We start from the raw sequence: 144,179 nt of genomic DNA, 5'->3' as shown, positions 1-144,179 counted from the left end.
TTCTATACGAATATGCGAGTGTTATTATTAAAAAGATAATAATCATTTCATAGGAAGTTATTAATTTAATTTTGTATAACAAAAACAGCGTAATTTCTTTTTGAATGTTTTGCAGTATAATCAAATTAATGGCTAAGTGTATTGGTTAGATATTAAATACTGAGTGCATTAGGCCTTTCATAATGTAAACAATTTTTGTGCCAATAGTTAAAATTAGCTTTGTACTATTAGTTTGTTGTTAATACCTTTTAAATTAGATTAGTATAAATAATTGTTAGAATATTATATACTCGCTGACTTTGGAGACAAACCGTGTTTATTAACCTTGCTTAAATTCAAAGAAAAATATTATGATTTATTTATTTATGGTTTCCTTATCAAAGTGCTTTTAAGCATCAAATTGTAATGGGCGTAAAGCCATGTTATTTTAGTAGCTTTACACTTGTTCTTCTTATCGCAGAATTTTAGTTATGATTTCAAGTTCTATGACATCATATTGCCATTAAATGCAAAGGTGTATTGTTCTAACTGCACTTTTCTTTTTTTCTTCTTCTTCTTCTTTTTTTTTTTTTTTTTTTTTTTTGTGTGTGTGTGTGTGTGTGTGTGTGATGCTCTAACTTCTATGAAAATAATTTTCTTTTCTTATTTCTCTTGCAAACTGTGCAAATAAAGAGCAGATTTTTTTCTTCTTTTAGGTTTAAAGAATGGAAGTAAATTTTGCTCTTGAGTTTTTGATGAAAAAATGAAAAAAGGTATGAATTTTATTGTAGCAATAAAAAGTATTGTTGGTTGAAAATTATTCAAAATTTAAAAAAATTGTCAAAATTCAGAAAAATTGCAAAGCAATAAAATTTGTATCAATAAAAAGATAATGTTCAGACTTTTATAACAGAACAAAAATCGATTCGGGTAATAATAATTTGGAAATTATTATGGAGGAAACGTCAAAATATAGCTACATTTTCTAATTAAACATTTTTAAAAAATCCATCCGAGATGAAAGTTTTTACCCTTCAAAGTATGTATATGCTCATTTTGATTCAGGGATATATATAGACTAACATTTTTTTCAGGGGGGGGGGAGAATAATTTTCAAGAATGTAATCTTGAGAACGGGAGTTTGGATTCACAAATATTCGGTCTACCCAAATCCGCCGGAAATTTGGCATTAAGGAAAGATGTATTTTTATAAGCTTAAGGATACATCTTAGATGCTAGGTATTAAAAACTGATTTATGGCTTTATTTTAAATGCAAAATTAGAGCTGATCACTTCAAATTTATTTAATTAATACCTACTTCCTTTAGAGTAGTCACTGAACCATAGGGACCACCTTCTATTGAATAAATTGTCTTCCCTTTTCAAACATTTTAAACATCTTCCAGTTCTGTTCTAGGAAAGAACTGATACCCCATAAGATACCTGTAATATCACCTAATCTCCGGCTGATGAATTTTTAAATCAAGAACAAAATTTCATTGTGTTTATTGCGTGTCACGTCTTTTTTTGGTGTAGGAGATAGTAAAACAATGCGTACCTAACCGGCTACTAAAACCACAATAATGATGTCATAACCGTGAAACATGCGCCCTCAGTTCTTCACTTATCCCACTAAACGTTCAATATTGATTTGATTTTTCCTGATTTTTTTAATTATCTTTTTTTTAAATCATGATCATTCTTAGTGAATAGCCCTTATAATAAAAATAAATCAAAATGAAACAAAATGTATGAGTCAGCGATAAAATCCCATCAATTGAATTATCAACTTTTTATGACATGCTAGATAATATGTTGGTCTGAGCTGGAATTTAGTAATTAAACAATTTCCTGAAATGTTATATTGTCCGTCAGTGTTGTTTGGCAATTTATTTTCAAGCAAATGAATGGGATCAACCCTCTGAAAATTCCTTCAAGATAAACCCCCTCACACACACACACACACACACACAAAAAAAAAAAAAAAAATTACAAGGATAATGTGAATACTTGTAAGCTGATAAGAATGAACTAATTTAGTCCCACAAGATGCAAATTAGCTTTGTGTAATCAGTGATAAAAAATGATTCAAAGGGTTTAACTAGGCATCAGTTTAGTCAAAACGAATCAGCTAACAGGTGTTCTTAGAGGACCCAGCCTATTTCTGAAAGATAAGACTTTTTCCAACAGTGTAATCGAATCCGTGAAATCCATTTGAAGTCCATCAGGGGGCAATGGAGTGGGGAGGAAACATGTCTGGACGTACCACCCTTGCCTTGGGCAATTAGTTGCGGAGGTGGTGGGTTCTGGTAGGCCCAACACAACTTTGAACTATGCTAACAACTTTGCATAACAACAACTTTGAACTTTGTTAACATGTACTTGATAGTTGTCGCATACGGAAAGCTTTCCATTTTCGACTTGATCGTATGTTGATAATATTATTTATATTTATAATAAAAGAGAAAGTGTATATGTGTTTGTCATGACGCTTTACAGACCAGAATACTTGAACAGACCTACCAAATTTACCACTAATATATTCTTGAGACTAAGATTGTACATTTTGGACCTAGTTTTTGGTAATTTTGATTGAATGAAGAATAAGCAAGAATTTGGCGTTTGTTAACTGTAACTTTCATAAATGTTGTCTCATAAGTGATATTTATATCATTTAGAATTCAAACAATTGTCATTTTAATAATACTAATTAAGCTGCTATGCAATTTTTTCCAGAATTTTGATACAATATTTTTTTACTTATTTTTTTTTTTAATCATTGTGGAAATGAAATTCAAATGTTCTTATTGTTACATCAGATTTTTATGCCATGATTTTTTAAGTTAAGTTTGTTTTTTTCAGCTTACAAGACGAATAAAAATAAAGTTACCACTGAATTAGAAGATAGATGAGCCACATATTTACATTTTTTTATCAGCTCTATGCTGCCATGGGACCGATCTCCATTTGGAAGATTCATGTGTATAATAAACTAAACAGACTTTAACTTTAAAGTCTTACAATTTGAAAAAAATCATGAACATAGAATTATATCTAAACTATTTATCTCAAAGGAAATAGAACTAATATTCTAGTGAACTATCTGGTCACCTGAGTCGACTAGTATATAATAATTAGTTAATAGTGATTAATGTTGAAAAAGAAAATGTATTCATTCTTATTAGTAACAATTATTATAGCATTTATCTTTAAATAGTATAATTTAGTCAAGTATCTTTTGGGAATCATTTATATCGCCATGATAACAGTACCTCGGCATTGCCATTAGTAATGGAGATTTGGTGTCATTCTTGATACCGAGTCAGATTTACGTATAAGCAACACAAGTTATAGCTTAGGTACCCCACTTTATTGGATGCCCTCACTCACCCCCCTCCCCAAAACATAAACCTGCTTGAGTGAGCAAATAACATATATTCAAAATTAAAGGGTTCCTCTTGATTCTAATATGGTAGATACTGTAAAGAAATTGGACTCAAAACCACGGCCATTATTTATTTAATTTATCGATTTCTTTGATGATTTATCGAATGAATGTTAGAGAATTAAAAGTTCTCAACTTTTCGAATCTGGAAATTTGAAATTTTCAGTTCAGAAGTTGTTCGTACTATCAAAAAAGAGTTCAAAATTGCAGTGGCCGACCCATTATGTGATATCAAAAATTATAAATAAGTAACTTAATCAAAATTAGTCTAGTTGAGTGATTCCTTAATATGGATGCCTTTATTGCAATTCCATTCTTATTGATCCATATATTATTATTATTATCCATTCTTATATTCCTAATTTCACAATAAACAATCAATCTAGTTTTAAAAACAAGTGATGTTTTTAAGCATTTTTTTCTCCTTACCGTATTGGTATTTTTAAAAATAAAATCTCAATCTCTTTTTGTTTTGAAACGATCGAATTAGTGTGAATTTATTATGAATACGTAAAAATTCTTATTTTTAAGCTATAATAATGATATAATAAAATGTAATCGATATTTAAATAAAAACTTATTTAAAAAAATTTGACCTTTGGCTTGGTTGGGGTTTGTTCATCTTATCTTTCATTTCTTTGCATGACCAGTGGTGAATGATGGTGGTGTCGTTAGATTTCTTAACGATTACCATGAAATCAAAGTAGAGGAATAGGTCGCCCCGAAACTTTCGTATATACTTTCCAATAAAGATCTTATTCCCTTTTTATTGCATAAAATTGTGGACCGTACATAAGGCTGTGACTGCTTTCAAAACATTGACGAGCAATAGATATGAAATTTTGTATGAATCTAGCATTTTTATTAAATTTATCGCGCAAATATGCATTTTGGGCGAATTTTTTATTACTATTTTTGTGGAACAAAAATTTGACACAAAACTACAATTCGTGAAATGAAGTTCGGCATTATAAGATTACATGGCGAATTTCATTCGTTTAAACTATTACGTTTACGTGCATGCGAAATTATAAACCGATAGCCAATACCTTTCACAAATTTCGTTCAGAATTTAATAAAAATCTACGAATTAAATGCTGATCTTATATAACAAATTCATTTATCATATTCTTTACGTTTCGTAATTACAGAGTTCACTTGTACTCGAACAGCCAGCCAGACTTTCGGCAAAGGAATTTCTTTTAAAATTCTATAGAAATCGTCAAATTTGATCTAAAGTCCATATACCAAATATCATCTTTCTAGCTCAAAGTATTTTAGAGTTGTCGAGCTCACAGGCATTGATACATAATACCAAGAATGTATTTGTATTGAGAAAGTTCTGACAAACAAAAATTCGTCGAAATCTGAATACGAATTTTTTGGCGATTAAAATACTTTCTCTGTACTTCGCATACGAGAAAGTAAAAATTTGCTTTTGATATATTGAATGAATTATCAGGTCAAATAAAAGTTTATTTTTTAAATCAACGCTTTGAAAGTTGCAAATTTGCAATGCTGTTTACCGGCATTTTATGTTAACATGTCATTTGATATAGTAATTCAACCAGGGAATGCTAAATGGAGGATGAAAAAGAAATCAATTATCTTGGGGTTTAAAATGCTGATTAATATATGCTGTCATGAGCAGACAAAAAAGAATTGAAGTTATCTCTAGAGAAAATAGTATGAACCCTCAGATTTACTCCACCAACTAGAAAAGCGCAATGCCATATATGAAATAAAGAAAAATGTTCTGAGTTCACTGTCTTTGTTTCCGGAATTACGCGACGGCTGACATTTTAAAATATAAATAAACAGGAATACTATTTGCATTTCAAGAACTTCGAACAGCCTCTATACAAGTAAAATATTCTCATTATACCATGTAGAACATCGATCACTTCAACAGATGATGTTCACTACATTTTAACTAGGATATCAGTGTTAAGATAATGTTCTGTTACCATATGTTCATCTGACTGCATAATTCACAGATTTGTTATGAATATTAAAGCTTGATTCTTACGAATAAGAATGATCCATTATTTAAAATGGGTGGAGAAGAAAGATTTAGAACGATTGATGAAGACATTTTAAAATATTTTTGTTTTCCTATTGCCCATAATAATTCTTAGTTCACACCTACTCATTGTTTGAATATGACTTGTAAAGAAATTCGTCTCCATTCATTATAGTTTGAATAAAGGGCTAAAAATCAGTTGATATGCTATGTTCGTTTTCTGTGTTCTGTAAGAATAAGAAAAAAAGTTAATAAGTGTTTTTAAAAAAACACCATTGTGTGAGCTTTAAAAGTATTTGTATTCTGTTGTAGATATAGTGCCTTACTTTGAATGTAAAATAGGTAACTCGTTTAAATAAATCAATATGTTTTATTTTAATTAATTTTCTGTTAAATTAAAATATTCTCTTGCAGTTATTGCTTTTATAAATGTCAATTTATTTGAAATATCAAATATTTGAAGACACTTTCTTAGTGTCGAAGAATTCAGTGAATTCTAGAAGAATAAAGTGAATTGAAATTCTAGAAGAATTAGAAGCGATTTCGGAATCTCTTGCTTTCTTTTTATTTTATAAAACAATAGTATAGTTCGCCAAAAAATGAATTCGGACATTGCTTTATATTTCAAAACTAATTACAGAACAATAAAATTGTAAATGCCTATTACTATAAAAATATGTTTTCAATAAGTATATAAAACATTTCTTTATGCAAAGAATCATTTCCGTATTTAGATTTACTATTCAAACTTATTTTTTTATTTTTTATTTATTTATTCTTATTCAAATAGCAACTCCGGATTTCAAATACTCCGGAATTACCCAATTTAAATTAGCTAAAATAAATATAACATTTTGTAATTTTAAAAATTTTAAATACATGGTTGATGACTTATGAACAATTGAAATTTTCAACTTCTGATGTTCCATGAAATTTCCCACTTTTTTTTTCAATGTATTTCAAGGTATGAAAAATCTTTTATAATTTTAAATTTGAATTAAAATACTCAGTAATCAAGGCTAAAATTATATACTTTTAAAAGCATGAAATGTACATTTTAATTTTTTAATTGATTTTTAAGTTTACAATTTCAAAATCTTTGCAAAGGAACTTATAAAAATTTTGATTCCAAGCAGAAATGCAAGACCTAATACAACACTATTCCAAATTTTATTCATTTCTGTTAAACATTTTTAAAGATATGTAGCAAAAACTAAAAGTTTTCAAACTAGCATAATTTTTGACTTTTTAGAAGTATTTTATTTTTGCAAAAGGATTCTGTTGCTGGAATAAAAAATCGTTAAAACGGAACAGAAAACGAACAATGTCTTCCAACGTTGTTTTAGGTTAAAATAACAATTATTTAAAAAAAATTTTAAAAAATTATAAGTTTCAAAAATTGATATATGTAAAAATTCGTTCTGTAAGATTTCAAGCAAAACTTCGTTTGGAATATATAGGAGCCGACTGCAGGTTGAAGAGAAGATTCAAGAAATCTTTAATTAATGAAAAAAGTAAAGAAGGAAAAAGTGTGCTAGTATAAAATTATACAGCGTTGTTGAATAACATGCAAAAGCAACTTGAGCGTAAATAATGTAATCACTAGACTTCCATTAGCTTACAAGCTTTTTGGTAATTTATTCCGTACGCTTTAAGATAAAAAGATAAAGTAAAAAAGAATTTTTTAAATGATTTAAAATATTATTTGGCGGAAATATGAACATGCTTATTAGCAGTATAAAGTTTTCTGTGTGTCAGTTATAAAGGAATGTTTCAGAAAATAAGCATCTGATTTTTATTTTTATGCTGCTCTCAAAATTTTTAATTTAAACTAATTTTATTAATATTAACTTATCCAAAATTTTTGATTATTTTAAATAAAATTCCTCGACAATCCCATTTATCTGTTATATATTACAGATTTATTGAAACGGTCACAGTTGATTTGAAGAAGTCGATCCACAATATCATTGGAGCTCAAAAATCAGTCCTCTTATTCCTCTTATATTATTTAATTTTCAGAAAAGGTGGGTATAGTTCTTTAACTGAAAAATGTATATAAAATTTTTGAGTGAAACTAATTTTTTCTATGTTGCATTCAACAAGTTGGTTATGAAATGTTCATAAGCATGAAATGTGTAACAGTTATGTTGAACAAGAACTTTGCTTGTGCGGTGTACGGTAGAACGTAGTTGCATTACTTCTGTTTAATTTAGTATTGTTTTGAATCATAGATGTGCAATGTATTTTAATTTTTATTATATAGATAATTTTGGTTTTAGCAAAGATTAATATATTGTACAGCAAAATTTAATTGATTTAAACCTTACTAATATAATTGTTTGAGTAATATAACATAATTGTAATTTTTTGTCAGTAGAAAATAATTTAATTGAATGTAATTATATGACGTCTGTGCAACATAGAAATTCAATTGATATTTTGTGTTGTAGCTTATAACTTTATTTCTTCGAAATAATTTTCATTTGGTTGTTTTGAATAATTTTAATGAATCTATTAGTCTCATTATTTCATTCGTTTCTAAAAGAATTGTCATATTACTTTGAAAACGAAAGAGGAAAATATGAATGTGTTTTATTTACGTATGATTTTTTTTTTTTTTTACTTCGAATTCTTCTAAGTTTATTCATGAAAGCTATTTCCGTTTGTAAGAATATTTTTTATGGATATTAATAATGATTTTTCGTTCTTTTCACATTTTTTCTATCACTACAAACACATTTATTTGCTTTTGTTAAATGTGATAAAGAAAGGAAATAAAAGTGTTGATAAGAAGGAAATAAGAGATTACCTTTCTAACTCTTTCTTTGAATATTGAATTGTAATTATGTGTATTTAAAGAAGCACTTTTCATATTTTGATTTAAAATCTGTAGAGTGGCGGATCAGGCTAATATTTTAGGTAGGTCATGTTCAAGAATATAATCTTGGGTGAGAAAATTTTCTGGTGAGGTCAGGTGTCAATAAAAAACAACAAATCGACCAATAATAAAGCGTTTGGGACTAAGCTCTGCTGTTGTATGCCATATGTCTATTTTAAACGCAAAATTAGTGCTGTTATTCTCAGACTAATTAATTCATTTCTTAATAAATAAAAGAATGCAAATAGTTACTTGAAATGTTCATGATTGCCAACTATCATTAAAGTTAACACAAATTTATATATAATAATAATGACTCTTATAGACATACCGTCTTGACTCGATTGCATAGAATATATTATGCCCAGTGTTCATAGCAGGGGCTCACCTACTATAGGTGAGTACGGGTGTCCCAATCCCGAGGTACCCAGGGATCAATACGCTATTGGACTTTATCATTTTATATAGATGTTTTTCGATTATAAACTTGTTTTACCTAACTAATCTCTCAAGTTTTGAATGTTACTGTTTTACTGACCTGGTCTTTAATGTACTTTTAAACTTCTCACGTGATATCATCTCAAACCATATGATTGGCGCAGTATAGCCTACCTTTGGCTCTTGTGCCATTAAACCTGATTTAACCAACCAACCAACCAACCATAGCAGTAATTTTTCAAGGAAGCCCAAAAGGCAAATTGACTGTTCATGAATGAAATATGTTCTTTTGTTTTGTTGTTTTTAAAGAATATTGGATATGTACAAAAAGACAGATAGTAAAAATAAATCAAATTATTTCACTCTTTTAAGTAACCGATTTCAAATAAAGGGTGTTTTATTTAATCGAACAACCATATATTATAATCCGATTAACTGCTTAAATACGATTAACACTACAGCAGTATTCTTTTCAAACTACAAAATATTATCTGAGGTTGGGAGGGAAGGGTCATGACCCCCATGATCTTCCCATGTGCCCGCACTTTAATATGTGATGAAATGAATTTCATTCGATTATTAAATTTATTTATTTAGTTAGTAGTATAGCTGTTTAATTAATACGGTACTGTACTATACTTTTCATCAAATAAAAAAAGTGTTTATTCTTATAACTCTTTATCATTTTGTGCGGTTTTAAAATGTTTGTATGCAGTTTTTCAAATTATTGAAAAACGCTTCAAAGAATGAATTTCGTTTGAGAAAAAAAAAGTTACATGCAAGATTTTCGGAATTTTGAATAAATGCCGAAAATTCTGTGAATAATACATATTCTAGCCAGATGCCATTTTTAGGAAATTTTCTCTAAACTCTATAACTCTAGAAAAATTGTCACTCATTTTAATTTATTTTAACTATATACGAATATACAAGTAATTATAATTCTGATTTTTACAGCCGCTCATATGGGATTAAATAAAATTTTGATTTGAAAAACTGATTAAAGCTAATATGATCAAATACATGTATTTGTATTTTTTAAAATTTTGAAATTCTTTTGAAGATACGTATCACAGAGAAAGATATCTCTCTGTGATACGTATAGAAATTGCTGTTTTCCTCAGTATAATGCTTTACATATTTAAAGTTAATTTATACAGTCCATAAATAATTAAAAAAATGCCTTCTATTTTTACATTCTCTTATATGAAGAAAAAGTTTTGTAATCATTAAAAAAAAAAAAAATTAGACTCAATATTTTTACGAATTTATACATTTCAGACATATCCGAGTCCGAAAAATACATTTTTGGAAATATATCTGTCTGTCTGTGAATGCGATAACTCAAACACACTTTGAGCCAGATGCGTGCAATTTGGTATAGGGATTTGTATCAAACATTTCCTTTTCTATTGATCGAAAAAATCCATATAGAAGAAGTGTATCAGTTCATCTCTCCTAACTTAAATTAATGATAAGTACAGAATGAGGAGAGCTAGATAGATAAAATTTGATTTATAAATTTATTATCTAAAGAGTAGATAAGTATCAAATCCGAAATGAAATCTGTTGTAGTCGAGTACTAGTCAGTCTATACTTTCATAAGCATCTAAATGCAATAACCCAAATGGCACAACGATTAAATAAAATAAAATTTAATATGCTAATATTGCAACTACAATTGTAATTCTGTGCCTTTTTTGCTTTAATCAATTGGGGGGAAAAAGGCGTCCAAAATATAAATTCCCTTTTCTAATATTTATGCATTAGCGGCTTTTCAGGAATCAATCGTCAAAGAATGCATTCTAAATGGCTCTTTTGCAATTATTGTTCGCCGCTGGCATACGGTTAATAATGCACAAGTACATGCATTAAAGAATATACGAGAGAATTTAGGAAAAACCACTCCAGCTGGCTTATAAATCATTTTGTTTTCATTTGATCTGGTGATGATATTGATCATTTGAAAGAACTGCAAATCATTAAAGGTGTTTCACGAAATTGTTATTTATTTCTATTATTTTCAAGCAGAAAGGGGGATAGAAGAGAATCGATGTCATCGGATCCACGACGTCCAAATACCAAAATGAATATACCTCGAAAATATTTCGTGACTTTCTATTGAACCCAGTGAATGTTTCAACGTATTTGCGATTTTTGCCAAGCAGTTAAATGAAAAATTTTCTTAATGTAGGATGTGCAAATAATTCCACAATTTAGAAAATGAACATAAATTGACTAACACTAATTTATAAAAAAAATGAATAAAACAAAAATGATTTCAAATTTTTAGCCGAAGAATTGTAGCATGATAATGTTTTAAACTTGATTTGTCTATCTGATCGTTGTCTGCCTTAGTTTCATTAGCTATGCATAATGTGGACTAAGATTAATCAGGCATTATTCACAGCAAGAATGCCTGTTCATCTTTCTGATGAACTATTTTTCTATCAGATGATTTTCAAATAATACGTCAGCTAAATAAAAGTTAAAACGTTAAGTAACTAAATTCTTATTTATTTATTTTTAACAAACGATTTGTGGCTCAAAATTTCGGATAAACTATCTTAGATTGTTGCAGCTATTCAAAATATCCAGTCAGGCGGTGGTAGAAGTAAAGATAATCAGTTACGGTTACATGAGTTACATTGTTTACACATACTTTTGTAAACAACAACAAACTAAAGATGCTACGAGTAATAACGAAAACAATCAGCTTTTGGTTCGGAAATTGGGTTTTCATGTTGCAAATGGACTATTGAGAAATCTTGCTGTGAAGAATTTGCAGAAGGTATGTTTTGAATGTTGGTGTTTTGTTGTGGGAACTAAACGAATCTGTTTCTGAAAAATATTTTATTTGGATAGCTGGTGATGGAATTGTTTTCGTAAGCTGCGACACTCGACTTGTTAACTGAATTATTTTGAATTAACCAAGTTTTCAGATTTTTACCCAGAGATGGATTCTCTGTGGAATTAAGTTTTGACTGTTGTTGAACATTTCAAGAACATAGTATATATTTTGATGGGTTTTACTTTCCTTAATTCCAAGTAGAGAATTTTGTACGCCTGTTGTGATTTTTCTTTTTCATCAAAATGCTCTTTAATACTCTTCAAGTGGAAGAATTCAATTAGTCCAAGTAGTCATTGGACTAAGAATAGATGATCATCAGATGATACTACATAACAACTTTGATAATTTATCAATAATTGAAAAAGCATCAGAAGCTGGCGCAAATAAGTTCACCTTCATTTTGGAAGCTCAAAATGGTAGTCTTCCTAAAGTTTACTCTAAATCCTTGAAAGAAAATATTCGTCAAAAGATTACTACAGCAAAATATATTGATGATATGTTCATTTCAAGGCAAGAAAAAATATTGCTTAAAGCTCAAAATGGACATACGGCTAAAGAATTATGCTATATTGAAGCTATTATGGGTATACCAATTCGAATACAGTACATTACCTCAAGGTTTTTTCTGCATAACACTGAAAAGACTGCTGATCTCCTCGATTTGAGAGAATTAGAAGAAGAAAATAATATTAAAATCTAGGAATTAAGACGTTTTGGATCTAGAAAAAAAAAACGCCTTCAAGAACTGTCTTAGTCACAGATTTTGATATCATCATTCCAGATTACATTAAAATATGGCTAACAAGACAAAAAGTAAATTTGTTTGACAATCGAAGACAGTGCTTAAGATTTTTTTCTTTTTCCACATCCAACACAGAAATGTGTAAAGGATGCAACATGTGAGAAAGGCGAGGAAAGAATGTCAGGGAGTGATCACCTTTGTAACAAGCCTACTTTTAAATGCATTAATTACTCAGGCGAGCATAAAGCTACAGACACTAACTGTCCGAGAAGATTGAACGAGAAGAAATTTTTAAGATTCAAATGTTTAAACCATCTGATATTTATTGAGACTCGGCGTCTTTTCCGACCTCCTAATTCGGAGCCTAGTATAGCAGAAGTTTGTAAGGTACAAATTGAAATACCATAGGAAAAACTCGTATCGAAAGAAGAACTGTCAACCATTTTAAAGGACTATATCAACGAAGCGCATAAACTGATTTAAACCGCAATTTTAGTTCAAACCAAGCTTTTCAACTCTCACTAAAAGTATCTTTTCGACCATTTTTATGGTGTTTCAAAATAATTCGGTGGTTGGTCTCAGTAGTAAAGGGACAATGATCACGAAAGAGTGAAACAAGCTTAAGAAGGCAAAAACTTCGACAACTCCTCAAGAATTTCATATCAGAATTTCAAATGAAGCTTTTGCTTTTAAAGAAAAGTTTCCTTGAGTGTCTAATGTCTCGGACAAACTTGGCGAAATGGATGTCTGAAGTGGAAATTAGTCCCTTCTATTTCTAGATTGAGGCGTTTCTTTCTTTGTTTCTGCTTTTGGTTTGTTTTCCTCCTTTTCTATTCTTTTATGGGTTTTTTTTTTTGTGTGTCTCCGTCAGTCAATGGAATGCTAAGGGGGCATTAAATCTAAAACACCCTGGTTAAAAAATAATTTCTTCCATAAAAACATTCTTGTTTTTCAAGAAACTTTCTTGAAATAAACTGATTCTTTACATTTTCCAAATAAAAAATTTTTTTGAGAAGATAAGCCTATTAATCTTGGTAAAGGTGTTGACTCCTCATCACAATTAATTCCAAAATCCCATGTCAGACTATTGACTTGAGCTATTTACTGGCAACAGATATAGAAGCGATGGCACTTAAGGGTTTTCTTCAAAAATTCTCATTAATAATAGTTAACATCTACTCGCCCAAACGTTATTTTACCGAGGAATGGCTTGACAAATTTTCTTTCTTATTATGCGAACCTTTCTTAATTTTAGGAGATTTCAATATCAAGCATCCAGCATTTGAAGCGAAAATAACTTCTGCATCTGCGAATCTAGTTTAAGATTGGATCACAAACTATCAAATGGGTATTATTGAATACTAAAACCCCAACTCACTTTACTGCAACATCTAATAATCTTGATCTCAGCATATCATCTCTTGATATTTTCCTCATGACGACTCTTCGAGTTCATTCGGACCCCTTTGAAAGTGACCATTTTCCCATCAATGTGGTTATCAAAGATATAGATAAAAAACTAGAATGCAAAAAAAAAAATCGATTCTTTGGGCAAATGTTGTCAAAACCCTTCATTATTCTTTAGAACCACAAATTTTCAAGTCCTACTCCAACTTCAACAAGTTTTGTTCTGATTTAATAAAGAATAATTCAGTTATTCAATACTTTAAAACCAAAAAGTCAACTCCCTGGTGGAATAATAAATGCCAAATGTTTTAGGTAAAAAAAAAGATGTTCTTGCGTTTTTCAAATTTTTCCAAAGATTACTTGATTAAATACAAAAAATTGTCATAAAAACTACGAAGATTAGTTAAAAGTCGACAAAATAACTATTGGTATCAAACCTGCGAACATGCAGGAGATAAAGGAAAAGTCTACAAAATAATTAAAAGTATCTCTAGTAGGTCAATGGCTCTAAATAATTCCCATAGCATTCTAATTTTAAATAATAATCTTGTTATAGATCCAACCACCCAGGCAAATCTTTTTGCAGACTTTCATCAAACGATGGCTATCAATCAGTTCAATCCTTTTAATTTTTTAACATATCAAAAGGAAAGTTATAATGCTTCCTTAATTTTCAAAGAATTGATTAATTCAATATCTCGATCACGTATTTCCTCCCCTGGCCCAGATGTTATCAGCACTAAATTTCTGAAATCCATGTCTAGAGTTTTTATTGAAAACTTGTTGTCAATCTTTAATGACATTTGTTTGAAACTAAAGATCCCAGCTCATTGGAAATTGTAAAATTTAATCCCATTCCAAACAAGTAAAGAAATGTTGTCCTTTCCGCCAGATTTCACTGACTTCTGTGGTATGTAAAATATTTCAACGCACAGTGCTCAATCGAGCCATCAAATTCTCTCAATCAAGATTTCACCCCATTCATTCTGAGTTTATTCCTCACAATGATTGCAACTATATACAATCTATTATTCGTCATAACATCATTAATGCGAAAAAGGATAGAAAATTTATAGTAATGATTAAACTTGCAACAGTATATGGTTCAGTGTGGATTAACAGTATCAAAACTTATACATCTTGGTTTCCAAGGTAACGTTGTTAGATGGATATCTAATTTTATTAATAACAGAATTTTTTTTAGTCTCTTGGAAAAATGTCACATCCTACCAAAAACTCTTAGCTAAGGAATCCCTCAGGGTAGCGTTCTGAGTGCTTTCCTTTCTACTGTTTACACGCATGATATTTTTGAAATAATACCGTTTGGCATTTCTTGTTATGTATATGAAGATGACACTTTTCTATTAGGATTCAATCATAATATGGAAAGAAGAATTGACAACATCTAGTAATCCTTACATAAAAATGAATGTTGGTGCAAGACATGGCATCTTAAATTAAACCAGAAAAATGCTCAGCTATCAATTTTTCAAAGAAAAAGGAATTTCGGGATAGACATTTCCATATTGGTGATGAATTAATACTTTGGCGCGATAAGATCAATATTCTTGGAATTCATTTTGCTTCATATCTTTCATTTAATTATCACTTTGATTTCCCGAAAAAGGAAACTTTGCATCAGCTGAACGGCTTTAAAGCAATAGCTGGTAACTCATGGAGAGCCAGATTCCACAATCTTTTAAAAATAGTAAACGCAACAATTAGAAGTAAAGTAGAATATGGTAGCCACCTTTTCTGTACTTCTTCAAACTCAAGTTTTCTCCCTCTAGAAATTTTATATCGTTCTGCGTTCGACCAAAGTGGACACCAATCCCTCTTCTTTATCGAGAGACCGATCAAATTCCTTTAAATAACAGATTCAAAATCCTAGCATCGCGATTTTACATTAAACATTCTACATTTGGAGAGAATTCAGCCTTAACCTCTTTCTTTCAACCTCGATTAAAGAAACTCATTTCACTTCAATATTTCTTCTGTACTTTTTTTCGAATCTTAAAATTTTCCATTCTTCTATCATTCCATTTATTCTTTTCCAAGAAGTAACTTTCACTTATCAAAATCACTTACATGATTTACCATTTCAAAATACAAACTCACCGAATGAAATCATAAGAAATCGTTTTCAAGCTCATAAAACACATGCATGGATTAATAAAGTTTTAATTGCAACGGATGCAGCAAAAAACAAGGAATTATCTACCCTGGCAGTTATCAATACAACAACAGGACACCAAATTTCCGGATCAATCTCTAATCTTAACATTATTTTGCATGCGAAGGTCTAGCAACCTTTCTAGCAATTTCTCAGCTTTGTGTAGAAATGCAAGATTGTCTTGATTACAGATAGCTTATCAGTTTTACAAGTTCTTATGAATATTAATAATAAATCCTCTAAACTAATTGCACTTATCCACCAAAATTCGGACCCTTGGTCATCCTGGTATGGCAGAAAACGAACAAGCGGATAGTTCTGCTTGTGAAAAGCTCAAAATTCTGAAGCTGTGAAATCAATATCTCCAGAAGGTATCTTTCGGTACATCAAAAATGAAATTCTGAGGATTAAATTTAAGGAATGGAAAGAAAGTAACTATAATAAATCCTTTTCTCACTTGGAAAGCATCATACCTGGATATAGTCGATATCTTCCCAATCGAAAAATGGATGTTTTACTCACACGCTTTCGCACTGGAACCTTTCCATCTATAGATTTAGGATTAGATAGAAAGCTATATAGATTTGGTCTGACTAGTTCATCCAATTTTCCTGCTTGTAATGAAATTAAAGATACAGAACATATTCTATTTCGTTGTAAAAAATATCTTAATTTTTATGAACAACTCAGAAAGCGAATGGGAAATGGATCACTTTCTTTCTCTTGGCTCTTTGATATAACGGAAGATACAGCGAGTAGACATGCATAATTCGCAATTTTCTGAATAACAAATATATGTCATTTCTTTAAAATGTTTACTTTAATTCTATATTCTACCAATAGATGCGCCAGCAGTGAGCATAATCTATTCAATCAGAAAGTCATGTCACAAACAATTAAAAATGATCGTTAAGGGATAGTGCATTGTCAAATGCAAATATCGGAAAGTCAAGGTCGCTACCATTAAACGGAGTGGTGACCTATAAATTTCAGTGATACGATGATTCCAAGAATAACCGGTCCAATCACTTTTCAACCCATTCACAGATTTCTCCTTTTTCCTTTATTCGCGTTAAGGAGATGGGACCCTCAGGACACAAGAGAAGAACGTTTTGTGTTTTTAGGATTTCCTTTCCTCCCCCTGGAGGTTCAGGGTCAGCCGATACCTTCTTTTCTCTCAGAGATGTTGGCTCAGGCCGCTTAACACTTTCGCTGCCACGACTCACACCCAATATTCGGGTCCTCTATCTAGTTAGATGACCCCCTTCTTTGCTATCTCCTGACTGTAGTAGAGAAGGGCTCATCTAATAACATAGATGGTTTGCCTAATTACATATTATCTGTAACGCACTGGCGCGTCATGCGGCAGTCAATGTGTTAAGTTTTGATAGCGTAATGTCAATACGGGGAGTTGTTCATTTGCGGTTTTAGATTGAAGGGAATCCGCGACTGTTTTTATTCCTTTTCCACTTACAACATATTTGCCCAATAAAGGGAGCTTAACAAAGAAATTTTTTCCATCCATTAATAAGAGACTGTCATGCCATCATTTTTATACTAATTACAAAATAACCCAATTTCTAACTGGTCATGGTAACTTTAAAAGTTACTTGTACAAATTTAATTTGTTTCCGTCATCTTCCTGCGATTGTGATATTGGTGGGGAGGAAAATGTTGAACATGTGCTCCTTCTATGTTCCAAGTTTGTCAAAGAAAGACAGATCCTAAGACTGGCTCTTAAGCACATGAATTTAAATTGGCCTACAGAGTTTCACCAACTTATTTGCACTAGAAGTGCTTTTGAAAATTTCTGTAAATTTATTGTTGACATATGTAATCCTTCATAACTGTTAAATTTTCTTATTTTTCTTTTGTAATGTGTTTCATACTTACTTCTGTAAGCCCCGTGTGATACTTTGTGGTGCACGGGGGATTTATAAATGTTCAATAAAAAAAACATATTTGCCTAATTGCCGACTTTAAGATTTTACATTAATATCGTACATAAAATTGAAATTGACTGACTCCTTCGATGTCTTTTTGGTACATTCACCTAAGAATGATCGATCGTGTATAAATTTTTAAGCATTATGAATAAAATATTTTTTCGGTACATTTTTCAGTATTTCAAGGTAAAAATATCAATACTGAGGAAACTTGAAATTCATTTTACTTGAATTTGTAATTGCAGTTTCTGATAGTGAAGCATTGTTAGTGTTTATCATAAGGTTTCATGGTACATTTACCTGAGAATAATTAATTTTATATCAATAAACTGAAAAGAAAATTTCTTCTTTTTTTTTTTTAAAGTTGGTTATTTTCCACTCTTTATACAACAAAGATGTCTTACATTCTTTTGTTAATATATTTTGTTAAATATAATTCTTTTGTTAAATATATTTTGAAAAAAAATGTTATCATGTAAATATTTCTCATACAAAATTCAGACTTTTATGGATGTGATTTCATAGATCTTTGCAAATGAAACCATTCATTTCTTCTATACAATTAGAAAGAATCATTGGATGAATGGATTATTCTAAGCAAAACTAATTTTATATTCCTTTTTATAGGCTCTTTTTATTCTTTAAAAAATATAAACCTTTTTTCTCTAAAATGCCTGTTTTAAATCTAATTTTTAAGGATGGATGAAGTAATATATTTAAGCATTACTCTGAAATACGGTTCTTTTAAAATTGAATTTGTCAATTTCCTACATTGTTTAATATTTGCTGAATTGTTTAATACTTTTAAGTGTAACAAATTGGGCAAAAATATTGCTTTCTCCTTCTGAAGATTTTCAGCCCAATAGAAATGCTAATTAATTCCCAGCCACCCGAAAGTAGTGTAAATGTTGCTTGTCGCGTCGAATTTTAATGAGAATTTTTGTGAGAAGAATAGATCCTTCTTTTTTTTCAATTTCTGATAAAAATTAAAATTGATTTGTAGTTACAAAACGCAGCAAATTTGTTTGGGAATTGGTAATCATGTTTCATATAACACTGCATAAAACTTACGTAAAAAACAACAAATAATTATAATTTTTGCTTTGATAAGATTCTAGCTAATAATTAAATGTGTCCGATCTCATGAATTTTTTTAAAAAATGTTTAAACTTATTAAAACATTTTTATTACATTAAATTATAAAATTATTTCTTGAAATTAGGGAGAAAGATTTAATTCCTGAAACAAACAAAAAAATATGTATGTATTTGTATAATTTTTATATGGGATGAATTTATTTCTTGTTCTGCTATTGAAATATTTGTATCTGTTTGTTTGTGTGTGTGTGTGTGTGTGTGTGTGTGTGTGTGTGTGTGTGTGTGTGTGTGCGTGCGTGCGTGTGCATTTTTAAAAATAAGTAGAGCTGATTTAATTTCATAGTATCGAAAAAAAACAGTATTGTTAGAATATTTTATAATCATTAATGAATTAAAATCTAAATTATTTACTCTGTATTTATATTAATTTTTATTACACCACATTTCTTCATAGTATTCACTAAAATGTTGCGAATACTATGTTTGCTTCTCCTAACCTCCAGAAAAATAAGATTTTTACTATATAAAATTTTTTCATTTTTTTTTTCATTAATAGTTTTATTTTACTACACAATTCTGCAAGTTTGCCGTCAAAGAGCTTAGGCTTCCAACTTTTTTCAGAATTTTTCTATGGGTTAAATTTCCTCCTGCATTGCCAATAATATGAATGAAAATAAAGAAGAGACTAATTTGATTTTACAATAAAATAATAACTGTAAGAATCTTATATGATGTACAACTGCATTAAAATTCAAATTATAACAAATGGTATTATACAATAAGCAATAAATTTAATAATTATTATCACTACTCGGAATGAAGTTTTCAAGAAAATAAAAGAATCCCTAATGTCCATCCAAATGTCATTTAAACACATTTTTTCAGAATGCTTTATTAACTTCTTTTTTGAATAAAATCTCCAGCGATCTTGCATTTTAGCTTTTTTTTTTAACATTAAGTGAACTAAATTATATTTTGAGAACATTTTGAATTGAAATCTACAATATTCACAATCAGGATTAGTGAATAAAATTTATTCGTCAAATTTATTCGTTTTCAAAAGATATTCTTAAAAAATTAGCTATTTAAAATTTGGTGAACAATAAAATAAAATTATTCTGATTGCAGTTTTTTAATTTAAAACTAAAGCTTTTAAATATGCAAGAAGCCGAAAACAAAATAAAACTACAAATATCAGAAAGAGTGGTGTAGAAAAAAAATATTCAAGTCACTACATGTGCCTATTCAAATGAAGGATATTTATCCTCTTTTTCAGATAGAGTATTTCCCAGAATAAATATTTTTCAGTGGAGACTTGAGGTGAGAAAGAAAATTTGTTTTCGCACAATGAAACAAGCCGCATATAGCTTCCAGCGTTAGTCGTTATCATGGGATGGGATAGGGAGATCTCGAATCTGACTCTTTGTGAAATAGGAAGATCTCTGCTTGTGATCAATAGGTCCCGCCGCCCGCCACAACTGTTTATGGGAGGTTAGTTTCTGGAAAATGCATCAGTGAATAAGGGACTTTCCCTCTGCATGATTGAACTCTTGTTCGAGATCTTCCATTGGACAGATCGTACCGATTGTTACTTTCTATCGTGATCCAAGACCTGCAATCGAAATATCACCAGTAAGATCGTATGAAGTAGGGATGACGAATATTTTACGAGCGGTTATTACGTAATCAATATCATAAAGTCACAAATACCAGTGATCAATACTTTTCAAACAGGGGTGTGATTCAAATCCTTGATACGCTCTTACTGGTGATATTTCGATTACAGGTTTTGGATCACGATAGAAAGTAACAATCGATACGATATCACTGAAATTTACCGGAGCGCTGATTTCACTGGAAAGTAACAATCAATACGATCTGTCCAATAGAAATTCTCAGAAAAGGAGAAATCTGTGAATGGATTGAAAAGTGAACTGACCGGTTATTGGAATTATCGTATCATTGAATTGTATATCACTGGAATTTATCGGAGCGGTGACTTAAAAGGAAAGTGTAAAGTCGCCGCTCCACTTCATGAAAGTAACCTTGACTTTCCGATATTCGCATTGATGATGCACTATTCCATACAAATCATTTTTAATTGCTTGTGACTTGACTCTGCATATATTGCATTTACTGCTTGCGCCATCTATTGATAGAATATAGAACTAAAGTAAACTATTTAAAGAAATTACATATATATTTAATTCAAATTTTTCAGAAAATGGACTACTCCAATAAAGAAATTAAATAAATAGTTTTGAAAAAAAAATCAAATTTAGGGACTAAGCTGAAATAGATAAATAAATTCAATCACACGTTACTTAAATTAGTAAATTAAGTATTAATTACAATTAATAAATTTATATTTAATATTAAGTAATAATTTTTAATTAATAATATGATTGAAATCACAGATATTTGAAACAAATATTTAAAAATAACAATTGCAAAATCATTTGTTATTTAAAAAATCGTGGATTATGCATCTCTAGTATCAAGGATTTGAATCACACCCCTCTTTGTAAAGTATTGATCACTGGTATTTGTTACTTTTTGATATTGGTTACGTAATAACCGCTTGTAAAATATTCATCCCTAGAAGCGAGGAAAACAAATGTCATCATCAAATTTCTTAAACAACTTTCTGATTCTTAACTTCTTTTGTCAAGTTTCGCTCTTTGTATTCTTGTATTGTCACGATTTGCATGATTTTAGGTTCCCGATCCATCTCTTTCCTGTTTGCCGTTTTCAATTTAATTTCGAGACGTCGTCTTCTTTTTGCGATATTGGTCAAGCTTCTTTTTAAGACAGTATTATTTCATAGAAGAGGGGGAAAATAAAGCAACAGTGGCCGAATGGCAAGCATGATTTTAGGTTCCCGATCCATCTCTTTCCTGTTTGCCGTTTTCAATTTAATTTCGAGGCGTCGTCTTCTTTTTGTGATATTGGTCAAGCTTCTTTTTAAGACAGTATTATTTCATAGAAGAGGGGGAAAATAAAGCAACAGTGGCCGAATGGCAAGCACTACCAAATCGAACCGAACTGAACTGAACAGAACAGAACAGAACCAAACAAAATAAACAGAAGCGGCAAGGCCGTAATGTACAAAAATTAATGTGATTTGCACAAAATTTTTTTGAAGATAAAACGTTTCTTGCTGTTGATTTTCCCCAAGAACAGCCATGTTGTGCAATAAACTGTGTAAGTGCTTAAGTTAATTATTGAAATCTTTGTATTTTTTTTATCGTTTATCTTTCTTCAAATGTTTTGAATTGACTTGTTTTATCATTTTTCATTACATTGTTTTAAATCTGAAATGTGCCTTTTTATCTACCTTTCATTTGTCTTTTGTTACAAAAATCGTAGAACTTTCTAAGATAAGTGTTTAAAAATATGAAATTCAATTATATATTATGCAAGCTAAAACTAGTTTGCAATTAAGTGACTAAAGATGGTTGATTCAGATTCACACTTCAATAAATAAGTTTGTTATTTTTTCGCCCTCATGATAAATATGGACATTTATTTTACTATAAATGTATTTATTAATCGTAGTGACGAATTATAAGTGCATATTGATATATAAAATGCAAATTATTGAACATTACTAAAAGCTGTTTTTGTATTTTTGTAAAATTTAAATAATGTTTTGTTAATTAAAAAAACAGCAAATTTTTAAATAAAAATATTTATATTTACCATTGTTATATTTGTCTATGCTTATTACACCAGCCTGCAAAAAAAAAAAAAAAAAAAAAAAAAAAATGTTTGTAAAATTTTAATTGATTTATATCAGCAATGATGATGTCATTCCAAAATGCAAACTAAATTTTATGTAACATGTAAGGATTTTTTACAAATGACAATGAAAAAATTAACAAAATGCAGTATAATAGTAACTACAGTTGCAACTGTAGTTACTATTAACTAAACACAATAATGCTGTTCATTTACAATATTATGATAACTTTTGTGTTTTTCTTGAAGTCAAGTAAGCTTCTTTTTTGAGTTTTTCCATTTATGGTCCACATTACTCTCTCTTTTTAAAGACCAACAGTAATCGGCCATCATGTTAACATCCCACCGTCCTTGATATCTGCGTTCCATCTCCTTTATATCCTGGTGGAATCTTTTACCTTGCTCATCACTCATTTTTCCTAAATTGTCTGGGAAGTATTCCAAATGTGAGTGAAGGAAGTGAATTTTAATGCTCATATTGTACCCCAAAAGATGATAAGTACGTAATAACTCAGTTACAAATTCTTTGTAATTTTCTTTTCTCTCATTTCCCAAAAAACCTTCTACGACATCTTTAAATGCAACCCAAGCCTGCTTCTCTCTATTTGTCATACATTGTTCAAAATTGGAATCTTTAACTAATTTCTTTATTTGTGTTCCATCAAATACACCTTCTTTAATTTTAGAGCTAGACAATTTTGGGAACTTCGATATAAGATACTCAAAACATTTTCCACCTTTATCCAAAGCTTTCACAAACTGCTTTATGAGTCCCAATTTTATGTGAAGTGGAGACAATAAAATATTTAGTGGATCTATTCAATATTCATTTAAAATATTCTTCTTACCAGGAATCCATTCTTGTCTCTTCAGCCATATCATTTTTATCCAATGACTTTCTCTGTCCCTGCTATCCCATTCACAAATAAAGCACGGAAATTTAGTAAATCCACTTTGTTGCCCGAGAAGCAGACCTATAACCTTTAAGTCACCACATATTGCCCACTTGTGTTCAGTGTATTTTATTTTAGTGAGAAGCATCTCCATACTTTCATATGTTTCTTTCATGAAAACGGAATGTACAACTGGAACTGATGCAAGTTTAGATTCGTTATGCAATAAAGCTGCTTTTAGACTCCTCTTTGGGGAATCTATAAATAGTCACTAATCATTTGGATTATAAGGAATATTATCTTCTAATTCATGTAACAAACCAGGTATGTCAGCACAATAAACCAAGAAGTTATCAGATTTGAAAAATGATAAAAATTGCTTTTCTCGATTCCTGTGCCAACTAAACGGTGTATGTGTCGTTAATAAATTTTTCTCTTTTAACAGAGAGCCTAATAATTCTGCATTTTCTTTAGTTAAACCTAAATCACGAATTAAGTCATTTAATTCAGTTTCATTAAATTTTTCAGGTACTTCATTTTTCACGGTGAAATCCAACTGCCATCAATGTTTTGAATTTTAAAATAAAAGTTTTTTTAAATACAATTATAAGTATTTATTCAATATAAATGTATTATTTAATTTCAATGAAGTAAAAGGTTTTCAGAATTTATTTAAACAAATAAACATACATACTTTATTAATTTATCCTATCCAAATCGCAAAAAATCTGTGTATTTTTACTTATTTAAAAAATTTACTTTTCAAAAAAACTGTATGTGATACATAAAAACTGATATTATTTTTGAAATAAGCATGCAAAAATACATAAAAAACAACTATTACTTTTAAAACAAAAGATTGTTGCAGGCTGGTGTTATTTTAAAATGCTAGAGATAAAATAATTTTGCTTTGTCTAAGAGACACAAAGTTCACATACGTTAAACTTGGCTGTAACTTGTTAATATTGAAAATTGGAGCTTTTTTTTCTTCTCATGTGGAAGAAGGGGTATTATAACAGTTATGCTACTACTTCATTAGAAATTCATTTTGTTTGCATGTCTAAATTTCATTTTACTTACATTTTGAGTAGTTTTATTTTTCTGTCACATTTTATCACTAAATGGGTAGATTAATTATTAACTAGTGAAAATAAAGTAACTCAGTTCTTTTAAAAGAAAGAAACATTTCCTATTTCAGTCTGGAAATTGTTAACTTTGTCTGAATAGCATATTTATAATTACACTTCATCTTTAAGTTAAAAGTTAATTATTTTTTTAAAAAATTGTTAATGGATGATAATTTTAGTATCATTATTCTTTTAAATATTGTACTTTATTTTTTCTTATATTTGAAAGCAGATAGACAAATAATTACAGAACTAAAGGAAGCCATTATCTTCTCACAAAATTTCATAGCAATATAATTTTTTAAAAATTTGAAAAAGTATTTTACTGATACATACACGGCATTTATATTAGTTTAACAAAGTGTTTTGTTTAGATTTGATATTTTATTTCCAGTGGTCAAAGACAAAAAAATATATGCAATATCAGAAAAAAATTAATTGGTTATAAATTTGGTGAAATTTGTTGTTTATTAAACATTACAGACTTTATTTTCTTTCCATAATTTGCCTTACAAGTTTTTAAAAATATGATTTCTATATTTTTAAACAAGGTGTATTTATTTAAAAAAAGCAATTATTACTAATGCATTCACCATCAATCCATTAAAATTTATATGTGTTATTAACAAAGATATTTTTAAATGTGAATTTTTATATTTAAGCAACTTTTTTTTTTTTGTTTATTTATTTCTAAATACAAAATTCTTAAAGGTCTGTGATTAAAAAATTTATCAATTGCAAAATTCTATTATTTTAAACAAAATGTTTTAAAATTTTCTCCCTCATCATAAATATATATATAACTATGCAGTTCTTCCATAATTTTGTATAATTTTTTTTTAAAATAATTCCTTACATGGATTAATTAAGAACACTTAATAGAAAAGATAAAATTGGAAGGGTAAGAAAATAAAGAGTATATACTTTTAACTGCCCCAATATTTTCATTTGTAATATATTTTTTGTGATGTTACTGTTATATTGTTTTTATTATATCAATGTTATATTATATTTTTTATTATACTAATGTTTTGTTTTATACTGTTTTCATTTTTTTTTTTTTTTTTTTTTTTTTTTTAGTGAGATTTATTATTTTTCATTGTTACATTTTCAAATACAGACACTAAAGTGTCTGGTCTTTGAAGAATCATATGTCAATAAAGCACTCATAAAAAAACTTTTGAAAAAAATTTTATTTTTAATTTCTTTTTTCGTTAAAGAAGAAAAGCTGTTGATAAGTATAATGTTATTAGTATGGCACAGAATTTCTACATATATGGTTAAACTTTACACATTTATATTTAAAATGTGATTTTACATTTTTTTTCTTTTTCCTATTTTATAGTGCAATTATATTTTTATATATTAGAAATAATCAGTAAAATTTTTGGTGGAAATTGACAAATAAAATAACAGAATGGACCCTTCATATCTTTTCTCTAATATAAATCATACACATGCAAATAACTGTAATGCATTTTTACAAGGTCATCCTTTCCTCATTTGTTATCAACACTGTTGGCTTTCCTCCTTTTAAACTGCTTTATAAATTTCTTATTCTTTAATACAGGTATTGAAATTGATAGTACAATATATATATATATATATATATAATTGTGCATTAAATTATATCATATGCTTAAGTTTTGATTGTGTAAATATGGAAAAGGTTGATGAATTTAATTACTTTTTTGGGATTTATTTATATGTTGTTTAAAATTAATCTAGAAAATAGAAATTTTTTAAAAAATACTTTTATTTATCTTTAATACTTATATAAATCTACTCTGATACTTAATATATTATTATATAATAATATTTTACATATTTTTATATTGCATTGTCTCATTTAAGTGACATAGTAGTAATAAAAAAATAAATTATATTAAGCTTGTTTGTATTTAAATTGCATTAATAAAATTAGCATAAATTGTATATTGTTGTATTAATTCATATAAAAATTTATGTTAATAGGTTAATTTGCATAGATGTTTAATATTTTTCATTCATATTGTACATTATTTTTTGAAATTCATGTATGGTACCATTAATATTTAATTTATTAATTTCAGTCACCCAAATTTCCATTTCAAACTGTGTGCGTATGATCCATATCAGTCACACTCGCCAAAGCACTTTCCACTCTCGTAATCCTCCAGAACCTCATTTTGATAGAAAAAGAATGATTGAAGTTTGCAAGCCCATATCTGTACCTAAAAAAATTCCTGATTGGCAAACATGCTCTCAAGCTGTCATTTTGGAAGAAGAAAAGGCACATCCTTATGAAACAATACTTGCAAAAGAACTGAAGCAAAATTGGGAATCTTCAAAAATGATAATGTTTTATCATCTTACTTCTTTGACCGACAGATTAACTAGAGATGTTCGAAATATGTTTTTTAAAAAAGTAAGTAACTTTTCTAATTTGAAATTAAATATCAAATAGTTGTTTTTTTGTTTTAGATGGTTATTTAATTGAACCACTAACTTTGATTTTTATTGAATGTGTATTTGTATATTTATGTGTCAGTTTGATATACTTGTATATTTATGTGTCAGTTTGATATACTGTGAAACATCATACCAATTAAGGAACCCTTCAAAAATGATAAAGAATCACTTTTTGGTTCAGAATGCAATTGTTAACTCATTTTAATATGTAATGCAATCATGTAGACCTACTTTATAATCAAATTTCTTAATCATTTTAGGATATTGCTATTCTTAGAATGTCAGCTAATAGTGATATTGTTAAAATTGTAAATATTATAAAGAATTATTATTTCAGTTATTATCTATAAGAGATTAGAACATAATTTAGTTGATTTTTATTGCAATAACTATATGCATATATATTTTTTCATAAATATTTATTACAGAATACATATTGAAATTAAATTTACTGTTGAATACATTATAATTTTTTTAATTAGTTTATTATAATAGATATAAATTAAACTGATTACTTTATTGCAATATGTTTTTCTTTTCAAGATTCAAATTTTAATTTTATTTAGATTGCTGTGCCATTGATTTTTTTTCATTCTAATTATTAGTGATCCTTCTCCTCCATCCTTTGTCGTAACAACATGTAAAGAAGAATTTACATCATTTCAATACATTTTGAAAAGATTTCTGAATAATTAATGCCTTTATAATGTAACAAAATATCCACTATCAAAATTTCAATGGTGCATATTATAGATGTGACTCAATTCATACCACAATTCACATCTTTATTACAATTTATGTTTGTAAATATTTGTGGTAGTCTTTATTTACTATGACTAATATGAGAATTTGCTTTTTGACTGTCTTTATTATGTAAGGATAAAAGAAACTTAAAGTATTTTTTTCAACATTTAAATTGAGATGAAGAAGAAATATTATACTGGTACATATCAAGCACTGATGTATTACTTGGTACAAATATGTAATCTTTCATATATCCTGGTCGACATGTTATTTGTTACCTGTACTATGTAACAAATATAATGAAAAAAACAAACAAACAAAAAACTTTTATAATTTTTTTTTCAATGTTGATGCTATAATCAATCTTAATTTACTAATAACAAGATATTTCTAGTCCAATGTTAGTTATTGATATTTTTAAAATGGAAAAATTTCATATTACCAACTAAATAAAACTCAAGAATATTTTAAGAAATAAAAAATGTGCTTTAGGTAATTGGTGAAAGTAATTTTCAAAATTGCAAAAGTTGTGTTTTTTCTTTTCTGTAAAGAAGTATTTTAATTGGGCCATAGTGCCTGCAATATCACATAAGCTTTTTTAATGTTAGAAAAAAAATATGGGGTTTCATTATCTATAGACATGTAAGCCTTACTATTCATGCTTTGAAGATGAAGAACATTCCCTTATAAATTAAATGAAGGAAAATAAATTGTATATATCACCTGTTACTTCTGATATAAGATCTGGCACGTTTAATTTTTTCATTGCTGTTGCCTGAAGTACGTAGTAAGTAATTAAACTTCGTCAGCAGTTAAATTAAATCATCATACCAGTAACCCATTTTGTTTTTTTTAAGTTACTAATCAGCCAAATATCATATTTAATTTTCAGAAAATAAAAGTTTTAGTAAAAAACTTCATTAATCAATTAGCCAATGTTTAAATAGAAATTACCTTGGTTATGCTTTTGCCATTCAAAATATAGTAGTTTGGGAAACTATTTAACTAAAACTTTTCCTCCTATTTTTTTATTGAAAGTTTTATCTTTTATAAATTCAAAACACTATGCATTTTTAAAAAATTTTGCTACATTTATTGTTATTTACGACATTGTTAAAAATCCATTATAAATTGGAATTTCCTTTGGCTAATAGGGAACATTTATTTTGTAAAATACCCTGCACTAAACCATGTTTTAATGTTTTTTATGCTTTATTGTATTTTAAGATAAAGAGAAAGGTTACATAGCAATCTGATCATTTATGCCTATCTATAATAAAAAGTATATAGAAAAATTAACATGATCATGAGATAAATGAAATGATTGTGATACTAAGAGTCTTTCCTGTATGACACCATTTCATAAACAGCACCATGAGATAAGATGCTTGAAATTCTATCTTATGGTTTACTGTTTTTTCTAGGTTCTTCAATAGTGTTTAATTCAGTTTTAAGGAAGGTCTTGTTCAGCAGTTCTATTAGCTAGTTTATAGAGACATTTCTTTACAATCATCTTGATAAAATCAGAAAGATGTACGAAAATTTAATGAATTAACAGATTTGAGTTTCCAGCAGTGTGTTAGCCTGAATGTGACAAATAGACTTCTAAAACATTGAAGCTAACTGTTACCTAAAGACAGTGGCAATGTGAATAAATGTATCTACAGTGTGAATTTTTCCATTTTTTTTTTTATTATTAATCCAGAACTGAATATCAGTATAAAATTATCATGTATAAGAATGTGCTTTGGTATTTCAAAAATTCTTCCTCATTTCAAATTTAATTTTCTACAGTGTATTTATTTGATTATTAATTACAAATAGTAAACAAGTAAATAAATATGAAAAATATATTAAAGTTAAGATACTTTTTTCTGCATGTCTTTTGGATGCTATTATTAAAAAAATTTCTAAATGAAACAATTACTGTAAGATTTTCAGAGATACTCATAACTTCATCTATAGTTTAAGAAGCCCCTTCTATGTATAGAGCTATAGTATATTTCTTCACAGTAAGATTAATTGATTTTCTTTCCCAAAAATATTCTCTTGTAGAACATTTGATAAAATTTTAAAAGTGTCATTTAGCATATTTCAGACCAAATTTTGTATTTAAAAAATGAATGTTAAAAGTTTAATTATGGAAATAATTATTGCAATTGTGTTTTCCTAATAAAAGTCTGGGATGATGGCAGCACCATAGGAACATGTTTTGTTAGGGAAGATCCATTTCAAATAGAAGGAATTTGATAAAAATCTTAGTTTTATTTTCTTCTTAAAAACACCTGGAAAATATCATAAAAGGTATATTCATTGACATTATCATATAACACAGTTATCAAAAAATTTCAAGACTTTTATGTCTAACAAAAGAAAATTATTTCCTATTTTTACAGAGAAGTTAAAACTTCCATTTATAAAAGAATTTTTTTTTCCTGTTTTTATGTCAAACTAAGTTACCCAGCATCTGCTCCTCAGAATTTGGTGTTAATTATTTATTATTTAATACAAATGAAATTAAAACGATTTATGACATGTATTGATCCTAATGTTGCTATATATTTCTTGATTTTTTTTTTTTTTTTGTCCTTACTGTACAATTTTTAGGGTCACTTAAAATTTAGTTTTACCAATTGAGTTGTATTATTCTTTGTATACATATAGCAGGGACTCTGGATATTCTATTGATTTTAATTATTTTTTAAAAATAAATGTAAGAATACCAAGGCCCCTTTGGTGATAAGCATACAATTATAACTAACTTGAAATGGACTTTTCAAAGGTAACCTGTTCCTATAATAACTGTCTACATTGTAGATGTGTGACGGATCTTGTGATAGATGGATATTATTATCATTATATGTCTTAAAGGAAGATTTTATTACATTTGATTTGATCATCATCATTTGTTTATTCCTTCAAGTACTTCATCTTTACTTTAATTGTAATAGTATTAATTTTCAGCTAACTGCGAAGAGAATACTGATTGTGTTTATTATAATTTGAATATCAAATATATAATTGGATGTTTACGATTACCTCAATAAAATATTTTTAAGTATCAGTTTATTACAGATATTAAAGTAAATTAATTTAATAATCTTTCATATGTTCTGTTTATTGTATATGTTTAAGATCAATGTGATTAATTTGTTATTATGAAGGATAGCTGATGAATCACATATATGAATCTTTCTAATGGAAGCAAGTCCCATGACATATTACCATTTAAATATCAATGTTTCATTTTATTAATAATGCATCTCATCAAAACCTTAGAGATAAAATTATACAAAAAAGAAAGAAGAAAAAAAAAGAATAATACTTAAAACCTGACAATGTTTAATAAAATACATTCCAACTAAACTTTCATCTAAAGTGCAAATTTATTGTCCTCATCATATATTTGTAACAAATTCTGAATCTCTTGGTGCAATGATCTGCCTTGTTGAGTACTAATATTCCTTTATTATTAGTTGATATGTTTTTAAATATATCTTTACATTGAAGAAATATTTAATTTCACAGGAAGAAATGTTTTTTATAAATTTCTTTTGTTTCAAAATGGTTGTACATATGTTAAAAATGAAATGATTTTGCTTTGAAAGTACCAGTACTTTTCAACAATATAAAAAATATTCAGTTTCTTTTTAAATAAGTTTTCATTAAGTAAAAGAACTTATAAATACTGTTTGAAATAGCAACATTTTTTGTAGTTCGGTTGATCTGGAAATATCTGAGAAACATCATTTTCTAAAATGGTAAAAGAATAAAAATATATGAAAATTCATTTTTAGAAAAATGTTATATCCTTAACTTTCATTTTTTTCATGCATATGATGGTAAAGACTTCCATACACTGAATGAAAATATTTCACTAAGGCATTTTAGAGATACAAAATTGTAACTCATGCATCATATTATTCATAGACACCAGAATTATGAGTAATTTATTAACATATTATGAACTCTGTTAAACAGCACATGAAAAAACTTTTTTTTCTACTTTAACCCTTTGCACTCAGAAAAGTAATATGCATAGTTATTATCTCTATTTGCACTATCTTCTTTAGTGCTCAAAACAAATATATTTTTTTATTTTTCAAAGTTGAATTTCCTCGAAAAAGTAATTATGTCTTCTTACAACTCTGTAGGCATTTTTAACAATAAAATAAAGTGTCAAAATGATGCACCATCCTGAATTGTGAGTGAGTCACCATCCAAGAGCAAAGGGTTAATAATAGAGAAAACATTATGATTTACAGAGTTAAATGACAGGTATTTTTCATATAAGTTCTTATTTAAAGTTTGTAATATTGTATGTACTTATGTGTCTAATATTTTTCAAATAGGATCTCTTCTTTCATATATACAGTCCTGAAGTTGTAAAACTTGCTGTTCAAGAAACACCATTTACTTCCATATTGCATCTTTTCGAATCAAAAACTGCTCTACTATTTTGCCCTGATCAAGATATCAATAAAGTGCTTCAGCTGAGTAAAAAAACACCTTATGTAATTCTCATGGGTAAGTTTCTGAACAGATCTGAATTAAATAACCTTTTCTTTAAAAATTATATTTCTAATTTTTTTTTCTTCTTCCGCTTCCTCCTAGCTGGTATTGTAGAAGGTACATTTTATAGTAAGAGTCAGTTGCAGTCACTAAATGATGCCTTGAAAAAAGATGTTCATCAGCAGCTTGCACAAATTTTGGACTATACTCCATCTAAACTAGTTGGAACTATTAATCATCACTCTCAAACACTTTGTCATTATTTAAATGAAATATCAAGTAGAAAAGAATAGGCTGATAAATAAATGAGTTCAATTTATATGAAATGCTCCCTTTCTTCTATACTATATATTTACAGATTCTTGATATCATTTGCCAAGAATTCAATCCGAAGATATTTCTTTTATTTGTACTTTAATACAAAATCAGTTGCACAATTAGAGATCCAAATATGTGAACATGAATTATGACATAAGTGAAAAAATATAATTAACTGCAGTCTGAAGGAAATCCAAGAATTTTAGAAAGGCCAATAATATGTGTTTAGAACCCCAACTTTGAAGCATTAAATACATTGTCAATTGTTTAATAAATATTTGCTAGCAATAATAAGTGTTGGGTAATTTGTATTCAATTTGGTTTTGTAATTTTAACCTGATAGTCATTTTTATGCTTTGTGCAGTAAAAAGAAGATATCTGCTCATAAAAATATTTACAATAAATGCAAAATGCATTAGCTATTATATGATATACACAATAAGAAAGCTATTTATTAAGCGATGGAGATAAATGGTTCCAAAAAAATTATAGTTTTAAATTGTGTAAGAAGCAATCTACAACATGAAATGAAGAGGAAACTCAAAAGAAAAATGTCTAAAATCATATTGTATTTCAAAAAGTGATTTACACATAAAATTCTTTACACCACTCTTGCTTAATGTTCCACTTAACATACACAGGTATAGAAAAATCATATATGATGTATTTACAATCATTTGTTATTACCAGTTGTTCTCTTCTTCAAAGACCCGCGCCGTCGACGAGACCTCTTCGCTCTCGTTTTCTTCCTCAACAGCTTTTCTTCGTTTTGTTGGGGGTAATTCTAAAGGCAAAAATTTATTTGTATAATAAATTAGCTATTTAAAGCTTATCCAAATATCCAGACTTCGTAATTACTTTCTTATTGCTTAAAGCTAGATTAAAGTGATCCAAACATTTAATTTTTAAATGAATATTAAAAATTGCATGAATATTTTACTTATGGAATCTGAAGAAAATATACACATATACTATACAAATATACAATCTGATTTTGCAATGAAATGAAAAACTGACTTGGCTGCTTGGAAAGTTAAAATGTGTACAATGATCCAGCAATAGCCAATTTAAATTAAAGAATGAACATAAATTCTTGCCCAGATTATTAAAATCAAATATATTAGCAAGTTACATTAGTTTCTTTTTGTAACTTGTAAATTTACAATTAGACCAAATTTCAATGAGTACTTCTCTTGTAGCCTGAAAAATGTTAAGATACAATTTTCATGGTAACTTGTCCAACACCTACTTTGAAAGCCTTCAAATGCTAGGTTATTATAAAAAGCATTCACTCTTATATGTATGGATTAACTGCACCACGAGCTCACCTCTCTCTCTATATATATATATATATATTAAAGAATGTGGCTACCCAATGACAAAATATGGTATGGTAAATATAGAATCTTAATGGTTACCTTGTACAAATGTTTTATAATCAGAACATGATTTCATGTTCAATTTAAATATCCAGTAATTATATTTATGATTGCTTTATTTTATGAAATTGAGAGGTTTATAAAAATCGTATAATAAATAAAAACGACAGCAGAAGAGTTAAAATAGCTATTTAAATAAATTATGCAAAGTTAAGCAATGTAAATTATTCAACTTATCAATTTTTGAAATTGCATTTCAACTGTTATATTCAAATGCAAAATTTCTCTTTCTTTTTACTAAAACTATTTCACCATATTGTTTTATTAAATATGATTATACTTTTAACCACTCTTTCCTCAGAAATATTTGCTACATATTCTGTTAATAATATGTACTGCTACTTATATTTTATATTCTATACTGCTTGATAGTAAATTAATTCTAAAAGTTTAAAAACTTGTTATTACAATCATGTAATAATCAATTTACCAAACTGAGAATTATACTTTTCTAAGAGAACATGTATAATTTAATTTTATCAACAAACTATCTCATAATGACCAATGTTAAATTAGTAAAATTTAAAGTTTAAAATGGTTAGAATAATAAGCACCATTTTCATATTTATACGAAAAATGAGATTTCAAAGTATTTTCTTTCATGGTTTTTTTAACATCTTAAAATTATGGAGTTTAATTTATAAATATTTAATATAAATAAGATGAAACAAATAATTTCAGTGGCAATGAAAATTGCCAATGAGTATAACAAATAAAATAAGGGAACATTACAGATCTTAAATTACCATCTGCAGTTTCTGCCTCATTTTCATCATCTTCGGGTATTAAATCCATACTGCATGCAACAGAGCTCCTGAAAATTTATGCTATTATAATGATAATAACAAAATACATATAAAATAATGTACAATGAACTCAGGATTTCAGTAGGTAAATAATTTATATTATAAAGCAGAAACTGCTCAGTAGTAATATTTAAATTAAAAAAAGAGAGAGAGTAAGGGGGGAAAAAATCTAAATTAAAACTTTTTAGATATACCTTCATTTGCCGATAGGCACATTGAATTTACGAGGGAAGCATACTCAAGGGTCAAAAAATAATTTTAAAAAATATTAAAAATCATGAATAGAAGATGAAAAATTGTTTCTAAGCATTGAAAATATCTGCAAAAATGTAAAGATAAAATATTACTTACTCTGTGTTTCCACTATTTTTTCGTTTGGAGACTGTAGATTTAGGTCCTGGTGGTGATGAAGGTTTCTTACTTTCTTGTTTGTTTGAGTTTAATTGCTGATTGGCCCATTTCTGGTATTCAGCGTATGTTCTGACACGATATACACGACTGGATTTATTTAATAATGCTGTTTTGGCTGTAAAACAGATTTCTTTAAGACACACATATAATACAGAATTACATGATGGGATGAAATCTTATGCATAAAAAAAAATGGAACTCCTTATTTGCATATATTACTCAAATAATATTTTTTAATCAAATTTATTCTAAAAATAAGGATTGGTTATAAAAAGTTAAGTTTAAAATTAATTCCGAGATTCTAGTATATTAAATACTCTTAAGAACAAACTTTTCTAAAAAAAATAAAGAATTTTTAATAAGACTTTATAAAATACTGAATTTCATTAATCATCACTAATTCAAACTTATGATTTGAAAGTTTTTTACTAATACAAATCACAAATAAATAATATTCCAAGATTAATTCCAATTAAATGATATACATAGTCTTTGAAACTGATTACACCTCTCCTCTTTGCAATACGATTTTTAAAAAGACAACTTAATTGGTAATTAGTTATGATTTTGAGCATATTCACAATCTATTGAGTATTAAATGTAACAAATTTAGTGAAAATTATGATTTTCAAAAAATTGCAAATGAAACTGGAATTGCTTTAAATTATAATCTTCATACAAACAATATTCACAATAAGATAATGCACTTGAAATTTTGCTGTAGAGTGTGAATTAAAAATATCTATTATATTAAAAATCAAAGAATTTCTATCAGCTATATATTGTAAAAGTGAAAAAATCCTTCTCTTATTAGAAAGGTAAGGGAAAAAAAGCTCAAGCACATTAGTGAAATTCTGTCCAAGAAACTTGATTTCATTAATTTCAGATCTATTGAACTGAAGATTTACAATATTTCTTTAACCTTCATTTAGACATGAAATGTGAGTATATGCATTCTCTAAAAATAATCAAATTAATCGATAAGTGGAATTTAAATTAAATGTAAAAGTTACATTTCAAAAGTAAATACTATTCAGTTATGAAATAAATTAGTGCATTGTAAGCTGGGTGAATTTCTTAACTGACAAATCTATTAAATTTGTAAATCTATTTACTCAATAATATATACTTAAAAATACTTGCCATTAACAGTGTTTCCTGGGTTCTTTAAAGCGACAAGAGCAGATACATCATCTAACCAATGTACATACACATTTCCTATAAAATTAAATAAACTTGTACTATTCTTGACTAATAATTTTATCCTCAAAAAAATGTTTACAATATTACATAAGTAAATCAAATGTTTACACTTTATCGATTCTTTTAAAATATTTTACAACTTCTTTCTTATAAAACTTTTTTTTTATCTAATTTAACGAAACTGCTTCAAAATTATATATTTACATAAATATATATATTTAAAAATAAGTTTGACAAATTTGTCAAGTCCGAAAGAATATAAATTATTTCTTTAAAAATAGCATCAATATCAACAAAAGCTGATTTTGCAGATACAGTTCACTCCCGATTATGCGCGGAATTGGGTGGCGCGGCCGCCGCGGATAATCCGAAAAAAGCTAAAAACGGGTATAGCAAAAAAGAAAACAGTCATTCCAACTTTGAAAAATCGTTTTATGTACAATAAAACGTAAAATAAACAGCAGGAAATGTTTAACTAATGATTAATATTTTAATATATCACTCAAAACTAACCTAAAATGTATTTTGTTAATGAAAACAGAAAAGTGCTTTGTACTCACGAGAGGCGTCAAGGATACACAGAAAAATTAATACATATGTACTGTTTTAATACTGTAATGTATTATGTAATTAAAAAAGCATAACTGTAAAACTACACCTTTTTGAAGGAATCAGTCATTGCTTTGGAAGCATTTTCTCTTTGCTTGGAAGCAAAAAAAAAAAAAAAAATCTTAGTGCGGCAGGCGCGGATAATCGGGAGTCTATTGTAAATAATTTTCAAAACCCTATTATGCCATTAACGACCCATACCCCCCCCCCCCCCATGTTCCTTCTGGATTTCTATATAATGTAATATATTTTCAAAAGAACTATGGGGACAAGTTAGTTTCAATAATGAACACAGCTTTAGACAAATTAAATTGACATTCATAAGGATACATTTAATTCTCCTTATTATTTGTGTATTCAAACTAAATTCTAAATTTCATGATGATTAATCATTTAGATCCATATTTCAAGAATTCTCAAAAGAAAGCACAAAAGTTTTAGAAATAAGAAAAATATTTTTTTTATATGATTTTATACAATTTGAAATAACTGACTTAAAAAAAAAACTGATTGATAAATCTTAATTTGGATTAAACTTATCAGATTGAATACTTAAAATTCAGTGGCTGATAATTTACCATAGGGAAGGAACAACTCCACAAGATCAATTGTCTTCCATTCCTCAGGGAAACTTACATGAAACACGTTATCTCTGTTAGGTTCAGCTATAGAAAGGGGGGAAAAAAGTAAAGGATTAAATTTTTAATTAGTTAATGAAACAAAGAATATTTCATCTGCATTTATGATATTCCATTAGGGAACATAGAATTTTTTCCTTTATTTAAGAGAAAGACATTACATATTCTGAAGTATAGAAAATATTTTCACTGATTTGTTATTATTTATTTATTTCATGAATATATTAAGATATAATGATTATTTTAAATATGTACTTTCATAAGTATTTATTAAAATTACTTCAGTTTCTCATTTTTAGCAAAGAAAAAAATTTGGAGGCCAAAAGAAGAGGAAAAATAAATAAAAAAAAATAAACAGTAATATAAATATTTGAAGAACTGAAAATGTAGACATTTCAGCACCAAATAATTGATAGATATTACAGTTAATTTAAAATTAAACTGCTTAACTTAATGAGAATCAGAAACAGCATATTACTAGAATATACTATAATTTTTTTTTTTTTTTTTAATCGGCTACAGAACAAACTACTCTTTATAATTTTAAACTCATGAACAAGTTCACTTCATAATTCTTCCATACGAAATAAAAAAAAAAGTTGATATAAAGAAATATATTTCAGAAGCTAAAACTTTCTGTTTTAGAAAAATGTAAATCATTAATGATAAAATTAAATGCACAATTCTAACCAACAAAGAAATTAAATAAGAATAACATCATTACAGAACTGTAATCATATTCTTTACTTACGATCTGGTCCACATAAATTCAAGCCATTAATATCAAAATGTCGTAGAATAAAAAATCTGAAAACAAACGAGCAAATATATGTCATATATATATGCAATAGAAAACATTTCACATAAAATTAAATAAACCCATAACACATGAATCAGTTTTAAATGAATTAGTTAGAGGGTAATACAATATTGTGAACTTATATTCTGATTTCTTTCTTGTTTAGTGTTAAATTTAATACAATTTAAAAATTCATAAAACTAAAAATAGCTGATTAAAAATTTCCAGTCTGCTTCAGACTTATCTATAAAAACAATATTCAAACATTTGTTTTGTTGAAAGGTATAGATTTATAACAAGATTATTATTATTATTATTGTATTGAAATGTACTATTTTTAAATTTTTTATGTTTTAATTGTATAAAAGGTCTAATGTATTTCAAAGTGAAATTTAGTTTGATTATTGTATACATAATCTTGATTTATATTATAAAGAGATTAGGCAAAATCTTATGTTTTTTACTATACACTGCATACTTATTATTTTCTTATACTTACATTTTTGAAATATTTATAAAATTATTTTTAATAACAAAAAGGAAACTAAATAAAAAGAATAAAGGTAATTTTATTTATTTCTCTTCACTAAGTATTATAATAATCTTGGGAAATGCTAACCTTTTGGTAAAATATATTTCATAGAAAGTTTTAATATGGGCTGCTACAAACAGATAATGTGTCAACAAAACTGAGAATTTCATTCATGTCTTTCTTTAAAAGACTAGTCACTGTATTAAAACTGTCTCTGCACTTATGATACAATTGTATAAAATAAAAATGCAAAACACATGCACTTTTACATCATTCAATTTGATAAGTGAAGTGGTAATCCTCCATTTAAGTAAAAAATGTAAGTAAATTCAGTAAAAATTGACAAGCCTATCAAGTGAAATAAAATTTATTCACTCAATCCAAGCTAAAAATCAACCAGAAGTAAAGATATATGATATGACAAATGTGCACATCAAAAATTTTAAAATATTAAAATATGAGACAAAACTAAGCTAAACAATAAGGGGAATTGCAACAATTTTAAAAGAGCGTATTTAAAGGTAATTTATTGAGCTTTAAAATGAAAATGATGTAAACAAATAAAATTTAGTACCGACAAAAGCGTGCAACTAATAGTTGTGTTTATACAGTAAAGTAGGTTTAATATTTTAATGGGAAAAAAAAAAGGAATTATTACAAATTGTGTTCAAAATTTGATAAATAAGTATACACAAATAGAATTTGGTGTCATTTTTTAAAAAGAAATTTCAAGATTATATAAAAATAGCTTTTGTGCATTTGTATGTAATGTATTGTATTTTGAGCAATTATGATAAAAAAAAAATGTAAAATCATTTTTGTCCTTTTGGTGGTAGCAACTTCTTAATAATGCAGTCAATCCGTTCATATGTTATGAAACAAGTGTACCAAATTTCATACAATCCTTACAAGTAGTAAAATATTGTATAAGGTTCAAACTAATGAAAAATAAACATACACATACACACTTAGAAAATTAGAACTATAAAGTCTGCAAAGAAATAAAAAGGGTTTAGAAATGAAAAACTGTTACTCCATTTTAAATCTGAAGATTGCTCAAAAATAGCACAAAACAGTTTTAAGTTTCAAGCTCAAATCTTAATTACAAAGGATGGTAAGAATAATAAATTCATCATATCTAAAAATATAACATTAAACAGCAATTTCACAAAACTAAACAATAAGAAATTTCACATATAATCAAACAAACAAAAACTAAATACCTATTTACATAAGGCGATAAAATTTTGGATGATGGTTCAACATATTCAACACTAGGTGTAACCATTGCACCTAAGAAAAATGATAATACATATAACTTAATTTAAACATTTTAATAATATAATTTTAAAAAATAGCAACATAAAATATCAATTGCATTTGGATGACCAAAAATATAATTATAAATTATAAAAAATAAAATATAAAAATATGAATTTTTAATTTTAAATGTAATTAGAGATCTATTGCACTCTTAATAAAAAGTAATGTTCCCTTTAGTGAATTTAAGTGGTAAGAAATACTCTAATATTCTTTATTTAAAAACATAGCAATATAGAAGAAATATCAATACTGTAAAAAAAATGTTATACTAAATGAGCATGTGAAGGATTTATATATTCTTTCTTTTATCTTCTGAATTTCCAAATTAATATTTGTCTTGCTATAATATGATACATATACCTCAACTTTTAGTACTATTTACAGAAATCACAATTAACATGTAAATGGAAAGTGACAATGACTATATCTTAAATTATAAATTTGCCAGCAAAGTTTTATTCTCTAACAAATAATGAAGAGGAAATGAATATATATAGCAAGGCTGATACCAAACCACAATCATAGCAGGAAAAAAAAAAAAAAATGCAGCTTAGTTGAAATAATTTTCCTTTATGATACAAGAGTTAAAATAAATGGAAACGGTTTCGCTGAGCATGCTTACCAAGTTTCTTGGTCATAGCTATATAGCATAGACCAGACATGAATGCATCATAACCAGCTTCATGAAAATGTTCAGATGTCAAATCATAGCCTTTATAACCATCTGCAACTCCTGTAGAAATAAAAAAATTAAAATATAAACATAAATTTCATGAAATCTGTCGATGAAACATTGCATGAAAAAACGTGAGCTAGTATTGTGATATTTTAAAATTAACACAAAATGTAATCTAGTATTAACATTTAAATGACTTTTCACATTCCATGTTCTCCCAGGCACACTTCAAGAATAAAGAAACATATTCATTAAAAAAATAAGGAAAGATAAAATAAAGATAAAAATTACTATTATTTTCCTTAATTAAATATTCTTATCAGTTGAAATAAAATCAAAATTTAGATATTAAACTATTCTTTAATTCAAAACATTTTTAAAAATAAAATTGTATAGAAAATGTAGTTGGGCTAAAAAAATATTAGTTGGCCTTAAAAAGTTCACAGATATATAAATGGATATTAAGATTGTCAGATAACTTTCTTCTCCACTTTTGAAAGCTAGTTATATATAGGGAAAAAAAATATTACTCACCAATAGGAGGAATCTCAAATGATCTGCCTTGCACTTGCCTCAATAATTCAGATAATTGTGTTGATTCTAAAAACGGCTGTGAATAATGAAGGAAAAAATGATAAGGAGTTATTTTAAAATTAAAGCTCAAGCTTGCAAAGATAAATTTAATATAAAAAAAAAATATCTTAAATTAAGATTTTTTTTAAAAATCATTAGATACTCATCTAACTAACAACTTACTTAACTACTTTTTCATTAAATATTTTTTTTTTTTTTTTGTCTAATACACCTTTTACATCAATATTTAATGAAACATATTATTTAAAAGAGAAATTCAAAACTTATGAAACTGTTTAATTCAGAGGTGTTTCATGTCTTTTAACAGGGAACCAATAATCAGATGTCATAAAAAATAAAAAAAAAGAGAAGATTTTGATTTCCACATTATAAATAAACACTCCAATTTAAAATTGCGAAAATTCCAGTGGAAAATCTCATAAAACATTTGAGATTTATTAATTATTAGAAATCACTCAGCTACATTAAATAAACTGTCAGTTTAAAAAAAATGTCAAATATGCAAATGAAACAGTATTAAAAAATATATAGTAAATCTATGATCAAAAGATGTGAAGTGATTTATTCTATATTTTATATTATATATATATATACACACACGCATACATATATATAGGGTGTCCGTGAATCATGGGCCAAATGCATATAAAGAAGCACTTTTTGTAGAGCAATATGAAGTTGAAGATGAAAAGTGTAGGCAAAAAGAACAAGAAATATTGAGGAAATAAATAAAAAGCATAATATTTTCATAATATTTTTAAAGCAAGTCATATACAAGTTTAGTGATAAAGCTTAAATAGAAATGAATTTTTGGGAAAAAAATATTAAATAGTTATGGAAATATATTTAATTTCCATAATCAAATCATATGCAAAACAATTTTATTCAGCTTAAATGGTATTATGCAATCTTCAAATGCTTCATTGCTATTAGAGAATATTTTTGTGTGATGGAGCAATTTATGCTCCTTTTGAAAGCAAACATGTATCGTATGGAGTTATGGAGCGTAATGAAAGAAAGGCTATAAGTTTTACCATGAACACTTCCCAAATAAGGCAAAAGAGAATCACAAATTTTTTAAGAATTTACACCACCAGCTCTGCAAGAACAGTTAATTCATACCAAGAAACTGGATGCAAGTTGCTCATTCCTCAGCATTTCTTGTTATTTTTACCAATACTTTTCATCTCCAACCCTTACACAAAATATGTTTCTTGATATGTATTTTCCTACCACAAAGTTTGGCCCATGACTACAGTAACACACTATATGTGTGTATATATTTGAAAAGTTTAAATACATTATGTTTTAAACATCTTGATTACTTAAATCATTTTGAGCAACATTTTGCAGAATAAAAATCTATACACAAAATATAAAGCACATATATTCATGAAAACATTTAATAAACTGATAATTTTATTGAGCTAATGTAGCTTAATTATAATTAATTTGTAAAAACTTATTACACAGACAACGTGAGAGATAGCACATTAGTCTAAATATTTAAAATCTTACTCGGAGTCTTTCTGATGAGGCCACATACTTTGTATCTAAAATGTTAGGAAATGTCATGCGAACCATGCTCTTGAATTCTGACAATTCCTACAAATAAGCAAAGACGATGGTGATTAAAAGATCAATCCTGAGAAACATAATTCTAAGTATTTAAAAAGATTTTATTTATACATACACAAATTCAATCAGAAAATTGATAAAATTAGACATAGGGTAGAATTGCACATTGTTTTTAAAACATATTTAAGCAATAAAATACACTCAATTTTCTTTGTTTGTGTCTTTCATCTAAATACAAATTGAAAGAAGCATTTTATCAAAGTAAACAACCAATAACAGTAAGTCCATTTTATAGAAATAAGGGAAAATATCCGAATTCAAGTTTATTTTTTTACGATTCAAAAGAAGTTACCTTTATTAAAATAAATTGCAGAATTATTAAGGGTTTTGCACGTTAAAACATCACAACTATAAATTTTTAATCATGCCATCCAAGATATAAAATATAATGCCAAAATATGCAATTTCAGCCTTTTATTGTATGAAAGAACAGTTAAGATTTGCCTGCAATGTCAAATATGACTCTAGACAAAAGATAAAGCAGAAGTCATTCTCTAAACTTTTATATAGAGCAAAAATTTCCAATTAAATGTTGACTTTAATTAGGAATAATTCATGTAACTGAGACAGTCTGTTTTATTTTCCTAAAACTGCATGCTAACAAATTTAAAAAATATTATGCTATAAGAAATAGCTTATTAATATACCAGTTTTTGAAAATAAACTGAGAGAAAAATGAGAGCACCAGAGGAAATAACACGAATTGGCATAAAAACAGAGAATTTAAAATTAATATCATATTTGGATTATCTATACTTATATAAAGCTCAATGTGTGTGTGTGTGTGTTGGCGCTCTACAGAAAAGACCATTTGACCTACAGCTACCAAATTTGGTACATGTATACCTTAGAGGTCGGTAATGTGCACCTGGTGTCCCGTTTTTTGAATTTTTAATTACAAATTTAATTATTAATTAAAAACTAACTTTTGTGCCAAAAAATCTTTGTATTTTCCCCACCGCCAAATGAGTAAGGTTTCAATTTTTTTTCCCAACAGTAATGAGGCTAGGGTTAACATTTTTCGGCTGATTATTTCAAATGATTCTGTTTATTTTCTTAATGTTTTATGCATTTAAAATTAAACATTATTAATTAATCCATGTTTCAGATTCATTCTGAAGTACTTTTGAATTAAAATAACACAGAATAAAGGAAATTAAAAATTTCTAATCTGCATAGCGTTACACCAACTGGCATAGAAAAATTCACGCATTTGCGTTACCGTAACTGGCGTTGAAAATTTATGCATACGCATTGTGTTCTGATTGTTGACAATATTATCAACAGATGATTCTTGATTTAAATTATCTTTAGGTTAGTTGCATGCTTTTGTAATTAAATTGTATTTATGTTAGCTATATATTATTTGTATATGCTTATAGTTTTAAGTACATCATTTTTTAAGTAGTTTTTTTTTAAACCTGTTTGCGACTGATTATTTTAAACAATTCATTTTATTTTCTTAGTGTTTGATGCATTTAAAATTAAACATTGTTAATTAATCGATCTGTTCATGATGAATTTGAGAAAATTTTGTTGACAAATTCTTGAGATATTACATAAATTAAGAAGGATATTCTTTAGTGCCCATAAAGTTTAAATACTCAGTGACTCTGTTATCAGAAATCATATTATATCAAAATGCTTTGTTTCAGTAAAAAATATTATTATATTAATTGCAGATTAATTCTTTCCACTTTAATTTAAAGCATAGATTCTACGAGAGCTAACAGAAAATTAGAGAAATACATATTACGTTATGACTGAAGGCCTTTATAATATTATGAGTGAATTATACAACTATCAAAATTTGAAATAATAAAATATTTTGATGAAGAATCTATTAAAGTAGGAATTGCGTAAAATATTTAATTATTAAAATTTAAATGAACGGCTGGTCGCCAAAGGCGGCTAGTATAAGTAAATACTGAAATAATTTTTTAATAATGATGATTTATGAGTTATAAAGTAACAAGTACACATGATTATCACAATAAGACAATAGCTAGATGTTCAATATCCAGACTAAAAAAATTTAAATTAACAAAAATGTTAGAAGCTGATTCAAATAACTTCCAAAAATGACTTGCAGATCAATATATTTCCTAATAATCCTAATCCTAACAAATCTTAATAATTAATCCTAAAAAACTTGTAATAAGTGATTAAAATATCATATAAACTACAAATGAGAGCTTTACACAAACAAGCTTATGATGAACAACTGTAATTGAAATTATGTTTTATTGGTAAGGCATAGGTGAAATAAATAAGACCACTGATTCTGAATAACAAAATGTGACCATTCCTTTAGATGGAAGTTGAATGGAAATTATATATATAATCACATCACATCAAAATAGTAGTTCAAAATCTACTTAAAATAAAAAAAAAAAAGAGAAGAACATATATATTTACCTCAGGCAAGTGAAAGAAAAATTGTTCAATGACATGCAAAATATCTAAATACATATGGTGACCAATAACAAGTTTCTTAGATGCTGAGATGTGATCCATAACTTTACGGAATCCAACAGCTACATCCACATCATCCTATTAAAATAAAAATATTTCAAATTTCTTGAGGAATCACTCTAAGCTATAAATTATACATTGCATAATTGAATAATAAATCTTTATTATTAGAAATAAAAGTTATCTCAAAAATATTTCATTTATTATTTTTTAAAAAGGTGCTACTAGCTTAATATAAATATTTAAAATATCCATACAAAGTTTTATATCATAATCAAACTCAAATTCATTTCAGAGAATTAAAATCCATTTTTTTTTTTTTTTTGTATTGCAAAATTAAAGGGACTAATAAAATTACTATTTTTTTTAATAGGTGTATCTTTTAAAATAAAATATAAAAGATGTTTACATATATTCATACAAAGTTTTAACACTTTGCATATGATATACAAAATTTAAAACTGAAGGAGAATAAAATTTTGAATTCCGAATACCATTTTCGAATTTATCAAAGGAATTATAAATTTTTAAAGTGGTCACTAAGATACAGGAACATGAAGGAACTTTCAAGAAATGATATGCAAACCTAAACAATTTAATTAGGAATATTTTCCAGCAAGGCAGCATATGAAAAATATGGAAGAAAAAAGAAAAAATCCCCAATTATACACTAATATAATAATTCTAATATTTACATATACATACAAAAAGGAAATTTTAGTCTTTGCAATTCTCTTTACAGTGCTAAAATAGAAATTCAATTTCAATAAAACATTCAATTCAAACAGGTGTCTCTTATATTTTCATTATTTTTTATGCTATCCAGATTCTTTGTTTTTTCTCCAAAATAGTCATGAGTGGAAATTGAAAGTAGCTTTAATCAATAAATTATAGAAAATGCCAGATTAAAGTCTTCAAATAAAGGAAACAAGTTTATTTAGAAAATTAACTCTTCCTTTTCAATTGGAGATATTTCCATAGATAAATGTAAATTAGAGTAAGACAAGCTGATTTTTTTAAAAAAAAAAAATTTCTTTTGGGGGGGGGGGAGATGAAAAAATTAAAAGGGAGACTGATCAAAAGAAGGAGACTATATGAAAAGAAGTAAAAATGCATCATAAGCATACTGCTACAGAAATTATTGATTATTCTCCTTCCATTTTGTCAGAGTGGTAGCAAAAATTTTAATATCAGTATATAAGACATACAAATCACTGGTCAAGTCAGCATGAATGTTATCGTGCAGACTATATGTACAATTGATTATGCTAAAAGAAATCATTTATTTTAAACATCCTAATTGCTACTCTTCCACCATTAACTTAAGACTGTCACTGTTTTACTTTTTTTTCACTGCAATATAACCAAATTGTTTGAGATGTGAAGCAAAAATACATATTTAAGTTATCAACAATCATATAAAAATATAGTTTATAGCATTTGAATATGAAACATGCAATGAAACACTACACTGTGTTATGCTTAATATTAACTTGAAAATATTAATGCTTAGAGACATTTAAAGAAACAGTTTTGCAATGATTGGCTAAGAAAATCATAAAATCACTGCTATTAGAAAAAGAATGTTATAGATGGATAATAAGGAATGTATATATACCATGTATTAAAAATATATACATACATCCAGTAAATATTACATCCAGTAATTCAATTACATTCTCAGAAATTCTATAAACATTTTTAATCTAATCTTTCTCTGCTGAATTATATATAAAAATGCATAAAAGGATTAATACATGCCAAATACTCACCAAATCATTTATCTCTTGACATTGTAATTTATCAAGTTTATCCTGGTCTGAACATTTGATTATAGTGATATATCTCTGATTACCACTTTCTGCTGTTTTTGATGACATTTCAATGCCTGTTGAATGTTTTGACTGTACAGATTCATATATTAACTTTCTCAGATAGGAACTGCAAGGTTCCAACTGCATGGCAGTCTGAGATTCATCTGAGATGAAAGCATCTACACGTTCACTATAATAAGGATAGTAATATCAATTAAATATAACAAACTATTAAATAAATTTCAGTTAAAAGATGAAATATTAAAAAAAATATTATATATAAATTACAAATAAAGTTGTATAAATAGGAAGTAGAGACTTTCTCATAAAAGCTTTAAGTTAAAAAAGAAAGAGAGAGTGAAATTTTTTAATGAAAAAAAAATCAAATTAAAAGGTTAACTAGTCAAATTTGGCCTCTCAATCATTAGGTCAAAAAATTTTCCAAATGTGATATAAAGGTGCATAGTCAAATTTTATCCTACAAAATAATCCTTTTTTTTAAACACCTAATAGAAAAATAAGAAATTAGTATTTTTGATTGTAGAGCTAAGTGATACACTGAAATGAGTTAAGTGGGTATTAAACAAGTATCCAATGAAATAAAATATAAACATAAAATGCCACTAATAATTGCTGAATATTTCCCAACGACACTGAAACTAAATTATTTAAAATGTTTTTTAAACTTATATCAGATGCATAAGAAGGTAAAAAGGGATCATCACTTCAATATATTTGAAGAAATTGCTTTATAAGTTCTGCAACACATGCAAAACCAGCAGAAAATGTCTCCAAGACTTTTTTGCATAATCTCAAATAAAGGAGTTATCACCCTTTCCTCCAGCATGAAAATCAGGAATATTGGGCAAGGCCAAAGGCATGAGTACTCAGATTTTTATTTTCCTTCCAACATATAAGTGTTTTATGCTTCACTGTACACTAAAGAAAAGCAAGTAAACATTTTGGAAGCTCTTTGGTGGGCCAATAGAAATCAACATTTAATGTGCAGCTACAATTTTAGAAATTAGATTACTTATCAAATTCTATCTATATAAGTTATTATACGATCTAGTGGTTCTGAAATGTGGTGAAACTACCCATCTCTTTGAAAAAAAAATAAGCACTTTAAGGCCCTTATAAAAAACCATTAAAAATTAGAATATTATTTGAGAAGGGAAGAATATCAACAAATCATTTTATATGTATGTTAAACATTTTTTTTTTTTTTTTTTTTTTTTTTGCAAAAATACTCTTAAGATAACAAGTACAAAGTATCAAAATTTTCTATCTCATTCATTAATTTTAATAAATGTTCAAATATCATAAAAATAAGAGCATTATTTAACAAAAATTCCATTGTATCTCAATCTGAAACCCAAAGAAAAAAATTTTTTTCCCTCAACAAATTATTTAATTATTTACTAAATATTTAAATTTTGCAAAATTATTTCATTTTTCTATGCTTTTAGTAATTTTTTTTTATCTTCAAATTCAAAATTCTCAATTTGCAACATTTACTGAAAAAAAATTATTTAACTTATTTTTTTAGAACTATAATAAAACTGTTAATAAATAAAATGACGATTTAAATTTTTTGCTTTTATTTATGTTTAAAATGAACTGAAACCAAAAGTTTAAACTTAAGATAATTTTATATGACTTAATATATAAATAATTAAAATAATTTCATTTATAGTACATTCTCATTTGCTCAATAATAGTCATATATGCAAAGTAGAACACCTTTCCATGAGGAAAAAAAAAAAAAAAATCTTTTGCCAACTAGTGGTGTAATATATTGTAAAATTGTTTACATTAAATATAGTGGAAGGATTTAAACTTACTTTATCTCAGCAATGAATTTTTTATGTTCATCAGGAACATCAACATTCTTCTGCCCATTTGCCTTAGGAGTATGCTTTACAGATCCTCTTTCCATTTCATATTTCTTGGTCACATAATCTCGGACTTTCTTTTCTTGAACAAATGTTAAGTAGGGAATACCTGAAATCCCAATAAACTGATAGTGAGGTACTGAGATATTTACTATGTTTTCAAAACAATATGAAGTAATGCAAGAATTAATGGTTTCTTTTCAACATGAATAAGTTTGATTAAAGTTTAAAAATAGTGAAACTTTTATAAGTGCAAATTTGATTATATTTGAACACATTTTTAATTTAAAAAACAATTTTTTTTTTTAAATTTGAGATTCCAAGGAAAATATAGTGGAACTTAACTAACAAAATCACCCTTCTTATTCATTAACCCTTCTTATTCTTATTCATTAAGTATAAAAATTAATTTTTAACTATATTTGCACATGAACGCCTTAATCTGTATTTAATATATGCATTCTTAAATTTTGGGATAAAAATTTTCAAATGTAGCACCAAAAATATTATCACACATGGAATAAAAATACACTACCTTCATAGATAGTTTTATTAAAATCAAAACCATGAGAGGCAAGGAAATGCAGACTTGATGCCTGGGAAGGAAAATAACAATTTACATATTAGTTAAAACATTCAAATTAAATTTATAGATAAAGAAACACTGAAGCCATTTAAAATGTTACTTACCTGACACAAAAATCTTGGATCAGGAGCTTGTCTTATGTGAGGTCGAGGAAATACGTAGAAATTAAAATCACAATGAGTATACCTAAAGGGAAAAAACATAATAAATAAACATTATAGAAACTATATGGATGAATTTTCTTTAATTTAGTTAAATGGATGAAAATATACAGACTTTTTTTCTTCTGGATGATATTTGAAGGTACTCAAGCCAAACTGAATGATCAAGAATTTTGAACATTGCTAGAAATAAAACAAAAATTGTATTTTATAGTAATTTTCATGTAGAAAATTTTACTAAGTGAAAAAGTTTTAATGGATTAAGATAGAAGATAAATAAATAGAAGAATTTTTAATCACTTTTTAACTTTATTTCATGAAACTTCAGAAAATAATAATTAAGATTCATAATTAATCTTGAAAAAGTTTTATATTTACCTCTCGAAGCTTCGAATATCTTTCTTCCATTGTATCAAAAGCATGTTCTTCAGATCGAGCATTATATAGTCCTATAATTGTAATGATACAAAATTTAATTACTTATAATTCTTACATAAAACAAATAGTTTTAAGATGTTAACAAATCACCATTCTAAAGTCAGTTTATACATAATTATACCAACAAATTTATTTTCAAAATCCAAGATTTTCAACATTTTTCATACAGCAGATTTATATTTCTTTCTAAGAAAAATATTCCTCCCCCATTACGGCAAAGCAATATAAATATAAATTTTGTAAATGCAAACTATGCATCTTATTTTGTATTCAAACCATTGCTACAGAGAACATGTTTTTAACTAATTTACAGCTTTCATTTTCTATAAATATTATGTTCAAATAAAGTTATACAAAATTTCTGTTTATGAAAGTAATAAACTGTTATAAAAGAATTCAGTGGAAAAATAGTTACCAGTGAGTTCAGTGTCAATAGCAAGAAAATCACATTCATCAATGGCTTTTTTGATTGAAGGTAGCAATTCTTCAAAATCTGGAAATAAATTATGCATTTGTTATAAATGAAGCAATAACATATTTAAATGCTAAATTGAATAATTTTAAACTGATATGAAATAAAGCACAAAACAATTTTTATTTTTACTTAAAAGCACAGATTATTTTACAGGACTGACATGCATAATGAATATATATAAAGAAGTTTAATCTATTAAGAGGTTTTTGCCTAATGAGTATATATAGAAGATTAAAATCTATCATGATTAATACAGATTTAAAATAAAGGGCTATATTCTTAGCCTTTTGATGTAATACAATTAATTTAATTACCCTTAAATGAGAGCAAATTTTGAAATTAAAAATATCTTTTCATTCTGATTAATTCAAAAACCTATTTTAAACAGGTTTTCAGTTTTGAATAAGTACTTTTGAAGCATGAAGGGATTTCAATAATTTCTAATGTTTTCATTTTGAAAAGGGTTATAATTTTTAAGAACAGACAATTACTTTAAATCATTCCGAGATCCAGTATACTGATTTTCACTGAACATGCTATTTATTTTGTAAAGGAAAAAAAAAAAAAAAAAACAGTACAATTTTTTTTTGCATAATTAAAAAGCATTTATTAGCAATTTTAAAACACTACTTTGTGGTCATTAATGATATTTAACTATAAAATAATTTTTTTTTTCTGCTAATACTGGCAAATACAATATAAACAGAAAGCAAGTTAAAAAGTACATAGTATTTTTTAACATTTTGATTCAGTTCCAGTAAACATTACAATGAAATATAACAAAATAAAACCTTCTGTAAATATTATACACCAGTATGACCAAGTGCTAGAAAAATCCCAGTTTATATCAACAAAATAGTGAATTTGATATTTTTTAAATCATAAATCAGATTTTTTTAAAAATTCATTCAATAAAATTCCAAGATGGAATCATGAATAATTTCTTCCAGATTTCAAAATTATAATCCCTTTCTCTCTTTTAAAAAAAGCAGGATTATATTCTGCTATTATTTTTATTTGAATTATCTTTCTTAGACAGAAGTTGCTATAATTACCATGGTACCTAAATAAAATAGCTTTTACGAAATTGATGCTGATGATGGAATATATAGCATTTATACAAAACTAATGATTCAGAATAACGATTCTGTAGTTTTTGCTGCAAGACCAAAATGTTTATCTGTTAACTATGACACTACTTTACTCTTCAGCAAAATTAAAATATATGTGGACCGCAGAATTGGGAAACAAATATCCCATAAATCTTTATTTTAAAGTACATAATAATTACAAAAAATTAAGGGCATATGAAGTAGTTTAGTTCCCAAATTACTTTGTCTATCCTTTTTTTTTTTTTTTTTTTGTATGTGTATTCTCTACCATCAGTAGAAGAGCCAACAAATAATATAATCTAATTTCCTGCTCAATAAACTTGACAGCAGACAACTCAACAATATCAAGGATCCAGGAAAGTTCAGCCATCCATTATGATGAATGCATTTTGGAATTTATAAAAAAGGTGAAGTTTTTAAGAAAATGCCCCAGAATCATTAAGTTACAACAAACAGTTCACGTTTTAAATATTCTCAACTTGAGCAAAAGATCAAATGCAATACTGAATTAAGTACCAGAAATTTTTTTCTTCTAAAACTACGCTGAGAAATCATAATCAATACCAACTTGTAACAATAAAAATTTATAATGTTTTTAACATTAGAAAACCACAGTGAACTAACTGCAATATATATCCAAAAATTTCATCAAAATAAATATAGAATTCAAAATGTTATACAGAACATGATATTACAATTATGTTCACACTATACAAAATTTCATGTATACAGCAATGTTTTGTAAAACGGAACAATCCAGTAGCAAGAGTTAAATCTTTTCAATTTTAGTACAACTGGAAAAAAAAAAAGAAAAAAAGGGAGTAGTGCTTTTAAGCATTTTATCTAATACATATTTCTGGGGGAATCAAAATTTTTTTCAGCAAAAATGTTCTGCATAGAAGTTTATTATTGAGACTTAAGAGCACAATAATAATTGAAATTGGGAGACAGTGCAACCCATTAAATCCCAACAGCTGAATCTCTTTAAAATTATGACACTCGGAATGTACAAAGAATTACTTTCTACATTCCAACTGGTTAAAGACATTTTTCAAACCATGTGTTACTTAATTATTTAGGATATATACTTTAGATTTTTGAACTTTACAACTGAAAAGTTGGTTATGATGGCAAGTGAATTGTGATCCCAAATTATATATTAATAAATGACAATAGAATAAATAATCTAACATGCAATAAATAATCTAATCTACTATGCAAGGCAAAACAAACGAAATGCAGTTAGTTTGGTTTTAGGAGAATTTCAGTTTTAACTGAAAAAAAAAAAAAAAAAAGAAGAAAAAGACAAGAACTCCTAAAACAGGGTACTATTATCCCACCGATTTTCTTTTGAAGAAACGAAGCTTTATATCGTAACAATAGTGACCGCAAATTTAAAAAAAAAAAAAAAAAAAATTAAACATTCCGACAAGATACAATTATACACTTCTTGCGTTTTACATAAATAAAAGAATTTTATGTAATTCCATAAATTTTACGTAATGTTCCATAATTTAGATCGACAAAATGAAACCTCATAAGAAATCATGATCTCAATCATGCTCTTTAGAATAGAATATTAAATAACACAATTTAAACAATTGAGACATAAAATCTTGATAACAACATCTGAGAACCGGCTAAAGTTTGGAACTCGAATCAAAATACATTTTTGAAAAATAAAATAAAATATATGTCAGCTACTTACTGGATTTTGTAACCTCCATTTTTAAGATAAATCGGAAATTTATATCAACATTTATATATAAAAAATTCCTATTACGAAAACTACAAAGTTGAGAGTAAATATAAGGTACAGTAGATCTCAAATTTTTCGGCAGCTGTATAGTTACAGTTGAGATTACAAAATTAGAAATTTGCAATTACTAAAATTAAAATTTAACTGAAGTCTTAGCAAAGTGAATATAAATCACTGTGATTGAAAGTGGCCTTTTTGTTATGATCTCAATCATGCTCTTTAGAATAGAATATTAAATAACACAATTTAAACAATTGAGAAATATAAAATCTTTGGGAGGAAAACAACAGCAATTAATCTATGCATTCGAAATATTTACCGAATAAAAAAAATTTAGAAAGAATTAATGGTCATTAATTCATTAAAATCTATGTCATATTTTTAATTGTTTGTTCCTTTGTTTCAGTAAGAGGATCTCAGAGACCCAATATATATATATATTATTGTTAATGTGAATAATCCTGTGTTTATGTATAAATAGCCGGCTCGCCAATCTTAATGTTCGTTTAAATTTTAATAATTAAATAGGTTGAACCGGAGTTTAACCCCCTTCTTCTCCAAGTTGTGATAACGCGCAGAAGCTGGCAATCTTTATTATGCACTATAATTGAACATCTGCTCCTTTGCTTTTGAACATTTCGCTAGGCCGTTGTTGGCGATTTTTAAAAATTCCGCCAAGCAGGGGGTTAAACTCCGGTCGTACCATTAAATATTTTACGCAATTCCAACTTTAATAGATTCTTCAGCAAAATATTTTAAAACTTCAAATTTTGATAGTCATATAATTCACTCATAATATTATAAAGGACTTCAGTCATAACGTGATATCTCTCTAATTTTCTGTTACGCCTCGTAGAATTTATGCTTTAAATTAAAATGTAAATGATTAATCTGCAATTAATATAATAATATTTTTTACTGAAACAAAGCATTTTTTTTAATAATATGATTACTGATTATTATCAGTCATCATATTATGTGATTATTATCAGTCATCATGTTCACTGAGCGTTTAAACTTAATGGGCACTAAAGAATATATTTCTTAATTTATGTAATATCTCAAGAATTTGTCAACAAAAGTTTCTCAGATTCATCATGAACAGATCGATTAATTAACAGTGTTTAATTTTAAATTCATAAAACACTAAGAAAATAAAATGAATCGTTTAAAATAATCGGTCGAAAACAGGTTTAAAAAAACTACTTAAAAAACGATGTACTTAAAACTATAAGAATATGCAAAAAATATATATAACTAACATAAATACAATTTAATTACAAAAGCATGCAACTAACCTAAAAATAATTTAAATCATTGAAAACAGGTTTAAAAAAACTACTTAAAAAACGATGTACTTAAAACTATAAGCATATACAAAAAATTTATAACTAACATAAATACAATTTACTTACAAAAGCATGCAACTAACCTAAAAATAATTTAAATCATCCGTTGATAATGGTTGTCATGTCAACAATCAGAACACAATGCGCATGCGTGAATTTTCAACGCCAGTTACGTTACGCAAATACGTGATTTTTTTCTACGCCAGTTGGGGTAACGCTATGCGGATTAGAAATTTTTAATTTCCTTTATTCTGTTTTATTTTAATTCAAAAGTACTTCAGAATGAATCTGAAAGATTGATTCATTAACAATGTTTAATTTTAAATGCATCAAACATTAAGAAAATAAACAGAACCGATTGAAATAATCCGCCGAAAAATTTTAACCCTAGCCTCATTACTGTTGGGATAAAAAAAACTGAATCCTTACTCATTTGGCGGTGTTGAAAATGGAAGATTTTTTTGGCGGGAAAGTTAGTTTTTTAATTAATAATTAAAATTCTAATTAAAATTTCAAGAAAAGTGTCCCCAGGTGCACATTCCCGACCACTAAGGTATACATGTACTAAATTTAATAGCTGTATGTCAAATGACCTGGCCTATTGAGCGCCAACACACACACACACACACACACACACACACACACACACACACACACACACACACACACACACACACACATTGAGCTTTATTATATGTATATAGATTACCTGTGATTATTCATAATCACTGCTAAACTTATTTATTATTATGCATGATCATCGGTAATTATATGTAATCACCAATTAGATTTATTAAAGAAACAAAACATATGCATATAATGATGTTTCTCAATTTAATTTCATCTCTAATTAATTTCCTTTCTTCCTAGATTTGTCCATGTTATGTTATTTTAGACTTTTAACTTGTTTTTTGATTCAAATCCTACTTTTCTGCATATTATGAGTAACACGAACTCTAAAAAAATTGTTGTCTCTTTTTTTTTCGGAAACCACAAGCAAAGGAATAAAAATTTAAAATTACACATTCTTTTCAAAAAATACATAAGATTCCCTTTCTTAAGTCTACACGTATCAAAAAAATGTCTGTTAGACTTTCTAAGTAGAATATTAAAGGGAGAATCTCTCATATTTCTTTTGTGCTCTAGTGAGATGTGAACGAATGCATTCCAACTTCGTTGTCAAATACAAACCTTGACTTCCCACGAAAAAATAAATTGAAGTTTATTCCAAAAGTGTCATGTTTTCGCCCACGCATCTGCTAAAATTATGCTACATATATAAAGAGGGAGAAAAGTACTTCATTTGGTTAGCTTCGCTTTTCAAACACAGCAGATCCCTAATTAGAGACAAGATAAGTAAAAAAAAAAAAAAAAAAAAAAAAAAAGGTTTCAAATAGAACGATATTTTGTATACAATTGTAACATTTGGAAAATCTATATTGCATAGTATTGTTTTACAATATTGAAACAGTATAAAATGTAAGACTTTTCTTATGTATTCGGATATTCTATAATATAAAAAAGGATATTCTATAATATAAAGCAATTCGGTTCATAATCATTCACTTAATTCAGGAATTTAATAATTGTTTCGATATATATATATATATATATATATATATATATCGTCGCAATCTTTTCAAAATTTTGTATCTTTTTTTTTATTGAAAAGTACTTCAAAAGAACAAAATTTCCAGTTTAAAACTTTATGAACTATGCAATGTTTGGCATCTATAAAATGTCTTTATTAAGAATTTATTTTCGAATTTCTAGACTGTTCAACTCATTTAAGGCATTTGTGAAATTTAACAAAATTATTTACATATTTTGCAAATTTTTTTCCTCTGCTTTAACCATCTATAATCAACTTTAATGAAGTAGTCATTCTCAATAACATTCACAGGAAGGAATAATAGATAAATGATTCTCTTAAGATATTATATACAGGAATATTTTATCCCTCTCAAATTTCGATTAGCAGTATAGTTAATGGATTATCTCTCCTTTTAGTAGTAAGCAATAGCTCTTTTGCGGTTTTGTCGTTGTCTGAACCTCAAAAAGGGTTTTGTATCACAGTTTTATGACATTTTAAATGGTAAATGGTAATTCATTAATTACGCAGCAGGCATTTTAAAATTAAATTTAACGATACTGAATAAACTATTTAAAATTTTCTGCTGTATAATTGTTTGGCATATTAACCAAAACTTCATCAGTTTTATTATCTTTTATTTATACAGATAATACGAATACCAACTTTCACTGTAATATATAATGAATTTTGTATGCAGTTTCTTAATATTAAAACATTAGTCTACAAAAAAGAAGAATAGTGTGTCTTGTATGATACACAATGAAATGGCTATTCAAAACTTTTCCAATGCATTGAAGAGCCTATATAACATGCATTATTTGGATGAAAAAGAATGCTTCTTTCCAATGCTGCGAAGAATGAAATTGAATCAAACATAGGATAGGTGAAATGTAGATTGTGTAAACACCCTAAAAACTATTTCAAAATGTAATAAATATGTGGGTGGTGTAGACACAACGAATCAATACAGAAAATATTTTGCTACCGCAAAAAAAAAAAATAATAATAATAATAATAATAATAATAAAAAAACGTAAATGGTGAATTTACATGGTTTTATATTTAATATGTACTATTACCAATAATCTTTTCCATATGAAAAGAAACTTAAAACTCCTTTTGATTTCAGGATGTCGTTAATAGAGATGGTATTGATTGAAAATGACTCCAACACATTCACTGAGTGTTATCAGAACGAAGAATTAAAATTATTGCAAAAAAGAAAAGATGCATACCCCGCCTGTCATTAAAACGAAAAGCAATTTTAAATTGAGTAATTGAGAGTTTTTGCAGTTTGCAATATTTGGCAGATTTGTTTATATGTAAACTGTTTCGGCCTTTATCATGATTAATATCATTAGGTAACATATTTCTCAAAAATATTTTTAATAATGTATGCATATTATTAATACTTTTAAGAAACTAATTCTTTGATCCTCAAGATAGTATGATTTATTTATAATCATTTTTATATCCTGAAACTGGATTCGTAAAGTCTCGGTTATCTATGCTTATATAAAGCTCCCTGTGTGTGTGTGTGTGTTGGCGCTCTACAGGCCAGGCCATTTGACCTACAGCTACCAAATTTAGTACATGTATACCTTAGAGGTCGGGAATGTGCACCTGGGGTCCCTTTTTTGAATTTTTAATTAGTATTTTAATTATTAATTAAGAACTAACTTCCCCTCCAAAAAATCTTCATTTTCCCCACCGCCAAATGAGTAAGGCTTCAGTTTTTTTCCCAACAGTAATGAGGCTAGGGTTAACATTTTTCAGCCAATTATTTCAAACGATTCTGTTTATTTTCTTAATGTTTTATGCATTTAAAATTAAACATTGTTAATTAATCGATCTTTCAGATTCATTCTGAAGTACTTTTGAATTAAAATAACACAGAATAAAGGAAATTAAAAATGTCTAATCTGCATAGCGTTAACTCAACTGGCGTAGAAAAATTCACATATTTGCGTTACCGTAACTGGCGTTGAAAATTTACGCATGCGCATTGTGTTCTGATTGTTAACAGTATTATCAACGGATGATTCTTGATTCAAATTATTTTTAGGTTAATTGCATACTTTTGTAATTAAATTGTATTTATGTTAGTTATATATTTTTTGTATATGCTTATAGTTTTAAGTACATCGTTTTTTAAGTAGTTTTTTTAAACCTGTTTTCGACCGATTATTTTAAACGATTCATTTTATTTTCTTAGTGTTAATTAAACATTGTTAATTAATCGATCTGTTCATGATGAATCTGAGAAAATTTTGTTGACAAATTCTTGAGATATTACATAAATTAGCAAAGATATTCTTTAGTGCCCTTAAAGTTTAAACGCTGTGACTCTGTTATCAGTAATCATATTATAAAAAAAATGCTTTGTTTCAGTAAAAAATATTATTATATTAATTGCAGATTAATTCTTTCCACTTTAATTTAAAGCATAAATTCTACGATAGCTAACAGAAAATTAGAGTGATACATATTACGTTATGACTGAAGGCTTTTATAATATTATGAGTGAATTATATGACTATCGAAATTTGAAGTTTTAAAATATTTTGATGAAGAATCTATTAAAGTAGGAATTGCGTAAAATATTTAATTTTTAAAATTTAAACGAACATTAAGATTGGCGAAGCAGCTGGTAACCAAAGGCGGCTAGTAATGTTATAAAAAAATCCATCAATATTTCATGAAATAATATGTTTAAAGTTATGATATTATAAAGCTATTTTAAAACAATTGTTTGTCATTAGGGAAATGTAATTTCTTTTAATCTCCATTATTTAACTTTAAAAATGAAATTTATTTTTCAAGTTTAAACCTTTGCGTACATTTGGCGTATCAGAATGTACTGTATTTGTTTGAATTTATGTTTCCACATTTTTTTGTAATTCTAATTAGCTTAAGTTATCTCAATATCACGCAGCAGTATATATTCTGAATAATAAGAAATAAATGAATTCTTACATAAAGGAAACTGCCTTCACATGTTCAAAAAATTAAATGCGCTTCAAATACAAAAGTTGTTTCAAATAAATGTGTAGTCAGACGGTTAAAATTATATTACACTTATTTATATATTGATTGAATTCTCAGTTATATATAAAGTGCTTCTGAAGTTGTTAATATTTGGTACTGAATGTATTAAATCATATTTCTCTATAAAATTTCTGAAATGTCTCTTTGATTATAATCTGTATTCAACCCTCGTTTTATATCTTAGAGTAATAACGAACTCTGCTAATAGTAAGTTAAAAATTAGAAACCGAAACTTTATGGAAAAACTGTTTACCGGTTTATTCGTTCGACTAATAAGACAAAGAATGTGAAAAATAAAGTGTTTTCAGGGATTTTTGGTGTTTTTGCAGCTTTTATTAGCACAACAAAATTATTGTAAATGATATTGTGAATACAAAAAAAAAAAAAAAAAAAATTACCGTATGAATAATATTGAACAATATTTACTAGTATTCCAAAGAGGGCGAATTTCTTAAAAGCATTATCATTGTAAGAATTCAACAGCAAAATATTAGTTTCACAGTAATAGTTCATTTTATTACTTTCTAATATACCAAGTATATTAAGTAATATAACCAACAAAAAATTTTGTCGAATTTTGAAATAAAACTGCCGGAGAGTTGGCTGTCTCTCAGTATACTCTTTCATATACACGTAAATATGGTTGCTCAAAAACGCAATGATTAAAATAAATGAAATTTGGCGAGCAATCGAATGATTACAATTGCAGTTCAGTATAAAGTTTTGATTTTAATCGGTAGGAAAAAATAGCCAAAATACATAGTTTATAATCTGATAATTGTGCATTAAACACATACCAACTATTAATCGTCTAAGATCCGTACTAGATTCAGTAAAATCGCTAGAGTCGCGTGAAATGTCGACATTTCGTAGCTATTGTTCGTAACTGGTAATATAATTTTCTTTGCTATATATGACAAAGCACACAACTCTCATATGCGGGAATCTGAAAATGAAAATGTGAGTACTAGAAGTCTTCATGGTCGGGCCAAACTTTAAGAAGGAAGGGTTAATACTAATTGAAGCTGAAGCTGAAACTATTTCATTTGTAATTATAATACCACATTTCATTTTTGTAGTTGTTCTTTTTCGTATTCATCCGTTATTCTAGAATTCGTCGAGAATTGTGGCGTTGTCTTGATTTCGGAAACCTCAAAGTAATAACCTTTGTAATAAAATGATTATCAACATATTTATTTTGAAAGTTAATCTTTTTTTCAATTTAAAATTCAGTAGGTTAATTAATCAAGACCCAAGATAGAGGTCTTTATGGCTGGAGAGGTGTCACAAGAATGAGTTCTTCATTGACTATTCTAATGGAGGAAAAAACAAAGGCGTTTAACATTGACAGGTAATCTGACAGTAAAAATCACAATACTTTAAATTTTTTTGAAAAACTTGTAAATCGCTTGTCATATAATGATAAATGTCTGGAGTCTGAAATTGGAATATTATAATATGTTGAAGATGAGCAATTATTAGATGTAGATCTCCAGTTTGAAACTAAAAAAAACAACAACTAGGGAACATCAAATGTATTAAATTTAAAGTGTTAATATTATCTTATAAAAAAGGGGGAGAGTATAAATTCTTATTTTGATACATTGCCTGATATAATATTATAACAATTTAATAATTTCATTAAGAACTGGAGCAATTTTAAGCTACAGTTTGATTGTTTAATAGCGAAAAACTCTTCCTTAAATGAAATCTAGAAAAGATTTCATTTACGTTCTACTGTAAAGGATGAAGTAAAATTGATCGAACTCTAGAAGATTCATTTGTTTCTTTAATAGATGTATTTATTAGAAGATTTAAAAATAAATGTTTTCTTGTCAACTCACATGCTATGGATATCTTAAATATTTTAAAACTATCTCTTGAATCATTTAACGGTCTGGGATACTTAGTTGATATTAGATATATGAACCTTTGATGTTTAAGTTTAATGAATTTGGAAACTAATGAATTAACTTAAAATATTTTAATTCAAAAACTCAAAGAAAGAACTTGAAAGACAATAAGATATGAATTTAACATCAATAGGATTAGCAAATTGTTAAAGTTTAATTTTTTTTTTTTTTTTTTTTTTTTTTTTGAAAAAAAGGTCACAAATTTTAGAAAAATGGCAAATAATTCACTTGCCTTAGTAAAGGTTAACATTTTGGATTTAAATAAAAATAGACATTTTTTTCATTGAATTCTAATAACTATCGATGCAAGTTGAGTAAAAAAAAAAAAATGTATGCTATTTATATAATTGTTCTCTATTTGTGAAAATCCGAAGATTTGTGACTTCCAATCCAAAGATTTAAAGCTGTTAAGAAACAAAAATTTCTTAATAATTGTTTAAATGGAAACCATAAACTTGCATGTATAAATCAAAATATTCCTACCGATTGTACCAAGGGAAGTATAATTATTTTTTCACAAAATAAGAAATAAGAATTTCTCCTTGACGGAGAAAACTTTTCCGATTCAGGGTTTTTTTTCGTTAAGCTTTGAGTCGAATGGCTTTTCCCCTTCACAGGTGTGGACTACAACCCCTACTAGAAAACCAGAATAGTAAGAAATTCTTCTGTGTTCTAAATTCTAAAATCTTCTTCTGCGTTACATACATTTTCTTTGACAAATAAAAATCGAAAAAAAAAATATTCTTTCTACAACTATTGTTAATTTATGGCCTCATTTTTTGAATACCTATGTTCGTGAACGAGCAGTAATTGACAATGTATTCCAGGTGCGTTTTATAACTTTGCAATTCACATTTGAGCTTACAAAACAAAATGTAAATATTCCCGTCTGTGGTTATAATGAATATGCGGCTAGTATTAAATGGCTAAATATAAATGCGGCTAAATATAAATTTTAACGGCTTATATTAATCAAATGTTCAGACAAATTCTGATAGACCCAAGAGGTGAAATTTGTTATGAATACTTTGGATGATTAAAGAACACAAAAATCAATATAAATTGAATACTGGATCATACGGCATAAAAAGCATCTAGCAAAGAGATTCATTAAACAGTTAGTTTTAGATGAAGCAGATAAATTTCCTTTTGCTGCTGATTTTTCTCTCTCTGACATATATATGGATTATATAATTAGTGGTTTCCAAGATATAGGTACATAAAAGTTTAAAATATCAATTAATTAAAATATTTCAGACCTGTGACACTACTTTACAAAAATGGAACTTTTTGATTAGTTGATGATAAAAGAAAGATAATGTTCAGTTATTTGTTCAACCTGAGAAATCTTTCACTAAAACATTCAGTTATGGTCTGGAAGTTGAAAGAAGATAAATTTGTTTTTAGAGTTTCGGTAAACTTGCCAAATGTTAATATCTACTATAACTAAGCTGTTTGATCTTTTTCCCTTTATGAGACCTATTTATAGTAGTTCAAAATTATACCTTCAGAAACTTTGGCTAGAAAAAAATCAACTAGGATAAGCTTCCTGGACGACTTGGTAAAGTAAGATATCGTTTTATTCTAAATTAAAAATATTTCCATCGGTAGATATATTTTAAGTGATCTTAAATTTACAGCTTTTCTTGGAGATGCGATTATCCCATTGTAGCATATGAAGCAGTAGCTTATAAAAGATGTTACAATGAAAATTTTTCTCCAATTTTTAAATTGCTTTCAAGTAAATTAATAGTATCACCTTTAAAGTTCATTTCAATTTCTCTCTTTGAGTTGCTTGTCTGACAACTAGAGAACAAAATCCCCTCTTTTAAAATGAAAATTGACAAAATACTGTTATTTTCGGCCTCTAGTTTCACTATTGCTTTTATGAAATCCTCATCTCATCAACTCAAAACTTTTCGTAAAGTCATCATTCTCACTTTGAATTATCAGTAGAAACTATTTATTTATGAAAATCCCGCATACCTCTAGAATCGGAACCTTTGATGGTCAGAGTCATCAAATTCTAGTAAAGAAGAAATGATTGACTTCTTCGGGGAATTCAAAATATACTTCTCTGAAAAATAATTATATTGACTGAACATAAACATTTATGTAGTAACTAGCATCCAAGAGGAAAATTTAGCTTTAAACTTATGCCTAGCCTCCACCCGATATGACATGGGCATGTACACAACATCAAGCAAACATAAAAATATGCTTAGTAATCATCAAAAATAACTACAAAACAATTTTTATAGCACACACTTAGAAATATTTATACTGTTAAAAAGGTAAAAATATGATATGTTCCTACACAAAACGATTCACTAAAAATATACAGTATAAAAGCTGTTTAAAAATATAGAAATAAGTCATTGTACCCACTGTTCCACACTTGTTTATCAACTCTGTATAATTTGATTTGAAAATAAAATTCAGTTTATTTCATAAAATTTCTTTGTAAACTATATTGGTAGTTTTTCCACCTGATCCAAGACAAAAAGATTTTGTTTGGACATAACTCTAAGAAGTGCCACATAAAGTTGTCCATGGACTTCAATATACTAAGACCTTCCCCAATAAATGCGCTACAAAATGGTACAAATATCGCCAATATCAGTTAATTGTTTTGGGCATAATGAGTTTTGAATCGCTGTTTAAAACCAGACGTAAACAAAAAATGTATTGCATATGCACACCACAGTTCTTGCTATTTGCGCATGTGCAGATAAGTGCAAAGCACAGATATTGCTGTGTTAACGTTTGCGCGAATCGTAATAGGAAAGTAATTAAAAAACGCAATTATAAAACTTATTTTTTTTATTTTGATATGACTTCAATACACTAAAACCTTTCCCAGTAAATGCCTTACAAAATGTTACAAATATTTCCAATATCAGTTAAGTATTTCTCGAATTTTTCTGTTTCAAACATACAGACGCTTTCAGCAGACTTCATTTTATACTATGTATAGATAACTTAGCTCTTTTTAAGAGCAATGGCATCTGTGTTTAAGTAAATGCTTAACATTTTGTATAATAAATATTTCTTAATGTTATATGATTTTTCTAAGTTATTTCATTGCATAGATTGAAACAACCATTGTAACAATTTGTTCGAAATAATAATCAAAGTTTGCTGGCATATAGAAGCTGACGTTGAAACTATTTCTTTAGAAATTAGGATAACATTTGAATTCGTTTTGGTGATTGTTCTTGTTCGCATTCGTCTGTTGTTTCAAGAATTCATTGTAAAGAGTTGTCTTGATCGAATCATTACGGAAATTGAATTCTTGGCTTGATCGAATCATCGATCTTTATACCGGAAGTATTCCCTCATAAACTTTGTTATTAAAAGAATATCAGCTTATTTATTTTGAAGGCTAATATTCTCCTATTTAAAATATAACCAGTTAATTAATTAAGATACAGTAACATCTGTTTTATAGAGTATGTGAGAAAATTTTAAAAAACTACTTCGCTGGTGTTGTCAAAAAAAAAAAAAAAGAAACCGCCAAAGATCACCCATTAATAGGTTTTTTCGTAACTAAAGTTCGTCAGTGTTATGTGGTTCATATATACACATAATAATAAATTGTAGACGGTTTTCTTCACTGCACCACGAAGCAAACAACTATCATATGTGGAACACAGAAAATAACAATCTGAACATTCGGGATTTTCACATCTTTTGTCTAGATCTATAGTATTACTTTCATTAGAGATTATACGAGAAAGGACTGGAGATTTAATTTTCAACTCGATTGAGATTTTGTTTTGAAAAATTCACAGCAAAAGTTTTTTTTACTAAGCTCACGGATATCACATAATACTATATATAGCATTACCCAAGCAAGGTATATTGTACATTATTGTAAAATTTCACAAAAAAGCCAGTACCGTTTCATAAAACTGAAAAAAAAAAATCTAAAATACAATATTTCTGATATACTTGCCGCCTTTGGGGAAGAATTTGTTCTGTCGGATTATTGATTCTTATGCTGTAAAACGACTGATATGGAAGATACCTTTTTAAAAATTTCATTTTATTATTTGATACGACTGAGAGATAATCAGTTTACTATAAATTGCCACTGGTGCGAATTAAAGAGTGTATATATTAGGTTAAACAGCTGTAATTTGGTCAATTTTAGTCATAGAACAGTTGAAGTTTGTATGGTATGTTTTAGATTATGAATAATTTTTTACTAATATGATTGATAGGACTAAAGAGTCGTATGATAAAAAATATACTTTTTCAGAAATTCACTTCTTGACTCAAACTATATTCTTCCTATCATTTAAATCATTTTCCAATTGGAGCTAAATCTTTTAACTGTTTTGCAATTAGGTATTGGACTGCGATTAGAGTACTCATTCTGTATAGAATCATGTATAGAATACAGTATTATATAATATTGATCATTATAGAACAATATTTTGAAAAATATTCTATACTTTCAAAAAGCTTAGTTATTACATTATTTCAATTTGAAAAAATGATACGGAATATTATATATAATTTGTGACACATCTCTACTGAGACTTTCGTTTGAAATCTTGTGAACTAAATTATAGGATTCGAAACCATGATTATTGACTATAACTACTCTAAAGAAGTTTTTATAATTTGAAGCCTTGTTAAAACATAGGAAATTATATTATGTTAGCTTTGTTAAGTAATATTTTCTTTTCCATTTGGTTTAATTCTTTATGAATTTCAATAATAATTAAATCAACTGAAATTAATTTTATTGCTTTAAACGATTAATTGGGAGATAAAGTTGTAAGTGGTGTGCTAAAAAAGTCAGATAAATTGTCTTTACACGGTGGGGTGGTAATTTGAAAGATTTTATTTTTTCCTCGATAGAAAAATAATATAAATTCTGAATCAAAATCTTGCAATGATTGATTTAAAGAATTATCAGTGTTATTTCCAATATATATATATGCATTTTTTTTATTTTTTAACACTATAATTGTTTATTCCTTGTTTGCTCGCCGCGTTTGCCAGTCTGACTTTATCGGTCAGTTCTTTGATCTCTATGTCGCTGTCAATGGCCGATATCATGTCCTCCAAGGCAACTTTGAACTGTCCACTTTTTCCACTGCATCGAGTTCTGGCAGCGTTGGCCGACAACTCCAAGATCTCAGCAGCTACATATTCCAAGACGCCAGTCAGGTATACAGCTGCTTCGGCCTTGACAGTGCCACCGGGGAATTTCGTTTCCAATAGCTCATGGATCTGCTGCACTGGAAATCGCTTAGTTTGGTGAATATTACCTTTTTTTCCAAGCGCAATGATTTTCTTCTTCTTTGCGGGCACAGGATCCTTTTCAGTATTTTTTCTTTTCCTTGGTTGTGCCATTACAACAGGAAAATACTTATAAATGAAAAATATTAAATATATTTATTACTTTTTCTATTGCAAGTAACTATTTCTTTAAAAATTATAAAATTATAATTTTTAGGAAGTTTGAGCTATGACACACACACACACACACACACACACACACACACACACACACACACACACACATTTATTGCAAATAGAGCTACAAACGTATTTGCCTTACCAATGCCATAGATTAGAAATGTATAGAGACTGAATGATTGTTTAGTCACTAAATCAGTGCTAAATTCCCCAGATAAGATGAATGCAAGTTTTATTGTAGTTAAAGCATGAACGTCTTCAGGTAAGTGAAGAACCTATAAATGGGGTTAGTCTTACTACATAGAAAGTAAATTTCTATAGTAAGTTTTAACTAATCACTAACCGTCTTTGGCAGCTAGATGTTCGTCATCTTATTAATAGTAATAATCTAGTTATCTCAACCAATTTTAATGAATTATATCTTATCGTAAAAAACAAAGTACTATTTTAAATTAAATTCGAACAATAAGCTTAGAGCATTTTGATTATTTCGCACCATCTGCTGATTGTCGAAATCGGTCCAATTATTGAGGTTGGAGGCTCTGTCCAAATTTTATTTTGCAGTATCTCTTGAAACGATAGGATGGATATGATTTCTTAGGATGATATGGGCAGGCGATCATTAACAGTGTATTTAGGAGTTTTGAGCTTCTATCTTTCTATTATAGAATTTTTTTTATGTAAACATTGTATTTTAATTGCTTTGTGATTGGTAGATAGGGAGTTACCTGACTCATAACGTATGAAGTTTGTTTGAAATATTTAAATATTTGAATATATTTAATGCAAATTATTACGTCGTAGTAAGTATTTATATTGCACTTGACGCTGAAATAGTGTCAAAAAAGGAAGAGTGAAGTTTTAATCAACGCCAAATTATTAACAAATGAGTTTAAAACAATATTATTTATTAATTTTACTTTTAGGCACATTGTTTGTGGCAACACGAATGAATAGATTTCCGGTTTGTTGACCTTTTTCGAATATTGGAAATTTTTCGTCTCTCGGTTAGCAATCGTCTGTATACCTAAGCAATATACATGTTAACACTGCACTGTTTTTTAAAATATCAATTGTATGTCTAGCGATGATTCTTGCTTTGGCGTCAGAAACACTGAGAGCTACATTTTGCATGGTTGATGACGACGGGTCATAACAAAGCACAATTGTTTATATATTAAGTATTACTACAGTACACGCATGTATATACACAGCTATACACACGTATTACTACAGCTTAAAAATAATGCAGATATGCCATTTATATTGAAAAGGTTTTAATTTCCAATTAGCTTTTGACATGAGCGTCAATAATCTAGGTCTGTTTATTAATGATCAATGTGCAATATTTTCACATGATCAGTTGTACGTAACATTGTCCAGAGGGAATTTAGACCTGGAATTAGAATCCAGGCTAAAGTAGGCAGCTTTAAAAATATTGTTTTTAAAAATGTTAGTAGTTAGCAAAAATTAAGAAACATGAAATATTATTTTAGTATCTTTTAACGCTTTTAAGAAAGCTTTTATTTAATTTATTTAAAATTTAATTCCATGTTTTAATTCCTTTATCCTGCCGAAAAAATAAAAATTATGATGAGAATTTTCTGAATTTTAACCAATGATAAAATATTTTTTAAAAATGTGAAATTGAATTGTTTGGCCATGACATTTTAAAAATAGTTTGTTTCCTTTTACTTATGTTATCAGGAGGCAGGGAATAAATTCCTCAGGAAACCCCACTAGCTTGAGGACATGCATGATCCGAGGACTGAATGGGGTTGGCGAGCGAACGCCCCCTAACATAAAATAAAAATCGGAACTTTTCCATTATACCAGGGCAAATCTCGCCAAGCCGATTTTTTGGCGACAGCACACAGTTGCCGGAATAAATAAATGACACCAAAGGTTACCAAATAAACGGTTACCAGCGGCGATATTCCGTTTTTCGTTTGTTGCATCATTATTGGCGACTATATCGCCTGCGACGGTATAATGGAAAAGTACCAAAAAATCTAGTACAGTGGTTGTGTTTGGGGAAATATGTCATTATCAGGAGGCAGGGAATAAATTCCTCAGGAAACCCCACTAGCTTGAGGACATGCATGATCCGAGGACTGAATGGGGTTGGCGAGCGAACGCCCCCTAACATAAAATAAAAATCGGAACTTTTCCATTATACCAGGGCAAATCTCGCCAAGCCGATTTTTTGGCGACAGCACACAGTTGCCGGAATAAATAAATGACACCAAAGGTTACCAAATAAACGGTTACCAGCGGCGATATTCCGTTTTTCGTTTGTTGCATCATTATTGGCGACTATATCGCCTGCGACGGTATAATGGAAAAGTACCAAAAAATCTAGTACAGTGGTTGTGTTTGGGGAAATATGTCATTATTTTTCTCCTTATAGAAAATGTATAGCAAAATTAAGTCTTCTTGAAATTTCTCTAGAAAATGAAGGATAGTAGAAGGTTATCATTACTATATTATTGATGATTGATCTAGGGTTTACTTTCATAAGAAAGAACAACTTTTTAAAATCTGTTCAGTATTTTTGGCTGGGGAACTTTGTTGCAATTTTTCCTTACAGAGAATATATGGTGAAACAGTGTTTTCAAAACATCTTTAAAAGTTTCCACAATTACTGTGGATATCTTGTGAATTCCACACTTCCAGAAAGGAAAAATTGGGCAGAATTTGCCGCTTGAATAGTCTCAGCCGTATGATCGGAGGATTATATGTTCGATACTCATTTCCATGGAAAATTTTCAATGTGTACGAGCATGGTGCATAGGACATCAGTCAAGGTTTCTTGAAATTTGTAAATTAATGTTCCTTCCGCTGGTTTGAATCTGAAGTTTGAAAAGGAAGGTGAGATGCTGGTTTTAGATGTCACCTTCATTATAACTGAACATGGTATAAAACTACGAGAATCTACAAATTTTGGCCAAAAGCGTTCGAGAGTTGACGATCTATCTGTTTGCACATAAGCATGCATGTAAGCGAGATGACTAAATATCCAAAGACTTGGATAAGTGTAATTGTTACTCAGATTTAGTATCTAAAATATCGATTCGCATCAAATTTGGAATCCACCAGCATTAACGATGTAATTCAAAAACACAGTGACCTAAACAAAATCAAATTTGGTATGTGATCTCATTGCTACAATTATAGTCTGTGTAAAAATTTGGTGTAGTCGGTCAGGAAAGTATCCAAAATGCTTAGTCGGTCTTTTTTATTATATTGCGACGCCCCCAAATCCTCATATTCATGATTCTGAAAATAAAAATTTGAGCACTCATGGTATATATAGCTTTACCCATAGTCCCCAGTTTTTATGTAGGAAGAAAATAATACCTTCATTAGAGGGTATGAGAAAAGTTTCGGAGAGACCATTCTAGCTAGTTTTCAACAATGACCAGATGATTCCATGACTCGTCAGAGGAACGGTTTTTTATGCTTGACGTTTGACATATGTGGTGGTTATTTGGTGAATTTGGATTTTGAACATGGACTATTTCACTCTCGAAGGCAAGGCTATATCACTAGATTGCCGAGATTCGACTTAACTTTGTATGTCATTAATATATAAACATTTGTATATTTTTACTCACTTATGCTAAATGTAGAAATCTGTGGTAATAAAACAGATATGGCCACTGATTTTGAATAGTTTTTTTATTTTAAATAACTTGCCATATTAGACATTAGATATAGCAGCATTAAGATTTAATAACTGGAAGCAATCTTTGTGATTTAAACGTAAAAGCTTTGCAAACTTCTCAAAGGGATTTATTTTACAAATACGACTTACAGGAGAAATTTTATTAAAATTAGGCTTTAAGTCTAACTCACAAGACAATTTTAATGAAATTCATCAAGTGAGGAAGAGTAAATGTATGTCAGTAGGAGAATGAGGACAGAAAACTGATTATATCAGTTAGCTGAAAAGTGAAAACATTCCCAGCCAAATATATGGGTATATATTAATTAATGGTGAAAGAGCAAAAACTCGCCAAATGTAACACTAAAACCAAATTGCCATTGCAACCCTATGAGCAAGTTTCTAACTTACGAGAAGAAAATGAGCATCTATTTATGCTGTTTATACAAAGTTTACAGGAAAAAAAAATCGTATTTTGTTTCCGACATCGGAATTATCGCCAATGAATTGAAAATCTTTCGCTGTTAATCAATAAGTATCATTATATGAGATAAGTATCAATATATATTGAAATATGAGAACCCCTTACTTAAGAATAATGTCCGTTTGACAAAGCTTAATTTTTAGAGGGTATTCCTCCCTCCTTCCCCAAATATAAGCCTGACAATTTTTTATTGCAGCATCTAAAGCAGTTTGTTGACTTTCTTGTAGTTATTTAAGATGACTGACTTATACGAATTTTTGGAAAGTTGGCGCGATTTAATAAGGTTTTGCGAAAAATCAGGAACATTAGTCTTTTCCATTTTGGAAACATTCCACATGATTACAAAATTTCAAAATGAGTTAAATAATAAATAGAAGATTTTCTTATGGATTATATCTTTATCATAGTAATTTGCAAAAGGAATAATAATTCATGCAAAAAGCTTCTAAATAATGAAATACAGAAATTAAAACTTACTGTGATTAATTAGAGCTTTGTCTTATTTCTCCTGCAATATTTCAATCATAAATTTTGATGTGTTCTGATAAATTTTGAAAGACGACTCTGATAATGAAAACGGCATACAAAAATAAACAGTTATTGCCACAAATTAAAATTTAAGTTAACAAAAAAATTAGCTTTTTATTATATTGCTTTCATGTTATTTCAACAATTTAAATGACATTATATCAAAGATGGTGTTGGATGTATTTGTAATTTTAATTATAATTGTCTTTATTTTATTAGTTCTGTTCTCGTGTTTTTTTGCTTTGTTTTCTCTCTGTGTGTGTGTTTTTTATTATCATTTAATTGTATAACACTTTATCTGGCAACCAATTTAATGCTCAATTTGTATAATGTTCTTGGCAACGACTGTTATGTTGCTTTTTATTGGCTTGAGCCGCACTCTGCTGCAAGCGTTCTGTATAACTTTTATTCTAAATGGAAAATAAACGTGTTTATACTTTTAGAAGCTTTTAATTTGATCTGTAACGATCAGTGGAAAGGATATATTGAATGTTTTTCTGTAAAATTATTCGCTAAATATGACCGATTTATTTTGAAATAAAAATTTTATTCATTACTTGTTATTATATTAGATATTTCCATGACATACTTGGGATTGATTATTTAATCTTTCCATTTATTTTCAAAAGCATTCAAGGCTAAACTGTAAGTTAAATAAATATGAAGGATTTTTTTTTATGCGCGTATATTAATACTAGAATATCTATACTTATAATAACGATGAATGGGTGTGTATGTGTGCCTTGGGGCTCTATAGGTCAGATCGTTTGATCTACAACTACCAAATTTGGCACAAATAAAATGTGCACTTTGGAGCTATTTTTTGCAATTTTAACTGGAATTTTGATTAATTAAAAATTAATTTGAACTTCGGATTTTTTCATGATAACTTGCAAAATTATCATTGCACAAACTTTTTATATCAATTTAAAGTTCAAAAAATTATCTTTTCAAAGATGTCAATATTTGGAACTATAAATTAAATATATATTTTCAATAAATTAAAAAAAAATATTTGGAACATATTTTTCAATAATTTATTTCATACAAAATAAAAATAAGATTTAAACTGCACACGAACACCTTACCCGTACATGGGAAATATTAATTTTTATCATCGTGCCATTACGTTGACAAAAGATCATATAAAATTATTAAACCATCCTAATGCCGGGTTTACACTCGGCCAGTTATGAGACGACAAGTAGGCAAAGCATGCGTAGAAAGACTGAAAAATGCTGTTCGGTTGATGGCAAGTAATTGTCCCGACGGGACAGCTAAAAGAAGCTGTATTGTATTTTTTCTTACTGCGCATGCGTTTGTAGAATTTGGAGGTTTTTTACCGTGGAAAAATTGATTACTTATCGTAGATTAATTTCGACAATTTTGTGCTCTTACTGATGCAACATTGTGTTTATTTTTTAATTTTATTTGTCACTTCTTTTCTATATTTTTCCAAATTAGATATGTAGACACTTTTATTTTTATTTTCCCATGTTTCTTGTTGTGTAAAAATCCATAATTTAATACACTATGCAGTAAAAAAGAAAAATTAAGGGTCACCAAAACGGCAATTTATAGGCAAGCAGGGAATGTCTGAATCTATCTTATGAAATTGTGGCAAACATAAATCAGTCCCTTTTTAAGCAAACGCTGCCTAATTGCAACCTTATAACTGGCCGAGTGTAAACCCGGCATAAAAGTAGATAGTTCAGTTTAGTTTAGTAATATTAACGTCCCGTTGTAAAGCAACACTAGGGCTATTTTGGGACGGACCTCGTAATTTTGAACCACGGTCAGATGACGAGGACGACACCCATAAAAGTAGATTTACACTCTGCAGGTAGGCAGTGCATGCGTAGAAAGGCTGAAAAATGCTGTTCTATCTATGGCTGGTACTTGTCCCGATGGGACAACAACATACCGCTGTATTATATATATATATTTTTTTTCATTCTGCGCATGCGTTTGTAGAATTTGGCGTTTTTTTTTTGGAGTGAAAAAATTGACCACTTATCCTAGATTAATTCCGACATTTTTTGCTCTTTGTTTTTTTCTGATGCGAGGTTGTGTTTTTTCTTTTCTTTTATTTGCCATTTTTCCCCATAGTTTTCCAAATTTAGTATGCTGACCCTCTTTTTTATTTTGTCATGTTTCTTTATGTAAAAATCCATTACTTTTACATTTTAGGTTTAATTTCATTAACGCAGTGGAAAAGAAAAGAAAAAAAAAATCAGGGACGCCAAAACGGCAATTTAGAGCCAAGCATGGAACGTTTGAACCTACTTTATGAAATTGTGGCAAACATAAACCAGCCCTTTTCTGCTCATGCGTTGTTTTACTGGCCACCTTATAACTGGCCGAGTGTAAACCTACTTAATGTAAATTAAACGTAGAAAATTGTAAGTTTTCTGCATTAGTCTGTATGAAAGGAAATAAATATAAAATGCGATAGGTCTGAAAAATTAAATGCAAGACAAAGTTATCTGTGATCTTTTTTCGTATTTATATTATTAATTTAATAATTCAGTTTTATTTAAGTAAACACATTTTAATGTATACAGGATATCAAATTCTAATTAGGGCCCAACAATTAATTTCTAAATATACATTAGGCATATAAATTATAAATATATAATAGGCATATACATTATAATAAAAAAAAGTGTCTAAATGCAGTAAATAATTGTATTTTTTGTTACTGAATCAATAAACGTTTTGATGGATTACGAATTCTGTATTTTTATACAGATTACAATGCCATGCGATTCATATTTAATAAAATGTTCTTAAGATACTAATATTTTAAATTAAAAAGTTCCACTCTTCTGTGACTAAAACCAATTAAGTTATGAAATTTAAATATCATTATTCTATAAAAATTTGCCAATCAGCACGCGGAGTTTCCCTAAGTTTGATTGGCCTAAAATAATAAAATTGCTGTTTGTCCTAAAATAATGCCGGGTTTACACTCGCCAGTTATAAGACGGCAAGTAGGCAGAGCATGCGTAGGAAGGGACTGATTTATGTTTGCCACGATTTCATAAGACAGATTCAGGCATTCCAAGCTTGGCTATAAATTGCCGATTTGGCGTCCCTTAATTTTTCTTTTTTACTGCGTAGAGTATTAAATTATGGATATTTACACAAAGAAACATGGTTAAAAAAAAGCTCAGCATATCTAATTTGGAAAAATAAAAAAAAGAAGTAGCAATTAAAAGAAAAAAAAATACAACCTTGCATCAGAAAGAGTACAAAAATGTCAGAATCAATCTACGATAAATAATCAATTTTTTCACACCAAAAAAAAAAAAACAACCTCCAAATTCTACAAACTCATGCGCAGTAAGAAAAAAATACAATACAGCTGTATGTTGTTGTTCCATCGGGACAATTACTTGCCATCGACCGAACAGCATTCTTCAGCCTTTCTATGCATGCGTTGCCTACTTCCCATCTTATTACTGACCCAGTGTGAACTCGGCATAAAGTAAGAGGAAAGAAATCTATATAATTCTGTCTGGCTTGATCATAGAAGATTGAAGCGTGAGATTGTCAAGATAATTTTACTGAATATGATTCATCGGATCGAAGGACTGTATAAAATTTAGACTTCATAGCTATTTTCAGAAGTACATTTATTGGCTCAAATGACATAAAATGCTATTTGCCGCGGTTAAATCTTTTTGATAGTAAAATTGAATTTCATGATGAATGAGATAATTTTTTATTGAATAATTCTTTTAGATATTGAATAAATTATAAAAAAATATTATATAGTACATATAAAATTTAAAGGCTGAAAGTTTCGCTTTTCTGTAGTTAAATTTAAAAAATTATATTGGATTTTAGTAAATTTGTTGTACTTTTTGAAGTTTTATCACCATTGCTTGAATTTCAAGTTCATCTTACAGAAGCCAATAAAGAATTAGAGAGATACATAATGCAATAAACAGTACATCGCAAGGCCCCTATTGCACTATAAGATATATGAGTGTCAAAATTTGAAGCTTAAAAAATATTTTGCTAAAGAATCCATTAAAATATCAAATTACATAAAATAGTATATAATTGAAAATTTTAGCGAGCATTAATCTTAGCCAAAAGTTGATTCCCAAAGGCGACTAGTACAAAATACTAGTACAGGAAAACCACTCCTTCTGGTTAAGCCATTGAATAAGAGATAAAGGAAGATCTCTGTAATTTCTTGGTACTTACTGTTTTGTTAAGCTTGATACATATTTTGAAGTAAAATTTTCTGGTAATATGGCATAAGATCTTCAAAGGCATTTCACTTAAAATTTGATTTGGATTTTGCGACCACTTTTGCGAAGAAATTAACCTTTTCATTCCAAGAGATAACTGCAACAATTTCAATAAAACGTGCTTATCTACAGAAATATTATGGGCCTTTTTCCTGTGTTATAAAAAAGCTTTTGTTTCCGATATAAATTGAAAATATTGTCCAGTTTTTCTTATATAAATACCTTTTTAGTTTTCGTTTTTAAATACGAAAAATATTTATTCATTTAATAATTAATATAATCCTGTTATATGCAGTCAAAATTAATTAAATAATGAGATAATTTTCTGAACAAACAAGGACAATTACCTACAACAAACAGAGTATTAATAAGAGGTTATCCATTTTCCATCACTTCTATATCCAAAATGTAACTTGGGAGCAAAGTGAATGCCAAATACATTATGTATATCAGGAGTTTTAATTTTTTGTTTGAAATGCAGCTCCAACTACATATTCGGTTGAAGTGAAGATTAGTGCGCTTCCCGAGTTTGTCGCCAATATGGCTACCCAACGGAACGCTCTTCTAGCAACCCTAACGCCGTTTTGTTTACTACTTTTTACAATGGTTGAGTTGTACATGAACTACAACTATTTTATGAAAAATCTTAAATTAAAAATAATAAAAAAATATCGATTAAAGATTTTAATTTTTTCTTTTTTTATAATTAAAAGTTTTTTTTTACAACTAATAAGACACTGCAATTTTATTTTTAATGTGAATACGAATAGAAAATGTTTATTCTTTCGCAATTTTTAATTGTCAGTATGCGCTTTACAAAATCGTCTGAATTCTTACTTTACGAAATTGTCAGCATTATTACTTTAAAAGTCAGTTGCAATGGAATTCTTCGCAATTTTCGTAATTCTTTTGGTGTTCTAACGGTTGGTTTCCTTAATAATTTGTTATGTCGGCAATTGCAAAAGAATGGATGTCGGTTAAATGGGATGGAAGACAGTATTTCGAAACTGCAGAATGGATTAAGGGTGAGGGGAATATATATATATATATATATATATATATATAGTCGTGGGATTTTTTTTTTAAGTTAAAAAATTCTGCCCGGCGCCTTCTACAGATGCCGTAGGATGTCTCTAACTTTTGATCTGCGCCGGTCTTAAAAAAAAACAATACTTATCAGCAAAAAATCATAATTATATTGAGAAAAGTGGTATCCGTAACTGTTCCGCAGAAGTGTTTGTTTAATTTGTCCGTCATCTTTATTGGCAATTTGTCATCCTTGGCGCAGTGTGAGGACTAAACTTCACTTTTTTAACATATTCTTCTCACATTAATATTGTAAGACAGTTGAAGAAACTTTTAAGAAGATTATCTTCATTTCACAATGCATTTAAAGAAGAACACTTTAAGTAGCAGAAATTTTGCAACAAAATCGTGCATTTCTGTTTTCAATTTTTCAACATTTTAATCGTGCATTTCTGTTTTCCAAAAAATTGTGCATTTCACCTGAAGACAATGTTACCTCATGTTTATGATATTAATTCAAAGAAAAACGAAATAAAATATGGCATGATTTACCATTTATATGCAGACTAGCAAATTTTTTTAGTTAGTTTAATAAGATTCGGAAATGAACACATCTTACCTTCTTAATGGCATGATTCTTATTCTCAGGACAGATCTAAATATTTATAGTATTTACTGATTGATTTCACGAAGTTTCGCTGCGAAATTCATCTTTTATATGGGACTAAGATTACTGAACAAGACACAATTTAAATGATTCAATCTTTCTGTAGCATTTTTAATGTAAAAGAAATAGTTAAAAAACAACAAATAAAATAATGATCCTACTTTAATTTCTTGCTAGGAAAATTTTGAACTGAAGAAGTGTGCACAATGTAGGACAGGAAATGTGAACATTTATTTTTCTTTTATTACAAATGTAAATTTGCACTCGGTTTGAGAAAATAGATATAAATAACATTTATCTCTCCTTTAAATTACATTTCTGCCTATGAAAATACAAAAAACAAAAATATTTGGAAATCTTAAAATATTTGCTTCCTCTAAGATTGCTGCATCCTATTTAACATCTCCATCGTTTTTTTAGTGATGATAAAACTTTCAAAAAATCTTCTCAGATAAGTTTGTCTATAATTGTCTGCTATCTTATAGAGATTTTACACACTTGAAGAAAGTGGTTTTCATTGTTCATCACATTCTTTTCACAAGCCATATTTAACAAATCTTCCCACCTGGTTTGCATTTCGATGCACGCACACTTTCTATCGTTGTGCTAGAAGAAAATGATTATTCTGGTAGAGGACCTAAGGAAGAAAGATAAAATCATAATTAGATGACCCATTATCTGTCAGACAGGAAATATGTCATATAAGTTTGTTTTATAAATACTTAACAGCTTGATTTCCTAAAAATAATTTCAAAATGCCTTTTGACTTTTACTTTATAAACAAATCATTGGAAAAATATTTTTAGCATTTTTTTTAAATCAATCAGAAGCAAATTCTATTGAACAGAGTTTGTTGATTTATTGCCATGACGTGAACTTTTGATTCTCGGGATCTTCGCTCCACGTAAATTAGATCTCTCCACATCTAAACCGATGACCAATGTAGAAATTGTCAAAAATGGCGTAATGCGGAACGAAATGGTTGATACTTAACCCGTCGATCCATGCCTTTTTGAAAATGAATTCAGCAAATGCGTGTGGGAAAACGAGACTTCTTGCCTTATATTCTAACAAGATAATCGCCCTAGTGGCCCTAGAAACACATATATTGAATAATATTATTTAATACTGTTGAATATAAAGTAATATGATTATAATATTTTACAATATTATACAATATTGTGCAACAAGCTGTATTATTGAGAGAAGGATTGGAATGAAGATGGCATGGTTTAAACAGCTATCAGTAACTTAAATAATAATTAAGATTAAACGGAATAATGATCCACAGTATCATTTGAATAACCTGGAATGGGCACGAATGACTGACCAAAATGGTTTTATTTTTGTTTAAAATTGTGTAACTTGCTTTGTTTCATTGCGTTTTTGACTCCATGAAGTATATTTATAATTTTGCTTCTTTGTAAACTTAATGAATTAATGATTTTGAAAGGCGAACAAATATTTTGAATCCGTTTCATTTATTTAAAATATACTTAATGTCTACAAAATATTACAACAAATGTGACTGATCTATTGTTTAGGTGATGAGATAAGTTAAGAAAATGATTTTTGGTACGAAATGATGATAAATTTGGAATAATTTAATATCATTGAATAAGAAACATCGCTTCTTTAAATTTAATATTCCTATTATTTGATGAAAATTAAGGTACATTTTTTCAGTAAATTATCTTTAAATTTAAGCACCCGTGGTGGAACTTGAAATTAAGGATTATATCTGAAAAATATTTTGCGTAATGAAAATTTGAATATTCTAATAAAGACATTTTATTAATGTATCTCAGGATTGGAAAGATAATTTATACATCACTGAGGTATGTATTCAATAAGTTAAAAATTTAAATTTTTGGAAACAAATGATTAGGGCACTATTTCTGTAATAAAATAGTTGTGATAATTTCCTAAGTATAAAAAAATTATAAAATGTATTGTTTTACTATAAAACCCATAGTTAATCTGTAAATTTTGCAATGAATTGAAATATTTATGTTGCAATACGAGTGTTGCCTTTTTTTACAAATGAACAATTGAAGGCGCTACTGAAATTTGTCTTCAGGGTATTTGTAAAATTCACAATTTTTTATCTTGGAATCAGTGGCATTTTAGAAATCGTCTGCGTATTTTGTTTACAGTGAACGTTTAAAAGAAGCAAGTGAGTGAAAAAAAAATGGAAATAACTTGTGAAGGTTTCCGTTGGATGATTTTTTTATGATTCTAAGAAAGGCCTCACTCAATAAAAATGTATAGAATCGTTTCATGAAAACTTTTGGTAGTGAAGCACCAGCAGAAAAGACTGTTTACAATTGGTTTGCAGAATTTCTTCGTGGTGTGTTGCGTTCGTCAGTGATGAATCTCGGGAAGGACGACCAAAATCAGTAGTGATTCCAAAGAACATCGATGCTGTGAGCAAGATGATTGAAGAAGATCGGCATGTCACGTATAATGAAATAGAAGCATCCTTTGGCGTATCACAAACTGCAATACATTCTATTTTGCACGAACATTAAGCTGTTAAAAAGATTTGTTCCAGATGGATTCCGCACAATTTGACAGAAGCTCAAAAAGAGGCTCGTGCAAATTGGTGTAAGGAACTGCTAAAAAAGTTCAAATTGGGAAAAGCAAAATCCGTATACAACATCGTTATAGGTGACAAAACTTAGATACATTCGTATGAACCGGAAACAAAACAACAATCCACTGTCTGGGTGTTTCAAAATGAACCGAATCCTACGAAAGTTGCTCATTCAAGAAGCATTTCCAAGAAAACGATAGCTTACAGGACATATCGCAACCATTCCTTTAGAGGATCAAAAAACTGTTGACGCTAAATGGTATACAGAAATTTGTTTGCCAAAAGTCATCAACGAAATCAGAAAAAAAAAAAAAAAAAACATCAAAAATCGCCACATCATTCTTCATCACGACAACACCAGCTCCCACACAGCACTTGAAACAATCAGGATAAAAATATCGAATTAATGTCTCATATCCCATATTCTCCTGATTTGTTGCCTAATGACTTTTCCTTGTTCCTTTATGTCAAACAAAAATTGTGTGGGCAGAGATTTTCATCACCTCAAGAAACTGTTGATGCCTTCCAAAACCATGTTTCTGAGACATCAACTTCAGAGTGGAAAAAATGTTTCAAGAATTGGTTTGAATGGTTGGAAAAGTGTATAAATCTTAAAGATGAATATTTTGAAAATCAATAAGACAGTTTGTTCCTGAAAAATTCTTTTTCTTCCATCTTTTTATAAAAACATAAAAGGCAACCCTCGTAGCTTAGACCATAATGAAAGAAAGTGCTAAAAATTGTGGTGCTATGGACATATTAGGAAATTCTCCTATAAAGATGAGTTTCCACACCTTTCATAATTTACGTAAATGGTATACTTTAGCTGAAAAAGTGTTAGAAAATAAATTTTTCGTTGTTTCTGATTTGACATGGTAACAAGACTATGGACCCAAACTAATATACAGGTGAATGATTAACTCTTTTTTGACTTTTTATCTGAAATACTACAGATTATGAAATGTGATTTGACTGATTGAATTATTATTGTAAATGTCTCAGATAGGACTTGAGCAACTTCTATGCTGTCACGAAATAAATTCATTCTTTAAATTTTTTTCTGTGAGTATTGACACATATTTCCGCTTTGTTATTAAAAAAAAATAAATCAGGATGTTTGCAGTCAAACAGATAACAACCAAACGGCTTCAGCTCACAATCTTTTTAACCTTTTCTAGGGCCGTGGGAAGTATGTCTCCCACCAAATTTTTCAATCTTTGTATGAAATTATGTAGTTTGACATAAGTTATGACAAATTTTTTTAGTAAAAAAAAAACTAAGATACTTCAGTTCTTTGTCTTACACAAAATGATGTGTCTTGATTTGTTAATTAATTATTAATCAACCAAATTAGTTAATTAATCAAATTAAATTTATCTAATAAGCTAAATGAATCCCTTTTCTTATTCTAATTTCAGGCCTAAAAATATTTAAACATAATATGATTAGAAAAAAATGGCCCTTTAATGGGTTAAATAAATTTGTAATTTCCATAAATGAATGAATAACAATGATATTCTAAATAATTAAAACTAGAAATGGAAATGCTCGGAATGCATTCAAAAATATTTTAATGGTGTCACTTCAAACTGGTGATGTAATTACAGAAGTAAAAAAAAAAAAGTTTGGATTGCCATAGTTACCAATCTTGTTGAGAGCCTAACCAATAATTACCAATTTCGGGAAGAGTCAAAAGGACATATAATAAGTTTTCATTTCATTTTTAGACACAAATATGATGAAGAAAGTGAACAAGTTCACTACTGCGATATTATACCATATGAGGTAGCTAATGTTTGAAAAATGTACTCACAGGGTGGGCATTCAGAAACATGGACGCAAGTTCCGTTCAAATCTCTTTTATATCCATCCTTGCAATCACATCCTTGACGGCACATTGTCATCTTACAAGTGTGACATATCATCTCACACGTGTTGCACTGATCCATGCAGTCGGTCTCTTCTTCTTCATCCTGGCACACAGCTGAAACAATATGCTGCTACGTAAGATTGATGAATATATGAATAGCTCATTAATATTTATTTTAAACAAAAAATAGAATTCTGATGGTAAAAGATTAATAATGCAAAATAAAAAAAGAAAGACACTAGGCAACATATACTGGGTGCCAAAGGAAAGGAGAGAAAGACAAAAAAAAAAAAAAATGATAAATGATAAAAAGGAAGAGGGGAGGAAAAAAAAGAAGTAAATGTAAAAAAAGGAAAGGAATAAAATGATAAAATTAATAATAGAAAAGAATATGAAAAAATAAATAAGAAAAAAAAACATAAATAGAGTTCATTGCTGTTAAAACTTCAAAGCGGTTCAAACACCAAGTCAGAGTTTGCATAAGAAAAAAAAAGAACTGCTCAGAGAACCGTTGTCTCTACTTTTATTTGGCTACTGTCTTTAGTAAGATTCAAACAACGATAGAGTTCACTTAACAATTGACAAATCCTTGAGAGTGGTTCAGATAAGTTGCAGAATTCTCTTGCAATAAATTGAATTGCAGTAAGACTTTCAATGAAGAAGTTTAAAAATGTTATTATGCTGTATAAGCAATTCAATGTACAGTTGAAAAATTGCTTCCTTAAAATAGAGTAATATGTAAATGATTTATATACTTGCAAATATTTTAATTCACTTTGTTTTTCCTTTTTGAAATGTCCGATATTTAAAACGTAAAAAAATCAAACTTGAAAGATTTCACTAGCATGTAAAATTTAAGATAGAATAGATTTCTATTCTGTAATTTTGTAGAAAACCATTTCCTAGAGTAAAACTTACATTATACTTAAATTATTGTATATCTAGAAATGACGTAAAATTAAATTGCTACAAAAACGAAGAGTAAATATTGGGAAAATATTTGTTTAGTGAAAGACAATTGCATAAAATGTAATTTGACTTAAGAAAGAATAATAAGCGGATGTTTCTATTTTAGAAAATGATCTCTATGATTTGCAAGGCTTTTCTCCATATCCATACATGCCGTTGAATACAGAAGGATGCAGAAAAGGTTCTTCCCAAAGCATACCTCGGGTATTCCATTAGAATTAAAATGATGAGAAAATGAACAATCTATTCAAGCGATATCATCTCTCACCACTAAGTCATCCATAGCATGAGTTTGAAGATGTTCCGCATTACCATTAATGTAGACGCACATTGAGAAGGATTACTCCAGAGACAGAACATTCTCTAGTGATGATATAGAGTCAACAAAAAATATAGAGTAATTTTTTTCCATTCATCAAAATGTTTTCGCCCTCGAGAATTCAAGGAGTGTCAAAATGTTTTTTCATCGTGATGCTCCTGAAATTAATCTTGGCTTGCATCTTTCACCATTTGGCATCTAAAATCGCAACTTTAATTAATTAAATTAAATTTACTAAAATTACTTTTTCCTGAGAAAATTATGCAACACAATGCTGATCTGTCTATACCACTGAAAACATAGTCAGCGATGTACCATCTACTTGATTTACATTATTCTGAATAACGGAGGAATAGGCCCCTTTATGAAGAAACCCTGTAGTAGTAAATAAATGTCAGTATTTGATGGATTTTGCCTTCCAAATATCCCATTCCAAACAATGTTCATGGACTGGCAGGAATATCTCTTTGCTAAATGATATGAAATATTGTGCTGTGATTTAATATTAAAAACTGTTTACGCACGCTTTTCTACCAACAAAAAAGCCAGCAAAACAAAGTTTTTGTTTTCCTGGATCCTACAAGCCACTTTCACAAATTTCGTTGTTGTATGCTTCAGAATGTTTTCTGTTTTTAAGTTTAAAATGTTGGCTTACGGATGTATTATAAGCCCTTTGAAATTATGATCTTATTGGACTCAATTTATGTCTATAATATGTTTGAAAAGATTTTAAAATAAAAACGGCAAATGTACACAAACAAATTGAGAATATTTTGTTTGATATAACTTGATTCTGGAATTTAATGAACGCGTATTATTAACCAACATAGAATTTGAGGGTTTGAAATAAAAGTAATCTAAGAATATAATAAGTTAATACTCTATTTTTTTGTGGTTGTCTCAGAAAAGGCGAGAATTCTTTTCAAAATTCATTCAAGTTATCAGTTAGAACATTACGAGAGTAAAAATTTCGGCATTTTTTCTATATGTGTTGAGTAGAACACAAATGATCTTCTGTGTTTATTTACTAAATGCAGAGAAAGTCTTCATATATCTATTCCTAAAAGAAACTGATTTGGTTCTTATCAAACAATATCTTAGTTATATCCACTTTAATTTCATTCATTCTATATCATATTTTACGTTTTTTCAGATGAATAAAATTTTTACATTTGATGTTTTGTTGTATTCTTATCTCTTTCTCATTACTCTCATTTTTTTTTTTGAGTTTGGAATTTATGGCATACTTTGAACTTTCTAAAAGACGAATATTATTATGATGCTATATTAAAAAAACTTTAAACTAGAAGTTTCAATAAAATGAATAATTTATAAAACCTTATTTTAAAGATTTATTTAAATTTTTCCTTTTTCTTCATAAATAAAGAAATAAAATATCCTCGAATGACGCCAGCAGAAAATCTGACACCATTTAATAAATGTCATATGTAATATGCCATTTAAATACCACATTAGTGCATATATACAATAATAGTCAACTTTTTTTGAATAGAAGGACTTCGACGCAGCGAACCTCTTTGGATATCGGAAATATGTGCGATATCCAAAATACCATGTAATCTAGGCTTTAACTAGACAGTTACTTACGTTCTTGACAGTCTTCTGGATCTACACACTTCCCGTCGACATCCATTATGAGACCATCCCTGCAGTAGCAGCCTGGTTCGCAGTCATCTGGATGGTCCACGCAAGCCTCAGCTCTTGCGAAATTCGGACAAGTATTGTGACACTTGGGTTTGCAGTCATACCATTCTTCATCGAGGCCACAAGTTACTGAAAGCAGACCCATGATATATGCTTAAAATGTTTAAGTATGTAAAGCAATATGTTTAAACTTTTAAGTTGACCATTAGTTTGAAGATTTTGCGATAGCGGTAACACTGAAGGATGGCCTTTCCTAGAGCATCAAATAATAAAAAAAGATGATAGAAGGAAGGACTGTAAAAAAAGACATGCAATTTAAAATAAAAATTAATTAATGAAATTTATATGTGAAGAGATTATTATCACACAAAAAAAATTAAAAGAGATTCGAATCTCTCGTCCAAAATATTGCAGTTTAATAATGTTTTAAAACTGATTCGTCAATAATTATTTTAAGCAAAATTTTTATTTTTAATTAACGATAACATAAGCACAAAAAAGGTTTTTTAAATCTTCGCAACGCGCATGTATAAAATCCTTAGTACTAAGAGAATGGGAAGCACTCTTGTAACATATACAATACAATTTATTAATTGTATGCATGTCTATGAATGCTATCACATTTAAAAAAACTATAGAAAAACATATACAAGAAAAAAATGTATTATTGTGATATTAATAATTTAAAATTCCAAAAATTAGTGGAAGAAAAGGATATTTAAAACTTGAGTTGAAATTTTGATGCCAAATTTTTGCTTCTCTCCTTAGACATATTTCGATGTTTGCTGGCATAAAATAAGAGAGAACGGGCATTCTATTAATGATAATAATAATTATTATTTTAATTATGCAATCCCTGCAATTACTTAAGTATTTCCATAATTATTAAAACGTATTTTAAATTCTGTTCATGATTATCTACATGAAAAAAAATATTTAAGAGTAATTTGTCTCTAAGTATAATTTGTTCTGTGTAAGTGTTTACTTAAGTATTATCTGAATTTATAAATAATGTAATTCTGTTTTAAAGGCAGTTGGTATTAAAAGTTTATGCAAACTAATATATCAAGTGTCAAGGAAATATTAAATATATGAGAATAAAGAATCTTTTAAGTTATCTTTTCTTAATCTCTTAAATTAAATTTTAATCACTTATAGTATCGACATAGAAACTTCATATTTTTTTACGGCTAAATATTATTTATCAGATTCTAGAGTGGGAACACAAAGCAATCTGTACGTTAATGCGTCAAACGATGGGAATTTAAAATTTCGTTTATTTTGAAAGCTTTCAAGAGGCAATTAATTAATTTTTTATTAATTAGTGTTAAGAGTCCTGAAGTTGAGTATAAGAATTCAAAAGTTGCTGAACATAATAACAGATGGGATGAAAATTGATCTTTCATCAGTAAGAAAGCACTTTCAAGCAATGGCGAATTTGGTTCACAATTTTATGCAGATCTGCTGTTTAAGTGTTAGAGACGACATCTCAATTTTCATCCATTTACATAGCTTGATGAAGTTCAAAGTTTCCATTTTTACATAATCAAGATAGCGGATATAATTATAGTTGTTTTTCTGTCCCAATATTGTATATAAAAAAGGAGCTTTATCCGATTCTCTAAGCCAATTTTCTTTATGATTACTATATAAATTTTTATGTATATTTCTTATTTGAGAAAATGGAATATTTAAAATTTCTTAGATACAAACGCGTATTCAGTATATAAGGCAATTCCGGTTTCATTTAAATGCCACATTCTTACATTCAAAGCAATCTCCTGGAGCCACACATCTGCTCTTTTCGTCAATGAGAAGCCCCTTCTTGCATCCGCATCCAGGTAGGCAGAAATTGGGACAGGGGGTGTCGCTGTCATAGTTGAAGCAGGTGTGCTGACACATAGGCACACAAGCATAGTAGCTCTCGTTTTCGTTACAGTTTACTCCTAATTAAAAAATAAAAGAAATTTCATTTTGTTTCTGTGTTTAAAAAGAGAAACCAGCTGTAGCCTGTTTTTTTTTATTCTTGTTGATTCTATTTAAATGTTTTTTTTTAATATTTGCATAAGCAAAGGAGATAAGTAAACCAGCAGGAGTGGTCCAACAAAACTTTCTCGCATACTATCTATCTAATACACGTCATGTCAGAGAATGCTTTACATGGCACTGGCATACAATAGTTACGAAATATGGCTTTTGGCGTGAATTTAGCATTTTTCTGGATTTAGTTATCCTTGGCGAGTTATTTGGTGATTAATCCCTGATATACCTTAAGAGTATCTATATTATATACGTCCTTTTCAACCGATTGAAACAAACATTTGACGCAAAATTACACTTGTAGTCCAAGAATACCATACCGAATTTGAAATATTTAAATCATTCCGTTTTTGAATTATCGCGTCTACATGTTTCTGAAAGTACAGACAAACAGACTATCAGCTTCTCATTGGATTTGGATCAAAGTTAAAAGTGTTTACACTATAGAATCTGTTCATCGAATTTTATCTATCTATCCCTTTTAGTTTTATAATGAGCGTGTTAACTTGTATTCGAACAGTCAGATAAACGGATAGATTTTACTGAAAATTGAAAGAAATTTGTGAATTTTTTGTAAAGAAAGTATAACAAATTTCAACTGTCTATCTCAAAGCAGTTTTGTGCTATTTTTATTACAGACAGACAGACGGGCATTTTCCAAAAATGCAATTTCCTAACTCTAAAAGATCTAAAACGTGGAAATTCGTCAAAATCTCGAGTTTTTTTTTTTACACGATTACTATACTTTCTCTATACTACGAAATTTGAAAGCCGAATTGTAATATTCAAATGTAGAAATTTCTTTATTTGTTATTTTATTCTACCTTGGATGATTCCCTTCCCCCACCCCATACATTTGCTAGTTGCACCGTTTCTAATGACCGAAGAAAAAAAATCATGCTACAGTGGGATCAAGTTTTGGAAAGTTTTGATCAAGTGTCACTTTTTTTGATCCGGCCGCTGTTCGAAATGACAACGTCCATTTCTAATAGTCTTTTTATAGCTTTGAAATGTGATGAAAATTTGAAGAAAAATGCTAAATAAAATCTTGCATTGCCTTAATTTTTAGATAACAATTATATGAAATCTCAAACTGCTTTTTAAGGTGGGAATTTCAAAGGAAAACAAAACCATTATCATTTTGCATTATCTCCTTATAAAATTATTCGATTATTCTAATTGATTAGTTATTATTTTTGAAGTCAATCATTTATCCCTCTTAGTTCATTGCTTACATACGGGATCGCCTACTCTTGTCTTCAATCATTGATAAGAAATATAATTATCATGCGTATGGCGATACATTAAGATCGGGGTGTGGGGCTAAACCATCTATATATTGGTAGTTATTGGGAGAGAATGATATATAATGGTTTGATGATCTACTACTTATACCATTTTTTGTGCCTAAATGATAAACTGCTAGTAAAATACCTTTTTTCACTTGTAAGGACTGGAAATCATCAGATTTGTTCGAATAGAAATCAAAAACATGAAATCTTTAAGAGGTCATATGTAATTTAATTTAAGATAAAAAAAGAGTTACCTCTATTCTTTGCTCATATAAAACAGAATCTACTATTTTTTCTTCAATGTAAAACATTTTGAACTGTTTTCATAACGTACATACAAAGAGCAAAATTTCTTTTACTTGTAATAATTTAATGACTCTGATTTATTAGACTCATGTAAACTGATAATGATTATAAACTAGTAATTTGTAATAATTTTTTCAAAAATGATTATGCTTTGCTTCCAACTTCATCTACAAACAAAATTTAATTTAAAACTTGGTTTTAGAACTTAGAAGTATACAAATTTATGTATACTCAAAAAGTAAAATAGATCATATTACGATATATATATATATATATACATATATGTATATAGTATCTGACCTGGTGGAGGTTCAATTGTTGTATAATTGTTCAGTGGACTGGTATAAAATCCTTCCGTTGCTGCGCCGCTATCAGTAGGATAATTATCTGAAAATATTTGCACCTGTTAGAAAGTAATAATACATCGTTGGTACTGAATGAATCATAGAGAAGAACATTTTTCTATGTAAAATTTTCGAACATATTCATTTAAAAAGAATAAAATAATAATAGCAATTTAAAATTAAAACTGAATTAAAAGCAATATGTTCTGGAATAAAAAAAAGCACTTAATATTTTATATTTTAAGAAAGATTTTAAAATTTCATTATTATAATTATTTTTATATTCGCAATAATTATTAATTATATTATTTTCTTAATTGTAATTACTATTATTATTTAAATAAAAGGATTATTCCCATTTTTATGGGAATAAGTTTATTTGAAATATGAGGGAGTAGATTTCAAGAATAATTTTAAATTGCAATATGAAGCGTGGTTACAATTAACGAGCCTTATTACATCTGCAGCTTATCTATAAATAGAGCTACAAGTAACCGGGGTAAAACGTAGCTCTTCTATAATGCAATTTCTTTGTAATATGACTCGAGAATCAAGTAAAACTTTAACACAATATGACATCCTGAAATTCGATAGTACTCTAAATGAATTCGAAAAATCTTTGCACACCATGGTATCCCAGAATTGTATTAAAAAATCGAATAATTAAGAAAACGGTATGGTATTTAGAATTCAATGACACTCTAATAAAAGTATTCGAGAACTAAGAAAATTCTGTTTCAACTGTTTCAATTGGTAATAGGTTTTAAAAGCAAAATGTACCTCATTCGAATACATATTTTTACTTGAACTATACCGAGCGTAATAAGAACTCTTAGAACAAACTTAGTAGAGCATGATATCTGGAATATAACAATTGTAGTTCAGATTACTTTGTTTTTAATTTAACAGGTAAAATGAAGGTGAAAATTTCAAAAAAGAACTTCACAATGTTTAGCATTTTAGAATAATAAAAGTGTAAAGATATTTCAGCAAAATTTACCAATAATATAACATTGAAATAAATTAAACTTTTACAAAAACAACAGAATAAGAACTAGAATAACGCTGAAAAAAATTAAAATGACAAATATATTCTGTGAAATGAAAATTCGTTTGTTTAATGGCAATTAATAACAATGAAAGAAGAAAGCATTACATGGATGTACCAAAGCTATGTATTAGACTTTAAAACATTACCATGGATGTACCACACTAAAACAATATTTTCTTAAAATGTTTATCTCTTTTAATTAAATTATGTTACGAAAATATATACAATAGATTGATTTTTTTTACTTCGGGAATTTATTTAATCCTCCTTTTTAGTGTTATTTTTGTTATTTTATGAAGCGGATTCATGAGTGTAATTTTTAAGAACCAAACAATACGTTATATAGGTATTTTATCTGTATCTTTTTTATCTGATTCTTCAAGACCAGATGGCTTAGAGGAAGACCTTGACTTCATGAAGAGATAATCCCGAATTCATGTCCTAATTTCGTTGATGACTTAACCATATTCGCGGATAACTTAGCTAAGACAGTCTCAGCTGACATATTTCATGGTGATGCAACTCTGACTTATTTTGAAATCTCCTCTATAAAAAAAATGGAATCGAGTGCACTTTGGAGAGTCCCACCTGCTCACTCTTGGTACTTTGGTAAGAGTTCCGGTTGGTGTCACAGTCTGGATATCACTAGAAAACACTAAACGGCTCTCTCTCGTTTTTTGACTGGATACACCAAATCCCTCACCTTCCAACACGGCCGGAGGATCTTTGCTGAATGTCCTTGGTGCAAGGCAGACCATGCCTCCCCCCCCAATCATATTCTTAAATGTTTAAATTTTATTATTTTTGATATTTTAAGGGATCCGCTATTGTTTTTGGACTTTTTAGAGATCCTTGGTTTCATGGAGGTGGTATAGCTGCGCTATACCACCTGGGGTCAGAAACAACAACAACAATAACATATTCTCCGATTTGTCGCTCCTTATCATTGGTCTTACGCCAAATTTTATGTAAGGTGTTATGAAAATACAGAACAAGAGAAGCTAGATCCTGTGGCATACTTTTAGTTTGGCACTAACACAAAATTATGAATGCATTTATAGAATATATTTTTCTTAGATAACTGAAATATGAAATGAAAGCAATAGAAAATGAATGGAAGTTGAAATTTATATTCATAGAATAAGAAATTATCTGGACTAGTTTCTTGAAATAGAATTTAAAAGAAGTACGTGAATGAATGCGTAAATGTGATTAGTTTTTCAAGTTATCATATTCTCTCATACTTTTCTCATCTTTTTTCACATAAATTATCAATTTAAACATAAATTGAGCACTAAAGAAATTTTAAAAAACAGATTAGGTCAGTTCAAAGGATAATAACTCTATGAGATTGTTCTTAATTGAGTTTGAATTATAAAATTTTGAATCAGTTGGTGGATAACTTTCATTTGCCTCCTACTGGTCAATTTTGTTTTTCATCTTTCCATACAACACAATTTGGTGTTTTATTGCATATTCAACTGTACCCTCACAATAATAATATCGGAACGCTGTGTTTTACTAAAAATTCTATTTTGGCGTTTATTGATGACACAGTGGCCAGTGTGAACCTACTAACAAAACAACATGTAGGTATAAGCGAAAAAGCCAACACACTACAGATTGCCGGTGCATTACATAAAAGAAAAAAGATACACCAGATAATGTAGACAACCCAAGTTTAATGGAACGAGAATTCGCAATAGTTCAATAACATGGGAGCACTATTGACAATTTGAGAAAGCTGAATCGCTATGGATTTATAAATCATGAAAGTGCATTTGTTGATAAATAAAAAATCAGTGGCATTTCTATGGAAGTAATTGGTGCAATTTCCAACATCATGTATAAAGATTGCAATTTAAGTTCTTACATTTATTATAATGAAAGCATTAATATTAAGAAATTATTAATGATTACAAGATAACTTAAATCCAATATTATTATTGAGGTTAAATTGTAAAATATTTCGTAACATGTAATTTACTTACCCAATGACTCTTCACTTGTTAGTTCGTCCACGCTATATGCATTTTCTTCAGAAGTATTTTCAGATGTGGAGAGAGAAGAAACTGCTAAATTTGTAGTGACGTTTTCTTCTGTATTATCATTTGATTGGTTGGATGTAATATTTGTAACGGTCGATACTGTAGATGATTCTGTACTTGCTTCAATCAGAGACATTAATGGTGATGATGTACTGACTTCTGAAATTTCTGTTTTATTCTCTGTCTCTTCTGAATTAGATTTAGATGTTTCTGTGGAAATTGGGAAATTTTTATCAGTATTCACTGATGTAAGCTCTGCATTTTCAGCCGTCGAGGAAAATTTGGGCAATTCCTTATCAACAACTGATTTAGTCACACTTGGAATTTCGGTTCTTGTCGAAAATGAAGTTTCAATATTTGTAGTAGAGGGAGCTTCAGTGGTTGTTTCTGTTGAGATTTTAGAGACTGTTGCTGTTTGAGATACGGTAGTTGTAGTTATTGGAATTTTAGTAGTTACAGTTGGATTTTCAGTTGTCATGATTGGAAATTCAGTGCTCTTTGCTGAAATATCTTTTGGCGCAATAGGAATTTCAACGGTTGTTGTTGGAAATTCTGTTGGCTTAATAGGGTTTTTGGTTGTTGTAGTAGGAATTTCGTTGAAAATTGTAGAGATTCCTGCGGTTGCTGTGGGTATTGCGGTAGTTGTGATAAGAATTTCAGAAGTTGTTGTAGGATTTTGAGTGGTTGTTGTAATAATTGTAGTAGTCGTAGAAGGGACTTCAGTAGCTGTGGTAGGAATTTTAGTGGTTGTGGGTATCGCTGTTGCGATAGTGTTTTCTGTAGTTGTCGTAGGAATTTCAGTGGTTGTAGTTGAGATTTCAGTAGTTGCACTGGAAGTTTCAATTGTTGTGGGTACTGCTGTTGTGGTAGAAATTTCAGTGGATGTAGTAGGAATTTGAATAGTTGTGGTTGGGATTTCAACAGTTGTAATAGGAACTTCGGCGGTTGTTGTGGGCATCGCTGCTGCTGTAGTAGCTGTAGGTGTTTGAGTACTTGTTGTGGTAGATATTGCTCTGGTTGTAGTAAGGACTTCAGTAGATGTAGTCGGAATTTCAGGGGTTGTGTCTGGTATTTCAGTAACTGTAGTAGGAATTTCAGTCGTTGTAGCTGGTATTTCAGTCGTTGTAGCTGGTATTTCAGTCGTTGTAGCTGGTATTTCAGTAGCTGTAATAGGAATTTCAATGGTTGTGACTGGTATTTCAGTAACTGTAGTAGGAGTTTCAGTCGTTGTGGTTGGTATTTCAGTAGCTGTAATAGGAATTTCAATGGTTGTGACTGGTATTTCAATAACTGTAGTAGGAATTTCAGTCGTTGTGGCTGGTATTTCAGTAGCTGTAATAGGAATTTTAATGGTTGTGACTGGTATTTCAGTAACTGTAGTAGGAATTTCAGTCGTTATGGCAGGTATTTCAGTAACTGTTGTAGAAATTTCAGTCGTTGTTGTGAGTATTGCTGCGGTTGTGGTAGGGATTTCAGAGGTAGCAGTAGGAATTTGAGTAGTTGTTGTGGTAGGAATTGCTGTATTTGTGATAGGGACTTCAGTAGTTGTAGTAGGAATTTCAATTATTGTAGTTGGATTTTCAGTAGCTGTAGTAGGGATTTCAGTGATTATTGTGGGTAATGCTGCAATTGTAGTAGGGATTTCAGTGGTTGTTGTGGGTAATGCTGCAGTTGTAGTAGGGATTTCAGTGGTTGTTGTGGGTAATGCTGCAGTTGTAGTAGGGATTTCAGTGGTTGTTGTGGATAATGCTGCGGTTGTTATGGATAATTCTGCGGTTGTTGTGGGTAATGCTGAGGTTGTAGTAGGGATTTCAGTGGTTGTGATAGGGACTTCAGTAGATGTAATAGGAATATCAGTCACTGTGGTTGGCTTTTCAGTGGCTATAGTAGGAATTTCAGTGGCTGTAGTAGGAATTTCAGTGGCTGTAGTAGGAATTTCAGTGGCTGTTGTGGGCAATGCTGGGGTTGGGGTAAGAATTTCAATAGTTGTAGTAGAAGTTTGAGTAATTGTTGAAGTAGGAATTGCGGTCGTTGTGGTAAGAATTTCAGCAGATGTGGCAAGAATTTTAGTAGTTGTAGTAAAAATTTCATTGGTTGTTGTTGGAATTTCCATAGTTGTTGGATATATTGTAGTAGGAGATTCAATAGTAGTTGAGAGGGCTTTAGCAGTTGTAGTAGAGCTTTCAGTAACTGTGGTAGGGATTTCGGTAATTTCAGTAAGACTTTCAGTAGCTATAATAGGAAATGAATTAGTTTTTGTTGGATGTGAAGCAGAAGGATTTGATGGAGTTTGAGTTGTAGTTTCTAACAAGCTAGTTATACTAGATGTGAAAGTTCCAGTTATTGTAGTTGCTGATTCTTTCTCTATTTCTCCGGTCTCTGAAGAAGAACCAAGGCCTGTTTCTTCATGATCAGCAGCTAGAAATGAAACCATCTTGAATTTTTGCAATCAGTTAAAAAAATATTTCACTTATTCAATACTTTCTTTTAATTTTATACTTTATAAAAAATAAAAATAAAATAATATACTGTAGAATATAACTGTAAAAAATAATATACTGTACTGCTGTTGTTTTATTCAAATATTAAAACTCCTTGTTGGATTCCAAACACTATTAACACTTCATCTCAATTTAAGATATTAATTAAAGAAACTCAGTTAATAGATAATGCCGTGATTGTGTTTTAGTGCGGTTTTATAAGAAATAATCATTCAAAAATATTCAGTATATCAGATTAAAACAATTTTGTGTTCTTCATTAAATATGTAATCGCTTTTTTAATGAAATAAAATAAATTTAAAATTATTTTCCAAAATACATCATTTTTTCTTTCAACCGTTTTTCCTTATAATTTTATTTGTAAATATTTTTTTGGATAGTGTTGGTTGATTGAAGAAATGAAATAATTTGAATCTCAATTTAGCAATTATTTTTTTCATCGATATCTTTTCGTCTTAGATTTGTATTTTGAAAACTATGAGTTTTCTTAGAGTATTTAAAAATGTATACTGAAATAATTAACTACTTCTTAGTTTTATTGAAACCGAATAATATGACAATATTTTTAAAATACAAGTAGGAAATAACCATAAAAGATTATAGAAGAACAATTAATCTTCAAACTAAATGCACTTGCTGAACGATTTGTTTTAACTATCTTATTCATTAAAAATATTTTATAATTCTCAAAATCTAATTTCAATAGGAAGGATCTACTTTTATTTCGATTACTTTTATTTGTTTTGGTTTTGCATTCTTTTTTATTCACTTGGTTAAGATCCTTCGTTATCAATTATTAATTCAAAAAAAGTCTAAACTCTCTAGTATAAAACTATTTACTTACTTTCAAGCTGAAGAATATATTTGAAAAGACAATTTGAAAAAAAAAATCTTCAGGATCATGGGTATTAATTTGTTTAAAAAATCTTAGAATAATATAAAAAAAAATTCTGTCACATAAAATTTCATGAGAACGTAAGAATGCTACACATTTGAATTTCGTTTCGGTTTCGAGAATCAGATCATGAAAGAAATTTGAATTAATTTTTATTGTCAGTGAATACCGTTGCTGCACCGATATATTCTAAATATTAAAGTAAAAAAATTACAATATTTTAATGATTATTTTTGGATAGAGCTAATTGAATTAACGAAATCTTGTTTTCATGAAATGGCAGAATTTTACCTGGTAATGCTTATGAGTTGCCATATTGCCTGTAAGTTTCCTCAAAATGTAAAATTGTACAATTGTTTTACAAGACCTAGAATAATTATGTGTGGTTGCTGTTTAATTAGTCGGTGATCCCTAAGAAAGTGGTAAGCAGATCGAACCTCCTTACTGCGATTTACGAGGCAGTCATTCTTTCCCGTCTTGATTATGGGTGCATGGTGTATGGATCTGCACGCCCTAGTGTTTTGCACAGACTGGACACTATCCATCATTCTGCATTGAGAATCTGCTCCGGTGCCTTTCGAACATCCCCCATAGAAAGCTTGTATAACATCTGCCACCAACTGCCCCTCTATTTAGGGCGTAAAAAAATTACCGCCTTATATTACTTCCGAACGCAGTCTCTTCCGAAGCACCCTATATCTGAATTAACCCTTCCAGCAAGTCTTAGGAGAATTTATGATGCTCGTTCCTCCTGCATTCCACCGTTCAGTGTGAGAATAGAAACGCTTCTGCAGGACTCGGGCCTTAATAATTCCACAATTAATTCTATTAATCACTTTTATTTTCCACCATGGGATAAGCCAGAATTTTCCTTCTTAAATCCATTTTTGGGAATTGAAAAATCTACAACAGCATCTGTGATTTTTCAACAGTTATTTTTCTATCATCGCTGTTAGTATTCATCTTTCATACCTGTTTTTACAGATGGCTCGAAATCGGATGGGAATGTCGGTTGTGGCATTGTATTTCCATCTGCTATACTGAGCTATCGTTTAAATACCAGTTTTTCAATCTTTACTGCGGAACTAATAGCAATTTCCTGTGCACTTCAGGAAATTTCGATATCTACTAACCGAAGTTTCGTTATTTATACTGACAGTCTGAGTGCTTTGGAGACGCTCTCTCACCCCGACAATCAAATGCATCCTGTGGCCTTAGAAATTTTGAACATTTTATGCCTTCTTCGAAATAAGGCATTTAATATTTTATTTTGTTGGGTACCGAGTCACTCGGGCATTTCAGGAAATGAAGCAGCAGACTGTGCTGCAAAAGCTGCTTCTTCATTTCTTTAACAAAATCTGCCATACAGTGATGCGAAAAAGTTCTTTATTCTTCATCTCTATTCCACTTGGCAGACAAACTGGAATGAACAGGTTCATAACAAATTACATACCATCAAACCTTTCATTGGATTATGACCTGCACTCCCTATCCGGGGGTTGGATGTTAAATTGACCCGCTTCCGTATAGGACATACACGTTTTACTCATAAACATCTCATTTGTGGAGAGAGGAAACCCATGTGTCCTACATGTTGTATTGATTTTACTGTAAAACACATTCTTATTGAATGTCCAGATTTTAAATCACATCGTGAGTTATTTTTCCAGTCATCGTCTCTAACTATGCAGGACTTGGTGGGTGAAAAACACCACCCAAAACTTTTTAATTTTTTAAAAGATATTCGCTTTCTTATGTGTATATGATAAATATTTATCTTGGATAAACTTAATCCTTTTTTCAATTGCGCTCTTTTTATTAACTTTGTAATTTTTTACCAGTTGTATCTTATTTTCATATTTGAGGCATTTTCTTATATTTATAGTTTCATTGAACTTGTGTTTTAATTTTTAAATACTACTCTTGTTGCTGGATATGATTTATTTTTAACCATATGTATGGCGCAGTTCAGCCAAGATTGGCTCTTGTACCATTAAACCTCATAAACCATAAACCAACCAAACCCTAAGAAAGAGCTTTTCGAAACTTGAATTAAAAATGTATCAAAATTTTAACATTTTCCTCTGTAACTTCAAAATATATTATTATACATAAAATGTTTTTAGATCATTTAAAAATTAAAAAAAAAAAAAAATCAATCGTTTCAGTGATATTGATATCATTTCTGTACAATCTTATCTCTTAATGTAATTAATTTTATATACTTTTAAATTTATTTTGCAGTAAAATTTTTTGTTGTTTTAGTTATTGAATTTATACTCACGCGCTTTGTACTGAAATTAAATACACTTTGTTTGCATGAGCTTTATTATTATTGCATAATTAAAAGTAAATGCCATCAAAACATAACTTGTAAAAAAAAAAAAAAAAAACAAGATTGTTTTGACCATCGCATGAAAACACAATGTATCTTTACATTAAATTAGATTACATTAACATATTATATTAAATTAGATAGTTTAGTGCGATTGCCAAGTCAATTTATATATTTAAACCATAAAAGATTTTAAATATTGATATGGTCACTATAAGATGTTGTTAGGTTAGCTAATTAAGTAATAACTTAAGACAGAAGGGCCTTTAAGTAGGGACTGAATAAATTGACCGACTTGGTATTACATGGATCTTACAACGTTTTACGCTAGAAGAACTGTTGCGAGACTTGGTTTTTTTTACAAGTTATGTTTTTGATGGCATCTCATTTCTTTTTGTAGATAGTCCTTTTCTTATTTTTGTATGTAGTCTTCCTCTTTTTAAACTTAGTAGTAGTATACTTAGTCTTAGTAAACTTAGTAGTAGTAGTTTGTGTGATACGCAGCTATTTACAACCTTACTTACGTACATATGAATACGCACGTACGTAACTGGCTTGGCAACACTCATTATACATTCATATGTATGTATTCATAATAATAAGTGTATATATATATATATATATATATATATATATATATATATATATATATATATATATATATATATATAAACACTTATTATTTCATTATTATTATTTATACATATTCTGGTACACTGAGCCATTCACCGCAAATGTAAATTTGTAATCTGGGGGCACGGTATCCTATATATTTATATGGGATTACAAAGTTACTTATGCAGTTGGTGTATCTGGAAAACTAGAACGAAATTGCAAAATATTTTAGTTTATCCTTGATTTATATACTAAACACTAATTGTATTCTAAATTTGAAGCTTCTATGTCTGCTAGAAGTGCCTTAGAGTTTTGATGATCAGTCAGTTAGTCAGTCAGTGACAAAATTCACAAACTTTGACTAGTTATAATTCTTAAACAGCTGATTTAAATTTAATGAAATTTGAAATATACCGTGTTTATATAATGTCTACTTCGTTATTGAAAATTCAGGCTTCTAGTTTTATCCGCAACGAAGTTATAGGGGGTCGAAAATGGCCTATACTGCTTCGAGAAAAGGATGGTACGGCCGTGCCGCTTGTTTTTGCTTGACTTGGCGGGAACACTGCCGTGCCCCAGATATAAAAAATAAAATGCAGGCACACGAATCAAACTTATAAGAAATAAGATATTATAATGCTTCGATTTTTTTTTTTTGGTTATAGGTTAGGATGCCCCTTTTTTTCCTGCTTATGCATGAATGAAAGAACGAATATTATTATTTAAACGATGAAAAATAAAAAGGACCAAAAATAATATTCTGCAATAATTTTTCAAATAAAAACTTTTTCAATGATGAGAAGTTAAAATTTATGGTAATTACCTCTGGTATTATCTGTAAGTATGTTTTCTTGATAGTTATCCACTATATTATAATTTGATGGCCATGTTTCTGAGGTTGAATCAGAACTCAGAGTTTCTGTGGTCGTTTTACTGTCTGTCGACGTGTCGGTTAGACCCGATAAGAAATCATTAAAAAAGTCATCTGGAATCGTTGGATCGTTCATTGGAAAATTATCAGGCCTATCATCATCTTGGAAAATTATATCATAATTTGTAGTGTCAGTATTTAACTCTTCATTGTTCGAATTGTTCTTCAAAGAATCAAGAAAGTCTTCGAAGAAATCATCAGGTATTGTGACGTAGTCCCAAGGAAAGTTTCCAGTTCTTTCAAGATTGGCGCTTTTCTTTGGATGGTACCTACGATGATTTATTCGTCTGTGGTATTCTTTTTGCCAGTTTTCATTGTCTTCAGTAAAGAATGTTTCGGATGAATCATTTGTCGTATTAGCCTGACCCCTTGCCGACATTTCTTCATTGGATGTTTTATTTGTTGGATTAGCGGCATTTTTGGAATAAAGTTCGTCACTGCGAAACTGATTAGCTTCTTTCGAGTCAATTAAAAATTCTGTTGGACTGTTATAAAGAATATCAGTAAGAGAGTTATTATTTTGATCAGCTTCTTGCTGCTTTGAAAAATCTTGTTGTGAATTGTCATCGTTTGTGTCACTGTCAGTACTGCTAAGAATTAGCTTTTCCCCTAAATCTCCCCCAAAATTCGAAAATTCGGTAATCCATTGAGATTGACTTTGATTTTCAAGAAAATTTTGTTCTGAAGATGAATCAGTAGGAACAGAAAACGAACTTTCCGTTTCTTGAATAGGTGTAAAATCATAATCATCATATCCAACTGAGGCACTAGAACCAGTCTCATGAGCTGTTTCATCAGAACCAAAAGGATGCTTTTGGCGTCTTTTAAAAGTATGTGGGCGTCGACGTCTACCATAATAATTCTTTTTAGATGACGTTTCAGTAAATGTTGAAATTTCTTCTTCAACTTGACCAATTGTTGTGTATCCAACTTCATAATCTTCTGCCATAGTAGTGGACCTCTGCTCTTGTTGAATAAAATCCGTTCCTTCAACAGAAGGAAAGGTATCTTCTTCATTTGTATCCAAGTTTGAAAATTCTTGCTGAGGAATTAGTTGTTTACTTTTATTTTTACGAAAGTGTGGTCTGTGTTTAGAATTTCTTTGTCTATGAGGCAAATCGTTTTTTAATTTTAGAATGGAAGTTTGCTGTTCAGTAGAATGTTCTGGAGAAATAGACTGTGGGGTTTTAGAAGTACGATTTTTGTTGATTAAGGATTTGAAAGAATTTAACCAGTTATCAAATAAACTCAACCAAGAATTTCCGTTTTCAGTTTGAGAAGAAGCTTTTTGCTTGTTAGATATTTCACTTTCATCACCAGGTTGATTTGTTGATATTTCAGACATTTGTGAGGCAACAAATTCTTCGCTTTCAACAGAAATTGAAGAATCTGTTGTTTGTATGTGGAGAACATTTTGTTGAGGATATTGTTCTACAAAAGAAGGCTCATTATCTGCTTGGGATAATGTTGTATAATAACTTCTATAATTTTCAGCTGATGGATTATCATCTTCTTCACTTGTATCTAAGTCCAAATATTCTTGCTGGGAAGTTAGTTGTTTATTTAAATCATGATTTCTACTGGGATGTGTTCCATGTTTAATATTTCTTTGTCTATTTCGCAAATTATTTTTTCGTTTTAGAACGGATGTTTGTTGTTCAGTAGAATACTTAGAAGAAACAGATTGAGGAGTTTTAGAAGCATGATCGCTGTTAGCAATGCGTTTAAATGAATTAAACCAAGTGTCAAATGAATTCCTTTCATTACTATCGATAGGACCATTTTTCACTTTTTCTTCTGTCTGTGAGGTGACTGATTCCTCTATGCTTTCAGTAAAAGAATCCATAGAAGAAGGCTCATTATCTGCCTGGGATAATGTTGTGTAATAACTTCCATAATTTTCATCTGATGGAATATCATATTCTCTATTTGTATCTAAGTCCAGAGATTCTTGCTGGGAAGTTAGTTGTTTATTCAAACCATGACTTCGACTGGGACTATAATTTTCAACTGATGGAATATCATCTTCTCCATTTGTATCTAAGTCCAAAGATCCTTGCTGGGAACTTAAATGTTTATTTAAATCATGATCTCTACTGGGATGTGTTCTATGTTTAACATTTCTTTGTCTATTTCGCAAATTATTTTTTAGTTTTAGAATGGATATTTCTTGTTCAGAAGAATACTTAGAAGAAACAGATTGTGGGGTTTCAGAAGTATGATCATTATTAACAATGGGGTTAAATGAATTAAACCGAGTGTCAAATGAATTCATTTCATTATTATTGACAGGGCCATTTTTCACTTTTTCAGGTGTTTGTGAGATGGGCGATTCCTCTGCGCTTTCAGTAGAAGAATCCAGAGTTCGGAGATAATCCGACATTGTATTATAAGGAAAATTGTAATCTGAATTTTCACTCGCTGTTTGGAATGATTTTTGTATTGGTGAATTTTGAGATAAGTAATTTTCTTGTTTTGGATGCAGCAAATTGTCATTTACAGGTCGTGGCATTTGTCTGTTAAAGGATTTTTCTCTTTTTCTGTAAGGTTGAAAATAGTTTATTGGCCTACGAAAATTTTGTCTTCTTCCGTTTTTAGAAGCTGGAAGAAAGGTTTGTGAAGAATCATCTTGTTGCTGAATAAAATCTTCATTAGAGGAAGATGATATTTGAGCGGAAGCCTGATTAGTTTGAGTAATTGTTTCACCTTCATTTGTGTTAGGGAATATTTGTTGCATTGTTTTTTCGTTTTGGTTTTGGTCATCGCTGAATATGGCATCATTATCAAATTTTGAAAAAGTATTTGGTTTTGCTTTCCTATTTTTTGAATTTCTTCTATCATTTCGGAAATTTTGTATTCGATTGCGAGGATGCTTCCTTCCTAAAGCAGAGCCAAATCCTTGAAAAGGAGGTCTTCTCGGCCACGGTCCGTCTACAGAATAGTAAAGGCATATATTAGTTAAATTGCATAAAAAAATTTATGAAGTAAATTAATTTTATAATATCTTGCACCGGTTACTTTTTTAAATTTTTCATCTGTGATAATGCTTGTCATTTTATGATTCAAATTAAAATTTAATTTTTCATCTGTGATAATGCTTGTTATTTTATAATTCAAATTAAAATTTAATTTTTCATCTGTGATAATGCTTGTTATTTTATAATTCAAATTCAAATTTTAAACAATATCAATAAAAATATCAGTATTTCAAATTTTACGGTAACTTTCATCGTGAACAAATAAATTTAGAAAAAAAAATATTTACAGAAAATAAGATCTTCATTTATCACGTAATAAAAATAATAATTTTTATTACCTAAATTTGAAAGCTGGAAAATTGTGAAACAAATAAAAATTGTGGAATTTGTGGAACTAATTTTTCTAAACTCTTAAAATATTTTAAGGATTTTTCTTTTAACTGTTAATTTTTTAATAAAATAAGCAATTGTTGCATAAAAATTGATACTAAATAAAAATTAAATTTTTTTTGCTTTTCAAAATTTAGGTTTTAAGCTGCTTTAAATTTTACAACGAGCCTGATTTAGATATTTTTAATATGATTTCTTTGACCTAAGACCCTACAGCAACTTAGCAATTTTAACGGATTCTCATCGAAAAGTGTTTTTTATTAAAAATGATTTTTATTGATAATTAGTTGTTGAATATCATTTTTTCTTAAATTTAAAATCAGTATTTTTTTTTTGATAGACAGTCTTATGTTATCGATAATAATTTCTATTATCAATGAATAAAAATATAATAATAATTCATTACACTACTTTTAAACGCCTTATATCTGATATATTTTAAATATTATCTGCATACTTTTGATTGATTATCCAACTGAATTTGGGTTTTCATTGGCGTAAGATCCATATTTGGAAAAATTGTTTGTGTTTGGTATAATTCCTTACAGAACTCATTCAACATAAAAATAATGTTGCTGAGATTTCTAAATTTTATTTCATATTAAATTATTAAAATAATACTGAAGTTATTAATTTCATTCTGTTTCCATCTCTTTGTATAGTAGCTTTGTTAATTTAACTGTTAGATACCGAGATAACGAAACCACTGAGCCCAACTGTAGCAAATTTGTAATTGCCAGAAGACAAGACTGACATAGATACATTATCATTTATCAAATTCATCAATTAACTCTTCTTATTATTGAATTTTAGATGATGTGAATTCTTTTACACTTTTACATTTTCATCAGAAATTAAATTCTTCAGTTGTCATATAAGTTCCACATTCGTGTCTGATTCTTGGGAAAGTTGACTTTAATTCGTCTTGTTTATTTCTTCTATTCTTCTTCATTTAACAAGAGAAATTTTCTACTTTTGAAAGGTATGAGTTTTTGTCAAATATTAGAAAAACATCTTTAATTTTGAAAAAAATTATATTTCTCAACTTAGAAGTGAACTTATCTCAATAACTATATTTCTTTGTTGATAAAAGAGAACCAAAAAGAGAATTTATGTCTTCTTAAATTCTCTTTGCATCATTGCATTTTGAAGAATGTTGAAAACGGACTGAAAACTATTTTGATCGCATATCTTAATAATTTGTTTTCTTTAAAGTAGTTCCTTCTTCTTTTGAATCATGTATTTTTTATACATTATAAAATAAAACGTTTTCATCGTTCTCAATTCAAGCATCGTTTCTTATTGCTGACTACTTGTCCTTATTTTTGTTGCAATCATTTATCTTTATAGTGACATTCTTCTCATCTTGCCGGAGTATAAAATCTTCTCACTATGCTTTCTGTACTTTAGTTGTGCCACAAATGCTGATATGTTACAACAACCTTTTCTTCTCTTTCTCACTGTTGACAATATTTACTATTCACTAGCCAACATTCTTGTCAAACATTCAACATTCATTTCAACGTTTTCAACATTCTTGTCAAATATTAGAAAAATATCTTTAATTTTGAAAAAAAAAACATTTCTCAACTTAGAAGTGAACTTATCTCATAAATTTATTTCTTTGTTGATAAAAGGGAACCATAAAGAGAATTAAAGGTCTTCTTAATAGATCATTGCATTTTGAAGAATGTTGAAAATGAACTTAAAACTATTTTGATCACATATCTTAAATAATTTGTTTTCTTTAAAGTAGTTCCTTCTTTTGAATCAAGTATTTTTTACTCATTATAAAATAAAACGTTTTCATCGTTCTCAACTCAAGCATCGTTTCTTATTGCTGACTACTTGTCCTTATTTTTGTTGCAATCATTTATCTTTATAGTGACATTCTTCTCATCTTGCCGGAGTATAAAATCTTCTCACTATGCTTTCTGTACTTTTGTTGTGCCACAAATGCTGATATGTTACAACAACCTTTTCTTCTCATTCTCACTGTTGACAATATTCACTATTCACTAGCCAACATTCTTCTTGACAGACAAAGGGATATTATACATAGGATAAGGTTCCATAAGGAATACTCAAGGATATTTTTATACCGTAGCTCTAGTAAAGGCATAAAAGAGAAATGTCATGGGGTTTTGTTTTAGATGTTCGCTAAATTCGAAATTTAATCTCAAAAATGACTTCAATTCCGTTCAATCATAAATTGACAATTTATGTAAGAATCTAATAGTTACAGGCTCTTGGTAAAAAAGTTGTTATTAGTTCATCATAGTTGATAATTTGGTGATAAAAAATATTATAATTTTGATGTAATGTCACGGCAGAGGAAATCGTGTAATATACACAGAAATGATGACGTTTTTAATTAAATGTTATTTGCTTGCAAGACAATTAATTTGGCGATTATAAAAACATTAAACATTATTAAGAAAGCAATATATTAATTAACACTTACTTCGTAAGAATTTTCTCAAAGTTTTGAATTTGTATTAATTTGAATTATTGTACGAAATAATTTCGGAAATAAATATTTGATGGCAAATAAAACGTTTTAATAAAGTATTGACTTCTTTCTTTTCCAATTCTGAATTACTAGAAAAGAAATAATATTAAGTGGAAATCGATAAATTCTTAGTATCAAAAAGTCTGTTCAGTAAATAGTCATGAACAAATGTTCTTAGAAAAAGTATGTATGAGTTTTTATTTAATTTTAATAATTATGCATCATTTTTTTTTCGTTTGTATTTGATCGAAAATTCTATTGGAAGTTTTCTGCTTTGCTAATGAAGTAGGTAAAATTATTTAAAATATTTCTCTTATATAATCAATAATACATAAATATAATGATTAATTCGACTCCATATGAAGGTGAGTACATTTATTTTAGATAATTTCTTGAAAGTACATGGTGATTACAATTAAAGTTCCACTTTGAAATGGTCATAAAAGGAAAACTACTGAACCAAATGTTATGAAACTTGGCAATTATTTAAAGGAGGCCATGAAAATTTCTTTTCTGCAAAAAAAAAAAAAAAAAAAAAAAAAAAAAAATTGAAAACTTACCACCATGTGTGAACAGGAGCTGTATGCAATATTGGTAAGCAAAGTAGGACATGAAGATATCGGTTTAAAATGCATTTAATCGTTTCTGAAACGTGTTACAAAGCATGTTCAATGTGTGTTATCTCAAAAGCACTGTTTATGATGATAATCTAAACAATTTAGAGGAACTGGAAGAAGCGATACACCGACATATGCGTAGCTTTCCTTCTGATATGGTAAGAGTTACTGTTGAGAATGCAGTAATGCAATTTAATTTGTTTTCAGAAAATGGTGGACGCCACATTGAACATGCTTTGTAACACGTTTCAAAAACGATTAAGCACATTTTAAATCGATGTCTTCATATCCTATATTGTTTAACAATATTGTATTCAGCGCCATTTCTCCTTTGGTGTTGAGTTTTTGATTATTTTGGTGGATAAGAAATTTCCATGGCCTCCTTTAAACTATTACCAAGTTTTATAACATTTGGTAAAGTAGTTTACCTTTATGACCATTTCAAAGTGGAAATTTAATTATAACCACCCTATATATAAATACAGAAACGGAACGAATTTTCTATGATCCTAATAATCATATTTCGTGTGGCATAAAGGAAGAAGAAGAAATGATTTCGACTAAGTATTATGTGACCAAATTTATTCAAAAGGGAATTTCTTACGTTCTTATGCTAATTTTGTGCATAAGGGAATAATGTAACAGTTAAACAGCTGAATATGTCAAAACAAGTTTGTTGCTATGTGTGCATTGACTGGAATGAAGACTCCTTTTTAATTTACAAATAATCCAAGAAGTTAGATTTCATTTTAATCTAAGAATAATAAGTAATAGTAGATAATATTTTGTATTGTGATGAGTTACAATTTTCTTGGACAATTGTTTATGACGAAGGCTCTTTTAATAAAACAAAAAATTGAACTTATTTTAGGAAAATTTAAAATTACAATAATTTCTCTATGTTGTCTACAGTTTTAAATTAAATCAAATTAGTTTATTTCCTTTTTTTCAATTCCATTTCATTCGCATTTCTTAAATAAGCAGTTTTAAGCTACAAATTTGTTATTAATGAGAAGCATTTTAAAGACAACTTTATCATTAATTTATTATATTATTTTTTGTGCAAAACATTCATTATTTATACAGAAAATTTAAATGCATTGCCATTTTGGCATTATATGACTGAGATAGAACATTAAAAAAAATGACATACTCATTTACTAATTAATAAATACAAAAAATTGGATAGCTTTATTTTTTCTTAATTGAAACCATATAAATGATATTAGTTTAACATTATTATAGATCTACATAATAATTCATGTTTGATTTGCTTTATTACCTAAGATGAAAGTTCAGAAAATTTGAAGTTTTCGGTATTTTTTGGTCAATTTTCTGACTTTGATAATTCCGTGATAATTCGTCAATGTAATTCAAAATACAGGGTGTTCATTAATTATTGTCGGGGTTTCCGTACCTCATAACTTTCGAATAAAAAATATTACGCAAAAACCGATTACGTATTCGTAAATTATAACTCAAAGAATTTTTTTAATGATATTAAAGTGTAAAGCTTGCACAATTTACACTTTTTAGGTATTCAGCTGAAGGCGATTCTTTGAGTTGTACTTTACGAATACATAATTCTTTGAGTTGTAATTTATGTATTCATAATTCTTTGAGTTGTAATTTACGAATATATAATTCTTTGAGTTGTAATTTACGTATTCATAATTCTTTGAGTTGTAATTTACGTATTCATAATTCTTTGAGTTGTAATTTACGAATACATAATCGCCTTCAACTGAATGCCTACAAAATGCAAATTGTGCAAGCTTTACACTTTAATATCATTAAAAAAATTCTTTGAGTTATAATTTACGAATACGTAATCGGTTTTTGCGTAATATTTTTTATTCGAAAGTTATGAGGTACGGAAACCCCGACAATAATTAATGAACACCCTGTATATATGAAAAAAAATTATAGAAATGTTTACTTGTCAGTATGTTAATATATTGCGATTATGTATTAAAATCCTTATATTTCATATGAATGTAACCTATCTTACTATAGTTTCCGCATAAAAAATATATCTTTTTTAATGAAATATTCACAGATTCTTATTGGTCATTGAACTTTTGAAGTTAATTAGATATTGATATTTGGCAAAGATGACAAGTACTCACGTGCGAAAGTGGTGGGTACGATTTCAAACATTGCCAGAGATGTGAGAATTGGGATAATCAAAACGAATAATAGACCTTTGGCGGAACTAAAAATATTATTAAAATTTCAACTTGTCAGGAATTTCGCCATCCTGACTGTTGAGAGACTGTCGACTTTAGAATTAGAACTTATATATCTATAATCAAGGGCATCGTTTTGATTTTCTTTTCACATTTTTTTCACTATTTGCTACCAATGATTTGTTTCTTTTATTTGGCATTTTGAAAAACTTTAGTGCGAATGAGCTGATCAGCGGTTTCGTCATTTAGTGGTTTTGTTTTCTCTGATGCTTTGCAACTGGACAGATTGCTTTTCCCCCATCTTTCCCGTTTGATTTCGTCTTGGGGATGGCTTGGATCTTTTGTGAGGAATGCCTAATCCAACTGTGATTAACCATATCTGAGAATGCAATTTACAAAAATTACAGAATACAAATTTTGAAAATAATTTATAATTTTTATTGCTTAAAAATGTAAGAAATGGACCGCAAGAAAGAAATACATAATAATATAATACACTATGGTGGGGAAGATATCAAGGGCATCGTGTTTATCAAGCGCATGAAAACGAAACAGCTGGCGTCAACGCGAATCAGTTTCAAGTTTGAAATTTCTGAAGCAAAAAACGGCAGCTGTATATTTCAAGCCACGATGTGGATATTAACTACTGATTCCTGAAAAATCTTTGATTCGAATTATACTAATTATCCCATAACCAAAGTGATTTATCTAAAGAATGATTAAAAATGTTGTCAAGGATCAGGATTAGATTATTATTACAAGTGAAGTGGGAAGCTGCCTAAAGGATCCGGAATTTTGAAGGGCTTCGAGATTTTTTTTGAGTCATTATCAGGGTTTTCTAATTATTTGTGTGAAATCAAGTGTCACTTAAACTTTAGAGCATTATTCATTTTGCTTATAAAATTATCACATTCTTTTTTTACTTGAGATATTGCAATTTACTCTCTTGAAAACGAGCCCTCAAATAATGTTTGATTATATTCAGTTTAAAAATAATGTTGTCATATAAAAATATTTATATAATGGTTAAATTTAAATCAACACAAAAACCTGATTTGGGAAGTTTAGAGTCAAGTGCCAAAACTTACATTAGCTAATAGATCTACATAGTTTAATCTGACTCTGCCAATAATAAGACTATAATTCAGAAAGACATACATACATCTATTTGCGATCATGACAGCCCGAAGTTCTAAACTATGGTGACCACCCAAAATAACCCACATATTTCTTCAAAACGGAATATAAATTAACAAAATTGAAATTGCAATGATCAGAATTTTTCGTACCATTTTTGTATGAGCCAACAAATGGAAAGGATAAAGCAATTAGTACCTTTACAGTCGTGTTTTAGAAGAGAGGTTTATTAAAACAGATAGGTTCTGCTGTCTTGACGAGCTTGCCTATTTAACGCATCAAGTATCAAGGCGTCTATTATGGCGTCCTTTTCGACTAAAAACCTGATTTCTTTGATATACTAGCAACTAGAAATCTACATAAAGTTGTAAAGACTGCATGATTATTATGTGATTCTCAGATTAGAATTTATCAAGAGAATATAATTTTTTTAATGTACAACCCATAATGAATAATGCAGCCTGTACAAAAATTATGTCATTCAATAGTGATTGATGTGGTCTGAAGGTGAAGAACAAAGTCTGCCACCAGTGTCTAACGAGGAACGAAATGAAAATGTTATTATCAGTCACCGATGACTGATGTGATCAGAATGGAAAGTTCAATGTCAGTCACCGGTAATTAACATGACGTGGTAATTGATAAAATGATCCACGAGGTTACAGATATCAGGGAGCATGGCATTTGAGTTATTGTGTATAAAGTTTGAAGATCCTCTACATCTCGACGTTGCTGTTTTCAGTGAACAAAGCAAGATGTTTGCATTCAGAACATACGAGGAAGATAAAATTATTAGCATTTAATCCACGACACAAATTTACATGCAAATATATAATAAGCTAATAGGCTTATAGGAAATTTTTACTTTTATACCAATCCCATCGGCGTCAGCCTCTAAAATGGGAACGAGAAACTTCCTGCCGATAGGGAGATGTACTGGGGCCGTTGATGGCTATTAGGATTAAAACATAGCTCCAATCTACGCTTTTAGAACATTCACTTTCACCTGTGCCTTCGGGTGACTCGGGGTAGCTCAAGTATGCTTACTTTTATTTCAAGAAATATCATTTAATTACCCTTGAATGTCAGTAAGGATAGATTCATTTTGTATATCTTAATGAACAAAATAAGTAAATTTCATAGAAATTTTTTTTTGCGAATATTCGTGAAGGAAATATTTGCGAATTTATTAAATTATGATTAGTTTATGAATTGATTGAAAAATACATGTCATTATTTGAATATAATAAAACCCATAATCGTTTTTCTGAGATCAATAATATACAGTTGAAAACCACTAATTACTTATTCATTAAACACTTTTTCCTTAATAGCTGTATACTCAAATAGAGCTCACCAATGATTAAAGTCATGGTCGAGGAACATGATCTGACAGGTATATGCGAAATTAAGCAAAGATTTGCTGCTATGATCGAGAAGAGCTCTCTGCGGGAGATTTTTCTGATCTTTCGCCGAGCGGAACAAAAACGAGTGTCACTCTCCTTTGAAATTTTAAGAGATATTAGAAATCACTGACAAATCTCATTAAAGTAATAATATATTTTGACAAATAAAATAATTATTTAATTACTTTTTGCATCAGTTTTTCCATTTCAGTCGAATAGTTTGTGAACTTTTGATTTGTACGTATATTTTTGAAACATTTTGAATAGACTTTGAGTTAAAACATTATTTACTCTTTAGCTTTAATCCCGCCGGCGTCCTGGCATAGGGGTAACGAGTCTTTCTCGTGATCTTTGAGTCCCGTTTCGGGCATGGATGTTCTTATTTTGTGTTCTATCTGTGAAGTGTGTGAATGTCCCCCCCTTGTAAAAAGGGGTTGTGCAAGTGAATGTGACGCATGAAGTAGCTAAGTCGTACTCTTGGCCCTAGTTGGCGCAACTGAACAAAACAAAAGACGCTCACTCGGCTTAAATCGCTAACTATCAGCGGGCTTGTAAAGTGCCATAAGTAACAACAACAATAGCCTTAAGGCTCGTTACAGTCTAAGACAGGGATGGCCAACCACTGGCACTCGTGCCATTGATGCCACGGAGTACAATATTTCGGGCACGCCGCAAATCAAAACGGTTTGCAGTTTAATTCAAAATAACAAGTTCAATGCAGTTGACGTATTACAAACAAACGCGAGTGTTCCCATTCCATTTAAAAAAGGGCACAGATATTTGTACGGCTGTTAAAAATTCGCTTGCTAAGAAAGAAATTGATTTGAAAAGAATTATTTCAGTAATTGATGGTGCTTCAAATATGGTGGGCAAAAAAAAAAGAAAAAAGATTTCATTACTTTATTTCAAACAGACGTATGGCATTCGATTCTTGAACTCCACTCAATTATTCACCAACAAGCCTTGTTTTCTAAGAGTAGTTTAACATTTCTTGATAATGTAATGGCGTTAGTCACAAAAATAGTCAACCTCATATCGTTGCAGGCTTTCAATAAGCGAAAGTTTGAGGCTTTGTTGGATGAAGTCAACTCGGTGTATAATGGCTCACTAATGCAAAATAATGTTCGCTGGTTGAGACGTGGGATAGTACTTCAAATATTTGTTGACTGCTTGGAAAAAATTAGACTTTTCTGCAAAATGTATGGGAAATTGAACAATATCCACAGTTGTTGGATGTTATGTGGCTCTCAAAATTGATGGGTTTTACAGGCATGTGTCAATATTTCAACGAATTGAACGTAAAGCTTCAAGGCACAAATAAAACAATTATCATCATGATGGATCTCATTCTTGCTTTTGACGCTGGATTGCAAGTTTTAGGAGCGATATTTTTTTTTAAAAAAACTACAAGTACTTCCTAAATTTGAAAAAAAAAATGTCAAAAGATTTAAATGTACTTGAGAATCCAGACTTAGAAAAAGTCATTGAAGAATTTATTTACGTAATTGGTTCTTCAATCACTGAATTTTCAGCCAGATTTTCCCAGTTCAAAGAATTATAGGAAACACTCAAGTTTATTATGTACCCTGATGTGATTTCATTCGATAAACTGAACTTATTCCAATTCGATTAGTTGCAAATTGCAGAATTTGAAATGCAATTGATTGATTTCCAGGCTAGTTCAATATGGATTCAAAAATTTATTGAAAGAAGGAAAAAGTTGGAATTGATTGAAACAGAAAGATTAACAAGCAATATACGTAAAATTGCTAGTGCGAAATTTTGGAAACATGGAAATCGATTCCAGACACATTTAACTGTTTAAAGAAGCTGGCTCATGCTATTTTAACCATATTTTCATCTACCTATGTCTGTGAGTCTTTATTTTCAGAGATGAATAACATTAAAGACTCTCTTACAAACCGTATGGCAGATGACTCCAATTCCGCATGCATTTTGCAAAAAGTAACAACTTGCAATCCTAAAATATTTGTCATCTAATCTGCAACTAAAGAAGTCACACTAATGTTGCTTTAATTTAAATTACACGTATAACTAAAACCTTTACTACTATACAATGCAAAATGTAATTTTTTTGTAGTAAATAAAGAGTTTTGTGTAAGTATTTAGTTTTATTATTTTTCCAATAATGACAAGTCAAAATTATTTCACGACACGTCTATACCTCACTAAACATTTCTTTAGAAAAAATGGCACGTTGATCGATAAAGGTTCGCCACCCCTGGTCTAAGAAGTAATTAGAATCATATATGCTCATATATGAGTATTACAGCTTCAATTGGAGCTTAAAATTCTGAAAATTGAAACACACAAATTATGAAGAATTGGAATACAAAAGTTATGAAAATTTATAACTTTTCCGTTTACTGCAATTTTTATATTGTCAGAACTTTAAAATATTATGAATATGCACCATTATACGTGATAATCTGACCTGGTAATACAAATCAATAATAAGATGAATTTATTTTATTTATGACTGTTATTATTTTTTGTGATTCGGTTATAAAAAGAAACATTTAAATCTGGTGCGTATGAAATTACAAATTTTATCCTTCGGGAATGGAATTGTTTCCTAATGATAGAAACTTGAAAAAAAATTCATTATAACTTAGCTGTATTTTTGCGACAAAAATTCAGACTTCATTGTAAAACTGTAAAACATTTGTAGTTCTTTTAAATAGAGTAGTATAATTTGTAGTTCTCTAATAAAGAAAAGTGACTAATTATTGAAACTGAATGATAGTTTGATAAATAGAAAATTACTCAATTGCATTCATTTCATAATTTTTTAAAAATATTCGATCAAGGAAATTTATCTATTGAAAACTAATTCATGAAATAAAAATTTCAGACTAATTCTAATGAGTTCCAATGAGTTTTACATAAAGCATCTTAAGCATTATGTACAACTTATTACAGTTACAGTTAGGATTATAGTTTAAATGATTAATTTGCATCTGGATTAAACAAAGAGATAAAATGATTAAGCGTTTGCTTTGAATTCATTTTAATGTATTTCTCCTCTTTTAAATCTCATCTTTCTCATGTAAAAATTGCATTCGTAGCATGGAGTGTTTCTAATTTCCACGACATTTTAACATAATATTAAAAAATAAATTGATGGGGAAAAATCTTTTTCTTAGATAATCATCGAGATTGTCCTCTGATACGTTATCTGTTATAGGCTCATTTTGTATTTAGATTCGGAATATAGTGCTTTTCGGCTTTTTTACTTACATCTCTTAGGATCTAAATTTATCACAGAATTGCAAAACAACACAATAAAATACATTTATCCAATTTGTTGTATTTTTAGATTATAACGTTCATGAATTAACAGACTTACAGTATTCCTGTTGACGGAGTTTTTCCAAAATTAGACACATGACTTTAATGTGAAGATCTCGCATTAAAATTCACACATAGAGTTTATTGGTTTCTACATTATACCTTTCTCATACGTAACAAAAAAGCTTAATAGACAATGAACCTTCTACTAGATTTAGTCCAATAACTGATCAGACAGATTAACCGTACAGATATACAGTTCTGATAACTAAACAGCATTCCTAATTTCTATATAGCTTGAACCATTTTTGAGTTATTCTATCTCCACGTTCACGGAAATATAGAAAGATAGTTTGTTTACCTGTAAAAGGGCTTCATCCAAAATATGAAACAAATCTTTCTATCTTGAAGTAAGAATCCATATTTCAAATTCATTCATTTCATTGCTTTTTGATTGGTTTGGCATAGTTATATTAACGTCCCGTTTTTAAAGTAACACTAGGGCTATTTTGGGACGGACCTCGTCATTTTGAGCCGTGGCCAGATGACGAGGACGACACTTGAGCTAGCACTCCCCCTCTTCAAACTTCCACACCACACCAGTGAGAAGACGTTTGGCTTCGGCGGATTTAACTTGCTCTGGTTCGAAAGCCGAGACCTTACCACCAGGCCACTTTGGTCCCTTATTGCTTTTTGAATAATTGGATTCACAAAATAACCAAGCAACAAATATAATTTAATCTAGAGGGTCAGGTCTCCCCGAAATTTTTTCGCATACTTTCCGATAAAAGTCTTATTCCCCCCACATAAAATTATGGACCGCAAATGCCTTGCATGGCATTAATGAACAATAGTTATGAAATATAAATCTTCGGAGTAAATCTAATATTTTTAGGGAAACTATTGTGCGAATATGTATTTTGAACGCCATTTTGACAACCGAATGAAACCAAAATTTGGCACAAAACAGCAGTTGTTGTCACAAGATAACATAACTATGAATGCATGCATGTAAAGTACAGATCGACAGATGGTTAACCGTCTAGTGACTTAGTTCAAGATGTGATATCTATGTTTTTACTGCTAAATCTGTGTACCAAATAATATTTACATTTTATAGTTATCGAGTTCACTTTTTCTCAAAAAGCCAGAGAAACAGACTTTCTGTGAATGGATTTCGTTCAAAATTTGATCGAGGTTTACGATTTCGTCGTAATTCAATATGCCAAATTTCAGTTTTCTAGTTCAAAGCGTTTTTGAGTCATCTGTTCATAGAGAAGTCGACTGATTGAGACAGATATAAAGCAAAAAATGTATTTTACGGACTCGAGGAGATACTGTTAGTTCAGTACTATCACTGAGACGATCACTTTTTGCCAAGTCTATCTCACTAAAGGGTAAGACGCGGAAGGATATGCGCATTTCCAGAATTAACTTTATGGCTAAAGGTAAACATCTCCTCCTTTCATATTTCCTCTCACATCTATTTTGTGAATTAACAAATTCCAAAGCATGAGCAACAGTGCGGAAGGTTTTAGAATATGTCAAAACCTCAAATTTTTGCGGCTTCTGTTATGTCTAAAGCATGCAGAGTTATAAAAATTTGAAGAAGAGTTTTTGGATATTTACAATATTTCCCTTTTGCATACTTCATGTAAAAGAAGTATAAAAAGCAAATTTATTACCATAGAAATAATAATTTTATGAGGAGTTTTTATTCTTATCCTTTCATTTCTTTTAGATTGGTAAAAGGTCGATTACCTATAGCGGTGGAAAATACATAAACAAAAACATACCTTTTGGCACACTTTCAGTAGGTGTCTTCGTATCTAGACCAGCAAGCATATCTGAAACAAATCCTTCAGGAAACTGCTGGTTTGGATATTCATCCGGTATTCCTGGTGAGAATTGTGGATCAATTGTTGGGGGATTGATTGACATTTCAGTTTCTGAATTATCCTGATTCTGTATATCCATATTTTCCAATTGGGATTCCTCTAAATATGAATAGAATTATAATAACTCAATAAAAATTTAAAACCAAGATAAAGAAATTCTGAAAGAATTTATTAAACTCAGTGAAATATTTCAATTTTTTTACCTAAAATTTTCAAAGGTTTGGGGCTTGAATATAATTATTTATGTTTCATCATGGTGGATAAAACACGTATTTATATGCTAAATTTAGAATATGAATATTTATTAATTGTACGAAACAACTAAAAAATATTCGCAGGCAATTTTTTTAAAAATTTTTTTATAATATGTATATCAATTCCGTGTAATATCCAAACTAGTGTATTCGTAGAAATTAGTAAAGATAACCGAATAAAACTGTGTCACAGAAATGTTTTGTATGAAAATAAAGATGGTCTATTTACTCAAGTTGGTTTATATGATATGTTAGTTGTAGGGAAATGTTGCTTTCACATGGAATGACTTCTGAATTGCACTCCATTTTCATAACGCATTATACAACAACCGTGATTTCAGATTACTGTGTTTTAGGAATGTTGACTGTTGTTTGATTTTTTTGTCTTTTAAGAAACTTTTCCAATTGCCTTTTAACATCTTTCTCATGGATCTTTGCTAATACAAATTCTGCAAGCCAATATATATATAATATATATATATATATATATATATATATATATATATATATATATATATATATATATATATATATATATATATATATATATATATATATATATATATATATATATATATATATATATATATATATATATATATATATATATATATTGCCGCATAATGAACTACTGATATCAATTCCTGTGGCTTGGTTGGCAAGACACGAGACTGTAGACCTTCACGACCCAGGTTCGAATACCAGCCAAGTCAGTTTTATCCAAAGACTGGAATTTTAATTTAAAATGTTATTTATTATTTCTCTAGTTTCTAGTTGATTCTAGATCTTTTTTTAAATGTTCTATCTGGATGTTTCTCGAACATTCTGAGAGTGTATATAAAGTCAAGTGTCACCAGTTGTGGTCGAGTTATCGGTCCTGTACGCTTGAGAGTTACTTTGCTTGAAAAAAATAAATCTGATTACTTGTTCAACCTAACAGCCTTGTTATTTCCAATCTTCGTGACAAGTTTGGTGGAGGCGCCGGGTACTTATTCCTGCAACCGTGGACGATAGCGAAAACCTACGGAGGAGCCTTCGATTGAGAGGATTATCTCCCGAATTTGGATTTTACTCTCCAGAAAGCAGAAAAAGGACAAAATTGTCGGTAGAAGCCAAGCCCGTAGTAGTGACTGTTCCTACGCCCCAACAACTGAGGAGCCCATCGACATTCTCCGGAACGCCTGGAGAGGACCCTCTTAAATGGCTAAAGGAGTATGATCGAGTTGCCCATTTCAACAAGTGGGATGACATGGTGTGTCTCGCCAATGTATATTTCTTCCTAGATGGCACTGCTAAGCAGTGGTTTGAAAACAACGAAGACAACTTGAATTCCTGGGAAGCGTTTAAAAATGGATTACTAGGACTTTTTGGTGACCGTCAAAAACACACCAAGAAAGCCGAAGAACAACTTAAATACAGAGCCCAGAGCCCAGCGCCCAGGGGAGAGTACGCAGTCCTATATTCAGAGCGTATTAGGTCTCTGCCTAGAGGTTAATCCATCGATGTCTGACTGCGAAAAAGTGTCACACCTAATGAAAGGTATTGCCGAAGACATTTATCAGGCCCTTTTAATGAAAGAAATCACCACTATAGCTGATTTCACAAAATGGTGCAACTATATAGAGGATATGAAGCAAAAGAGAGTAAAACGACAGAGATTTGAGAGGCTACCAAACGTCGTACCTGTAGCATCCGTGGAGGACGAGCCAGATTTGACGTCCCTCATTCGCAGAATAGTGCAGGAGGAAGTTCAGCGGTTGGTTACCGAACTTAAAGCACCTTCGGAACCATATTCCCAGTCGTTAGAGGACCTGGTGCAAGACGAAGTCGTAAAAGCTTTGGCACCAGTTTCAGCAAAACCAACCGAACCTCGACCAAGACCATCTTATGCAGCTGTGGCCAGACAAACCAGAGCCCCTGCTCAGAGGTTGCCCGTACAGTCAAGAAAAACTGATATTTGGAGAACTGCCGACAATAGACCAGTTTGTTTCCACTGTGGCCGTCCAGGACATGTTGTGCGCTATTGCAGAGAACGGAAAGCTGTATTTGACAATTATCGACGCCGCCAACAGAACTTCGAAACTGACGCTGAAGAAGAAGAATACCGCCGACCAAATACCATCCGCCGTTCCACACCCAGTCCATCTAGAGGCCGATCCCCTACACGCCGTTTCAGATCACCGTCACCGTATCGTCGATCCAGTCAGTCGCCAAGCCGCAGAAATGAGGAAAACTGAACGGAGCGACCTTCCTAGGAGGTGAGGCCGCATGCAAAGGAAATCCTCCATCGGCCGCCAAGATGACGGGAAATCAACTGGACGTCATTACAGATAAGAAACCTATACGTGCTCTAGTCGATTCTGGAGCCTCATTTTCGATCATTTCCGATAAGTATCGACGGTCGTTAAAGAAGGTTTTGTTTGCTGACACCAAAAACCTTGTACTGAAAGTCGCTGATGGAAGTTTCATCCGACCGATCGGAAAATGTATCCTGCGTGTTCGGATAAACAGCCGAGAACTGCCGTTTGAATTTATTGTTGTGCCGCATTGTAGTCACGAAATAATCCTTGGATGGGACTTTTTAAAAGCTTCGCAAGCCGTGATCGACTGTGGTCAAAGTGAACTATACGTAGAAGACATTTGCCAAGACGTTGCCACACCAGACACATGGAAATTGTATGCCACAAAAGACTACACACTTAAACCCCATTCTGTGACAAAAGTAGCAGTATCAGGATACCATGTTCAAGGAGACCTAAACGTAGTCATTGATGGTAATAAGCAGCTGCTCTTTGAGAGAAACATCGCCGTGCCATCCATGGTATATCCTTATACCATAACAGGAAAAGTGAAATTTGGGTTGCCAACTTGCAGTCCACGAACAGAGTAATCCCTAGAAGAATGTGCATAGGCCAAGCCGAACCACTGGATGGGGGACATTTATGTGTAATTTCTAGCAAGTCAGATGACATCGATGCACAGCAAGAGACACCAAACGTCGAAATGGATTGTTCACCGATGTTGTCACCAGAGTTGAACAATGAACAGAAAAACAAACTAGCTAAACTGCTACGACGTTTTACTGCAATCTTCACGAAGACTGACAGCAGACAGCTGCACGGACGAATGTGAGACACCGGATTCACACGGGTGATCATACTCCAATCAGCCAACGAGCCTACCGAGTCTCATCGACCGAAAGACGCATCATTCGTGAAGAAATTCAAAAGATGCTCGATAACGATATCGTCCAGCCGTCTGAAAGTCCCTGGTCTTCACCCGTTGTACTCGTGAGGAAAAAAGATGGAAGCTGGCGTTTTTGCGTTGATTATCGCAAGCTCAATGCGATCACGAAGAAAGATGTGTATCCTCTTCCTCGTATCGATGATACATTAGACTGTCTGAAGGGCGCCAAGTTCTTTTCTTCCATGGACCTTCGCTCTGGATACTGGCAGATAGAAGTAGACGAGGCTGATCGTGAAAAGACGGCATTTATAACACCCGAAGGATTATACGAGTTTAAAGTCATGCCGTTCGGACTTTGTAATGCCCCCGCGACATTCGAGAGAATGATGGACAATTTGTTGCGCCATTTCAAATGGATTATGTGTCTCTGTTATCTAGACGATATAATAGTGTTCTCGGAAACTTTTGATGACCATCTCACTCGATTAAGACTTGTTTTAAAAAGCCTTCAAGATGCTGGTCTTAAACTCAACCCGAAGAAGTGTCTTTTCGCGGCCAGAGAAGTAAAAATACTGGGCCATCTTGTATCTAGTAGTGGCGTTCGTCCTGATCCTGACAAAGTGAAAGCCGTTAGCAATTTTCCTACCCCCAAAAACGAACATGATATACGGAGTTTTCTTGGCCTTTGCTCATACTTCCGGCGATTTATCAAGAACTTTTGTTATCTCGCTGAACCCTTGCAGATGCTGCTAAAAGGTGGTGCGGAGTTTCATTGGGGTCGTGAAGAAATGAAAGCTTTTAACAGTCTGAAGAAAGCGCTTACGTCTGATCCTGTATTAGGAATGTACGACGAAAATGCCCCTACAGAAATTCATACGGATGCCAGTGGTTATGGTATTGGAGCTGTCTTGGTGCAAATCCAGAATAAAGCTGAAAAAGTAATCGCATACGCCTCCAGAACTTTGACAAAAGCCGAAAGAAATTATTCCACTACCGAACGGGAATGCCTCGCCATTGTGTGGGCAATCAACAAATTTAGGCCATATATATTCGGAAAACATTTTACAGTTAAAACCGACCATCATTCGTTGTGCTGGCTTATGAGTTTAAAGGATCCTTCAGGAAGGCTTGCAAGATGGGCCCTTCGACTTCAAGAACATGATTTTTCCATTCAATATAAAACCGGTAAGAAGCATAGGGATGCCGACACTCTCTCGAGAAATCCAGTGGAAGATGAGACTCATACAACAGACAAATCCCTAGCCGTTACCACGAGTATGAACCTTGCAATAGAACAGAAAAAAGATCCAGACCTTGTAAAAATTAACATTGACAACAACAGCCGATCCATAGAAAAGAAAGGATTTGAATTAATTGACGGGGTTCTATACAGAAAGAATTTTGATCCAGCTGGACAAAAGTGGCTACCAGTCATTCCGAAACATCTACGAGTCGACATACTTCGACACTTCCATGACGCTCCTACGGCAGGCCACCTTGGTTTCGCAAAAACTTACGACCGAATCCGCAAAAGATTTTGGTGGCCAGGGATGTACCGAAATGTTGTCCGATATATCATGCATTGTCGGGATTGCCAAAGACGAAAACCTATTCCTCAACGACCACCTGGACGATTAGTTTCCATCCCTCCAGCTATAGCACCTTTCCATCGCATTGGGGTTGATCTCCTCGGAAGATTTCCAAAATCTGGTCGGGGAAACAAATGGATCATAGTCTGCACAGATTATTTGACACGATATGCCATAACAAAAGCCTTGCCGACCGCCGAAGTCGAAGAAGTAGCAAAGTTCTTGCTCGAAGAAATTATTCTAAAGCATGGAGCTCCACGAGTAATTATTTCGGATCGGGGAGCCGTTTTCCGAGCAAGACTTGTTTCCACCCTTGTTGACCTGTGCAATATCGATCATCAGTTCACGACCGCGTATCACCCTCAAACAAATGGACTGACTGCTGTCCATGTATGTGGATACAGAGCAGAAAAATTGTGACGAAATTTTACCGTTTGTGTCCTTTGCTTATAATACCGCTAAACAGGAAACGACAGGTTTTACGCCTTTCTTTTTACTTCATGGACGCGACGCCGAAACGACGTTAGATACAATGTTGCCATTCTCTCCCAATGATGTAGATGATGATTACGTCGCTAAGATGGTTGCCAGGGCTGAAGAATCAAGACAGTTAGCCCGAGTGCGAACCCTGAGTGCCCAAGATAAAGACCGTCGACGTTACAACGCCAAACACCGAATGGTATCTTATGCTCCTGGAGATCTCGTATGGATTTATACTCCAGTCCGAAAAGTTGGACTCTCCGAGAAGCTCTTAAGGAGGTACTTTGGGCCTTACCAGGTTTTACGCCGTTTATCAGACGTAACATTCGAGGTGCAAGATTTTGACCCTGAATCCCGAAGAAGACGACCAAGAGACGTTGTCCATGTACTGCGAATGAAACCATACCATGATCCCGACAAGCAAATTGAAATTGAGGACAGTCAAAATGAAAATGTCGTACCTGCCGAAAATCAAGAAATTTACAAGGGTCCCATGACACGTTCCAGAGTAAAAGCCCTTAACCTGATTGACAGCGGGGCGCTGTCTTTCTTTGGAGGGGAGTAATGCCGCATAATGAACTACTGATATCAATTCCTGTGGCTTGGTTGGCAAGACACGAGACTGTAGACCTTCACGACCCAGGTTCGAATACCAGCCAAGTCAGTTTTATCCAAAGACTGGAATTTTAATTTAAAATGTTATTTATTATTTCTCTAGTTTCTAGTTGATTCTAGATCTTTCTTTAAATGTTCTATCTGGATGTTTCTCGAACATTCTGAGAGTGTATATAAAGTCAAGTGTCACCAGTTGTGGTCGAGTTATCGGTCCTGTACGCTTGAGAGTTACTTTGCTTGAATAAATCTGATTACTTGTTCAACCTAACAGCCTTGTTATTTCCAATCTTCGTGACAATATATATATATATATATATATCTTTTATTTTGAGGTATAAGAGAACAAATTTCACCTCTGAGTCCGCTTTTTCCTCCTCTAATTTCACTTTCATCCTACAGTTGATGAGAGGTTTTCACACTTATATTCAAGGGACCCAATCAAAGTATGTCGTTAGCGATATAAAATTACTTCTTTTTGAAAATAAATGCTTTAAATGACGTAAAGATTTATGTTCTACGTTATTTAAGGCAATTATTATGAAAAACTCTCATTTTAGACTAAAAAAATTTTTCTGCTACAATGAAAGTTAACAATCTTATGAAATTTTGAATAACATTGTTTAATATAATCAACGACCATCTAAAGCAAAGAGCATGCGTTATGCTTGAGATTGCCATTGAGATGATCATTAATAATCTGAAATAACCAAAAATAATAATATTTAAAATTTCATAACCCGGTCAACTTCAATTGCAGAAGGGTGGTTTTTTTATTTAAAAGGTTTTCTTTCAAAATAATTTACTTGTTATTTTTAATAAAGATTGTATTAAAATTAAGAATTCCTGATTTTTTTTCTGCAGTAGGTGTCTTCATTCTCACTACACAAAGTTTATTTTTCAAGTGGGAACTTCATACACATCATATCATACATAAATGAAATTTTGGAAAACACAAAATACGATCACGAAATATAATAAGTAAATAAATAAAGGAATATAAAAAAAAACTGAAAAATGTGAAATATAACGAAACCTGCTTACAAAACTCTCTTGCAAATATGAATTAAAAGTATTGATAAAACTTTCTTTTTTTTTTTTTAGGAATGATAAAACGTTTACTTTCTGAAGTGTTAGAAAAAAAATGCGAATAAAAGTTCTGAAATGTGAAATTGCGTTAATTTTAATCTGGGCAATCACAAATAACATATGCCTAAGGAGATTATGGTGGCGGTGAGGATTACGACACCAAAAAAAAAAAAGAAAATTATGTTTGATGAAGATGATATCTTTTCGTGATATTTTCCGTTAAGTGATCAACATGATTGATAGCGCACATGACGAAAGGTTATTAGTGATTTCACAGTATGCTATGTATTTTTAGGATTATTCCATTGTCAGCTTTTTCTTATTCGTTGTTGCGTCATGTTTTAAAATTAAATTAATTATGCTCATCTTCAATGTGATAATGTTGATTATGATTTCTGAATCTTACTTGAATTTGAGTTTTAAAATAATTTTAAAAAATTCTGCAATTTTTAACACTATTTATTTCGCTAAGGCGAAAAAGAATGTTTAATGAAAATGGAATACAAAACTTTCAGTCTCATGAAATTTGAATTTTTAAATAATTGGAATAGCATTATTTTCAACTTCCGAATTTTGTAGCTGGCATTCGCGATATATTTTTGTTGGAGAAATTAAATTTCAATGACATATTTACCGGGCACCGCATTTTTGTGACACATCAATTTACTTGAATCAAATTTAATTTCAAATATTGATTCTTCCATGAGCAACTAATCAAGGCATATTATAATTTTCCTTTAAAACTTAATCCATAGATTAATAGCATTTCGATTCTATTTTACGAATAGATAAACAACTCACCAGTAGTTAATTGCAGTTTTTCGGCCGAAGTCACCTGATCCAAACCAGAAAGTATGTCATCCACGAAATCAGATGGAAATTTCATTCCAGGATAGTCATCAGGAAAGCTTGGCTCAAATTGAGGATCATCTGTTACTGCCATGTCTTGAATTGTAGTTCTGGAACCTTCATCATCATCATAGGTTGTCAAGTAACCTTCCTCTTGTATAGGAGAATTATGGGTAGAAATTCCACCTTTTCTCGAATTTCGACTGATTAGATTCTTTCTTCTATTAATAGTTCTTCTTGGAGGTCCAGGATTTCTTCTTTGAGGACTCTCAGCCATTGCAGCATTGGAATTATCACTTGATGTGTTTTCAGATGAATTTACATCATCTTTCTGTTGAGATGGATCAGAATTAGACACCTCCAAACCTGTGAAATGAAGAAACATTTTTTAAAATTTTATTTTAAGGAAGTACAACGATGTCTTGAAATTATGTCATTTCGATTCCCACAAAATTACAGGTTTCTTATCCCCATCTTATCCGCTTTCACTTCAAGTAATTCCCATTTTAGAATATAAAGCTAATGGAAAATTTAGAATCGAAAAGAAAAGGTGACAATTTTTTTTTTTTTTTTTATCAAGAAATTATTTGAAACCCATTCCAGAAATTGAAGTCGCATTTGTAACGGAAGAAAATGGAAGTATTGCCAAACACAATTGGAAGTTGATAGTGTAGTGAAAGCTTATAAGCCAGTTAACAGCGATGCTGCAGGAGCAATTGCTTTTGTATTGTGGTCAAGTTACTCAGTTGCGAACCATAAGGTCCCAGGTTCTATCCTCGCGCATCACATATCTCTACAATAGTAACAATGGGCTCACTTAGCAAATAATTCGATTAAGATCTCAAAGGAACTTGAGCCAATCTCTATTGTAAGCCAACGCGTATTTAATGAGCTTGATTTTAGATTCTACAAGAAAAACAAATAACAATTGTAAGCTTATTAGAAAATCTGAATTGAAAATGATTACACATTTTTATGACTATAGATTCAATGAGGGGACGTATTCTAGTTGCAAGACTAGAAATAAAATAAATATTAGCTGGTAATGAAGAAAATTTTACTTGTCTCTAAATTTATAGAGTTATCGATAGCGATATAATTTCATTTTATATGACACTTCCAACACATATTATTTTGTAACAATATATTTCAAAACGACGTTCTTTAACACAAAGTTTCCTTTCAAATATATATGTTTTCTAGAATTTAGTCTCCAATTAACACTCGCTTATTTTTATATGCTAATACAGATATCGCTTTACACAGTTTTTGTCGGTATCAATATCGCATATTATACACAATGTTTTTAATTCATGCGAAATTATAGCTTTTGAATATTTAAAAGAAAACAGATCTTTCATTTTTTTCTCCGATTTTAGTTAATTTATACAGATAAATAAATTAATCAGTAATTTATTTGGAGGGTTTCAGGTTCGAGATCCGATTCCACCGAAGAACCGTCGTGTAAGGGGGTCTGTTGCACGTCAATTTTTGTTTACTCCTAAGGCGTGTTAGAGATTAATCGCCAAATAACTCGCAAACGATAGCACGATAGAGCGTGAATTCAAAATTCAAGTCAAAAATTAATATTTCGTAACCATTGTACGACAAAGCCATGTAAGGTATCCTTTGGCATGACTTTAGAGAGAGTATGCAAGAAAGTTTTAGGGAGACCACTCCTGCTGGTTTTAAAAAAGAGTTCGATATTTATACAACTGAAACTGACAGAATTGCTGAAACCTTGAATATCATATTTTAGATCGTTTTAATAGCTCCTCCGAAGAGGAGTTTTCGATTCGTGCGAGTGCGATACTCCTTGAAAACGAAATAAAATAATGAAATTCGGGGCTTAATATCCAGTCAGTTTTGATTACAGAAAATGGAAATTAAAATAAATTATATCGCTTCATTTCACTAAATATGACGAATGGAATCTAGGGATTGTGTAAAAATTTAGATTTCGTAATGTTTTAGCTGTAGATTTATTGATTCATACTACATAAATATAATCTTTTCATCATTTATAGAATAATATTTCTATATATTCTGTCCATAGAGTACATATTAATTGTAGGATATATTTTATAGGACACATTATTTATATACGTTATTACATTTATACGTTTTACATTATTATATTTATATGTTTAGATCTAGGAAGGCCGCGGTGGCATAGTGGTAAGATCTCGGCGTCGGAAGAGGAGGGTTTCAGGTTCGAGATCCGATTCCACCGAAGAACCGTCGTGTAAGGGGATCTGTTGCACGTTAAATCCGTCAGGACCAAACGTCCTACCGCTATTGTGGTGTGGGGAGGGGGTGGGGATGCCAGCTCAGGTGTCGTCCTTTTCATCTGACCGCGGTTCAAAATTACGAGGTCCGTCCCAATATAGCCCTAGTGTTGCTTTACAACCGTACCTTAATATAACTAAACTGAACTAGAGCTAGGAATTTTTATCAGCCGTGAAGACGTTATATTAGAGAATTTTTTTAAGTTTCCCGAATTAAAAACTATGTGTTTTCTTTAACAAGATTGCTGAAAACAAGAATAACAGTTACAAATGTAAATTAGTGCATTTCATTATCATTTAATTTCTATATCTAGAAGTTAATGTTAGTAGCGCAATTAAACAAAATAATAAAGTTCTTTTTTGTGTGTAGATATCTTATGAGTTAACATCTTCAATATGAGTAAAAAATTACTTTCTGTTGTTGCAGCGTTTCCATCCGGAGCAGGGCTGTTTCGATCTGGTATAAAATCGTCGAAGAAATGTTCTGGGAAAGTAATTCCAGAAGAATCGTCCGGTAAAGTCATAGATGGATCTAAATTTCCTATATCCAATGAGTCATCCTGAGAATTTCCCGGTTCCTTTTCTAAAAAAAAAAAATAATAATTCATTTTAATAATAATACTTACATTCATTCTTATTAAACAGAACAAAATACGGAGTAACGAGATAGCCCAAAAATTAGAGATAACTAATAACAGATAACTAATAAGATAGAATAAAATAAAATTTATATGACAAAATAATCTTGCTGGTTTAAAAGAAAATTTTTGGAAAATTTATTTTTTTCATTCGGATTTTCATATATTTTTTAATGCTTTTTGCTTGGGGGAGAAATAACAAATTCAGTAAGAACTAGCGAAAATGAGAATAGTAAGATTTAAACATTTTTTTTCTCTAATTCCTGATAAAATAAATTTTTATTTCTATATTTTAGAAATGTTTCAGTTTTCAAAAGGGCAAGAATATAAATTGCTGTTTCTGAGAAATTGTTATCATCCAGAAAAGGTAAATTAAACAAGAATTTTATTTCAGAAATGAATTTCATCCAGAAAAAGAATATGTCACAAGAATACAGGTAAATGAGCATAAATATACTATATTAAGTAGGTAAAGGATATTTCCATATTTGTCTTTGCGGATTATAAACTGTATTTTAATAAACCGAATGTATAAGTTATTTCAAATACATAGACTATATAACTAGTAGTAGTGCACGTATTTATAAGCAGCTCTACTTATGTGAATGTGGGATGCAAAATAGTTAAATAAAGAAAAGATATTTAAAAATTTATACTAATTCACCAAAAAAAAATCTTCATGATGGAGATTACAGAAAATAATCGTTATTGTTAAAATTCTTCTTTTATTATTATTACTTCTTATCAGCTAAGTACTAAATTGTACTTTTTAATATAAAAACTCGATTTTTCTTGACATCTTTTAAGTACATTCATCCGAAATTCTTCTACAATGCGTGTAAAACACTTTAAGATAAGCAAAAATATTTTGTGGTTCTTGATAAATTTAAGAACAGATGATACAGATTGTGTTAAATATTATTAAAAATTGAACTGCTAATAAAAAAAATGAACATAATGTATCTAACAATTTATTATAAAAATAATACAATTAATATAAAATATTATTTCTTCTCGAGTAAAATATTTAAAGGCAAAGGTTGTTAAAATCGTTGAAGACATCATCAGTCGTTAAAGGTCAACACTTTCTATTGAGTAAATTGTTACTTATTTAGTAATGGCAAAGTGGATAAACTGTCTGAAGCTGAAAAAAAATATATTTATACTCTTTTTTAAATAAAAAAATAAGTAATCGATTTAATGACAGAAAAACGGGAAGATCTAAAACAGAAATTAAATTCTCTTCGATATTTTAAAAGGACATGGAGAGAGAGGAAGTGACCTTGTTTGTTGTTTGAGAGAAGAAGAAAATGTTGTTGAAGTTAATAATAACAGGAAAATTATCATGTAAAATTACGAACGAAATATTAGTATAAACGTTTTTACAGAAACAAGCTGAAATATTATTTCTATATTTAAGAATTTTAAGTATAGAATAGAGTGCGTAGTATTATTTTATTGATCGAACAGAAAAAAAATATAGCATTTAGAATTATAATGGTAACTGACTTTCTTTGCTGAAAAGAAGTGAAATGGTCAGCTCAGATGGCAAGAAATATTACTGCCATATTTTGGGGCGAGAAATAGCTCTCCAAGCATGTTTGGAGGACAAACTAACAGCATTGCAATCCCATTGAAAAGTTGTGGGAATTATGGTTATTTAAACTATTGAAAGTTATGGCTATTTAACAAAGACAACTTAGCAAAATGGGAGACATTTTTCTCCTATTGAAGCTGATGAATTATATAAAAGAAGTTTTGAACTGAGAAAAACATTAAATCAGTATTCGAAATTTTAGATATTTGAAATAGATACAACATAAAGTGAACCTAAAAATATTAAACACTAGTCGTCTTTGGTGACTAACAGGCTCGCTGGAGATATATGCGTAATTTAATTTCAGCTAAAACTTCATATCCATGATTGCATCTACTTGTCTGACATTAAAGCTAAGTTATTTTAATTGTCTTGCGTATATTCTGTTCAATGTACATATAAATTTTTATTTTGCGAACCAGATTTATGACATCATAGCCCTATTATGTCCGGTTCATCTCTAAATTTATTTAGTGGTATCGTGGCTCCACTTTTTTATTCGTCCTGTAAACTTGTGGTGAATAGCATATAAGCCAGTTAACTGGATTATATGCTATTAACCAAAGTCGTCAGACTCACTTGACGCAGCAAACAAAGTCGCCAGACTCACTTGGCGCAGCAGCATCAGCAACCACTCACCCACACACACTCGTTACTTAACTGGGTACAGCCCCATTTAGACAACAGCTAATATTACATCACCACTCAGCATCCATATCGTTCGTCTCAGCTTCGACTCACTGTGGTGAATAGCATAGTACTGTGGTGAATAGCATATAATCCAGTTAACAACTACGCTACGTGAGCGTACGCTTTTGTATCATGGTTTAGTTACTGGACTGCGAACCACAAGGTCCCAGGTTCTATCCTCTCGTATCACTTATCGCTACAAAATACATAGATATTAATCTATGTAGTTTTAGGATCTTTATTTCTGTTCACGGCTATCAACAATGGAAGGAAATTATCCATTAAGTATTTGATGAAACAAAAAAAAAATGATTTGGGTTTCATTCACAACAATAAAATTACTGTTGTGAAATATACTTAAAAATATTTTTAAAACTTAATCAAATCTAGACTAAAGAATTTTTCAGCAACTAGAATGGCATCATTGAAAGGTTGTTTTTTTGTGTGTGTGTAGGAATATTTTCGGAAGTTATAGATAAAAACATCAAAATTAGAATTTTATTTATTAATCAAAATTTTAATTCATACTTCAAAAATGCGCCTTCCCACAATCCGAAGTATATTTTTGATGGATAAAGTAATTTTTTTTTGCTAATTGTTTTTCACTTTTTAAGACGTGATGATAACTGATTTTATGAATGTTTTATAAATATGCCAACTTTATAATAGTATTTTGATACATTTTTGGCTATGAAGAGCAATCATCAAAATCATCAAAAATCTAAAACAAAAATATTCTAACTGTGAAGTATTTTTATGTGGTGTACAAACTGCAGTGAAAGGGAGTTGTCAATTCATTTCAAATCTAAATGCCAATTGTAAATTTCTAATCTTGCTGCTCGTTGTCTTTTTTAAAAAAATATTCGAATGGAGTAAGAATTTACCTTAGAAAGATTTGGAGTGAAGGGTGATTATGGAAATACCATGACTTTTTAACATGACAGTGTTTATATGTTGAATACTATCAGTAAATTATGATATGCAGCATTCAGGAGGAAAAAGCCATTCAAGAATTTTGTCACAACATGTCATACATTTATAGAATTAAAATTTTGGCGTTAATAGAACAGATTAACTTTTATTTATACATCCTTTTAAAATAAAAAAAAAATAGCTTTTGTAATGTGGTATATATAGTTAACGCGAAAATAATTCCGTACGCTGAGCTTATGATCTAGAATAAATATATATCTACAAAAATTGTAAGATATTATTTATAGTTGCTGGTGTGGGTTCATCATATTCAAAATTTTAAAAAATAGAAAATCCCAAGCCTGATTGCCCAGTGGACACGCATCTGTTCATAGTCTTTGTCAAGTGCAATCCTAAATCTGGGTGTCTAATCTCCTTTATTGTAAAAAAAATAAATGTGAAAGCTCTTCAAAAATCTCCTCATATCTTCTTAAGTGAGTAACAGTTACATTTGGTCATTTTATCGTAAAAGCCCTTTTCCGTTTGGATCGCATTTGTAAGACATCCATGCAAGTAATCAACATATTTTTCCTACCTGAACTACTCTTGATGGTTGACCTAGACTACTCTTGATTGTTAACTGACATAGTTCAGCTAATTTTTTATGAATTTTTAAAAATGTTTTAAATAATTTGAAGACATGAGTATTTTAATTATTCTGTTTATAAAAACGCGCTGCGATGATATTTTTATTTTTTATGCATGCATAAGTTTATCATAATTTAAATTGAAAATAAATTCTTAAAAAAAATAATATAAAGGCACAGGAATCATTATCATGCTATGACATTTTGAACTAGAAGTTGAAATCTACTTTATTTTTCTGCTGAATAAAGGTAAAAGACTACATTCGTTTTTTTTTGCTTGGAGAAGACTATTGATTGAAATCTATTTTGCCTTACTTATGTAATGCGTTAGTTGAATTGAAGCTTCTATTGTTTCTGGTTTGCCAGAGGCATTGTTTGGAAATACGAACATCACTGATGGTCGTTGGAAAAGCTTTTCAGGTATTTTCCATTCATATATTTAAAATAATGAGAAAATTATTGAAACCCACCCCCAACCACTGATTTTATCTCGTCTTTGTTTTGCTTCATATGGAAATTTATGACATCTAAATTTATAATCAAAAGTCGATAACCCTCTTCTAACTTCCATTTTTGAGAGAAATTAAAAAATCATTACTTTACTATACATTCTCAATGCAGGAAAATTGTGACAAAGTTCCCCAATCGTAACATCAATCCGATTTCGAAAAGTTTTATTTCATATGAAAATTTATAACCTAAAAAAAATTCATCACCTAATTGAAAAAAGAAACTTCATTCTACATTTTCTATGAAAGAAACTTCGACAGAGTTATAATCATATTACCAATAATAACAGAGATATAATTTCCAGCTATAATCATATTACCAATTTTGAAACTTTTTATTTCAAGCGACTGCTCATTACTTATAGATGTTCTCTTATGTTTATCTGATACCTTGCTCACCATTTCGAGAAATATAGCTAAATGAAACTTAGGCAAAGCTTCAGCCTTAACAACGGGATGTTTTTATTGATTTTTATTGCCAATTAATTTCGCTAACTTGAAACAGAATCAACATGTCATTACTTTATTTAAGTAATTGTAATTGGAGAAATCTTTCAAAGTTTTTCCCGACAAAAAATCTTGAAGTAATATTTTTATGAGTTTTCTTGGAAATATACGTTGGTTGAGAACTTGAAACCTTTGATGACGTACATAAATATCATTAACTTTCATATGAAATAAAACTTCGGGGAATCGGTACAAGGTTCAGGAACATTGATTTCTCAATGATTTTAAGCATAAAGGTTTTGGGTGAATAATTGGTTGCCCAAAATGGCTAATATTTTATTAGTTTCAGAATAAATTTTCTTTAATGTCAAATTTTACAAAATCTTTAAATTACCATAAAAGAAATACACTTGAATTGGACAAATTTACTATTTAAAATCACGCAATTAACAAAGTTTATTGCTTGAATATAGTCCTACACTTAGGAGACAATTATGATTTTGTCTATGTCTGCCACACTATTTTAAACTGCACATAAATATATGTTGTGTGGCTTGTTAAGTAAAATTAAAATAAAATTCAAAAGTTGTGTAGCATACAGCTATATTTAATTCTGGAATTAAATCTTTGAATTTTATTTTTTTATAAGAGTTTATCAAAATTAGATGTACTTTAAATTCTGCATATTTATGCAAGTTTAAATTTCATAACTGGAACCATATATCAATCTTATATTTACGCATCTCATTTTACAATTCGCAATATTTAAAAAAAAGCTACACGGATTCTAGAGCATAGTGAAATCTATTTTTGCTTCAAACCTTTATGTCAAAGCTCGACGAAAGTATAAATAAAACCTATTTTTCAAATTTTTATTAATGTATTAAAAAAATTGAAATAAATACTCTGCTATAGAATTTGCTTACGACTGTGATGTTTTTTTAAATAAAAGTAATTTTATACTTAAAATAATCATTACCTTCTAATGGCGTATCTTGATTATTTTTGCCAGGTTCATAATCTGAAAGAAAACTGTTCCAAAAGTCTGGAGGCAACTTGGAAGAAGCAAAATCGGCAAGAACATCAGGGCTATTTGTAGCAGCGATTTCTTCCTTTTGTTTTTCCTTTCTGTTTGTTTCAGATTCTATAGTTGCAGATTTCGGTAACAAATTTTCTGCATTTAAGGAATGGTCTGTGGTGTAATCCATGGAATGATCATTTCCTTGCAAATTAGTACCCCGTTTGTTATTTCTATTGGTTTTTCTTCGTTTTGAAATATTATTTTTATTTCTAATTGGTTTAAAATTCCTTCGAGGTATCTTCCTTCTTGGCGGAATGTCTCTGCGTTTCCTCTTGAGAACTTTAGATCCTTCTGGATCTGAAAATGACTCATCATCAGAAGTTTCCTTAGATGATTTGGGATTTTCTTGTGCATTTGATTCATCAACATTTGTATTAAAGGGATTCTCTAAAGATTTTAGTAGTTCATTGCTGTTTAAATGCTGAATAGGCGGTTGCTTCTCCAATAAGCTTGAGTTTTCTTTTTTGTCATGTATTTGTAGTGACGATTGTTGCTGTGAGAATATTTGCATCTGGTGATTTTCCGTTCTTCCAGCAATTTTAATTCCTGAATTTTTATGCGAGATGTTTTGGGAAACATGCTCATTTTTAGATATAGGATATTCATTTATTTCTACTGTACCGGAGTCGTATGCTAAATCACTGCTTTGCTGTGAGTTTATTATTTTATTGGGATCAGAATCATTAAAAGAATTATGAGAAGAGCTCCTGTCTGGAGACTTTTTACCTGAAAAAGAAATTTGTCTAATTGGATCACATTGATTGACACAAAAATTACAAAAAATATTTATCTGGATAAATATAAGATCATTTGAATAAGAATAACCTTTTCTGCTCATAAACATTAAACATATTTGATTTATTCATATTCTATGGGTCCTATATATATAGAAGGATACTTTTTAATTTGAATCGAAATCTTCTATCTTACTTTTTTTTAAAGTTTTGTTTAAAAAGTTTGAAAAACATTCAAGGATTCAAAATTTTTTGAAAGCGCTTGAAACCATGTTTACAATTTTATATACTTTTCCCAATATTTATTATTTTGTTCATTTCAAAGAATTCAGATTTCTGCGTTAGTAAATATAATAAAAAATAAAAAAAAGTAAGGTCTTATCATAAATAATAACCAAATATCAGAAAAAAATTGATAAATTAAAATCTATTAATTATTTATGCATAGAATTGTTTTAATAAAGCACTGAAAATTAATTGTATTTGTATTACATTAAATGGATTTTATTTTTTACGAAATTCCAGTTCTAATATTTGACATTATTATGAAATTTAAGATACAATAATTTCAATTAATAGTTTAAAGAGTTACCGAAGATACTGCTTTTTATCTTTGGAATATTTCCTTTCTATTCCTTTGGCTATCGTACTTTGTAGTGAAAGTTGAGAAAATATCATGGTTGATAAATATAATATATCTACATATTTTGATAAATTACGTTTGAGATTTCCCTGATTTAGATTTTTTAAAATTATAACTATGCATCTGTTTGTATATATAGAAGATTATTTACAGAATACAAAAATACGTCAGATTCAATGGAAATTTTTAAAATGTGCAGCAAATGCTTACCCTGTGCATCTGTATCAAATCATGCTTTTAAGAAAAATAAAAGTCTCAATTCAACCTTTATAATTTGAGTTTTAACGTAATTTAACATATTTTTTTTTAATTTAATAACTTTGTAAAGTATTTGCTATTCAGAAGTTCATACATTGAAGTTTTTAAAGACTTTTATTTAACAATTTATTTTTTGTTCGTATAGGAATTTTCTTGCATGCTAGAGATATGGAATTTTGTTCACCTATGCACTTTATCTAGGATAATTAATTAATTTAGTTAATGAATTAGATTTTGATACTGCACTAGTGTAACCATGAATTAATTGAATTTGGGAAAAACGTATTTAAAAGTTTGTAATATTTATGAAATATAAAAAAAACGACTAAAAAAAGAAAACAATTAAAATAAAATCAAGTAAATAAATCTGGTAAAAAAATAATTTGAAAAACTGCTTTTGTCAAAACGTTTTTGTTATAATGTCACAAATAATTATACTTGCCAAAGCAGAATAAGAAAATAATATATTCTGAAGAATGAACTTACTTCTCTGCGGTGTTATGTTTGAGGAAGTAAAATGTTCTCCGGGGGTGTTTTGGTTTCCGTCTTGCTCTGGAAAGATTCGCCCACCTGGATCCGGATCAACATTATAAATATATTGACCTAAAAGGCGATCGGTTATTAATGTAATGTGATTAAATATTTTTATTTGGGAATTTTCTGATGTTTATTTACAATTATGGAATAAAGTAGAAAATCTGTGCTTTTCATATTGAAAATTGAATATTAAATAATTTCCTTTCATTAACATTGGATATAATTTGACTATATTTTACATTTTATAACCTCTACCAATAAATTATGAAAAAAATTATTCTCACATTCGAGATCATTTTTGTACACTGACGTGAAATAGATGCTTATACAATAATAGACTTAATTTATTGTTTTGATTTAAAACTCATTTTTTAGTTTATTATTTAAAAAAAAATTTTTAGTTTTAGATTTCTATTGAATAGCGTTTTTTATCTTAGACACTTAGATCGATCTTATAAACGTTTTAAGAACTATTAACTAGAAATTTCAACAATTGTATGTTTTAGATGGCTATTTCTTGATATTTTTTTCTTTCTTTTCTTCTATAAAGCTATTTGGGACTTATTTTTTTGAAAATAAAAACGAAGAAGAGAAAAATCATACTTGTGAAAATTATCTTTTCAACTTTGTCTTTTGAATTTTAAGTTGCCACAATGGAAGAATTTTTGTCAACTGAAATTTTATTAAAATATTGGGAAAATCAACATGAACAGATCTTTTCTTCTAAAAAATAATTTTTTAATCTGAATATTAATGTTTTATAAATTATGAGTAGATGATTATTTATATACTTATGATAATATAATGTTATTATAATCATAGTTTTCCTTTTAGAATGCGCGATAAATTGAAGTGAATAATAACACTATATAATGGGTAAAATTTTACTGGTTAACAAATGAATGTTTTTTTTAATATAATCAAAATGATATAACTTCTACAAAATTCGCAAAAGCTATGTTGACATGATTATAAGTTATTAAAAAAAAGAAGGTAAATGGAGAAAGGAATGCTACTATTATAAGATCGTTCATTAAGACTGACAATTGAAGAAAGTGAAAATTCTTATGTTAATGGTGACTTGACAATAAATAACATTGTCTAAGTAACGGTTATGTTGAAGTTACCATAAAAAATACATGTTTTATTTGAATTTTGTTTCTTAGTGTTTTTTTTCCTTTTATTTATTTATAGAAACATATAAAACCACAAGAAAGATCATTAGCAATTTTTTCATCTTTGCTATTTTCATATTCAAAATCATTTCCATTTTGATTACAGAACATTCGAAACATCGTGAAAGGTCAAAGGATCTGTGAATAATGCATTAGTTAATCAAATATATTTCAGATAAGAAGGCTCAGTTCTAAATTTTTAAAAAAAATTCTTTACAATTTCAAAGAGCACATATAATCTGAATGTTAAGAAATGTTACACAAGAAAAATCAAGTTAAATTTTGGGAAAGTTATTCGATTATCTTATTATCAATCGTTATTTCTGAATACAAAGTTTCTAAAAAATTAAATGCATTAATACTTCGTTTCTTGTTTCCTGGGCCTATTCCGAAATTTACACTTTTCAATTTCCAGAACATTAAAATTTGTTAAACTCGATTGCATATGATATCTATTAACCTTTCTAAAGCTATTTTCTGCATTCGACTTCAGCTACGCATGATAATGTTTTTAAGTTTTTCAGGATTTAGAAATATTTAAGCTACGTTATAAAGTATTTCATTCAGTTTTATTCATTGCTACTAATATTTAAGTTCAATGATTAATTCCTGGATAAAATTAAATTACCCAGTCTTAAAATAATATGGAATTTTCTTTAAAAACCATATAAGTTTCTCTTTAAAAATGGGATTATTCAGTTCGGTTTATAAAAGTATAAGAGAAATTTTAGATTGAATATTCTTCTTCGACTTTTGTTACTCATCTTAATTTTTTTTTATTCTGATATTTAAATTATTCATCTGAAATAAACTGATTATTATTAAAGTTTCCCCAGATTTCTGAAGATCCTGATCTTTTTTTCATTAGTGTAACAATGTTTAATTTTCTGGACTGTACTTCTTATGCATCATTTATAATATTTATTGTTTTAAAGTATCTCTCCAGATTTATATATACAGGTAATTTAATAATATATTATGTCTAAATTTACAATAATATCGTAAATTGAAAACATATTTGCTTAAAATTTTTTTAAGAAAAGTTAACTTTGTGTATTACAACATAAAGAAAAGTTAACATTAAGAACTGCAAAGTGTTATGAAAAATAGCACTGAAAACATTACGTCAGTCTTAGATTTATCCTTATCATTTGTTGTGGTAATATTTCTCCTCTATTTGCCATTTTCTGTTTCGTTTGTCCCCACATTTGCAATTTTGTGGAAATTTTTAAGGTTTATTAATTGTTTTAATAAATTTAATTAATAGTTTACAAATTACAAAATACTATTTTACATTCGGCACAATGAAGTTTAGGTTTATACAGCGTAAACGAATGATAAATAAAATATTTAATAAAATTATTAATAGGGAATAACAGATAACACAAGAGACATAATTAGAAAAAAAATACTAGAAAAATATTACTAAAACATAAGCAATATAAAAGGTACAAAGACTATAAAATATGGATACTAGAAAACAGATACTTTACAAAAACTATTAAATTTAATGAAATAAAATAATTTTTCATTATTATTAATACCTAATTTAATTAAAATCTTTATATTAAAATCGAATGAGTTGTAATATCCTTGTAAAGCAGTCGATTAGGAATTATGATGTCGTTACTGAGCAGAATAATTGGCGATAAAAAGGCGCTCACGAAAACGAAAGTTGAAAGCTCTAAAAATATATTTCATCCTTATTTTTAACACTTTATACAAACTTTTACAGCTCCAGTTTCATCTCTTGAGAAGAAAGTTTTTGAAGAATATATATGACATTTATTAGAATAAAAATTCCTGGAATTTATTATTTTTTATGGTTGAAAAATAATAAAAGAATACTAAATTGCAGCCTTTTTAGAAATAATCAATGATTAGATCAAAAATGGAAGAAAAGCGTTATTTTTGAAGTATTATCATAATAAAATTAGTTTATTTCAAAATTATGTACCTTTATTTAATTTATATCAAAATTATACTTTAAATGCCAAGTAAATTATAAATTAATTTTTGGTAAGTAAATAAGATCAGTAATATTGGTTAGATTGATTTATAACAATTATAATAATATAGAATTAAAAATACACGAAGAAACAGAAAAATAGATTGATTTAAGCAATTAAAAGGGTCTTCTGACACTTGGTTTCCTTTCCTTTACATAATAAACTATAATTTTGAAGTAATTTAATAGTTTTGTTTATAACTATTATCAAAATTTTGGATATGATTTATTTCATGTTTAGAATAATATTTATAGTGATTAAAAAAGTCAACAAAATTGCATTTTTTGCTTAGTTTTTTTTTACTTGAAATTTATTACGGAATATGAGCAGATTCTTTCCATAAGAATGACTTTTAGAGATTTGAAACATAATTTATTCTTATTTTTCGAAAAAAAAATGTTATAAAACTAGAATCATTAATAAATACTTTCAGTACATGAATTAATACAAAAATATCTTCAAAAATATATTATAGCAAACATCAAATTTCAATTAAATATATAAATGCTAATAATAATTATATAAAAATAATATAATACAAAATTTTCAAACTAAATATATAAAAATTAATAAAATTAATAAAGTTTGTTGTTTAAAAATTTTTTAACGATCGTGTCAACATGTTTACGTTTGAAAATACCAATATTCATGAGCAGCTGTTAGAACGCAATAAAAAGGTGATTTAAATTTTCCTGAACTTTACAAATGGAATACAGTATATTTATTCGATTTCTTTCTTTATTATAGAAGTGAATGAAATCGGAGATATATGAAATCTTATCATTTAATAAAGTAGAGAGCCCTTTGCTGTACAAAAATAACAAATGGTACAAACATCAATTGACAATCATTTTACAATAATTTTTTTTAGTATTATATGGTTATTTTGATTGAAAATATTTTTTTAAATATATTTCCTTGAAGATATAATTAAAGCAATGCTGCAACGTGAAATAGAAATTTATATTTCACATTTTATCCATTACATTTATTAAAGAGACTTAAGGAAATTATGAAAAATAGGATAAGAAATTGATATACCAAATAATAATACATCACAACTATTCTATTTTAGAATTAAGCCTTGTAAAAATATTCCTTTGGATATCAGTTTAAACAAGGGATAGAAGTTAATTCCGTAGAATTTTAAATTTATATACAGAATTAGGGATTATATGTACATTTATCAGTAGTAGTAGTTTCAATATACTCTCCCAGTTTATTTTCTGTTTCGTAATTTTTAAGTAAATTTCTTTCATTTGAATTACAGATTTCTTAATGCACTATAAAATATTCTATTAACAAAGTTTTAGATAGAAAGCTCTTTCACAATGTCCATCAAACACTACGAATTAAATAAATTCTAGTTAATATTGTTCTTGTATCCTTATATAAAGCACGTCTTGCTATCATCCTGGAATTCATTGAAAATCTTTCAAGTAAATGTAAAAAATTCAGTATATCGATTTCGTTAATTATCTATTCAAACATAAAGTCAAAATGAATATTAAACACAGTCACATAGTAATCCTGTACACTTGCAAACTATATATAAAATAAACAAAAAATACGAATATAATATAAATAACAAAAATAAACAAATATACTGTGAAACTGATACTGTATTTCCTATGTTTTGACACTATACTTATAAAATTTTCTCAAAATTCTTTTTTTTTTAATATGATTCTTTTTATTGCTTGATTTGAATCCATAAATAAAAGCCGAGATAAAAGAACGTTAAACGTTTTGCACACGAAAAAATATTATATCGTAGAACATTATTGCGAAAAAGAATGAAGTACGTGCAATCATTTAAGAACAGCTTGTATAAGGGATATGGCATTAGAGATTTCATAACAATTATATAACAGTGAACTAAATTTCCCTTAAAATTGATTTATTTTGCCTGTTTGAATATGTTCCTTAAAACAGAAATTCTTAATTGATATTTACTACTATTATGAAATACTGTACTACTGTGAAAAAGTCTCCCTTTCAATTAATTATTAGTTAAGAAAATAAAAAAAAATTCTTAAAAAATCCATTGAAAAATTGAAAGAAACATGTTATAAAAAGTTTTCTTTACTTAAATCAGAGTTTCTGAAATTGGGGCACATGTAACATTAATGGAGCCTAATATTATCTTAAAAAACAAAAATTTTAATAATGCTTAAAATGAATATAAAATGACGCTTAAAACTAAGGAATCTAAAACCAGATATATTGAAATTGGTTATAATGAAACAAAGCTCGTTAGTCACATAAATTTACATCAATAATTGAATCTTAATATTTGCTATTGAATATTATCACTCATAATAATATATGTATTGTATATTGATATTTTATCGCAATATGAAAGCTCAATTGATGAATTTCATCAAATTATATAAATTTTGAAATGATTTATTCCTTGATTTGTATAATATAGATATTCTATTTTAGATTCATAAATTTGTATCAAATCACAAGATTCCTTTGTGCTGGTACACATATTTTGAAATCTTATTTATGTGATATAAATTTTTAAAGTTTCAAATTAAATCCTTTATCTAAATCTTTGAATATTTCAATAGTTCATGATATTAAGTCCATATTCCATTCACTGCTAGAATTGTTGACATCCATTTTCGCGGGCTTATAATGTGCGTAGCACATCTGTAGAAGTCCAAATCAATCCCCATTCTAAAATTCGTCTAGCATAATTTACATCACAATTTAATCATGCAAATCCCAGAATCCATTGTTACATCCCCTGCTGAATAACAATCGGACCATCACCAATCAAATCACAGCATCTCTAATTATCAGCTAAACACCTACCTGAAACCACACCATAGAAAATCTCTCCTAGAGCCACTATCAGAAAGTAATGCCTCATGTCCAAGTGATCGCTGTTTGACTCGCACGACTCGGCAGTCGCTAATAGCTGCCGTCTTCCATTAGTCTGTACTCACGAGGCGCACTGATCAAACAAGGTAACACCTTGCCTTCACGCTAATCGTTGCAAAGAGTCGCCTGAATCAATGTGGTGGCTGCTGCCAACTCGATTATTATGCTTACCGCTCGCCCACCAGGTTCAGATTTTGCGTCAGAGAACATGCCAAGATAATATGCGAATGTTAATAGTTTTCTTTGTTCCGGCATGACATGCGATGCCATTTAAACTATTCTGGATCAGGCATACCGAGACTGCGCAGTGAAACGCAGAAGCAGATGGTTGATTGGTTGGGAATTTTGAATGACTTTTCAGAGATGTCTTGTTGGTGTTTGTGAAGAACGTCGAAAACTGCGGTTTGTTATTGGACTGCTCGTGACATGGGGATTATCGATGTGTTTGCTTTAGGTTTGCTGAGGTTGCGCTTTTGACATGGTTAAAAATGGGAGCTTGTACACAAATGATGACACAGAACTAGATATTTTTTTTCTTTAACTTATGTTGCTTAGTCGTAGCTGAGTATGAATATACAAATAAATTCCCCGACGAATTAACTGTTCTGAGAATGTTCTGCATCTAGGTATAAAGGACAAAAACAATAAAATACAAGCATGCATGGATGCGTTGATATGGTTGATTTTAATTTTCATGTGCTGCATGGACTAGGTATTTTCTAAGATTCAATCCTATTTACTATAAAGCAAATGAAGCCGGATGAATAAATAATCTCATTTATTTATATAGCTTATCATGACGTATTCTTCCGATTATTGCATGAATTACTAATAAAAACCCCGTGTTATTATATTCATATAACAAATTTTGATAAAATATAGACAATTCTTGCGTTAGCTGTAGTTGTAGCTTATTTTTAGAGACATATTCAATTCTCTCCCATGCATTTTAAATTTAATATTTCTCAAAAACAGTTGAATATAAAAACAGGGCGGTTATAATTAAAGTGACTCTCGTATTTTATTGAGAGGTACTTATTTATGTTATTTGGATCACGGTAAATTGAACACTGTAATAGAGAAAATAATAATTCAAATTTCAACCACCAGGTGAAAAGGTGACACATAAAGAAGAAAAAACACAAATCTGAAATACAAAACTTTAACTGTATCCTATGTTTGATATATATCTCATTTGCATCAATCGCGTATTCAAAGTAGCGCAAAAGGGTTCAAAAATTGCAGCAGCATGTCATGTTAATCTGGATTTCACTTCAGACAGAATTCGCATGTTTTCTACATAGGCACATTCTATTAGGAATTCAAACAATCAGAAATAAAGGGGATCTATATCTGGAGAACAAGAAAGTCGGACAATAAAAAAAATGCCTGAAAATTAGCCAATCATCTTCAAAATGGGCAAGGAGCAGTTTTTGTACTGTTGTGTAATATGTGATGCTGCACCATCTTGAATAAAGGCAGTAGTCCTTGAACATTTCCATTCTTTCAAAGCTGGAATAACTCAATGCCGTAGAACTTCACAGCAACTGGTAGTGACAGGCCCGTGACGGAGCACTCTTTAGGTCCATCAGAAGTATTCTTTTTAAAGAAAAATGAAATGAATGAAAGCACACTTTACAATAATGAAAACAGAATGCATAGGCTGTTCATGCACAATATTAGGACATGCAGCGCTTCACATGCGACAGTTCTGAGTATTTATTGCTCTGTCTAAAGTAAAATGAGCCTTATCTGACTACAAAATATTCCAAAACGATGTGTGATCAACTGTTGTTTTACCCTGAAGCTAGTAAGCAAAATCAATGATTGAATACGGATCTTGAAGGTGCAGCTTTTGCTTCGCGTGGATCTTGTATGGATACCACTTTAAAATGGATCATAGAACGTTCGTATCATAGCCCAAAGGTAAGATAAATCACATGACCCCCACTAGCCCCTCTTTTTCGTAAGTCTTTCAAGCGTCGATATTCTAGCAGTGCAGTTAAACCATCACTGCAGTTCTGTAAAAAGAGATCTACCAATGAAGATTGATCTTTTTCTTCCAAAGGCATGATACAAAATTATTTTACGGTACTAATTACAGGTATTTTTAAACTTTCCTTATTTTCAAAACTACTTTTTGAAAAACATGAAATGCGGCATCAAGTGAACAAAATTTAAATTATTATTTTTTGCAGTTTTGTATTCCCACGTCGCCCATGTAATGTACAAATCAAATTTTAATAAAGTAAATTAACCAGAACGGGTTCTAAATAGATCTCAGTGGGGTCACTTAAATTATGCGCACTCTGTATAACAAAATACCATACTTTTATTAAAACCTGTATTCAACAAAAGTTTCAACAAAAAGTTGCTATTAATCATAAGATAAAGTTTTAAAACTTTAAGAAATAAAAATTTTAATTTTTAAAAAACTATTTTCAGAAGCTATTGCGGAAAAACGCAAAAAAATTGCTTAATATTTGATTAATTAAAATGTTAACAAACATTTCAAATAAAAATTATTTTAAGGAAATGGAGATCAGACAGTCTGACCTGTAGAATGATTAACATGCACATATTCAGCTTTATTGTTATTAGAGATTGGGATAACAGAGGGTTAAGAATAAGGCATTTGCATGAGTTCATCTTTCAGCTCTTTTATTTAACTTTTTTACTTTTACAGATGTAAAATTTTATTATAAATTTTTCATCC

General features: G+C 29.3%; 4 protein-coding genes across 5 annotated transcripts; 1 reads left to right on the top strand and 3 right to left on the bottom strand.

Moving 5' to 3' along the window:
• Positions 1-22,026: 22,026 nt before the first annotated feature.
• Positions 22,027-33,075, top strand: LOC129974402 (uncharacterized). Its single transcript, XM_056087554.1, has 4 exons — positions 22,027-22,186; positions 26,816-27,150; positions 32,291-32,465; positions 32,553-33,075. The coding sequence occupies exons 1-4, from the start codon at positions 22,168-22,170 to the stop codon at positions 32,741-32,743; spliced, it is 720 nt and encodes a 239-aa protein (XP_055943529.1). The 5' UTR covers positions 22,027-22,167; the 3' UTR covers positions 32,744-33,075.
• A 240-nt stretch (positions 33,076-33,315) lies between these two features.
• On the bottom strand, positions 33,316-54,293 carry LOC129974376 (poly(A)-specific ribonuclease PARN-like). Of its 2 annotated transcripts, none has more exons than XM_056087552.1 (19): positions 54,101-54,293; positions 51,221-51,298; positions 50,746-50,816; positions 50,483-50,550; positions 50,311-50,392; positions 50,156-50,216; positions 49,570-49,729; positions 47,684-47,915; positions 45,855-45,989; positions 43,317-43,403; positions 41,739-41,814; positions 41,151-41,261; positions 40,429-40,498; positions 38,626-38,681; positions 37,815-37,901; positions 36,568-36,642; positions 35,365-35,539; positions 34,940-35,021; positions 33,316-33,552 (listed from the first exon to the last, which is right to left on the bottom strand). In XM_056087552.1, the coding sequence occupies exons 1-19, from the start codon at positions 54,117-54,119 to the stop codon at positions 33,442-33,444; spliced, it is 1,836 nt and encodes a 611-aa protein (XP_055943527.1). In that variant the 5' UTR covers positions 54,120-54,293; the 3' UTR covers positions 33,316-33,441. The 2 variants fall into 2 exon arrangements, with proteins under 2 accessions (XP_055943527.1, XP_055943528.1); XM_056087553.1 differs by having other exon boundaries at positions 34,954-35,021; positions 54,101-54,280.
• A 12,724-nt stretch (positions 54,294-67,017) lies between these two features.
• Positions 67,018-67,425, bottom strand: LOC129973969 (histone H2A-like). The gene has a single exon (XM_056087528.1). The coding sequence runs from the start codon at positions 67,423-67,425 to the stop codon at positions 67,018-67,020; it is 408 nt and encodes a 135-aa protein (XP_055943503.1).
• Positions 67,426-78,335: 10,910 nt separating this feature from the next.
• On the bottom strand, positions 78,336-141,596 carry LOC129963071 (mucin-4-like). The gene is made up of 13 exons (XM_056077108.1): positions 141,395-141,596; positions 135,334-135,450; positions 133,111-133,938; positions 127,104-127,274; positions 124,356-124,769; positions 116,243-116,443; positions 99,798-102,836; positions 92,572-95,046; positions 89,486-89,572; positions 87,314-87,493; positions 85,491-85,676; positions 82,538-82,708; positions 78,336-78,765 (listed from the first exon to the last, which is right to left on the bottom strand). Exons 1-13 carry the CDS (start codon positions 141,450-141,452, stop codon positions 78,749-78,751), a joined length of 7,944 nt encoding a protein of 2,647 aa, XP_055933083.1. The 5' UTR covers positions 141,453-141,596; the 3' UTR covers positions 78,336-78,748.
• Between the last annotated feature and the right edge of the window lie 2,583 nt (positions 141,597-144,179).

The sequence above is a fragment of the Argiope bruennichi genome, chromosome 1 (assembly GCF_947563725.1).
Source record: "Argiope bruennichi chromosome 1, qqArgBrue1.1, whole genome shotgun sequence".
Lineage (NCBI taxonomy): Eukaryota > Metazoa > Arthropoda > Arachnida > Araneae > Araneidae > Argiope > Argiope bruennichi.
This window is presented reverse-complemented; position numbering and strand designations above follow the sequence as displayed.

Coding starts and splice junctions, on each gene's coding strand:
- LOC129974402 (XM_056087554.1), top strand. Junction 27,151..32,290: donor GAAATATGTTTTTTAAAAAA/GTAAGTAACTTT, acceptor TTTTTCAAATAG/GATCTCTTCTTTCATATATA. Junction 32,466..32,552: donor ACCTTATGTAATTCTCATGG/GTAAGTTTCTGA, acceptor GCTTCCTCCTAG/CTGGTATTGTAGAAGGTACA.
- LOC129963071 (XM_056077108.1), bottom strand. CDS start 141,452: ATGAGGCATTACTTTCTGATAGTGGCTCTAGGAGAGATTTTCTATGGT. Junction 133,939..135,333: donor AAACATAACACCGCAGAGAA/GTAAGTTCATTC, acceptor TTTCTTTTTCAG/GTAAAAAGTCTCCAGACAGG. Junction 89,573..92,571: donor AACAAGTGAAGAGTCATTGG/GTAAGTAAATTA, acceptor AAATATTTTCAG/ATAATTATCCTACTGATAGC.
- LOC129973969 (XM_056087528.1), bottom strand. CDS start 67,425: ATGGCACAACCAAGGAAAAGAAAAAATACTGAAAAGGATCCTGTGCCC.
- LOC129974376 (XM_056087552.1), bottom strand. Junction 43,404..45,854: donor TTTTCTTTCACTTGCCTGAG/GTAAATATATAT, acceptor GCTTATTTGTAG/GAATTGTCAGAATTCAAGAG. Junction 35,022..35,364: donor AAAAATAGTGGAAACACAGA/GTAAGTAATATT, acceptor ATAAATTTTCAG/GAGCTCTGTTGCATGCAGTA.